The sequence below is a fragment of the Coffea arabica genome, chromosome 2e (assembly GCF_036785885.1).
Source record: "Coffea arabica cultivar ET-39 chromosome 2e, Coffea Arabica ET-39 HiFi, whole genome shotgun sequence".
NCBI lineage: Eukaryota > Viridiplantae > Streptophyta > Magnoliopsida > Gentianales > Rubiaceae > Coffea > Coffea arabica.
The window spans coordinates 70,051,771-70,193,131 of record NC_092313.1 but is presented as its reverse complement, the minus strand read 5'-3'; the positions used below and the strand labels follow the sequence as shown (position 1 = coordinate 70,193,131).

General features: G+C 35.8%; 12 protein-coding genes and 2 long non-coding RNA genes across 43 annotated transcripts in view; 5 read left to right on the top strand and 9 right to left on the bottom strand.

The window, feature by feature from the left end:
- The window catches only part of LOC113732837 (vacuole membrane protein KMS1-like), an 8,361-nt gene extending 5,558 nt beyond the window's left edge, over positions 1-2,803 (top strand). Inside the window, exons 7-8 of the mRNA XM_027258825.2 lie at positions 73-252; positions 2,310-2,803. Of these exons, the coding sequence (XP_027114626.1) occupies positions 73-252; positions 2,310-2,462 (333 nt within the window). The 3' untranslated portion in view covers positions 2,463-2,803. The remainder of the gene's footprint in view (positions 1-72; positions 253-2,309) is intronic.
- An 850-nt stretch (positions 2,804-3,653) lies between these two features.
- LOC113732835 (F-box protein At1g55000-like) lies at positions 3,654-5,647 on the bottom strand. The gene is made up of 2 exons (XM_027258824.2): positions 5,079-5,647; positions 3,654-4,385 (listed from the first exon to the last, which is right to left on the bottom strand). The coding sequence occupies exons 1-2, from the start codon at positions 5,526-5,528 to the stop codon at positions 4,011-4,013; spliced, it is 825 nt and encodes a 274-aa protein (XP_027114625.1). The 5' UTR covers positions 5,529-5,647; the 3' UTR covers positions 3,654-4,010.
- An 895-nt stretch (positions 5,648-6,542) lies between these two features.
- LOC113732834 (protein AUXIN RESPONSE 4) lies at positions 6,543-10,312 on the bottom strand. Its single transcript, XM_027258823.2, has 2 exons — positions 8,960-10,312; positions 6,543-7,246 (listed from the first exon to the last, which is right to left on the bottom strand). The coding sequence occupies exons 1-2, from the start codon at positions 10,175-10,177 to the stop codon at positions 6,995-6,997; spliced, it is 1,470 nt and encodes a 489-aa protein (XP_027114624.1). The 5' UTR covers positions 10,178-10,312; the 3' UTR covers positions 6,543-6,994.
- A 4,190-nt stretch (positions 10,313-14,502) lies between these two features.
- LOC113732833 (aminopeptidase P2) lies at positions 14,503-27,829 on the top strand. 4 transcript variants are annotated; one of them, XR_011840938.1, is made up of 14 exons: positions 14,503-14,988; positions 15,372-15,497; positions 15,593-15,712; positions 16,407-16,682; positions 17,673-17,845; positions 18,711-18,950; positions 19,904-20,055; positions 20,901-21,091; positions 21,903-22,011; positions 22,113-22,267; positions 22,755-22,847; positions 22,987-23,048; positions 26,784-26,864; positions 27,527-27,662. XR_011840938.1 is itself a non-coding variant. In XM_027258821.2 (13 exons), the coding sequence occupies exons 1-13, from the start codon at positions 14,653-14,655 to the stop codon at positions 27,596-27,598; spliced, it is 2,124 nt and encodes a 707-aa protein (XP_027114622.2). In that variant the 5' UTR covers positions 14,508-14,652; the 3' UTR covers positions 27,599-27,829. The 4 variants fall into 4 exon arrangements, 2 of the variants coding, with proteins under 2 accessions (XP_071936968.1, XP_027114622.2); XR_011840939.1 differs by having other exon boundaries at positions 14,504-14,988; positions 22,990-23,048; XM_027258821.2 differs by lacking the exon at positions 22,987-23,048 and having other exon boundaries at positions 14,508-14,988; positions 27,527-27,829.
- Positions 27,830-31,568: 3,739 nt separating this feature from the next.
- Positions 31,569-42,416, bottom strand: LOC113732832 (long chain acyl-CoA synthetase 6, peroxisomal). The gene is made up of 23 exons (XM_027258820.2): positions 42,154-42,416; positions 41,244-41,304; positions 41,088-41,165; positions 40,853-40,924; positions 40,677-40,758; positions 40,320-40,425; positions 40,163-40,239; positions 39,390-39,434; positions 39,200-39,286; positions 38,104-38,193; positions 37,922-38,001; positions 37,748-37,841; positions 36,928-37,016; positions 36,754-36,842; positions 36,382-36,511; positions 36,170-36,288; positions 35,607-35,730; positions 35,440-35,526; positions 34,299-34,402; positions 34,143-34,228; positions 32,388-32,474; positions 32,193-32,279; positions 31,569-32,024 (listed from the first exon to the last, which is right to left on the bottom strand). Exons 1-23 carry the CDS (start codon positions 42,284-42,286, stop codon positions 31,926-31,928), a joined length of 2,106 nt encoding a protein of 701 aa, XP_027114621.1. The 5' UTR covers positions 42,287-42,416; the 3' UTR covers positions 31,569-31,925.
- Positions 42,417-49,723: 7,307 nt separating this feature from the next.
- Positions 49,724-54,134, bottom strand: LOC113732830 (uncharacterized). 18 transcript variants are annotated; one of them, XM_072080862.1, is made up of 6 exons: positions 53,653-54,132; positions 53,222-53,580; positions 52,843-53,031; positions 51,864-52,617; positions 51,415-51,478; positions 49,724-50,259 (listed from the first exon to the last, which is right to left on the bottom strand). In XM_072080862.1, exons 2-6 carry the CDS (start codon positions 53,477-53,479, stop codon positions 50,043-50,045), a joined length of 1,482 nt encoding a protein of 493 aa, XP_071936963.1. In that variant the 5' UTR covers positions 53,480-53,580; positions 53,653-54,132; the 3' UTR covers positions 49,724-50,042. The 18 variants fall into 18 exon arrangements, 7 of the variants coding, with proteins under 7 accessions (XP_071936963.1, XP_071936961.1, XP_071936960.1 ...); XM_072080860.1 differs by having other exon boundaries at positions 53,222-53,480; XR_011840928.1 differs by adding an exon at positions 50,527-50,919 and having other exon boundaries at positions 50,231-50,392; positions 53,222-54,132.
- A 13,867-nt stretch (positions 54,135-68,001) lies between these two features.
- On the top strand, positions 68,002-77,180 carry LOC113732828 (mannosylglycoprotein endo-beta-mannosidase). 4 transcript variants are annotated; one of them, XM_027258815.2, is made up of 12 exons: positions 68,327-68,459; positions 68,812-68,868; positions 69,234-69,372; positions 69,627-69,854; positions 69,992-70,050; positions 71,164-71,212; positions 71,587-71,817; positions 73,022-73,191; positions 73,322-73,526; positions 74,573-75,244; positions 75,329-75,556; positions 75,972-77,180. In XM_027258815.2, the coding sequence occupies exons 4-12, from the start codon at positions 69,720-69,722 to the stop codon at positions 76,767-76,769; spliced, it is 2,547 nt and encodes an 848-aa protein (XP_027114616.1). In that variant the 5' UTR covers positions 68,327-68,459; positions 68,812-68,868; positions 69,234-69,372; positions 69,627-69,719; the 3' UTR covers positions 76,770-77,180. The 4 variants fall into 4 exon arrangements, with proteins under 4 accessions (XP_027114615.1, XP_071936957.1, XP_027114616.1 ...); XM_072080858.1 differs by having other exon boundaries at positions 68,344-68,459; positions 68,823-68,868; XM_027258814.2 differs by lacking the exon at positions 68,812-68,868 and having other exon boundaries at positions 68,002-68,459.
- Positions 77,181-77,296: 116 nt separating this feature from the next.
- On the bottom strand, positions 77,297-80,172 carry LOC113732829 (pentatricopeptide repeat-containing protein At3g05340). Its single transcript, XM_027258816.2, has one exon. The coding sequence runs from the start codon at positions 79,796-79,798 to the stop codon at positions 77,789-77,791; it is 2,010 nt and encodes a 669-aa protein (XP_027114617.1). The 5' UTR covers positions 79,799-80,172; the 3' UTR covers positions 77,297-77,788.
- Positions 80,173-84,598: 4,426 nt separating this feature from the next.
- LOC113732827 (uncharacterized) lies at positions 84,599-101,370 on the bottom strand. Of its 3 annotated transcripts, XR_011840925.1 has the most exons (6): positions 101,205-101,370; positions 96,543-96,640; positions 96,318-96,390; positions 95,690-95,755; positions 85,280-85,437; positions 84,599-84,778 (listed from the first exon to the last, which is right to left on the bottom strand). It is a non-coding gene; the product is annotated as an uncharacterized lncRNA (long non-coding RNA). The 3 variants fall into 3 exon arrangements; XR_011840924.1 differs by lacking the exon at positions 84,599-84,778 and having other exon boundaries at positions 84,987-85,437; positions 101,205-101,368; XR_011840926.1 differs by lacking the exons at positions 84,599-84,778; positions 85,280-85,437 and adding an exon at positions 86,576-86,760.
- On the bottom strand, positions 87,698-92,810 carry LOC140037050 (uncharacterized). The gene is made up of 2 exons (XR_011840927.1): positions 88,758-92,810; positions 87,698-88,656 (listed from the first exon to the last, which is right to left on the bottom strand). It is a non-coding gene; the product is annotated as an uncharacterized lncRNA (long non-coding RNA).
- Positions 101,371-102,516: 1,146 nt separating the features above from the next.
- Positions 102,517-109,286, bottom strand: LOC113732824 (homeobox-DDT domain protein RLT1-like). 3 transcript variants are annotated; one of them, XM_072080854.1, is made up of 9 exons: positions 108,775-109,286; positions 107,718-107,813; positions 106,971-107,618; positions 105,490-105,576; positions 105,096-105,193; positions 103,715-104,185; positions 103,557-103,631; positions 103,360-103,454; positions 102,517-102,888 (listed from the first exon to the last, which is right to left on the bottom strand). In XM_072080854.1, exons 1-9 carry the CDS (start codon positions 108,779-108,781, stop codon positions 102,816-102,818), a joined length of 1,650 nt encoding a protein of 549 aa, XP_071936955.1. In that variant the 5' UTR covers positions 108,782-109,286; the 3' UTR covers positions 102,517-102,815. The 3 variants fall into 3 exon arrangements, with proteins under 3 accessions (XP_071936955.1, XP_027114612.1, XP_027114613.1); XM_027258811.2 differs by lacking the exon at positions 105,490-105,576 and having other exon boundaries at positions 108,775-109,284; XM_027258812.2 differs by lacking the exon at positions 105,490-105,576 and having other exon boundaries at positions 105,096-105,175; positions 108,775-109,284.
- A 3,482-nt stretch (positions 109,287-112,768) lies between these two features.
- On the top strand, positions 112,769-119,280 carry LOC113732823 (uncharacterized). 2 transcript variants are annotated; one of them, XM_072080853.1, is made up of 7 exons: positions 112,769-113,185; positions 113,329-113,409; positions 113,574-113,611; positions 113,704-113,783; positions 118,256-118,339; positions 118,542-118,781; positions 118,879-118,990. In XM_072080853.1, exons 1-6 carry the CDS (start codon positions 112,883-112,885, stop codon positions 118,730-118,732), a joined length of 777 nt encoding a protein of 258 aa, XP_071936954.1. In that variant the 5' UTR covers positions 112,769-112,882; the 3' UTR covers positions 118,733-118,781; positions 118,879-118,990. The 2 variants fall into 2 exon arrangements, with proteins under 2 accessions (XP_071936954.1, XP_027114611.1); XM_027258810.2 differs by having other exon boundaries at positions 112,776-113,185; positions 118,542-118,650; positions 118,879-119,280.
- A 39-nt stretch (positions 119,281-119,319) lies between these two features.
- Positions 119,320-125,610, bottom strand: LOC113732822 (uncharacterized). Of its 2 annotated transcripts, none has more exons than XM_027258808.2 (9): positions 125,250-125,610; positions 123,961-124,048; positions 123,152-123,265; positions 122,833-122,915; positions 122,332-122,446; positions 121,001-121,092; positions 120,422-120,487; positions 119,840-119,933; positions 119,320-119,595 (listed from the first exon to the last, which is right to left on the bottom strand). In XM_027258808.2, exons 1-9 carry the CDS (start codon positions 125,537-125,539, stop codon positions 119,485-119,487), a joined length of 1,053 nt encoding a protein of 350 aa, XP_027114609.1. In that variant the 5' UTR covers positions 125,540-125,610; the 3' UTR covers positions 119,320-119,484. The 2 variants fall into 2 exon arrangements, with proteins under 2 accessions (XP_027114609.1, XP_027114610.1); XM_027258809.2 differs by having other exon boundaries at positions 123,961-124,019; positions 125,250-125,391.
- Positions 125,611-134,329: 8,719 nt separating this feature from the next.
- On the top strand, positions 134,330-140,645 carry LOC113732821 (kinesin-like protein KIN-14S). The gene is made up of 12 exons (XM_027258806.2): positions 134,330-134,528; positions 134,619-134,708; positions 135,322-135,476; positions 135,591-135,690; positions 135,809-136,105; positions 136,217-136,496; positions 138,186-138,347; positions 138,520-138,735; positions 138,865-138,902; positions 139,153-139,316; positions 139,400-139,513; positions 139,675-140,645. The coding sequence occupies exons 1-12, from the start codon at positions 134,522-134,524 to the stop codon at positions 140,413-140,415; spliced, it is 2,364 nt and encodes a 787-aa protein (XP_027114607.1). The 5' UTR covers positions 134,330-134,521; the 3' UTR covers positions 140,416-140,645.
- The last annotated feature ends 716 nt before the right edge of the window (positions 140,646-141,361 follow it).

Sequence of the window (141,361 nt, the reverse complement as noted above, 5' to 3'; positions counted from 1 at the left end):
GTTTGACATGGCACAAGATAATTATGGAGAGTTCGCTTCCAGTTGTTGACCCTTTGCTTTCACGCTTTGCAGACATGTTTTATAATATCAGTTTGTAACAATCAACTTTTGGACTTGATTGAAACTAAATTAATTTGGTTTCTGGGCCTTGTCCCTGGAGTTGCTTCTGTCTTGCCCAACCTTGTGGCAAAGCTCCATTTTGTCAGAGAAAAATATATGGAAGCCTCTCCTCTCACTCCGTCCAATGCCAAGGTAATATTTTTGTTTTACTTCACTACTTCCTGCATTGATGAATATATGCTTCTATAATGGCCACTTTTTTGGTTTCTATACCACTTATATACATTTGAAAATAATTCTAATAATGATCAGCTTTAACTAAAATACTTTCCGTGGAATTACTCCTCAGCATGTCAAAGGTTGGAAAGTTGTATCTGGGAAAACATTGATTTAGACATGGTTTAAGGCAGCCCCGAGGACTGTTGTTAACATTTTTGTTGCATCCCCCAAGATGCATAGTATCATGCTTTGTTACATGGCTTAATCTTGACAACATGATTTTCAGGCTACCCAAAGACTGTATAACCCAGCTGTTACCTGAATGTGATTACAGGTCATGGATGTAGTAGTTATACAAAACTTTTCTCTAGGATTGACTACACTTGCATTCCTTGAGATTTGTTGATACTGCAACTAGACACCCTTAGACATTGTGGAACCCTTTATTAGGAACAAAGAGAAACAATCTATATAATGTTGTTAAAGAATACATAAACTAAGAAAACAAAACCTTATAACTTTCTTTTAACTGCCTCCATAATAACCCCCCCTACTTACATTTTCCAGCTAAGTTGGTTACAGAAATTCTATCGCATCTGCAATTCTTGAGCATTCCGATCCTGAATTGAATGGATCTTTCCTCGGCCTGGAGCCAATCTCATCCCCAGCCAGATACTTCTCTAGTCCAACCTAAACCTCAACAGCTTCCACATCCTATTCTTCCCCTCCTGCCAAGTGCTAACCACATTCCCAGGCCAGAGCCTACCAATCCACCTCTCCTTCCCTACCTGATTTTCCCTGCCCCTATGAACATTTGTGCTTTCCCTTTCCTTTCCTCAACTTCTTTTCCCAATTCCTGGCTGCCACCCCCAGTGAAAGCCACTGTAAACACACCACTGCACTTTCCTGAATATAGTATCAATTCCCAATCAACATACGTGTCAACAACAGACCCTTCCCACCCCTCCTCACTGTGCTCCCTCCACTCAAAAACTGTAGGCCCAATCCTACACTCTTCCCCTTGCTGACTGCAGTACCCCTCTCCTGCTTCCTGTCCTAGCCTTTCCAACTTTCCGTCACCCTCTGGAGTCCCTATCCCTCCCCCAACCCCCAAAAACTCAATGACAGAGCCAGGATTTGTCATCAGAAGAGGGGGGGTAGGTGGGCATTCGGAGATAAAAGAATCCAAAATATAAAATTTATATTTTTTTTTGTAATTAAAGAATGTTAATTGAGATGTAAAAGCTTTTATTTTTGTTACTGCAAATGACGGTTTCAAATATAAATCAAATTGAATTAAGTGGAGTATTTTTCTAGGCACGAAGTAAGGAAAGTAGAAAGATTACGTCTTTGTTACAATACTACACATATAAAATGCTATATGTACAATTGCAATTTCTCAAAAGTTAGGGGCAACCACCCTGCTGGTCACCCCCTCCCTCGGCCACTGTCCCTGCTGCCAGTGTCTATGTCCTTGTCTCTGGGCTATGTGTACTTGTGATCATTGTTAGATGGTTGAAAGGTATACCTTTAGGCATGTCTCTCTTTGCGTGCATCTTTCAAGCATGTGAGAGTGTACAGGGCAGCTCTGTATCCGTCAGTGCATGTGCTGTGTGTGTCTGTCTGTGCATGGTGTCAAAGTGATAACATCATGGGGAAGAGGAGGGACTGGAGTTGGACGAGGAAGAAGAAGGCGGCGAGGAATGGAAGCATTTACCAACGAATGTGTGTGAGTGTGTGTTTTTTTTAAAATAATAATTTCAAATTATAGAGCTTGTCATGTTGTGGTTACCCTGGGATGGTGGTGATGCGCTTCAGACTCCTTCAGTGTGCATTGCAAGGTTTATTTTCTAAATGGGTGGTTATTTAGTATTCGAGCCCTCAAGGTCTGAATGTAGCATGGATGACTCTCAAGGAGTTGTACATGTATCTAATTGTTTTCTTTGAAGGGTTTTTAGGAAATCATCGTAAGCTGCTATGAGTGCATAATAAAATCGTTCTGCAGACTTATGTTTACCTTTCTTTTTCAGGTGAAGAAGTGGAATATTTCCTTGGCTTCATTTTGGAACTCTGTTGTACTGCTCATTCTTTTGAATTTTTTGGTGAAAATTATAAATGGAACAGCCCAGAGTCATATGAAGCAGCAACATGACAAGGAAATGGCTCAGCTGGAAACCAACTGAGGTATTTAAAGACCTTAAGGAAAAATTAGGAGCCTACAGTTTGCTGTAGTTTTAGCTTTGCTAAATCAATTATAGGTTCATGATTTGAGCCAAGATAGAACTCTACCAATGTACAGATTTGTTGCACAATATCTACCATTAGTAGAGGCTATAATTTGATTGACTGCCTCGTCCTGTATATTCCACAGATGTAAACAATAGGGCAATGATTGGAAGTTGGAACGTCTGATTAATTCTCTTTTGGGCTGTCAAGCTACAGTCAATTCAGTTGCCAATGTATATAGGATAATCTGTACTTTGACATCGTTACTTAATACTATCATGCCCTTTTGTTGTGTGGATGCGTAAGACGGAACAATTTTACCGTCTGTGGCTCAGAAATTTCACTCCTAGCAACATTGCCTGGTAGTATGGCGTTATTAGGCTTCCAGATTTCAATCTTCTGCAATAACTTTTTGTTGCTAGTGTCAGGGCAAGATTACATTTGTACAATCCATTATATTCTAAGATAACCTTCTTCTAGTTACTTGTCTTCTGGATCCATGACATTACTTGGTATCCTTTGGCATCAGCTAGGTAATCAACTTCTTAAATTTACACCAAGTTCAGCTGTTGGAGCAATGAGAAATGTAACTATTCAGAATTTCCATTTTCCTCGAGTGTGATATCGTTCAAGGCATCAGAATTCACAATAAGTCCATCCACCGGCGATTTTGATGGTAGTACCATTTTACGATGACTTTAGGACGACCATATTCTTAGCATGGCAAACGATTTTGGTCACCTTCCAAGCTTCCAAACTTCCAGCAGCCTCATTCAGCTGGAAATGGTAAAGTACTCGTCCAACAAATCCTTAAGTAGAAACTGAAAAGGGCCTATGACAAGCATACAGATATCATCTGTAGTCAAATGCAGAAATCTGCCAAAATAATAATAATAATAATCTACTCATATGCAATAGCAATTATTATCATGATCAGAACCAGTAGTGCTAATAGAATTGTACTAAATAGATCACCAATTCATTCTTTGGCATTAAAGAGTGAATAAGCAACACCAAGATTTAATACTATTAAAGAACAGCTTTCTTACAGAAAAATAAACATCTTTACATAACATGATTAAAAATCAAGTGATCCATCGTTTACATGTTTTAACAAAGAGTTTCATGAAGTACAATGTACAAGAAGGTTAACAAATTATCCTTCTCATTTAAGTAACAAGCTTTAGAGTACAGAATCCATGCTCCAGTGTTTCAACCAGAACTTACAAACATTTTATAACAGACAATTTCTGCCATTACTTGCAGGCTTTATTCAGTTAAGGTTGTGAACAAGGAAATCTTCTTCACAAGAGAGATCACGTTTAAGGCATGGATACATACAGATGAACATGATGAACAAGCATAAAAAACATACAGCATGAAGCATCCCCTATACAGGGCTCAATTCAAAGCAGGCCAGTACAGCAAGAAGGTAGCTGCCCTTGGAGACTACATACTTCTTGAAATTTTCCAAGACAAAGTCTGGCTCTATGACTGCTCTAAAATCAGGCCAACCCCATGTGCCTCTCCCATCTCAGATCCTCAGAAAATTGCATCATAGCAGCTCGAAGGTCACCATCAGAAATAGATAAGTAATATTGAGCAGTTCCGTCATCAGCTTGCATGCTCCTCCTCAAAGAGTCAATTACCCTTCTTCTCCCCTCTTCTGTGGTCAACCTATTTAACAGATTACCAAGCTTTCCATCAGGGCCACCTTCAAGATACAGAACCGCTACTTCCCTTTTAGCATAGGTATCTAATTCTATGTAGCATGTGCCGTTCACGAGAAGCTCTGGTTTGCTTACAGGAATTAACAACCTCTGTCTTGAGTATATGCCATGGTCACTCATCATATTGTTCAAGCGTTTGATGTCCATAACCTATAAATAAAAATAATAAGGAAACAATTTACAATTATTTGATATTTTTGAACAATGAAAATAAGCTTCTAGTATGGTCTATTAGGGCAGTAGTGAAAAAACGGCCATAGAATTTTCAATCATGCAATAAACAAAGTCTTCATGTGCTAAATAGCTAAATTATAAAAATTTCTGCCAGGTATGTATGAAAGCTCTCAGGAAAACAACCAATGGAGGGGGGCTGCTGTAACAATTCTACGATAAAGCAAGCAAGAACGGTGGGTACAGGGAACACTTTCAAATTAAAATAACAACAGTATCCAATAGCAGCACAAAGATTCTAAACTAGCAAATAACCAGCTGCAGGAACTTCACAGATCAAAGAACCAGCTGAAGTAAATTCATAGATTCGATTTCCAGAATTGTGCATTCCTACTTGCAGGCAATTTGAATCCCAAGAAATCATTTTAGGTCTCTAACCAAGCTTACTCGAAATTTTCTTCCTTCCCTGTCCATATTACATCCCTTCTCTTCCTCAAGTAGATCAGGTTACTGATGCATAAGCTGCATCTTATCTTAAAGCATAAAAGAGACCAAGAGATCTCGTGATTCTTCTTTGGACCCACACGACTAAATTTTTCAAAAGCTATTACATAAATGAGACATGGGTAAATTTGTATGTTCAATAGAACCATTTGCTAGTAAAGTATATACCTGAACAGAGTACTTAACAGCCAGGCCAGCGACGGTGTCGCCGCGGAGGAGGTGGTGAGAAATGGCGAATTTGGAGATACTATTATCTCTCCAGAAGCTTCCAGAGCTAGGATCACCGATAACATCCTTGATTTTCCACCGAGCTTTAAAAGCCCTCGTCTGCATTTCCCTGTCGGAGGCGACAAAGCTCCACAGCCGGCAAACGCAGGCGGCGCGTGCCAAGTCAGATAAAGGAAGTTTTTCAAAAATAGCCCGGAGAGTGTCTTGGCATAACAGAGCAGAATAATTGGAATTCATCGGAGATATCGTCCTGTGGGTTGACTCAAATTCTCCATCTCCGCCAGCGGCGGAAGAGGAGGTGGTTGTTGTGGATAGCGGGGATTCTTGAGGCGGGTTTATTAGGGGTTGGTGGAGTTGTTCTTCTTCTTCTTGATTACAACAACATCCCATTATTTGGACTCTTGAGTGGGGTTAGTGGAGGTTGCCGCCGGCAACTGGGCCGCCGAGAGCTGGGGAGGAGAAAGTCGGTTAAGAAGACGGAGGAAATGAGATATGACTGCAAATATTTGGTCACAAATATTGTGCCTTTTTCTTTCTCTTTTTGCAAAATTTGATGTGAGCCCCGAAAATATTATGCTATACTAATATTGCCCTCCATTAACAATGAGAATTGCAATAAGCGACCTTGGATCGAATTAACACATCAAATATTTATATGTCCTAAACATCTCAATTTGAGTATTGCTATCAATTACCAATGTTGTTTGCGTTTTAAAAACATTTTTTGATGTATTACAAAATTAAAATAATTACTATTTTTACAAATTTAATTTAAATATTACTGTTACCGTTATTCGCATTTTAAAGTCATATTTAACATGCTATGAAATTTAATTAATTAATTAATTATTATTATTATTATTCTTACTTGTATCTTTAGAACATGTTAAATAAGTTACCGGATTAAATTAGTTTAAGAATATATTTAGAGTAAATTTTATATACACCATCACCTTTAAATTCATAATATACACATAAAAATTAATTTTTAAATTTAAATTTTACATAATTATCATTTATTCAATATTGACAATGATTAATCCATAGGATTAAGGTACATAGACCAACTTGCATCACCAATTTCAAACAAAAACTAAAATATCACTTTGTTGGTTAAGAATTTGATATTCTTAATTGCCCCCGTGTGTATGGGGTTGTATTGATAAATACGTTACTAAAGGAACTGAATTGGAAAGTTCTTTGTCAAAGTATACTTGAATAGTTTTCACACCAAACCGTCAGACCGCCATTTAGTTTCACAAGTAACCTAAGCTTAATTTTTCTCCAAAATTTCTCTGGATGGAACATAACAAAGATATACTCCTCTCCAAAGTGCAGGAAGCAAGCAACAGCTCCCAAGTCCCAACTAGCAAGAATTGAAGCATATACCACAGCCACAAGCCATAAATAAATCAAGAAAGTGATATTGGCATCAAGCTTAGCATCATCATCTCAAACCAAAGCAAAATCAATACATACTGCAGGAAAAGGAACACCGCAGACATTACAACTGAAATACTCTCCTTTTAACAATCCCTCTTTCAAATTTTCTCTATTCAGGGCATAGAATCCTACCTCAGTTGACAATCTGCAGAAAATTATCCTCCAGAAGAGAAAAAAGCTCCACAGCAGTCAGAATAGTTAGCCACCACAGGTTGACAATCTGCAGAAAATTATCCTCCAGAAGAGAGACGTTCCACGATAGTTAGCAAAGTTAGCTACATCATCTTTGACACTCGAAAGACACTAGGAATCAACTGTTAAAAAGCATAAATGGAATCTGGCGTGGATCTAATCTGAGCCTTCAAAAGGCGAGCTTATTTAACTTCCATTGCATCATAGGACAACAAAACAGATTACACGGCCCACCCATGACCAAGCCCGTATGCATCCGAATATCCAGCATGAGCATGTCCATGACCATGATCATGACCATCATGCCCATGGTGATGGTGATGGTGATGGTTATGGTGGTCATTGCTTTTTGCATCATCAAGCATCATCTGAATGTGCTCTGGTATTGGCTCTTCCTCAGATTGCCTAGTGGACTTTGGTAATGCAGAAATGAATTCATAAATACTTTCAGCTATCTCCTCAGAAACATGCTCCTAAAATTGCAAACAAATCCAATCACCATTAGAGGACTTCAATAAAGAAAACAGATAGAAGATCAAAGAAATATACTAAGTAAATATGTCCTTGCAATTTTCTAGAGCTGAAATCCAAAAAAGAAAGAGAGAATGAGTGCACTGATGTGTACGATCTACCTCAGAAAGAAAATGTAACCATGTCCTAAAAAAACTATTTTAAAGAACGCATGCAGTAATGTGTACAGTTCATCTATATAGTGGGCTGTGGTTAAAAAAGAGTATAATCCATCTCTAAACTGGATTGTACTTAAAAGGGTTGTGTGTGTGTGTGTGCATGAGTGAGTGAGAGAGAGAGAGGCTGTTTGGACAAATTGACAATTCCTTCCCACACAACAGCCCTCCCTCCCAGACCCAAATATCTTCGTCCTACAGCCTCATTGTTTGGAAAAATGAAATTTTATTTCGCTGAAGAAAGCAAAAAGACCTTACGAAGTCAACAAAACAATATTTTTTCTAGTTTCCTTTTGATATGACTTTAAAAAAATGAGTATATATATGTAAACTGCAACAACAGAAACTGCAGGATGAAGAAACTGGAAACAGGATATGCTCAATTTACTGTATCCATTTTCTTTTTCATTTTCACAAGAAGTATCTTTATGTATAGTTGCTAAACATTTCATCACATATGAAGACAATGCCAATTGCATCACCATTGATTGACATACTGTTCTTTGTTAATAGAACATCATCAGGTAGGTGTCCTGCTGCAACTAAAGACCAATGTGCTTGAAGGGAAATTTCTGTGCCCAAAACTACTAATAATGTTTTTCTCTAATTACAATTCAAAATATTAAGAGCCATATCTTATCAGTCATCACACTAATACTATTTTCCCTATCCGTGATTAGCTGTCTAGTATCTTATAGCATACACTTAACATTTGGCTGAATATAAGCTCACTAAATTCTAGTCATAGGCATTTAAAAAAGATAGCAATCAAGACTCGAGACATAGGACAGAAAACACTCCCTTATGTATTCAGTTTTCATCCTATTTTATGAAGACTAAATTTAGAGAGAAAAGACGCCAAATGTCGACAGACATAAATTTGCAGATTTCAGGGACAAACTGGAAAGAGCAGTAAAAATTTAGCAAAGAGCAATATGATCATGAAAGCCATGAATACCAAAACTTTCTGTGCTTACGCAACACAAGAGGAAAAGTCAGCGGAGATGTTAAGTCTACTTTGTAGTTCATACAAGCTTGTTCAAATTCTTCTATGCCATAAATCTGCATAAATGTGGGATTAAAAATTTTTGTTTTCTGGCAAAAAATCCATTCTGCAGAGTCTCAGACTCGCACCCATTCAATTCTACCCCTTTCCCAACTAAGGAAGAAAAAAATCATGGTGCTTCTGTTGCTGCTTCAATACCGTTCTGCGTGCAAACTTAATTACACTCAGAACCCTATATTCTATGGATGACAAACTATGTCGAATTCATACAGCAACTCTTTAAGGCAGTTGGATGACTAACTGATGCACTGAGTAAAAGAAAGAGAACCATTATTAGGCCCTAAATTGTGCCCGAGACAATCTAGGATCACAATATGGCAGCTAAGTAGTCATTGGAACTTATTGAACAATTTTTTGGCTCGCATGCAAAGAAAGACAATTCAGAATATCAAATGATTGAGGCAAAAAATGCAATGAAAAGTCTATATTCTCACCTGTGGCCACGCTCCACCAGAATGGGAGACAAATGTAGCCTGAGAAAGGGCATCGGCAACCCGACTGCCCTCCTCACTCCATTCTTTGGAAGAACCACTAGACCAAATCACTCGCATTGGCAAGTCTTTCACCTCATTCAAACCACTCCATTCAGACAAGTCCAAACTATGATTTACCCTCTTAACCATCCCAACCGCTGACCTCCTTCCATTCCTTCCCTTCAAAAGAATCCTATGAGCCTCAGCCTCCGCTTTGCCAACAGATTTCAAACAATACTTTCCAAGAACGCTCTGAAACACCAATCCAACCCCCAAAACCGCCTCTCTCACCACTGGCAATTCCAATGCCCAAGAAGGCAATGCTGTTCTACTTGGTACACTGTCAAGCAAAGTAACACTCCTAACCAACCGCGCATTTTCCAATATCCAATTAGCACTCAAGCCTAATGCAGAATCATGCAAAAATAAGTCCACAGGTGCCAATCCCATTGCATCAATAACCTGACTCAAGACCCTCCCCATCTCTTCATCACCTAATTCAATAGCCTTTACAACCACCCTTTTCGAAACCCGAATATCATTCTCCTCATAATCCACATACCCCTTTTCAATCAGCTGATCAAACCCCCAGAATAGACCCTTTTCTTTAATCTGACCATAAACCTCCCAAAACCCCCTTAAAACCCCACCACTACCCCCAACATTCTCTTCCACCACAACCACGGACTTATCCGAGAACCCGGAACCAGGTAAATCTATAGCAATAGCATGAACCCCTTTAAGGCCTAAAGATTTAACAATCCCCTGAAAAGCAAAAGAGCTGCAACCAAACCCATGTACAATCAGTACTCGATGATCAGAACTAAAGGGCCCATCTTGAATTGAAAAGGCTTCAACTTGGGGGTGATTTGGGGTGAGTTGTACCTTAAAAATCCTACCTTTAGAATAGTGCTGGCGCAGATTTGGGGGCAGGTTGAGGAACCATGTCTTGGGGTCCTGAGTAGAGAAGGAGGGCAGAGAAATGAAGAAAAGGGTAACTAGAGAGACTGTGAGGGTGAAGTAGAACCAAAATTGATAAGGGTTGGTGTAGTTGGTGGAGGAGGAGGAGGAGGATGGTGGTGATGAAGTGGTGGTTTTGGCTTTGGATTTGGATAAAGGCTTAGGGGTTGTTTGGGTTGAGGGTTTTGGTGGGTCTGGTTCTTCAGTTAAGATTGCCATTGCTACTACTGGTGAAGTTGAACTGATACTGGCATTTATGATGTTTATGGAACTCCAAAGAAAAGGGGTTGAGGATACTGCTCTTTTCCTTGATCCTCAGATCTGCCAAGTGCCACAACCGTAGCTAAAGTGGAACTGTGGAAAGGAGAAAGTGCAAAAGAAAGTTCCAGACGCATGCGGCCAATGCTTAAGCTGCGATCTTGCACTCACAGTATAAATTTTGGGGTTAATTGCAAAACACCTTCCTGAACCATTTTCAGTTTGCGGAGTGGGTCCTAAACTATCGATCCTGCGCACAAACGGTCATCAGAAAAATCGTCTGGACAGGTTTGTTTGGAACGTAACTCAACGTATAGAACATAATTTTATGATTTCATACATGATGCTAAAATTAATGTACAATATGTGATCTTATATTTTTTTTTGTCTTAATTAAATCATGATTGTGAATCTTTCTGAACAATTGCAAGACGGTTGTTACTTGCAATCGTACTTGCCTGACTCCCAATTTTAGCATTCAGCACTCTCAAATATCAAGATCATATCATGAACATTTCCTGTTGATAAGCTAATTTGGATTATCAACATGTCGTTAACACGGATTGCACTAAAAGAGAAACATCGTTATGATCAACTAGGTTGCAAGTTTTCACACTTCAAAGGCACCCAACAACTAATTCTGTTCAAATCGTGTCAAGTCCCTTGCAGTGGGAAACTCTCCCAACGTTGTTTTTTTTATTTCCATAAATTTCGAAACCGAGTCCTCATGGTTAAGGGATGCAAGCCCCTTCCACTTACACCAACATCCATAGATATGTCCTCCATAGTTAGTGGGTGTGTCAACCCCTTTCACAAAAAAAGTCGATTCTGTAGTATAAGAAAATTTAAGAGCACACTGTGTAAGAAAATAATATAATATGACACAAAAGGAGCTACTTCCATGAAATTGTCGCATGCCACAAATTCAAATAAAAAAAAAAAAAAGAAACATTAGGTCTTTGCAAAAGGATTAGAACACATAACACGATATCAAAATTGTCAATCCAGTTTGCAGCCACCCCTAGTAAACGAAGCAGACTAACTGAACAGATGAAATGTGTTACGCCAAAACCAATAGAATCAGCAATCTACATCAAAAATGGGGTTGGTACCAAATCACAAGCATTTATTATTCGATAGGTAAGATTGAGTGGGAAGAATACCTCTATAACTGAATGGAAGAAATGTGTGACAATTAACTTTTTCTTTTTTTTTTCTTCAGAAGTACATTGGTTGCAATTATGGTTTCTTTAAATTTCTTCAAGTGAACAACCAAAAATTAAAATCTTGTGGAAATTACTTTGTGATTTTTTTTGAACATTTAAGTTAGGCTTTGGAAGTCAAGAAGGTCATATGAGGTAATTCAAGAGTTACCTCTGCAAAATTAACAAGCATCATATATTCAGGAACTCCATAAATTTTCTGTCACGTAAGTTTTTTCTTTTTTTTTTTTTGGGTCAAAGCTATCATGTAAGCTGAGCTGCCCCACACTGAAATTGTCTTTCTTTCAGCAAAAAATCATAAAAGAAACTGAAATAAAATTCATTTGCAAATGTCAGTCAACTTGCACTGCTGATTGAAAATATACAATAAAACTTTTTTCTTTTTTTTTGGTTTGATGTGAATTCCATATGGTAACTTATTTTTTTTTGTGATTAAAGACGTTCTTCTCTTCATATGATCAATTCTTATCATTCCATACTTCCATTAAGAATTCTGTACGTCCTTCAAAATTATGTCTCATTACTTCAATCATTAAGTTCAATATGTTTAAAGCCAACAACTTGAAACATAAAAAGTTTTTAACTATTGACATTATCTTCTAATTAAGTAAATTCTACAACTGCATAGTTTTACTGGATGTAAATTCAGATAGCGAGGAAAAGTTTGACGTTTGAATAGAAAGAAAAGAACCAAAAAAAAAAAAAAACAAAGAAAGAAAGACACAAAGCAACTAGGTACCAGTTATTTTGCTGGAAATTGATCATACCACAAAAATACATGTAATCAGTAGTGGTCATTAATAGCCAGTGGCAGGAAACTTTCAGAACCAAGTTAAAAGCCTTCCTTCTAGCTATCTGGTGGATTTTTCAAACAAGTCCCGGTACTATTTTTTTTTTTCTTCATGCATTTTCCTACGCAGCAATCAGGGCAATGATTGCAGTCATCGCAGCAATGAAGCTTAGGAGGAGAATGATTTTGATGCATGCCCATGCAGTAATCTGCGTCCCAGATTATTGATAGAATATATACAGCCAGTGAATGATCTAAGGCTCTGGCTCCAGCTTCCTAACCTGGATGAACAGCCCTCGCAAAAGCAGTGCCACTGGTAGCAGTTGAAGGATTAGCAAGGTCGCACATTATCAATGCTAAAGCATAAAATAGCAACTAACAGCAGCGTGGATTTCGCCATTCTATGGATTGAAAAGTGAGCCTTCTAGGCGCTAGCTAGCTGGATTATCTATATATATATATATATTTGCTTCTGTAATCTGTATAGAGATTAGCAAGGATTATATTACTGGATGGATGAAACTTTGAGGTTCAAGAAGAGATATATACATACAAGGAACTAAACATGCAGGATTCGAGCGGCAATTTGTTCCAAACCGCACAGTTTAGGGAGCATTTTTAGAATCATGTGAGCTCCAATTAATAATAGGGTAGTTTTGGTTGCAAAAAACTCAAGAAGTTTAGGGTAAGGCATTAATTGAATGAAGACAATCTAGTCCGGCAAAGATGCCCTTCTTGAATCTTGGATACGCTTTTGTTAAAAGAGTGTGATATATATATATCCCACATATCTTCAAGCGGTTTCTTCAGCAGAGGACGGCAGAAAACTCTTCTATAGGTTGCTAAACAGAGGAAAATTTTGGGGTTAGGAATTTTACTGAATGAAGAAACTCTAGTCCGGCAACAAAAGAAGCTCACTATATGTGGTCACTGTCAAGCACTTAAATCATGTGGCTGCCTTCAGTGGCTCTACTTCCATCGGTTTCCACTCTCCCTAGATTAGAATAGATTAAGTTATAAGAATGCTACCATTGCGACAAAAAGAAAAGAAAAACGAAGCTCAATGGAGTACTGCAGATACGCACGTTGGTTGAATATATATAATTTTATAGACTGCAAATATCATAGTGCAGAGAGACTAAAAGATGAAGAATAAATATTTGTTTCAAAACACATTATTGTACTGAAGCATTTTCAAATCTTGTTACGTCCTGTAATATGGTAGTTTTTTTTTTTTTTTTTGGTTGAACAGACTCTCTCTCATGTAGTATTATTGGACGAAGTCAAGAATCCTGCACGTTGTAATAATCTACTAAATTTACCTTAAGAATAAAACTCTTGGGGGTTAATGTTTAATGAATACCACGAATCCTGCAGAAGAAGATGTGCTTCTTCAATTTATTTTAATGACTGCTTTCTGTGCTAGGCTTTTGATTTGCTACTCGTTCGTCAGCAAAATTGATCTTCTAATTCAGTTTCGTTATCTTGAAGGAAAATGAAGAATCCATGGCAATTTTTTCCTACTTTAATTTTATTTTTTTCACATTTATGTGCGAATATGATTTATGTTGAGGCCCATAATAAATTTTTTTTTTGTGAAAGCATTTACTTGATTTTCCTAATTTTGATGACAATTTTCAAAAATTATCTTTTAATTACGATCCCAATTTCTAGGACGTGTAAAATGTGCAAGATATATATATATATATATATATATATATATATACGATCTATTAGCTGTATTTTGTTTAGTAATGGTCATAATGAGATGTTACAAAGCTCCCAAGATCACAACACAAACAACATGGGAAAACAAAAGGAACACTTAAAAAATTGGTTTAGTTAGATATTTTAATATCTACCATTTCTCCTCTTTTCTCTTTCGGAGGATACTAAATCAGCATCCAACTTAAATCGTCGATTTTACTCGATATTGGTTTAGCTCGAGTAACTCAATCAATTACCAAGTAAGTTCAGCTCAAAGATTGAGCGATCTTATTAATAATAAATGTTCTTATTTTCTTTTATTTCTAAATTTAATTTAAGTGTAAAATGTGTTCTTCTCATTTTTACAGAGATTAGATTAATATTATTTAACTTTATTCGAGCTTCAACTTTATATTAGGTATTCTACCTAGTCGGAATTGAATATAAGACTCGTAAGTTTAACTCGACTTAGATTATGTTGAAACTCATGTGGATTCCACTTGTCTGTAGCCTTAATAAGCAGGACGAGAGGATTTTTTTCTCCTAATCGATCAGTTCATTACGAATTACGACATCGTATAGCTCTATCCAGTTCTAATTCCTGAAGGAAAAGAAAAAAAACGAAAACGACAGCACTTTAAGTCTTTACGGCTCCAACTTTCTTGGCCACAGCTTCTTCATCATCGTCGTCGCTTGCACTTTCTCTCTCTACAGCCATGATCATGCATTCTCTCACTCCTCAACTCCGCAATTCGCACTATTGCTTCCTCCCTAAATTTCGTAATTTCTCATTTTCCTTCCCCATTTCCCACAAATTCAACTTTATCAACCCCAATTTTCCCCAAAACTCGAAAACTTACCCCACCTTCATCGTCCGTAATTCCTCCGGCTCCATAACCGCCAAACCCTCATCGGAGCTCCGAAAGAAGCGAGGAAATGACTCTGACTTCTGCTCCGATTCCGACCAGAAGCTCGGGGACCTCCGGGAGCTTTTCTCCAAGCCCAATATTAATATCGACGCTTATATCATCCCTTCCCAAGACGCCCATCAGGTAAATTTTCCAACTTTTTGCTTATAGTATCTTTATATTGAATTGGTTATTAATCTTTTCGCAATAAAACCCAAAAAAGCCGTTAACTTTCTGCTGTTAGTGGACTTTCTACCTGGTTTAGTATCCGTTTGGCTGGTTTTTTTTTCCGCTGCTTCAGAAAATTTTGATGTAGCTGTTTTTGGGTAAATGTGTATGTGATACAAGAAAGGTGGTTGAAGAACGTGTTTGGAGTATTCAAAAAGCATGTCTCTTTTTATTTTTGAAAAATAGCTCCAGTCAAACGGATTTATTGGGGTTAAGCAAGGAATCATCACAACTACTTGACACTTTGCACCTGGTTCTGACAAGCAAATGTAATGCAATGTCCTTTTTTTTTCCGCTAGAGCGAGTTCATTGCAGAGTGTTACATGAGGAGAGCCTATATATCTGGTTTTACGGGGAGTGCTGGCACTGCAGTTGTTACAAAGGACAAAGCAGCTCTTTGGACGGATGGGCGATACTTTCTCCAGGTCTGAATGCCATATTGGTTAGAGTCAATTGTTTTAATATTGCTTATGCTTTTAAAACGAATGTCTGATAAGCTTGTTCTTTTTCTGATGATCAGGCAGAGCAGCAACTCAGCTCTAGCTGGATTCTAATGCGGGCTGGAAATATGGGAGTGCCTACCACCAGTGAGTGGCTTAACAGTGTGCTGGCTCCTGGGTGTAGAATCGGAATTGATCCTGTGAGTTATACACTTGATCTTTGTGACACTGGGATGCGAGCGTAATTTTCTGTAGACTGTTAATTTTTATCTGCAAATGTGATTTTAAAGAGAAAGCATCAACCTTTTTCTCTTCAGATCTCAACTTGACAAAGGCTTTCTTTAATTGGAGATGCATTGATTTTGACGAGGTCTTCATTAAGCATTAAGCAATTAATTCATGAGTTGCGAGGTTGAGTGTTGACTGGATACTGACTTAGAACATGTATGTTATGAATTTGATCAAAATGGAATGTGACAGTTTGAGTGGACAATTTGTAGTGAAGATAGAAGGGCTATAGGCTGCTAAACAAGTTAGACAATACTTTATCTTGCAAAATTTCCATTCAAATGGCTGTTTCATTTCTGCTATAGGCTGCTGTTTTATTTTGGGGTTTCGAAGGATATGCAAAGATTTTGCTGTTAGTATCTGAATTACTTTTTATCCTTCTCTCATGGATTATCACTATGTATATTTATCTTTTGGCCTGTTTTTTGATGTATTAAAGCATTCTGTCAGAAATGTTTATTGTAGTTTATCTATTACGAGCAAAAAAATGCTATTGTGGGTGAAAAAGTTCAATAGTTTGCTTCTGTGTGTCCTTGTTATTCTGGTTGTTATTCTGGTTTAGGCTTCTTTCTTATGCCTTTTTTTCTCTCTTTTTGTGAATATCAGTTTTTGTTTTCTTCTGATGCTGCAGAAGAACTGAAAGAGGCTATTTCGAAACAAAAACATGAGTTGGTCTACTTGTATGATTGCAATCTTGTGGATGAAGTATGGAAAGCATCGAGACCAAAAGCTCCCAACAAGCCAATCAGATTGCACGATCTAAAATATGCAGGTCTAGACGTGTCATCAAAGCTGTCTTCTCTTAGATCTGAATTGGCTGGTGCTGGTGCCTCTGCAATTGTTATCTCTATGCTCGATGAAGTGGCATGGCTGCTGAATCTGGTATTAGATTTCATCCACTTAGCTAGCCTAAATATTTGAAATACTTTTGTGTTGCTTGATGTTTGTAATTGCAAATTAGAAGGCATCAAATCAGTATCCTAGCTTGCTGCCATTGCCTAACCCTAAATATAGTAATGCTTCTGTTTGAATTCTGTTTAATGCTACATTAACTAATGGTAGTTCTGTTTGAATTCTGTTTAAGCTTATCCTTCAAGCAGATGTAGATGACCAAATCCATCCCTGTAGCATTTGGAGCTTAATATTAGCATGAAAATTTAACTTTCATATCTTTCTGTATATCACATTTGAACCCAAGAGTGTGTTTATTAAGGTATTTGAAACTGTATAAAGAGACTTCTTGCTGCTGCTAGTCTTTTCATTGGTTGGTTAATGGATGGTCAGGGAAGATCAGGCAAATGATCAACAGTGTATTGTATTTCTAGCCTATGCTGGAAAAACTATGGTGTGAAAAAAATGCTTAATGAAAGATGGCAACATCTAGAGAAAAAATATATGGAACTTCAACGACCAAAATTAGTTGCTTGATTGTGAGCTAATTGTGGGACTTCCTGCTTTTGGCATCCTTTTAAATTGAGAGTGTTGGAGGTACAGATTATGCCATTCTAATGTATTTTGTTTTATGCCTGTGTACCAAATTCATCAGGACAGTGCACAAAGTAACTTAGGCATCATTATTGGATTAGAAAGTCTATTTGTCATTGCCCCTCTTCCTAGATAGTTGTCTTTCAAGGGTAGGCAGTTTACCAGCATTACAATATGTAGCTGTTCATAATTATTTGCGTACCATGGATTGTACAACTGAACCTATAATCATGGTGCTTTTTTTTCTTCGTATTTTGTACTTTTTTCTATCTTTACATTTTTTTATGCAGAAAAAATTAAAACTTAAATTTTTTGCCATGTTAGTTCTTAGTATTCATCTGGATATTTTTGTTTTTTGTTTTTAATGCACTAAATTTTCTTTAACAGAGAGGTAAGGACATTCCACATTCACCAGTCATGTATGCCTACTTAATTGTGGAGATTGATGGAGCTAAGCTATTCACTGATAATTCTAAAATCACTTCCGAAGTGATGGAATACCTGAAAAATGCTGGAATAGACTTGTGTCCTTATGAATCTATTCTCTCTGAAATAGAAAGGTAACTTGTAGTTGTTTGACCTTTCCTGCATGTTCATTTGTATTTTTTGCAGTTTTAACCTTGTTCTGTTTATAGCTTCTCATTTTTTGAACTCCTTCCTCATCCAAAAGCTTGCTTGGTCATTGAATGTGGTATTAAAGACAGCTAAGGTGTTCCCATAACGTATGCATGTGCTTCGGTCATCAAAAGGAATATGTAGCACATGAATGGGCTCAATAGAGTGCTTAATGAAATAAATTAGGGTGCGTTTGATAAAATTGAAGTTTGAAAATTGAAATATGAAGTCCGAATCCATTAAGTTATTGAATCGTTAAGTATTAAATGAAATACATTTAAGTGTATATCACATTATCACTTATTTTTGGTTGCAAATTTTGCCTAGGAAATTCAGTAGCACTTAATTAATTCAGATGTTCAATTTTTGGTTATCAAACGCGTCTAAATATATTAAAATCTGAATACATTAAGTTTTTGAGTTATCAAATAGGGCCTTACTTTTCTATCTACTAGATTTAGTTTCTAGATTAGGTGATACCTTAAATGGAGTTTCTGCTGCCCGAATAGGGACCTAATTCCGGTAGTATACAAAAACTAATATGAAATATATTGGTTGAATGAGACATATGAACTTGAATTTTGGACACATGTCTAAATATCTGACTCAAAGACTGAGGAACCGATAGCAAATTTGTGCATCAGATTGTTGTGCACTGTGCTTGTAAAAAACATTCACATATGGAAGGACAAAAGGTTCAAGTTGGACCACTTATTGGAATGTCTTACCATTTTTGGCTTTTCCTCAGTATTAGTGGATTAGACCCCAATCATAATTTAATTTGTTAATGAATGATCTTCCTATTCTCAGTTTGGCAGAAAGGGGAGCTGGACTTTGGCTTGACACATCATCCATCAATGCTGCTATTGTAAATACTTATAGATCTGCATGTGATAAATATTTTTCTGGGCGAGGATATCAAAATGAAATTGAGAGATCCAATGGTGAATCCAGTGGACCATATGCAGTATATAGAAGTTCTCCTATCTCTCTGGCTAAGGCTGTGAAAAATGATGCTGAATTAGAAGGCATGCGTAATTCTCACCTAAGGTATACGGTGGCTAAAATCTCTATTTCTCAAATATTATGTCGCCCAAATTCAATTGCTTTCCTGCAAGGAATTGCAGTTCTCTAATGTGAATTTAACTAGAAAAGGTTCATGAACCTTAGTAGTTGTCCACAAAAAAAAAAAAAAAAAGAGGAGGGAGAGTGAGAGTCATTAACCTCATCAGCTATAAAGTATCCACATGTTCCTTGACCATTGAGAAATCTAATTACTGGAATGTTTAGTGAAGCACATAAATTGCCTAGGAGATATTCTTAGAGTCAGGAAAAGTTTCAGGTTCTATAGAAAGATAGGAAGGAAGGTTATTCCAAGTAATTTCGCACCAATAAGACGCTTTGGTAGAAGTTATCCACTTTGATTTTCCTTCCTAGGGATGTTTACAAAAAGTAACCGGTGTCCAATTGTGTTGTTTTGTTTTTCCAAGGTCAATCATCCTCAAGATATGCCAGTTCCTTTCTTTCCAAGCAGAAAATTTTTCAAGTAAAAAAAAATATAAAAGAGAACCAAGAAAACAAGAAATTACTGGTTTATAATTCATCCCAAAAGTGAGCACTGTGACTCCTATGCTTCATTGTAAGAAGCTATTGAGAACAAAGTCCAAACCAGGGAAATGTCATTGAATGCTTCCAGTTCCTTTTTTCCTCTTTTCATTTTTATGGTTGCCGTCTTTCCATTTCTCATTTTCCCTTCTATCCATTTGAGATCTTTGGACAGTCTATAACTAGATTATTACCATTTTTCATGTTCTTCATGGTGGGAAACAAATCCAAGATTGTTCTTTTAGTTGACATAGATTTCTCTGCTCCCTAATGTGAAACTCCAAGAGCTATCATTATGATATGTGTTTGGTACACTATAACCTGTCATTGACGTTGAAGCTGGGGTTAATTACATCTGAAAGATTTTGCTTGTTACATGTGCATGTCTACCTCTGCAGGGATGCTGCTGCTTTAGCACAATTTTGGTCTTGGTTAGAGGAGGAAATCCTCAAAGATGTGGTTTTGACTGAAGTACAAGTTGCAGACAAACTTCTTGAGTTTCGTTCAATGCAAGATGGTTTCCTTGATACAAGCTTTGATACTATCAGTGGTAAACAGCAACTTCTATATCCTTGAGGCATCTAAGATGTTCAATTCTAGTTTCATTGTAGTCTAGCTGATTATAATCAAATTCTTTTAAGGACATGATTTTGTATGGTTTCTTAGTTCTTTCCTTATGAAGCATGGTTTTCCTTTAGGAGTTAGGATTACAGTAAAATACTTAGAATTGGAAGATCTCTTATTGCGAGTACAAAATGAATCTTCTTTCCTTATGTTTTTGCATAAGATACCTTGTTACCATCTATCTCAGACATCTGAAAAATTACCAGATTTTATAAGTTGTGCTCTCATGCTCGGGCAATATGCATCTGAACCAAAGAGAAATTAACAGATTCTTGTATATGTTTGCATTTTGGGCTAAAAGTAAAATCTGCAGCATGTTCTCAATGCAAGGAACTTTTTTAACATGGGTTTGTGAGAGTGCATCTTATTATGGAATCATTGCGGGTGGCCTCCAATTTTGTTATTCAAGTTTACGTTTCTCATTCCTTGCAAATTTTATTTTGATTTTTCGTTGGTTGATTATGTTTGAGAAAGGTAGGGAGATGAACCATTTAAACTTGAGGTAAAACTCTATTAACTTGAGATTTTACTTACTTGGATGTAAATTTCAAGTTCATTTTTAGAAAATTCTACATCATATTAAGATTTTCAAATTTCTAAACGTATTAGACTAGTGCTTGTGAAGTACTGACGATACGAATAACTCACATCTAGTGATTTAAATACCAATTAGAAAACTAGTTCTTATAAAGCATATCCATTTGCCTGTTGTACATGCCCTCTGGTCAGTGTTTATTTCTGTCCTGATTAAACATTTCCGATCAATTTCAGGTTCTGGGGCCAATGGTGCCATTATACACTATAAACCAGAGCCAGGCACCTGTAGTATTTTGCATGCAGATAAACTCTTTTTGTTGGATAGTGGTGCCCAATACCATGATGGAACAACTGATGTTACTCGAACAGTACATTTTGGTGAACCATCTTCACGACAGAGAGAATGTTTCACTCGTGTTCTACAGGTTTTTCTTTCTTGCCTTTCTGGTTCTTGACTCTCCTCATCTGGCTTTTTCTTAGAATTAATGGGCATAAAGCACAAGATTTACGAATGGAAAGATTTGATGCTTAATTTATTAACTGGTTGAGTGTATACTTCTCTATTTACTCGCCTAGGAAAGCGAGTTGTTTTCTAAATTTCAACTAATACTTCTCTAGCTTCAATTTCTATATCATTGTATAGGTGTTGTCTCACTAACCATTATGCACACCTTATCGCATGCATGTGGGGAGCTCAAATGTTGTCTCAAATTACCAACTTTCTGGGTGAAATAGGTTTTGTATTAACATATTTGATGATTCATGTCTGAAATTCTGCTTGGATTGAAAACCCAAGACCTAGAATTGTTGTTTGAGCTTCAATAGATGCCCACTACCTGCTAGTGATTGGCGCTTCTTTCTCTGCTTGGCTGCTGTAGCGTCTCTGAAACCTTTTAAGATTCATATTAGGGTTTTAAATTGCTGATAGTATGAGTCACTTCTTTCTGGAGAAGTATTCTAGGGACATTTTTTTCAAGTACTTTAAGGAACCAGGACCTGTTTATTGCATCTTGGTTCTGCAGAAAGTCATTGACAAACAAAGTAGAATGCTAATTGGACATGTGGTTATTAGAATGCATTTAACATGTAAAAACCTGGTATTAAGGATTGATAATACTATTCGGGCCCATGATTTTACTGTATTTACTGATATACCTTTTACTGCTAGCTATTATAAATACAACAAGAACTGCTTTTGGTTTTAACTTCTGCATCATACTATATGTGATTTGACAGGGTCATATAGCTCTTGATCAGGCAGTGTTCCCCGAGAATACCCCCGGTTTTGTATTGGATGCTTTTGCTCGATCTGCTCTGTGGAAAATTGGCCTTGATTACCGTCATGGTAGTTGTCCTTTTTGTAGTCAAGTCTCCTTTTCAATTGATTACATGTGATCTAAGCTCACCAATCTTTTCTCTTGTTGTTCATTGTTAATCATCCTTTAGGGACTGGGCACGGTGTAGGAGCTGCACTGAATGTCCATGAAGGGCCACAAAGCATTAGCTTTCGATTTGGAAATATGACTCCATTGCTGAAAGGCATGGTTGTTAGTAATGAACCCGGCTATTATGAAGACCATTCATTTGGCATTCGTATAGAGGTATTCTTCCCACTACCTATTGAATAACAAATGCTTGTGATTTGGTACCTACCCCATATTTGATATAGAAAGCTGATTCTATTGGTTTTGGGATAAGACATTTCATCCCTTCAGTTATAGAGGTATTCTTCCCACTCAATCTTACCTATCGAATAATAATGCTTGTGATTTGGTACCTACCCCATTTTTGATGTAGATAGCTGATTCTATTGGTTTTGGCGTAACACATTTCATCTATTCAGTTATATCTGTTCTGAACAACTGCTTAGTTTACTAGGGGTGGCTGCAAACTGCATTGACAAATTTGATTTTGTGTTATTTGTTCTAATCCTTTTGCAAAGACCTAATGTTTCTTTTTTTTATTATATTATTATTTGAATTTGTAGCACGTGACAATTTTATGGAAGTAGCTCTCCTTTTGTGCCATATTATATTATTTTCTTATTTTTTCTTACGTAGTGTGCTCTTAAATTTTCTTATACTGCAGAATCTACTTTTTGTGAAAGAGCTTGACACACCAAATAACTATGGAGGACATGCATACTTGGGGTTTGAAAAGCTTACATTTGTTCCAATTCAGGTAAGCCAGCTTAGAAGCACGATGCTTAAACAAAATTGGGTGCCTTTGAAGTGTGAAACTTGCAACCTAGTTGATCATAACAATGTTTCTTTTAGTGCAATCTGTGTTGATGATATGTTGATCCGAATTAGCTTATTAGCAGGGAATGTTTACGATGAACTATTGTGGCGACCTCACCTCCCTCTCCTTTGGTCCCTCAAGGTTGAAATACACCAGGTTTCCTCTGTTTTCTCCCCCTCCCAACGCAGCTTTTTTGTCTCTTTCTCTCTCACAGTTTAAGCTTGAAGAAATAGGGAACTTTTGTAGAATTTCTATGGCTAAATCTATGGGTGTGCATCAAATTCGAATTCGGTAACTCGGAAGTTTGAATTCGGAATTTTTTGGAATTTTGGCATAGGAATTATTGACCGATTTCGATTTCGATTTCGATTCCAAATTCGATTCGAAATTCGGTAAATTTCGAATTCGGTACCTTTTTTCCCTTTTTTTTCTTTTTTGTTAGATGTATTGTTATATAATATAAATTTTATATTGCATATATTATAAAAAATATTATTATATATTAATATACATATTATAAAACGAAATTGAAATAAAAAATATTATTATATATATAAATAAATAAATATTAATATATATATTATAAAACGAAATTGAAATCGGAAATTCCGATTTCGATTTTCGATTTCAAATTATGAATTCGAAATCGGAAATTCCGATTTCAAAAACTCCATTACCGAATTCGAACCAAATTCCCATAATTCGAAATCGGAATTTCCGATTTCAGTGCCGAATTCCGAATTACCGATTTCGAAAATTCATAATTCAAAATTTTTCGATTTTGCACACCCCTAGCTGTATCAGCCTTGATTCTCGGCTGCAAATAGAGCAAGAAAGTTTGATTTTCTCATTCTTTCTCTCGGTTGGAAGAGGGAGCAAGACAAGGAAAATTCCTTCAGCTTTCCCTCTAGTCTTTCGGCTCCAACAAGGAGAGAAAAAAGTGTCGGTCTTGCAAGAAAAGAAAAGACTAACAAGGGTGAAGATTTCATCAAGAGGTGCTTAGTCAAAATTGGTGGCTGGTCTAAAGGTCATGCTTTCTCTCTCTTGGCTGAAATGGAGAAAAAACAAGAGGAAGACTTGGCTAATTTTTCCTCTCTCTCTCTCGATTGAAATGGAGAAAAAACAAGAGGAAGATTTTGACTAATCTTCCTCTCTCTCGGTTAAACTAAATGGAAGAAACAAGAAGGAAATGAATTTGTTTTGACTTGGTCAACTTTTGCATGCCATTTGGATAAGTTTCTCTCCTCCTCTCTCAGTTGTGAATGGTCAAGTAAAAAAGGGTTGGTTTGGAAACTTTGGTCTTGGTCAAAGTCTTGATCAAGCTTGGAGGGATAATTGATTAACACGGGACTTGATGTTTTTCCCTAGTAATAGTCAATATTTGGCTTTAATTGGAGTTACATCCTTATACCTGATTATGTGTGTCGTGCATTACTATTCTTGGGTTTAAGCGAGGATTCTTTCATTGTGGTTCGTAATGAAGGAATTTCAATTAGAAAGGGGTAGTACATGTATAGGGAGTCAATGATAAACATGATAAGAGCTTTACATAGTGGACTAGTTGCCAGCGCATAGTGTGTGATTCCAAAATTTAGTAAACGTAGCAAACAAATTTCGCAGTTATGGTTCTTTTCCATCGAGTCCCAAGTTTATATTCTCGTCAATATTCTAAGCCATTTTTGACCTTCCTTGGCACTATAGTTTAGCCGTTATGTTCATACCACTATCCTTCAAGTAAACTCTAGCAGAAGTATCTGAGGTGGTAGGAAGCTATTTGGGAGTTGAGGAAAACCCTGTAGTATCAAGCTTTGTGCGAGCAAAGGTTGGAATTTCTTCGAGAACGAAATTCTTTTAAAGGGGGAAGATTGTGAGAATCTGAAAATTATTTTTATATTTTATATTCTCGAAAATTATTTTTTTATCTGTTTTATATTCTAATATATTTGCCTTGAATTTTGGTTAATCTAATGGTTGAATCATAATTTTATTCCTATTGTCTCATTCAATTTATTCCATGTTAGTTTTTTTGGGGTGATATACCAATTAGTCCAACTAGCGAGGTATGTGCGATAAATTTCATGAACTGGAGGGAGTTTTGTACAAAAGAGTTATTGTCCTACAAGGTGTTAAGAGTTAATGGAGATATTAAGATGAATTAGTGACAAAGGGATAGACTTAATTTGTAGTTATGTCATTTGTCAATTATCCCTCCAAGCTTGATCAAGACTTTGACCAAGACCAAAGTTTCCAAACCAACCCTTTCTTGCTTGACCATTCACAAGCGAGAGAGGAGGAGAGAAACTTATCCAAATGGCATGCAAAAGTTGATCAAGTCAAAACAAATTCATTTCCTTCTTGTTTCTTCCATTTAGTTTAACCGAGAGAGAGGAAGATTAGTCAAAGTCTTCCTCTTGTTTTTTCTCCATTTCAGCCGAGAGAGAGGGAGCATGACCTTTAGACCAGCTACCAATTTTGACTAAGCACCTCTTGACGAAGTCTTCACCCTTACTAGTCTTTCCTCTTCTTGCAAGACTGACACTTTCTTTTCTTCTTGTTGGAGCCGAGAGACTAGAGGGAAAGCTGAAGGAATTTTCTTTGTCTTGCTCCCTCTTCCAACCGAGAGAAAGAATGAGAAAATCAAACTTTCTTGCTCCATTTGCAGCCGAGAATCAAGGCTGATTCAGCCATAGAAATTCTACAAAAGTTTCCTATTTCTTCAAGCTTAAACTGTGAGTAAGAGAGAGACAAGAAAGCTGCGTTGGGAGGGGGAGAAAACAGAGGAAACCTGGTGTATTGCAACCTTGAGGGACCAAAGCAGAGGGAGGTGGGGTCCCCACAACTATCATCTTGTTATTACACATCTTGCTGTCCGATAACATGAATTTGCTTCAGCATTGCCTTTGTGTCGTTATTTTCATGACTTAATGAATGAATTATCCTTGTTTCAGGTCAAAATTCTTGGTCCTTGTTATTGGGATTAATGCTGCTTAAAGACTTCTATGTATGTGTTTGAAGTAAGATTGTCTCATTGGCTGAGAGTAAAAAAGGACATGCATTTGCAGCCAAGAAAAAGCATGAATAAGAAGATTATGTAAATGAGGATGCCAGATACTTGATAAGATGGGTTGTAGATTGCTTGGCTCATAGAATTAGGATTATGGCAATCTGAACAGTATTTCACTTCTCACCATACATTAGATAGTATTCCCATTACAAGGAGAATAGAAATAAGGTCTGCTAAAAACAGTCAACCATGTATGATTTAATTCAAATTTTTGGCGCCTAAAATAGCATTGTCATAGAATGATCGCTGAATAGATAGATATGATGAGCTTGATATTCATTAACTGTGAAAAGATAGATTGGACATCACCAGAGCTGTTACATTGTACAGGAGATCAGACAAGGATAAAAAACTTTTGAAGTTATTGTGTATGCTGGACTATTTATGGTGGATGGTACCATGTGCAGATGTTTGACCATATGTTAGTGGTACGCTAGAGGAAGCATAAATCTATAATTAATACAGGACAAACGGAGATATGGAAGTGCATTTTGAAACTTTCAGTTACTTGCGGTTGACATGGGACTACCATTACGTTTTGTAGAATTATTGGTTGTGTCAATGTGCCCTCATGGTTGAATAAAGCTTTGTCTAGTGTACCTCAGTTTCGTGCTCCCTTGCTTATAGGGTTGGCTTTCAGCTCATTCTTGACATATATGAAAGTGTGAATGATTTAATTGTACTGTCCACTGACGAGAATGTTTTCACAAGAAAACTGTCTTATTAACTACATCCAGGTCTTTTCTAATTAATCTGCTGATTGTACCAAGGAGCAATGGTTTTTTGAGACTAATATTTTCCTATCTATGCAGACTAAATTGATTGAAGTGTCATTGCTTTCCGATGCTGAGATCAATTGGGTAAATGATTACCACAAGCAAGTCTGGGAGAAGGTTAGTGCCTGGCATGGAGCTACCTTTGTCTTTGCGTTAGGCTGTTCAAAAGTTGTGTGGAATCCTATCTGCAATAAAACATTATCCTCAATTACCTAGTGGCACTGATTTGTGTTCTTTTGAATTTAAGAGCACTGAAGGGTCTTAGGTTAGCATTAGACATGAAAACAGAACTTCATTTAGTAACTCGAACTGTGTTTAGACAATTTGCTTTTGGTCACGTCATTTGGTAGATTGATCTCTAATGTTGATGATCTAAGAATTAACATGTCATAGAATGGCTCTGATTTGTGTTCCTTCGAATTTAATAAGAATTCTACTGAAGGATCTTAGGTTAGCATTAGACATGAAAACAGAAGTTCATTTAGGAACTCGAACTGTATTTAGACAATTTATTTTGGGTCATGCCATTTGGTTGACTGGTACCTAATATTGACAATCTAAGAATTAACACATGCTGTTTCTGCACATAAAAAATATATGAATTTGTAGTTTAGATTGGGATGTGATTACAGCCACTCTATTCAGTTTACCTTTAAAATTTCTGTCATAAATCTTTGAGAATCTCAATAAATTTTGAACCTTCCCCTGTGGAAAGGAAAAGAAAAAATGTCATAGATTCCTCCAATATTTTAGATTTGCTCACTCAGTACCTTTCACAGGTCTCAACTCTGCTGGATGGTTCTGCACGTCAGTGGCTATGGAACAACACTCGGCCGCTTGTTAAGCCATGATAAGCCCTTCTGGTGTCCTTTGTTGAACATTTCGGCATTGCATTGTACATACATCAGATTGAAATTAGTAGCTTGATAAAAATATATGCACATGAATTTCAAAACAGTAGTTTGATAAAGATTAAAAAAAGGAAAAGAAAACAAGAATATTTGCTGTGGATATTGCACCGGAATGTACACTGATGAGATCATTTGTGTCTCAATCTACCAGTGAAGAAAACTTGATTGTGAGGTGGTTCTTTGTGTATGTTTAGTTGTGAAGCCTAAATTGCTTGCAACATCTCATTTTGACATGTTCAATTTGAGATTATCGTTCACGATCACTGATCAGGAGCCAAAACCAAAGGTCTGGTTTACTTTATCATCCATCTGCTAAGGATTAAGAGAAGTCTGCAGGGATGCATCACATCACATTACATTTTAGGATTTTAACTTAGCGCATACCTTAATGAAGTGGACCTCTTTCTCTTTATAAGGCACAGGCGTGTTTGGGAATGCAGCCTTTATTTCTGTGGCTTGTGCTGAGGTCAATTTTCTGACCTACTTATTTTGTAAAGAATATAGGAATCCAAGTGTTAATTTACCTCGAGAAAGAAACAGTGAACACTGGTTGCATTTTCTCAACTGCAGAGGCATCGATTTGGAGAACAAAAGCTTTGCATCAAGCATGAAAGTTATATTGTTACTCATTTGGACACGTTGCTGAATTATAAGACTGAAACTGACCATTCTGGCTGAAACTCTTCTTTTTTTAAATGAAAGGTCAAACCTTTTTTTTTGTTGTTGTATATATTCTCAGGTCATGCTAGGTTCTTTTTTCCCACTAAAACCGGATCCTCTCATAGTACCTTAATGGGTTATGGTCACACCCTAGGGGGGGGGGGGGACTGACGGCCCGTCAGTTACCCCCACCCCCGCCTCGCCCCCGCCCCGTTTCCCCCACGGTCTCCAGTTTTCATGTCAGATTAACTCCTTTTTTTTATATAATACTAAAATTTTAAACCATTTAATTGCCGTAAAATGAGTATTAGTACATAAGATGTCAAAGATTCATATCCAAAGCCTCAACATAATTTTACAGCAACATTGAGCTTTTCCCATTAAGTAATAGCATTCACAGGTCTCTTGAACTAATTAGCGAAAGATGACCCGTCCATAATAAGTTATATCCATGACTATCTAAAAGGATTTAACAACTCAGAATTCAACAAACTAAAAACACTCAACAATAAATTTAACTTTTCTCTTCATTAATATAACTCAACAACTTCAGAACATTTGTTCTTCATCAACCTCGAGATGTGATAACTCACTTGATAAAGCAACCCTGACATTCATGGTGTGATTGTTGTTGATCGAACACATAATTGTGTAATTCTTGTTTGCCATCATTCTTTTTACTACCACTTCGAAGTAACATTTGCCTAATATCTTGTTTAGGCCTTTTAGCACACCTTTTGTAATGATCATGCAATGTACTGGTTCCATGAGTGCTACCTATCTTGTATTTCTTTTTACAATACTTGCACACACCATAAAAAATGCCATCTTCACCTTTCTCTCTATCAAAATTTGCCCAAACTTTCGATTTAATTTTCTTTTTCCTCCTTCAATTTCATATTCATCTTCTTCTACTGCATTTGTCAAGTAAATTGATTCAACATTCATTGATTGTGGAGTTGATGAATTATCCCCCTGTTCAGATGTAATTACATTTTTGGACTGGTTCATTGTGATAAGAAATCTACAAAGACAAAAAAATAAGGAAAAATCGTCCAAAACGTCCCTCATATTTTGTAAAATGACTTTTTTCATCCCTCACTTTTAAAAGTGTAATTTTATGTCCCTTACATATTCACATCGGTCAAATTTAGTCCCTAACTAGGTTTCCGATCATTTTTTGGCCAGAATCCATCACGTGCAAGGCACGTGATCATTTTTTAAGGGTAAATTTGTCAAATTATATTTTACATAATCTAATCTATAGTCCTCCACATTTTATAAAACAAATTTTTTCGTTCCTCACATTTTATAAAATGATTTTTTCATCCCTCACATTTCACAAAATGAATTTCTCCATCCCTCGCATTTCAAAAAATGAATATTTCCATCCCTCACTAATTATGTGTGTGAGGGAAACCCTCAAAAAAAAAATATGTGTGTGAATACATTTTGTTTAAACACATGTATATGTCTATTTGATTTTGCTTAATAATACGAATAGCATAAATATATGTACGTGTCTATTTGATTTCACTTAACAATATGAATACCATATATTATACGTGATCATTTGATTTCATCTGGTATTAGCTAGTAAAAAATCTTGCATTCATTGTCAAGTTGCCCAATAAAGTTATTTTCGGTCAAAATACAATAAGAATATGCAAATTAAGGTTCTATTGGTAAATATTAGTCATAATCATACAAAAAGAGAAGATAGCCCACAAGTTGGGCCTAATTACATACATGTGTTTATGCTATTATTATTAAATAAAATCAAATAGACATATACATGTGTTTAAAAAAAAGTATTCACACACATAATTAGTGAGAAATGAAATTTTCATTTTTTGAAATGTGAGGGATGGAGAAATTCATTTTGTGAAATGTGAAGGATGAAAAAAATTATTTTATAAAATGTGAGGGACGAAAAATTTTATTTTATAAAATGTGGAGGACTATAGATCAGATTATGTAAAATATAATTTGACAAATTCACCCTTAAAAAATGATCACGTATCTTGCACATGATGGATTCCGGCCAAAAAATGATCGAAAACCTAGTTAAGGACTAAATTTAACCGATTTGAATATATAAGGGACATAAAATTACACTTTTAAAAGTGAGGGACGAAAAAAGTTATTTTACAAAATGTGAGGGACGTTTTGGACGATTTTTTCAAAAAACAAATAGCACAATAAATGGACTGATCACAAAAAAAGCAAATAGCACAATAAATCAAACTCCATTAGCTAGAGTTCTCAATCTACCCATAAAAAAATGCCCAAAATGAACCAACCCAAGTCAAAAGAAAAGACCAGAAACAACGGGATGATTTTGTGAAACGATGGAAATCAGCTGAAAAATCAAATAGCAAAACTACAATTGGTAGTTCTTAATCTCCAGCAACCTAAACATGAAGTATTAGAAAAACAAAAGGAAGTTTAAGTGTCACGGCCCACGGCAAAGGAAAGAGACATCTAAAGGAATTGACAAAATTTGGCAAAAATGGAATCTTAAGCTTTAAGCACCACGGCAAAGGGATTGACACAGATGCAATCATTTATTCACCACGTGTGCTTCATTAATCTATCAAGATAAGAATGATAAGGGAGCAAACCTAGAAACGATTCAAGAGCGGATGAAAGCAAAGCGTGAAGAAGAACGCAGAACAAAGAGGGTGGAAGGTCCAGACCGTGCGGCAATCGGCAGATAATGTGAAGGAGCAGTTTTAGGAAATTTAGGGTTGTTTTATGTGTGTGTGTATGTTTGTGTGTGTGTCTATATATATATATATATATATATATATATATATATATTTTTCGGGGGGCGGGATGGGGGATGGGGCAATCCCCCACCCCATTTTAAGGTGGGGGAAAATATTTTGCCCCCACCCCGTCCCATTTCTACCCCCGCGGGCACCCAATCCCTACAACTCGCCCCGCGGGCACTCGCACCCGTTATCATCCCTACATATTGCCTTTAAAGGAAGTATAAAGATGTTCAAAGCTTCAAAAGAAAAAGAAAAACAAAAGTCTCTTTCGTTTTCCGCTATACTACTACTTTTTTCCTTTTTCATCTGACAACAATCCAATCAATCAAATTGATTAGCATTCTCTCCCAAGAGGTTTGAGGCCTGCTGTCTACGTGTTTACTATGAAGTTCAGAAACATGGCGCAAAACTTTGTGTCAAGTCAAAATTGTAACAGTTCAAACAGCCAGAAGAAGAAAAGCGAAAACTACGTATGTTCACATAAATTATTTCTTTCATTTGGCAATTATAAATTTGTAGCTTAACAAACCAAATATCTGTCACCAGTATAGTTGTGCCCGTCTGGATGCTAAAAGATGGGATGCGTGGTTACAGCAGTACTATCAGTTATGGAAAAATATTCGTTCTACAGCAGCTAACTACGATAGGGAACCGAGATGAATTATGGCCTAGGTCCCCCATTATACAAAAAATTGCAAGAGAGCTCATAAAATTGCTCTGCCAGCTTAAATTACAACAACAATTGACATCATCTGGCTTATTGATTTGAAGGAGAAAAGAAAAGTGTTAGTATACAGCAAAGCAAAGCCTCTTTATGCTTTAATATATGTTCATAAAGCACTTTGTGGAGTGGGATCAGAGGTAGAAAGCGATGCATACATATCAGATATTGCCTTTGCAAAATACTCCTTTGCTTGGGCCCTCTTTACCTGACATGCAGAATAACGAATCAGTAAAGGTAATAATGCTCATCTTCATGTGTAACCGACGATGGAAGCATGGTACATAGCAGGCACCGTCGATGTCTATGAAATAACAATCTCACTGGTTTTAAGTTTTACGAGTCCTAACGAAGTGAGAAGCTAAGGGACAGTTACCTTAAACGTCGGGGTGAGAAGGCCATTCTCCAAAGTAAAAGGCTCAGGAAATAAAGTGACTGCTTTTGCAAATTCGAAACCCCTCAACTGTTCAATATAAGAGGTAAGCATTTATTGACGGGTTAGCAATCAAATCTGTAACACCAAATCTTAGATGAAAGTCGACAGAAAAACTTCCTTATTTAAAGTTACTACCTGAGCTTCTCTTCCTACAGCATCCATATCAGCTAGAACAGCAGCCCTTGCTCTTGGATCATTACATAGCTCTGCCAAATCTTCAAACTGAAAGACACAATTTCAGATTGGATGCAAACAATCAAAATCTCAATGGATATTGAAAAGCCATTATATTGCAGAGTATCACACAGTTGTGAATGATTTACAAGAACTACACCAGGCCTGGTCACCAAGAAAATTCTTGTCCTCAACTTTTTCTGGTAAGCAATAGAATGTATCGCACTGCCCCCAACTTCGTAAATAAACTAAGAGGTGATTCAGCCGAGTGACTTAGACCCAAGAAGTACGACTCCGTTATCAAGCCTCTTCAATGTGCTCCTTTGCCACTTAAGCAAACACAGGAGAACCACCAATGATAAGAGCACAATATCTACCATTCTCTGCCCTCAGTTTTAATAGGTCACTATGTTCTAAATAGAATAGAAATCAGAAATCAAAAGGCTGCAGGTGCCTGTTGCTAAATCTACTTAGTTAGTTGGGACAGAAAATAGCAAGTTTCTCGTCAGTGTGGCTCTTCTTGACATCCACATGATCATTTAACAGATAAACTACCCCAATCAAACTTCCCACTTGAAATCTCTAATCAGTCTGCTCAGGCAGCTCATGGGTCTGGAAAGCAATTAAAAAGTAATAATTGCTAAACATAGTCAGCTTCTGCGTGAAAGATCAAAATGGTTTACACAATCAACTTGTAAAAGATCCAAGTAATATTTGATATTCAATCTAGTGAAGGAAAAAAGACAAAAAATAAAAGGTCATCTGAAAAATCAATCATCTAAAAAAAAAAAATTAATTACCATGCTGATCACGCTCTTTCAAAGGTTGTCTGGTTGTAAGCTCTTTTAAAATAATCAGGCAAGTTAGCACCTTAAATATGTCATTCACTTCAGAACAGCTTTTCTAAGAAAGCAATTAAAAAGTAATAATTGCTAAACATAGTCAGCTTCTGCATGAAAGATCAAAATGGTTTACAAATCAACTTGTAAAAGATCCAAGTAATATTTGATATTCAATCTAGTGAAGGAAAAAAGACAAAAAATAAAAGGTCATCTCAAAAATCAATCATCTTAAAAAAAAAATTAATTACCATGCTGATCACTCTCTTTCAAAGGTTGTCTGGTTGTAAGCTGTTTTAAAATAATCAGGCAAGTTAGCACCTTAAATATGTCATTCACTTCAGAACAGCTTTTCTAAGAGAAGCTAGTACATTGTCAACTTTGGTTAATCATTACCACAATTGGCAATTTACAACTTTAAGAAACATCAAAAGCAATGAAGGGCTTTAAGTTGAGTCTAAATTCCATTCTTAAATACCATAGGTAAAGTCAATGAATTTGCCCCTGGAATAGCACGAAGTACCAGCAGGTTCTTATTACAGGAAGCAATTACATGCCTCGTATTCATCTAGGCGAACTTCCAGGCTAAATGAACAGATGAATTCCACGGTCCAGGATATAAGCAAACTTAAGATGTTCTATAGACAAGGAACAAGCCATCAAATTGATACAAACTTTAACATGTCTTCCAACAGTTATTTGGTTGAAATTAGAAATGGTAGACAAGGATCCCATGAGCTAAGGACTTGCTACGTCCAATAAGCACATACAACCACTTTATCCATTTGATAGCCAACAGAAATGCACACCACTCTAAATGACATCAATTGCAGAGTTCTATTCATTATCTCTTACACAAAATCAAGAGGTCAATTACCTTGATACCTTCTGAAGTGGCCCATTCTTTCAACACATCCGGATCTACAGATACTACAGCCACTAATGAGGAATTGAAGCTATCACCTGCAGACATTAACATAGGCTTACCAAAAATATATTGAATAGATTTACACACCAATAATCATCTCCTTACCATATATGAAGCACTGAGCAACAAATTTGCACTTGGCATAGACATTCTCAATCTTCTCAGGAGCTATATACTCACCCTGTGCCAACTTAAATATGTTTTTTTTCCTGTTTTCAGAACCAAATTAATAATCAATGATCAATCTTATTCTCATTAACATGTAAAAGGTTGAATTTGACAAAGTATGGAGAATATTGTGTACTTCCAAAACTAAAAATCCATTTAGAAGAAATCTGGCTATTCTTCAGCCAATCCGGGGTCCACAGAAAAAATTAGCACAACTGTAAACATTCTTTGATATCTTTGAAAAATAATAAATTTAGGAATAATTTCAGAAACCTCCCCTGAGGTTTCTGACAATTTTAGACAGCTTCCCTCACGTTTTGAAAATTACACATACCTCCCCTAGAACATAGGTTTGGGTTTCACCTTGATGATATAAGACCAAAAAAGTATATGAATGCCCAAAATTGCCCTCATCTAATTTTCAAAATATGAATAATCATTAAAAAATTTTAAAAATCAAGATTACACTTGTATACCACAAAATTATGAGTTTTATTACTTAGCCAATGTCCTGAGTTTTCCTTCCCATGGTTTTCTATATCCATCCAAAATTTCAAACTCTTATCACTTCTTCTTTTTCCGAACAAACTCTTTATTTTAGATGCCAAAATCTACCATCATAATTCTTACCTTTATAATGTTTACCTCTCTATAGGTTTCTTCCATATATTGCCTACCAAACCATCAGTCATAAAACTCACAATCCTTACCTTTTCCCCACTCAAACAGCCAAGATTCTTCCCTTATTGAATGATAGAATGTAACGATTTAATGGCCATGGGTGAAACAATTTCGTCGCAATGTGTGGCCTAGTCAAGAAGAATTGTTTTCCTTTTTTTTGTTATCTTTTTTATCAATGGCTTGTCTTTGGAAAAATTATGAAGGTTATCATAGTCATTGTTTATCATCAGGGGAGGTAAGTGTAATATTAAAAACCTCAAGGGAGCTCAATGAAATTGTTAGAAACCTCCACTGAGGTTTCTGAAATTATCCCATGAATTTAAGCACACTTCATTTATGACCATGATGCATGGACCAATTTCAAAACCAGTATCTTAAAATTTAGAAGACATATTACCTATCAATTATCTTAAGGCGCCCTCCAGGTAGCCACAACCCAATATCTCCAGTATGCAACCACCCCTCATCATCCATGACTTCCCTCCTATTCAACGAATCAGGTCAAGATTATGCTAATTGAAAAACTTAAAATTAATCACAAGGTATTGCATAAAAGATACATACGTTTGAATTTCATCTTTGTAATAGCCTTGGAAGATAATGGGACCCCTTACACAGATCTCTCCACGTGGATGAGGCTGATCCTCAGAAGTATAATTCATTTCAGGAACATCCACAAGCTTTATTTCTAAATGCAATTTATAAAAGGGCAAAAAATGACCATTAGCATGCAAGAAAGAAAAGTTTTTAAGTAATGAAAAGATTAAAGATTCATGACTAAGGAATAAGTAAACATGACCATTTACATGTCAGAAATAGATATGAACAAACCCAACCCCATTCATGACTCGGGAATAATCAAAGATAACTCTTGAAGCTTGAATATCAGGACTATTCTCCAAAGGTCACCACCATTGTGACAGCACCATGCTGTTACAGGTACTGGTAATTTAACAATCCAAAATCTAGAATTTAAATAGTAGCTTCAACAAAACTTTTTCAGTTTACCTCACAGAGTCAAAGTTTGTGGTAAACACTTCAACATGTAATTATAACACAGGTTTATTTTAAACCAGCAGGCATTACAGTTTTTTTGTTTTTTTGGCTTTCATTACTTGAAAACTTACCACAAGCAGGATTTGGAGAACCAACATGACCAACTGAGACGTCACCTTCATCCATAGAGCTTATGACACAGGATGTCTCAGTCATTCCATATCCTTCCATAACTCGACAGCTGAAACATCTGCAACATGCATGTAATAAATTATATTTGTTTGTTGATCCCTCGTACATGTGTCATGGTGATATTCCTTACAAAGTAATATGTACAACTTACACCCTCAGAAACTCCAAGATATCAGGTGACAAAGGTGAAGCTCCTGAACACATGAAGCGGACTCGACCTCCAAGTTTTTCCTTAATTTTATTGAAAACCAACCTATCCCACATGGGTGATGGCTTTCTACCTGAAACATTAAATAAAGTACAAATGAGTGCAGAGCAAGAATAACGAGGCAGAGACATTAACACATATTTAAGACACCACTTATGGTATTCTCATTAATCTTCTATTCAATAAGCATCCATGCGTGAAAATTATTATGTAGCATGTGAACACCACATGCATGTGACCTATTACTCCTGCCTGGGTTTGAAAAGCACAAAGAACAAATTCAGGGAGTTTAATTCGAAGTGCTGCAGGACACACCGTTCATGATTGCCTGCTTCTTGGAGTGGTAAGCGGCATTAAATAATCTCTCCTTCAGGGCCCCAGAATTTTTTACAGCGTTTGTAATCCTACAATAGGCAAATTGAGTGGAAATTTGAGAGATCAAGGTACAAAGTGACACAATGTATGTATTAGAGCTTTGCCCAAACATACCCTGCATATATTCTGTTGTACAGACGAGGGACACTGCAAAATATAGTTGGTCTTAAAACTGCCAAATCATCCATCAACTTCAAATTGTCCTGCATGTTGATGAGATATCTATACATGAATACAATTTTTAAATGAAACATATTAAAAAAAATTGGGGAGATCATGAAGAAAAAAGCAATTCACAAGAACATGACCAAAGCAGTAGAAAATAGTGAAATTTGCTATCGCTACTCTTAAATGAGTAGTCATAATCCTTTTGCCCATGTGAATTTGTAATGTTTGTGTTTTTCTGGTTTTTAAATCATGTAAAATATCAGTTCCTGTTTTCTTTCAAGTTGCAAGTAGATCATTGACCTGAACAGAAATTTTTACTCCCGATATTTTTAGCACAAAATCTGAGATCTAATTTCGGATGAAAAGGCCACTGTATAAGAAACAATAGGTGGGCAAGGTCGGTACTTAATGAGTCCATGGGTAGACAAGATCACCTGTAAGGAATTTAAAAAGAAAGAAAAGACCGTAAAACAAGTAAAATTAACCCAAAAGGACTACAGGTGATCTCAAAATGGTTTTGGATGCAAGAACTGAAGAGTTGCCTGTGGTTGTTGATTTCTTTCTCATTTAATACTCTTTCTTTTTTCTTTTGCTCCTTCAAGGTCACGGATTATGGTAAAACTTATAACTTCCCACGTAGGCATTTTTCACTTAGATGTCAGAATGCTTGTCAAAATTTAAAAGAAAATACATACATATTACATTGAATGAAACTGTCAACCATATCAAATGTCTATAACTGAACAAGGAAATAATGCAGGCATACCCCCTGATAGAAACCAATAGCGGCACCAAAATAAATTGACATAACTTGGTTGGCTCGCTCATAGATGTGTGCCAGAGGAAGGTAAGAAATATAACTGCAGAAATGAACAAGCAACAATTTGTTGGTAGAAACATACATAAGGGGTATAAATCATAAACCAAGCACAAAACTCACATGTCAGAGGGATGAAACTTGACGTTAAGACTCACGCCTGCAACACTTGCAATCAAACTGGCATGTGACAAGACCACACCCTTTTCCATGGATGACAAAGACAAAAACAACACATTAAATTTGCACAATATCAATCACAGTGAGATTCTCACAGAAGAAAATACTATAGAAACAGAATCAACCTTTGGTGTCCCAGTAGTGCCACTTGTATAACATATAGTTGCAGTTTCATCAGGCTTGGGAGGGCAAAATGGCTGAATATTTCCACGACCCTGGAAAAGAAAGTCCAAACTTATCAACAATAAATTCGTCCAAAAGAGAAAAACTTCAAGTCTTTTCCAGTGTTTATAAAATAGGAGAAAGGGGATTTCAGTTTTACATCAATAAACAGAAGGGAAAAAATAAAAAAGGGTAAGGCAACGCGCTACAGCAGTTTCCTGTACTTTCTCTATTTTCAACACATTTACAAAAAAAATAATAATAAGAAGTAAGGCAATGGGCTACTGCAGGTGCCTGTATTGTTTCTATTTTCAACACATTTGCAAGAAAGGTAGGTAAAGAATAATTGTAGTGTCTCCTAATTCTTTCTGCAACGTTTCAATTCCATTCCACAAAGTCAAGATTCATGGAAAAAAATGATCTGTGATTATCATAGTGGTAAATTTTATTTGTAAAAAGATGCACCTTAATCTATTGGGAGATCAAAGGGAATATCAGAGGGAACAAGACATACGCACTGTAAAGACGATAGTTGAAGCAAAGATAAATTTCCACTAACTAAAACCCAGATCAATAGCAACAAAAATTAGTGTAAGATTTTGACAGCCTCAAATTTTTAAATTTCTTTAAACTTTCACCTTTTTCAATTCTCCATAAGACACCAAATATAAATTGTCAACTTCTTATGTATCACAATTTCTGTACTTTGAACCAAAAATAAGAGCTTGATATACAGAATCTTGCTTTACAATGAAGTGGGAACTGATGAAGCAAAGGTCAGAGTCGAACTTGATTGTGTAATTCACTTATTCTTTTGTGAGTTAAGTTTATTAAAAAAAACGTATCACCATTCAGTAGACATGACAAAAGAGAGCTATATAATTTGTTTTTCCCCTTCAGTATTTGAATAAGTGTCACCATTATTACTAATAAAATTCAAGAAGCAAAGAGCGTCCAAGCCTCATTATTCCTCAAAACAAAGTCATGCAGCCAAACAACATAGCAAAAGAATATAAAAAATGTTGATACAGACCACCACTGACAACAATTTTCAACTACCTGATCAAGTAGTTTTAAATACGAAATAACTTTAACTCCAGATGTTGAAGGAAGAGATGGGAGATGCTCATCTACCCCTCCTACGACCTGTATATCATGGAATATAGTATTAAAAAAAATGAAAACAACAAAGTTTGGTCTGCTAGAAAAGATAATCATATATTTGACAAGAAGATGTAGAAGTACATACCACTATTAAACGTACAGATGAAATCTCAGATAAGAAGCTCAACAACTGCCAGCATTCAAAAAGAAGCATCAGATGTATATCAAATATTTGGACATGCTCGTCAAAATATATATATTAAGTTTTAAACTGGATTTCACATTTGAAACAGATGGAAAATAAATACAAGGCCAATTTCAAGTCTTAGTGGGATTCAACATTGACACAAAAGTAGAAGGAAAAAGGCGACTGGGTTCAATAAACAAGATATAAGTTAATTACACTAGAAGCCTAGAACAGCTATCTGTTTAAAGGGAGTTGCAGATCATAAATGCATCATACTTGCAAAGCTTATCTCCTAATTCAATCTGGGATAAATTGTCGAAGAGATCAGAATCTGAAACTCATTGCTGTCCAGAAACTGAGACTTGGATTTACATCTATAAGTTTACTAGTAAGTGCAGAATGTGCAATTAAGAATAATATAATTCGAAATAACACCCACAAAGGTCATGACCTAACAGTTCCTCATTTCAGGACACCTATTACTGCATACATGTTGGCTACCCTTCCCATTAAAAACTCATGCAGTTTCATGAATCCAACTAAGTGAAGTCAATAAATGGATGCAACCCTTTCTGTGCTGCACTACATAACGAGTACGATGGATAATACTCGTAGACTATGGCCCCATGATGTATTTGTCACTGAATGATTTTAACAACAGAATAAACAGGTAACCTATAAGAGCTAAATATGCATTTTTTAAAACAATAAGAAAAGAATTATAAACTCACTGTGTTCAGAGTGCTTGGCACACAAAAAATGGCCTGTACATAAGCATGATTCACAATGTACTTAACAGCATCTGGACCTGAAGAAAGGGAAAAAGTTTTGCAAGTTCAACAGCCTTCATCAGACCAAAAAGAGTTATAAGGATGGACAACTACACACCGAGAGTGTCATATAAAGGAACTGAGATATACGAATATGCTGAGCAAGCATGATCCACAATAAGCCATTCTGGTCTATTTATGAAGTAAAGTCCAATACAGGATCCCTGTTCATGAAAAACCAATAAGCAATGATTACTTTATAAATTCACGAAACAATTCCAAAAGTAATCTTGATTTATATATAACATCAAATAACCAAAATAAACAAAATCTATGTGTAGCTAAATGTGGCATGCAAACATGGCCACAACAAATAGGCAAAAAAACTGGGAACCATTGTAAAGACAAAGATCAAGATTAAATTCTGGTACGGGTCCATCAACATTACAGAAGTTTAAGAAAATGTTTAACTTACTGATTGTATTCCATGATTGCAAAGCCCAGAACCTATTGCCGATCGAGCAGTGGCAGCTTCACCATATGTCATCCATTTGTACCTTCAATGCAACAGGTCAATTCAAATTACTCTCAGGAGTCTTATCAAGTATCTATACTGATATGTTCAAAAATGTTATTCCCAAGCTAACTTACTCTCCAATGGTTCCATCTGCACGAATTCGAGTACCCAAGTACTTGTAATCTTGGAACGATTCAACGGCATATCTGAGCACACAAAATGAAGAGAACCAATTAAGACAAACTTGGTTAAGGATAAATTTTGGCAAGACACCTGAGCAAGCAAAAGTCAAAACCAGAAAATCATGAAAGACATCAAACTTGAAGAAGCATATTACTAAACTGCAAGAGAAGTATAAAATGATCTTACACAAAGTTGTCATGTAATGTGCCAATTTCAGGATGATCAGGGAACCTAGTAACAAGCTTCAGAGGCGAGCATGCAGATCTGTGATGATCAATAACTTAGTGAACTGAACGAAAATGACAGGGAGCATTTCAAAAATTCATATGCAAGAAACCTGACCTGTATACATTCCATTTGCCTGACTGCAATTTTTCAGGTAGAACTACACTATATCCCTGACCTGATCAAGTTTTCAAACCATCTTTCAAGTGTAAATTAATATGATATGAATCATTGAAAACTAAGCATAACGGACACTCACAAAAAGCGAAAAATAGCTGCAATAGCCACAAAGATCTTTTATTTTAGTCCTCAACCAAAGCATTTTTGTCGTATTGAGTTTAAAAATTCATGACTTAGCCATATAACATTTTGTAGGTGTTCTGACCATACTCTGAATCTATCATTATTTACTGCAGCAAATTAAATGACAATACAGTTATTGGTGTTCCTTTCCTTTTTCAACCAAAGAAATTATTATCCAAACCAATACCAAAAACTTCTTTCTAAAGAACAAAGTCAAGCATACAAGAACAAAAAATTTCCCTACCTTCCAAGTTCGGTCTGGAGGCTCCAAATAACTTCTTTAGAGACCCTTTTGCTTTTCATTACAACGTAACAATTGCATCAAAGTTCAAACTTTGATTTCAAAAGAAAAGCAGAAAAACAGAAATTTGATATCTTTAATTCTCATTGCCCAAAATAGATAAATTCATCCTCAATTAAATCATCTTAAACAATAAGTTAAACAGTTTGTCACCTGGTTTAACAATAAATTCAGACAATCTTCAGACGACACTATATCAATACCGATAGCCAATTCAAACAAGAAGAACGAAAACCAAAATCATTACCGTTAAACAACTTTCGACATTAATGCATTGCCGGACGCATTAGAAACTTCAACTACAACCACCACCACCACTACTAACCAACAAGCAAACTTCTACTGCGTAAATAAACAAATTTAAATTTTTTTTACAATGAACAACAAAGAAAAAATAACAGAATAAATCGAAAAATAGATTACCATGAACGAATTCACCAGCGGTCTCATTCTTGTGGATCTGCCGCAAGTTCAAACCGTCGGCGGCTGAAATTAGATGTCCTTGAATCGCTCTCAGCCGCCGCTCGGCCGTCGACGATGATTCCTCCAAACTCATTTTTCTACAACTAAAAAAAAAATTTCACCGAGCTAAAATAAAAGAAAGAGATAAAACTTTTCGAATTCTTGAACTATCTCAATATATATTTTCTGTTACGTCGTTTTAGGCAATCAAAATAATATATATATTTTTTCTGTTATTATTTGGTGGCCAAATCGGGCACGCTTTCCAAAGGTGACGACCAATAAAATAGTTTTTTATTTTTATTTTTTTCTTTTTCTGGAGCAAGTTTTTTTTCTTTCTTTTCAAAGGAAATTTTCTGAAGCAAGCAAGAAGATAGAGACGGAAGTATGGGAAGGGATAAGGGTCGCTGTTATTAAAGCTGCGACGTTTTTGGTGTAGGGAGAAGGAAGGCGAGTGGCTAACGTAAGCGGCACGTAAATCCAAAAGGGAGTGCGAGCTATTTATTTAGATTCGACTAAAATGAGCCGGCAAGGCGGATGAATAGGGAGTAGTTGATTGGCGCCATTTTTATGATTTTTTAATTGATGATTTGGATCCATTATGGTAGAGTGCGTGACTTCATTATGGATGTGATTGATGTTTGGCTATTAAGAAGTTTCAATAGCATGAAATGGTTGATGGGGCTTGAAATAGTTTGACTGATGTGGCAAAGTACAGGACTTCATTCTTTTGATGGTATAGTATGAAACAGTTGATGGGTTTGATTGATGTTTGGCTATTCGGAAGTTTAAATTTGGATAGGAGTTTATTTGGATGATTTATTTGAGATAATTATTGCAGTATTTTTTGTGATGTGATGTATGTAAGATAAAAAGGTGATTGGAATTTGTGAAGCAAATTATTTTATCTGAAATCATGCCAATCCAAACAAGTTATTGTAGTTTGATTAATGTGGAATGTTTGTCATTTCCTTTTTGATATGTTGCTTAAAAATATGAATGGCAAGCGGGTGAGCTTGGATTGGGAGGCTTTTCCATGTCTTCAAAAAATTGTCCCCACTACTTCCATCCCCCACATAACGAGTTTCAGAATCATCGATTTTAGTTTAAAGACCGGTAATTCCATTTCTTCTTAAAATGAAACTTGGACTAACCCTTAAAAGACAGTTGTGGTTACGATTCTTGAACGATTTTATTTCGGTTCTGATTTCGGTTTCTTTAGATTACAATTTTAGTTTTTTTATTTATTCTTAAATACTTATTTTTATAAAATTGATTCTATGAAAATATGACAATGAATGTAAAATATATATAAGAAATTTATTATATTATCATATGCAAGGAAAAAGAAAAAAATGATGCAAATTTTATGAAAAATATCTCATTCTTGATTAGATTAGATTGGTCTTAGACTTAGACTAATCATGTGGCATGGACTTACTAAAAAAATAGGACAATGAGTTGTTGGTAGGGATGGCAATGGGACGGGGGGCTCTCGGGGCGGGGGTTGGGTCCCCCCGTTTAGAAACGGGGCGGGGGACGGGGGAGTATACCCCCACCCCATCCCCCGCCCCGCCACCCACAAAAAAAAATTATATATATAATTATATATAATATGTAATTTAATTAGTTATAAACTTATGATAACGATATTATTAGTTAGATGTATTATATAATGTATATTAGTGTATGTAATATAATTGATATTATCAATTATACGAATAATTAGACATGTCTACTAATAGAATTTATTAATTAGTTATACTAAATTTACTAATACATTTATACTAAATTTCTAATTACACTTAATAGAATAACACTTTTTTCTCAAAAAAAAAAGCACAAACACAATAATGAATTAGTGATTGTATTTGTACCAAAAGTGAAAACTTAACTATTTTAGTTGTATTTATTTCATCATGTTGGATTGTATTCAAATAACTTTTGTTTAATTGTTTATATGAGTTTCAATTGTAAAATTAAAATGAATAATAACTTGATGATATGTTGATATTTTAGTACTTGATTATTTATTAAAATTTAACTATAATAAAATTTTATTAACCCAGCGGGAAAAATTTTATTAACCCTGCGGATGCCCCCGCGGGGGAAGCGGGGGGGGCGGGGGTGGGGGGAGTTTGTAGGCAGCAGGGCGGGGGATGGGGGAGGGGTCCCCCGCCCCAACCCTGCCCCGTTGCCATCCCTAGTTGTTGGGTTAGAATTCGAATTACTAGTATTAGGTACTGCTTATAAATATTGAACTCTAAACTAGCCAAATAAATTTAGGTAGCAAATATTTTTTGGACGATTTAAAAGGGTTCTAAATCGCCGATTCTGGTTCCAATTCAAAATTTTAGTGAACTTGAATCTGATCCTTTGGTTATGATTATGGTTCCGATTCCAAATGAACAAACTGCCGGACTAGTTTCGATTAATTCCAATTCAAATATGAATCGTGGCCATCTCTAGCCCCACCCCACTACTCCGATAAGTGTCTCAATCTTGCCTCGCTTTCCTATTTATTTGATTATATATATATATATATATATATATATATATATATATATATATATATATATATATATACACACACACACGATAGTTATAATGGATATCTTAATATTTTTTGAATTTTTGAAATAAAATTCTAAAATCATTTTAATCTTGTGAATTTGTTTCTCTATATTTGATTTTATAAAAAATCTAATGTAATTGTCATTGTTTTTGTATATAAACAACATGCTGTATGTCAAAAAAATAAAGGGAAAATCGTTCAAAATGTCTTTCACATTTTGCAAAATGACTTTTTTAGTCCTTCACTTTTAAAAGTGTACTTTTACGTCTCTTACAAATTTACATTGGTCAAATTTGGTTCTTATTTAAGTTTTCGACTAGTTTTTTGTCGGAATCCACCACATGCCTTATACGTGATCATTTTTTAAAGGCAAAATTGTCAAATCAAAAGTTACATAATCCGATCCATAGTCCCTTGCATTTTATAAAATGAATTTTTTGATCCATCGCATTTCACAAAATGAATTGTTTCATCTTTCACATTTTACAAAATAAATTTTTTCATCCATCATATTTTACAAAATAAATTTTTTCATCCCTCATTGATCATGTGTACGAATAACTTTTTTTTAAACTAATGTATATATCTATTTAATTTCACTTGAACAATACGAATAGCATGTAGTATATCTCTATTTTATTTCACCTGTTCAGGTGAAATTAAAATAGATATATATAGAGGTTTAAAAAATTTGTTAGTTTTTCACTCATGTTCATTCCTTTTACTCAAAAATTGAAAACAAAAAAGACATTTAATTCTAAACATTATCAAGTATTTATATCAAATTAAATTTGGACAGAAAAAGTAAATAAAGGAAAAGTATGACAAAAAGAAGTAAGTAATTGACACTTTCAAATATTAAGATAATTATAAGGCAAGAAATTCAACTGTTGGTCTTAAAGGTAACGAGTAAAATTTTCAGATTTAAACTGCAATTTGTTAGCATAACTATAGAATTTGAATTAACACCGGTTAATTAGATGATCTTATTACACAACTCAATAAATGAACTATTACCAAAATAGAAAAGGCTACAAATTTGAGTAGATTCACATGGTGAAATCAAATATATACATATGGGTTTAAAACAAAATTGTTAGATTTAAACTTATGTATATATCTATTGAATAGTATATGTACAACTACAATTAGTTTATTTAGGTGAAATCAAATAGAGATATATTACATGCTATTCGTACTATTTAGGTAAAATCAAAAAAATATATACATGAATTTAAAAAAAAAAAACTATTCGTACACTTGGTCAATGAGAGATGAAAAAATTCATTTTGTGAAATGTGAGGGACGAAAAAATTTATTTTATGAAATGTAAGGGACGAAACAATTCATTTTGTGAAATGCAAGGGACTATAGATGGATTATGTAAATTGTGATTTAGCAATTTTACTCCTATAAAATGATCACCTGCAAGGCACGTGATAAATTCCGACAAAAAACTAGTTGGAAACCTAGGTAGGGACCAAATTTGATCAACGTGAATTTGTAAAAGGACGTAAAATTAAAATTTAAAAAATGAGGTACGAAAAAAATTATTTTATAAAATGTGAAAGACATTTTGAACGATTTTTTCAAAAATAAACTAACATAACAAAGTTATCATTTAACCACAATAAATCAACAAGAAAGATTATATTATTTTACTACAAGCAAACATCATATCATTCATTTAATATTAGGGAAAATCGCCAATTTAGTCCTTAAACTTTTTTTTTCCGTCAATTTAGTCCCTATACATTATTTATAGCCAATTTAATCCCTAAACTTATATTTTGATTCCAATCAAGGAGCTTAGCGGCGGCGCCACCGCATAATTTCCATCGGCTTCCAAATCTAGGAACCCAAAAGGGGTATTTTAGGGACTTCCATATTTTTCATATTTCTCTTTGACTTTCATCTTATGATACTACTACTGCTGTGGAAGAAGTGGTGCTACCGGAGGAGGAGGAGGAGCCAAGAGGAACACTACTATTGCTGCTGCTGCTACTACCAGTACTACTAGGAGTAGTGGAGGTATTGGAGGAAGTGGAAAGGAGACCGGTGCTGTTGAAGCCAATGTAGTAGGCCGAGGAGTCATCCGGCTTGAAGAGGCCGTAGTTCCTCTCGGAGGTTGGGCTGGACTTCATGTTCTCGTTGAAAAGGGCGAAGACATAGATGTTCAAGTCGGCGTTGGGCCTCATGGGCGTCCCCTTCTTCCCGCACACCAGCTTGTTGATGAGGTTGCCGTTGTACTTCTTGGCATTCTCCGGAGTGGCTCCGGCCTCGTCGGTGTCCCCCTTGGAGGGCCAGCCGGTCTCGAAAATACCCTTTTGAAGAACGCAGCTTGCATGTAAATTTTTTTTTTTTTAAGTAATTTGTTAAATAGCCTGCTTGAAACCCGCTTGCGGGTTTCCTGAGTGAATAGACGAAAATACCCTTTTGAAGAACGCAGCTTGCATGTAAATTTTTTTTTTTTTTAAGTAATTTGTTAAATAGCCTGCCTGAAACCCGCTTGCGGGTTTCCCCCTTATGTAAAATGACTAAAAGCTGCGTTTCTGTTCTATTTATATCAAACACATACTCTCAAACCCTCACCTGAAGGGTGAGGATGAGAGGGGAGGTTTGCTGGGCATCCTAGGGCCCTCCGATGGGCATGTGCAACTCAACGCAGCTTGCATGTAAAAAAAATTTTTTTTTTAAAGTAATTTGTTAAATAGCCTGAAACCCGCTTGCGGGTTTCCTATAGCGGAATCCTGAAGGAATTCAACTTTGCAAAGCATTCGTAGTTGGTGCGCCCATAATCTAAGCCGGCCCTTCTTCGCTGAGCACCAGACAAATTGTATGTGGTGCGTAATGATGAGTAAGGCTTTGGATATACTATATATTAGAACTATACATTATACAATGCCAAAGCAGCTATGGCACGCACCCCATTGATCTTCTTCCCAGCACTTTAACAAGCTTTTGAAGGAGATAACTCTGCATAATTCATCCCGATGATGAGGAGGCAAAGATGGAAATTCTTTATTTTTTTTACAAAGTTTCGAGGAAACTGGGGTTTATTATAATTGTTTACACTGGAATAAATACAGTAGGGGTGGCGGGATCGACGATCCCGGAGTTGGGCTGGAAAAGGACGAACTCCAGAGGGACCTGCTTGGGGTTGGCCTTGTAGGCGAAGTAGGGGTAGGCATTGATGAGGAAAGGGGAGCCGGTCTTGAGATGGAAGTTGAGGATGGCAGTCAAGCAGGGGGTGAGGTCCGGGTGGAACCTGCAGGCGAAGGGGAGGTAGGAGGTCTGGAGGACGGCGAGGGAGTGGGCAGTGGTGATGGAGACCTTGTCCTGGAGGTTGAGGGAGCAGAGGACGGAGTAGACGCTCTGCATAGCCCGGAGTAGACGCTCTGATGTGATAGAGGAGAGGGAGGTGTCGTTGAAGGTGAAGACCATATAGAAATAAGATGAAAGTCAAAGGGAAATATGAAAAATATGGAAGTCCCTAAAATACCCCTTCTGGGTTCCTAGATCTGGAAGCCGATGGAAATTATGAGGTGGCGCCGCCGCTAAGTTCCTTGATTGGAATCGAAATATAAGTTTAGGGATTAAATTGGCTATAAATAATGTATAGGGACTAAATTGACGGAAAAAAAAAGTTTAGGGACTAAATTGGCGATTTTCCCTTAATGTTACATAGATATAGAAAAAAATATCGATCCGTCCTCAGCCTTACCCTTCATTTTTCTCTGTTTTACCGTCCATGACTACCTTACCCCATTATCATCTGTACTCAAAAGATGGTTAGTTTGCACATTAAAATCATTTTTCTGTTCATAAAAGCCATACTGTTAAACCATAAACACCTTTTAGTGCATGACCTAGCTAATTAATTCGTGTGATCCACCAAAAACGACTTGGTGGTTGTCGGCCAAATCGTTGACAATATCTCTTCACACGAAGGTCAACATGGATAATAACGTACTCATGCTCTTTTTTTCTAGTGGAGCTAATTATCCAATTGAGATGCAATGAGCAATCTTTCGGAATAAAATGCCCCAACGTGCCTAATTACATGAATTAGAATATCCAGGACGTTTTTTTTCCAACCTACTGCTGTGCCAACCACTTTTCTATTTCTAAATTAAGGAAATACTTAGTAAGTGAGGTTAAAACAAGAAATGTGTTCTATTTCAATCATCCCCACGTACAAATTTTGTGATGTTGAGGAGATTTTCAAGCCAAGAAATGTGTTCTATTTCAATCATACCCATATACAATTTTTGTGATGTTTGGTTAAATCAATCGAAATCAATTAATAGGTGTCATAGATCCCTTCTATGAGTTTCATAATTAATTACCAATTCACTTTTTATTTATTTACTGCCAATTTACTTATGCATTTGTTTGTTTACTAATAAAATCAATTACCGTAAAGTTACCAAACACTTTATGGATTTTTCAATCAAACTCATTACTATTCCTCAATTATGATAGCAATTGTGAAATTTGAATGTGCGACTATAGTACCTTTCTAGCACGACAACAGCAATTTCAATAGCCGATAAAGATTTAATCTATTGATTAAAGTTGAAATTTCAGAAATTAAATGTTTTGAGATCAAATTCTCTTATTCTCTCCCGCTTTCTAAGTCCCGCCCCTTCCCTAATATATATATATATATAACTTAATCAAATTTCTTACCCATGTTGAGGTTGACTTTTGAGGTCAAAAGGCCTAATTTTCAAACAGCAGCCGGTGTCTCGTAAGAAATTTTCAAACTGAATTGAAATTCACTAGGTATTCTGCCCTGACGCTATGCGTCAGGTAGTTAGGACCTGGTATTTTATTATAATGAGCATGAGTTTGAAAAATTGGAGGGCATAGAGAATTATTCAACCGACAGAAAAAGTCAGCAGGGAAACGTTAGGCCGTGGCAGTGGTTTGCAATGGTATTAGCCAGGTGTATGATTGCAAACAATGCACAGTAACTCATCAAAGGTGCACTGCCGAGAAATGTTACTTTTAATCTCCTTGACTACGGATCATACAGTTTTTTCTTTAATCAAGCAGTTAGTATTATCACATCAGTAGACCTTAGCCTTATTGCCTATTAATCAATTGCTTACTTTGAAGAACAAAAACACTGTTGCATACCAGCCAAGACCTTTGCAGTTGTCTAACATCATTTAGGGGAGTTATAATCATGGACCTAACGATTGAGTAGCTTTAGGGGCCTGATGTTCATGGACTTGATAAGCTTCTCCTCATCATCGGTGTCCACCGTTCAACTCCATGCGGCATACCTCAGTCTTGTACCTTGGGTGGCGAAGTACAGGGCGCAGCTCCTTAATTCCATGAGCAAATTGGCAGTTCTCTCCATAGGGACATTCCCCGGTCTCTTGCCATTTGTTACACAACTCGGTTTTGAACATTCCCTGATTGCAGACCTCCAGCTCAACAGTTTGCTTCTCCTTTTCCCTTCCTGGAACATACACCCTTTGCTGCACTCACACCATCGAACACGTTACCCAACAATCATACGATCAGGGCATTAGCTACCGCTGGATGATGCTCAGCCAAAACACCAGACATTTCCTAGAGCCCTTCGTTTTGCCTTTAGTATAAAATATATTCCTGATTCATGCGACAAACTTGGCAATCCCCAGTCTCATAAAGAAAGTAGTGGGAAAGCATAAATAAAATAAATCTGAAATGGAAATTAGCATATGATGAATTCTAAAGAAAATAAATCTGGAAAAGAGATTCACCTTTGTATTGCGATAACAATTTACTTAACCGATCAAAACAACACTCGGTAAGTTTTCATGTCTCTTAGTGAAGTCTAAACAGCTTCATTAAAAAAATGAATTAACACATTGAGGAGTCAGGCCAAATGGTTTACAGATTCCCCTATTTCTCTTGTCTTCGTTAGCCCCGTACCCCACTCATCGTCCAATCCATGCAACACTGAACTCATATCAGAACTCGGATTCTCACTGCTAATTTCTGATAGGAAAAGTTTTAATGGAGTAAGAAATATTATTTCAAGATATTTGTAAAAGCATTAATTATGCAAAGACCTGTTTTATGGTTAATTCTGGTTTAATTGCCTCTTCCAAACTTCCGTATACTCTATTCCGACCCATTCTCAAGGCATTAATCTACAGCACAGAGAAAAGGAACGAAAAACACAACTTAACATTTAATTGAATAATAACTATTACAGCTATATCAACGCATTCCATTAATAAGAAAAAGAGCAATTGTTCCCCAATTCCAGCCAAAGAAGAACAAATAAACATATCGCAAGGTTACACTGAGTAATATCCACCGCAGCTATACCTAACCCAAGTAGCAGCTGCATTAAAGCAAAGAAGTAGCAGTAACAGAAGGCATAACTACAGCAACACTATCTATCAGGAATCATCGCCGTCCTCAGAAAATTCAATACGAAAACAAGGGAAGGAAAAAGCACTGGCCAGAGAATGCTAAGAAAAGAATAAAGGAAAAAGACAGGAGAATGAGGAACGGGAAAAACACACCTGGTAAAGAAGGCCAAGAAAAGAAACAGAGGAAACAAGACCGAGAAAACAATAAGGAAAAGTAGAAGCGCGCAAAACTCTGAAGCGGTGCGCTCTGGATTCAGTTCAACTCACCGCCAAAATTGCTTGAACGCCCAGTAAAGAAAGCCAAGAAAAGAATGAACTCGCGCCTGGACACCTGGTAAAGAAAGACAAGAAAAGAATGAGAGGAAATAAAGCCGAAATTGTTGACCGCCAAAATTGCTGCCAGCAATGACTGAAATTGCTGACCGCCAAAACCACCGGACAGGAGCGATTTTCCAACAAAACTAAGAAGAAGAACAGAACCTAAGAAGAAGAAAAAAGCTAAGAGAAAGGAAAGGATATTGCTGACCGACCAACCGCCCACTAACTAATAGTAATTGCTGACTATCAAAATGGAGAGCCACGCGGACAAAGCAAAGCTACAATTGAGGAGAGTCAGCAGACAAAAGCAAAATGGCCAGCAAAGCTACAATGCAAGAGAGCCACGCGGACAGAGCAAAGTTACAATGCAAGAGAGCCAGCGGACAAAAGCAAAATACCAGCAGAGCCACCGCCACCCATCAGCAAAAGACCAAAACGCCCCTCAAGCTCACACAAATCACGGCATAACCGAGGCGTGGTGTCAAGTACAATCTTATAATCATCTATGCCTGGCAAATCTTGTAATCCTCGGAAAAATGCAGAGTAAGGATTAATCTTTAAGATTTTCTCAAGCTTAGTCACCAGTGTTTCTTGAAATCTACTTGAGATTGAGAGCCGCTGCGTTGTTTCATGGTCAGTGTCAACAAAGTAAAGTTGCAAGTTCCGTGGCTTCTCACCATTCTCTGGAATAAGTGGATTAATATAATGATACATTTGTCCCTGGATTCGAAATGTATAAACTCCATTGTAGTTTGCAGCCAAAGATTTATCAGGATGGATACCAATCGAAGTGAATGCAAACATGTTATTATAGCTTCTAACACATCTGCGAAACTCAGCAGCCTCATCAGAGTCTTCTATATATAATAGCATAAGTTCTCTCGGCATCTCAGTAGATAATAGTTGTACCTCACCGGAGGCACAGCAAAAACCAGGCGGTTCCTGATGAAATCGTTTTGCATGACAATACGGACAACTTGGAACATCAGGCAATACAGCAGGTTCTGTAGCTATTGTAGCTAATGGATCAGTTATAGCTGGTTTTCTAGACCGACGTTGCCTACGCAATGATGGTTCACCAACATCTAAATTAGTTGATGAAACCTCGTTAGCACCATCAGCAATAGACGCACAGACATTTTCTTCATTTTCCTGCAAACCAGCCAAAGCATACTTAAGGACGATGAATTCAGTGTGCCTAAATTAGCCAATCTGACTTATAATAGACAAAAATTAATATCTCACCCACTGGTTAGTCTAGTCGTAGTACATGCTTAGATAAAACCACCGGTAATATAAGTAGTCTAACATTTATTGCAAGGGGTCTAAACAACAATCTTATTGCATGAAAGATGCTCAAAATAAGCACAAACATACGGTTGGAAATTGCTCTGCATTACTGAGCAATACTGCAGGCTCTGTAATTATTGTGTTCAATGGATTAGTCATAGAACGTCTTGTACGTCGACGTCGCCTATGCAAAGATGATTCACCGGCATCTGAATTAGTTGTCGGAACCTCGCGAGCACCATTACCAGTAGACCTAGATACATCTCCTTGATTTTCCTTTAAAACACCCAAAGCATAGTTAAAGATTGTGAGTTTAGTATGCTTAACTAAGTCAAACTCGTTTGTTTTACCAAAGTGCATGCTTAGGCGAAACCACTGTTAACATAAATAATTTAACATTTATTCCAAAAAATTTAAACAACAATTTATATTGCATGAGACATGCTCAAAATAAGCACAGACATACAGCTTGAAGGTGCTCTGCATTGTTCTCTGCAAATGGCAATATTGAGCCTGAACCCAATGAAGATTCAATGACACCCATATTTGGCTGATTCACAGCATTTGAGTCATGTATATTAAAAGCTGTGACAGCTAATGTACACACTCCTAATGGCGCATCATTCTTTGTCTCACGCCGAGCAGCAGCACGTTGCTCGCGGCTCCTTCGATTTTTCTCAGCACGAGCCTCTTCCAAACTTCCATATACTCTATTTCGACCCATTCTGAAAGCATATTATACACAGCTGAAGCGGAAACCAAACAAACGTCTAAAATGAACCATACAAAAGAACCACAGCAACAAAAATGAATTTCCAGCGAAGCCTGGGGAGCCAAAGCAACTGTAATTACACAAGAGATTGGGAAACCAAACATACAGGTGAGATGAAATCTTACATATATAAAGCGTCAATAGGAAACTTTAGAAAACTTTCCACGGCATTTCTTAAGCTGCTAAACAAAACTAAGAAGAAGAACAGAACCTAAGAAGAAGAAAAAAAGCTAGGAGAAAAGAAAGGATATAGCTGACCGACCAACCGCCCACTAACTAATAGTAATTGCTGACTATCAAAATGGAGAGCCACATGGACAAAGCAAAGCTACAATTGAGGAGAGTCAGCAGACAAAAGCAAAATGCCCAGCAAAGCTACAATGCAAGAGAGCCAGCAGACAAAAGCAAAATGCACTGCCACCCATCAGCAAAAGACCAAACCAACCGCCCACTAACTAATAGTAATTGCTGACTATCAAAATGGAGAGCCACGCGGACAAAGCAAAGCTACAATTGAGGAGAGTCAGCAGACAAAAGCAAAATGGCCAGCAAAGCTACAATGCAAGAGAGCCAGCGGATAAAAGCATTGCCACTAAATGGGAAAAGACCAAAGAGCCCCTCAAAGCCACAAGAATCACGCGATAACTGGCTCATTTTTCACTGTTCACAAGCCTATCCACGCTTTATATATGTAAGATTAACGAAAAGTCAAAGTTGAATTGGAAACTGAATAATGTCAGGTAGAATTAGTCAATTAATAGAATAGTAGTTGGAAACAGGAAGTAGAACACCTCTTCTTTCTTCTTTTTTTTTTTTGGGTCATTTTCTTTTGTTCATTTTGGGGTTTTCATATGCATTTTCAAGTGCTTTGATAAATAGTTTGGTAATGCGTTCATAATTTTTAGCGTTCAAAAAAAAATCATAATTTGGAATAGCAATTTGGTGGTGGTTTTCTGTAATTGACTTTTCTATTTTATCAGGTATGTCAACTAATTATTAGTCTCTTGCTATGGAAGAGTTCCCAGTGTCCTTACATTTTTCTTTTCTCTTTTTGTTTTTCTTCTTAAACATTTTGTTATCATTCATAAAATAGCAAATTATACAAGATGGTTTTCATAACTTTTCTATCATATATGAAAATCATATGAAGTATGGCCAATTGCTTGATTTATTCATAATAAAGAATTAAATTTCTTGACATACTTATACGTTATTTGAAAACGAGAAAATAAATTTAAGAAAGTAAAATTCTTAGGCTCCTTTGGATATATTTACGACAATTGCAGAAGTTATTAAATAAGACTTGCGGGCAATTTTTATACCCCTTTCGTACTGTCCAAAATACTCTGCCTTTCATTGTCAATCATTCACCAAACCTAGCACAAAGAAGAACGCCACAACTGCTTTTGAGTCTTTGACTAGCCTTCCATGCAACTTATACCTTATGACCAATAATTAGAGCAATATTTTTTTTAAATATGTTTCCAAAAGCAAAATTAATTAGAGCGATTTATGAGCTAATTTTCTGTGTGAGTGTGTGTGTGTTTTTTTTAAACTTTTGACGTAGTTAAGGACGTTACCAGAAAATTTATACTGAGGGGACAAATTTTGTACATATAAACTTTGTATAAAACTTTTTAAAATATTTTTGAGGGTTCAAAAATTTTAATTTATAAAGGAGATTCTGAAAATTGGCAGATTTTTAAGGGGGAAAATCATGAGGCAACATGATGGTGCTTTAGCTAAGAAAGAGAACTAACCAAACTTCACATGACAGGGGAGAAAGAATTATGATGTTAGGTGCAGAGTCATTTTTCTTCTTTCTCTTTCTTCTTCCAATGGCAATATGATCCACAGCTATGCCCTTATTTGACAAGTGAATTTTTCAGCTATTTGTCTAAATTTTTACTGTAGAATTTATATCCCATAGTAATTGTATAGACATGCCTTAATGTCTACAAATTAATGCCCAAGCCTCTTTTATTCTCTACAAAAATATTTGAGGATCATTGTTGGTCTTTGTGATTATGCCTTGAACTAGAATACTTGCACAAGATAAATGTGATGCAATTTCAAGTTTCAATTGCTTTGAGAAGAAGAAAGTTGACTTACATATGTACACAAAGTAAAATTAAGTATGATACATTGTACCTGCTGTGCCGCTTTTGGTCACTAAATTTTTTTATTAGCCAAAAATGTCACTGAACTAGTAAATCTGTACCATTTAGATATCTCCATCTATTTATGCCGTTAGAAGTGACCTAAACAATACAAATTTACTGATTCAGTGACATTTTTGACTAATAAAAAGGTTTAGTGACCAAAAGCGGTACATTGCAATAGTTTAGTGACATTTTTTGTGCAATTTGCTCTATTGTTTTCATCTAATTTGAGCATGTAGTTGACTTTCAATTTAAGATGGTGTATATAAGTAGCATGGTAGTACAATTTATCTTGCCCAAATTACTGAACTATTTATATTGTCCTTAAGACCTATTTTAGCTAGTAGAGACATTGATCAAATGATTGTGAGATTCCTAATTTAACTTTCAAATCCTCTTTTTTTCCGCCTTCCTCCTCTCCCTTATAAAGCTCGGAGTCTTCCGTTGGAAAAAATTAAAAAAACAAAAAATCCATACTAGTGGAACGTTCCAAGTAGTGTAGTTAGAAGCCAATACAAGTGGACAACTAATGCAATTGCAAAGTAAGACCATTGTATGTGCTCAAGTGTGCATTATAAAATTACTATCACTTGAGGCATGTTAAGGTCGTGTCGTGTGCTTAAACTTAGGAAAGTAGGGTGTACTCATTTACCATAAGAAAACTATCAAATCAAAATAAAATTTTCCTTTTGTACTTTTTTGGCCTTGGAAGACATGGTTAATAACGGAGGTAGTATGTGTTTGTGGTAAATTTTGAGAGGTAAAAATCTTATTACAAAAAGTGACAAAAATTGTTAACACCATAAGGGGATTGATGCTTTATTACATGATGATGATACAGATATACTTTTTATTTTCCATCAACTTATGTTATGAATTTATTGTATATCCTATTATTTATGCTTGCTAATTAATTGTTGAACATGTGGTCATTAAATCTGTTTAGACGACTTGTACATTCAAATTTTGAATCCACATAAAAGTAGCAATTACTTTTTACTCCCTCCGTCCCATTTTGATAGTCCTGTTTCTTTTTTCACACAATTTAAGAAAAAGTAATTAACTTTGTTGAAAAAGTAAATTTAGATTGCTATTTTCCTAAAATATCTTCACATTAAATAGAGTACAACTTTATGGGAACTTGAATTGATGGTAAAAAAAGAGTCAACTCTCATTAAATGTGGTAGGTTTATAGTAACAACAACTTACATTGAATAAGGGTATTTTAGAAAAATTAAAATACAACTACATTCTTCAATTGAAAAGTGGACTACAATTTGGGACAGATGAAAAAGGAAAACATGGCTATCAAAGTGGGACGGAGGGAGTAGTTAACAATGACCATAAAATTGAATGAATTTGTTCATCTATGCTTATTATTTGATGATCCAGTCATTGTCATACTTAAGCCTCTTATCTAAATACTTTGTATTTCACTCGAGAATATGTACCCTTTAAGGGCATTTTCTACAAATAGTTTCTTGAGTGTACTTAATCTAAAATGGAAGCTGTTACGTGGTATTTCGGGCACTTACCTATAAGGCGAAACTTCATCTCGGATTTCTAATTTACGGAAATCCCAAAAGGGAAGAAATTTTCCTATATTAGTATTAGCATGATATACGATTTGCTTGTTCTCAAAGCAACTAAGCTACCTTTAAGCAAGAGTTTTTATGTTTAAACATGGTGATGAGATATAACTAGTTTCTTAAATCAAACATGTTACCTATAAGTATAGGTGGCAAATCAACCCATTTAATTAAATTTACCCATACCTGCCTATGAATAGATGGGTATGGATATCTTAAATTTTTGCATATGGGTATAAATTAGAGGTATCAAAATGGGTGATTTGGGAGGGTTTGAGTTGGGTAAAATGGGTGATGGGTATAAATGAGTGGGTGATGGGTATAAATGAGTCAACTCATTTATACCCATCTACCCATTTATACCCATCTAATTAAATGGGTGTAAATGGGTTGACTCACTTATACCCATTACCCATTTTACCCAACTCAAACCCGTCAAGTCACCCATTTTGACACCTCTACCTTTAAGGAAGAGGTTTTAATATTATATGATAAAAGACAAACTAAACTTCGCCTTGTTTGGCAGTCAAGTTTTTTGCCAAGTTTGTTTGCTACAAGTTTTTTAAAAACTTTAGCTACAATAATCTCAAAAAACTTCTCAAAGTTTTTAAACTATACACTTCAAAATATTAAAAAAAAACACAATTTAAAATTTTTTTTAAAAACTTCTACAGTAAATTACAGTAAAGTTTTAGACGAACATCCAAAAAACTCACTTGCCAAACGGAAGTCTTATCTTACTTTTAATAGTCCTTTAAAACATGTAAATCTTATTGTGCAATAGTGCATTGCCTATCGTATCTTACAATATTCAAAAGACAAATAATTCTAATCAAGCGTGTGGACTATTACTTTATGTGGTAAGGGAAGGATTTTTAGAATTCTTTCCAGTACCAGATTCTATATTCGAATTCTATACCTGGCATTTGGAATGGAAAGAATGTGTAAAGAGGTAAACGGAAAAAAAAAATATTATGTTGGATTCTTAATCCAACGTTAAACTTATATGTGAATAATTATATGTTACAGACTGTCAAATAAGATTAAATCCAATTAAAGTGATTAATTATAGTTTGAATTTTAATGTATCTAATAGGATGTGACCCTTTAATGTGTAAAGATTTGAGGGTAATTTTCTATTTCTATGATGGGTTGAAATAGGAATCCAAAAGATCACAGGAAAGTTATCTATAAATAGGGTTATGATTTTCGGATCACACGTATTCTTATTGTCGTATTTTGTACTACAAAATAGCTATTTCTTGATATCCCATCGTCAAGAAAGATATTACAGAGAAATTAAAAGGCTATTTGAAGGGATTAATGAATATGTGGAGTCCGGGAAGGCTATCCAAAAAATCTCAAAGATTCAAGTACCAGTTAGTCAACATAAATCTAGATACATTTTCATAATTTTGTTGTTAATTTATTTCTCAATAATTACTATAAATATTATGAATTTAATAGGTGATGATTTTCATCAAAAGTTGATATAAACAACCTCTAACAAGTGGTATCAGAATAAGTTATTGTTGATTATTGGAAAATAGTTTGGATTTAGTAATTCATAGTTTTCAAATTTTTTAAATAAAGAACTGCAATTAATTTTGGTTTTGTTTACATCACGATTAGATTCATAGTTTTTGAGTTTCTTAATAAAGAACTCAATCAACTTTGGTTTTGTATGCATCGTGGCTGGTAGCATGCAGTGATGGATTTAAGGTGGGAGCACTGGGGGTATGGCCTCCATTGCTCCCCCTTAAATTTCTACAGTATCCATAAAATTTTGATATAATTTCAAGTGTGCTCTCGAAGTTTTTTTATGAAGGAAGTGAAAGAATTATGTGATCTTTTATGTTGGTTCATGAACTAATATTCTAAAATGATATGTGGGTCACACAGTTCCATTTGAAATAAGTAAAAAAAAAAAAAACTTTTCATTTTAACTTGTTTGGGAATTTTTTTTTGCGTAAAAAACTAGAAAAAGAGTAGATAAAAAATTTTAATCTTACTTTTGCCCCCCAGAGAATTTTTTCTGGCTCCGCCACTGGTAGCATGAATTGTGTTTCCGTTCATAGTCAATAGGCATGAATTGAGATTCCAATGTATTCCGTCCAATCACGCCACACGATTCATTGTATTGGTTACACATGAATCTAGTGGGTCCACCGTAACCAAATTTCAGTTGGTTGTACAGATTCATTATTTACTATGATACTTAACCACCGGGCCATTGGCTCAGTGGCCACCACCTAGTTGGTGGGGTGGGAGGCAAGGGATCAAACCTTGCTTCTCACCAAAAATGCCACATTTAAGTGGCTTGTTTCCAAAAAAAAATTCAGGCGGGTGTGCTGTGCACCCGTCTGATCCAGTGGTGGTTCAGTCCCCTCCGGATTATCCCTGGGCCTCCTTAGGTCCGCCCCTTTCCCCTTAGTGTAGGATAGATTAGGTTTATTGTTTCCGAAAAAAAAGAAAAAAAAATATTTACTATGATACTTTCATTGGCTAACTTTCTATGTGTAACCAAGGTTAAGACAAAACCTTATACAAAGTGATTGGTCTTCGATATGGGCCTTTATAGCTCAATTTGTTGATAATTGGATTCATTGACTTGTTCTCTTTTTTTTTTAAGAATAAATATGCATATATTTATGTTAAGAAAATTAGACTTTCTTTAGTTTGAGTGACCTCTAATAAAATTAAAAGAGACATTTAAGCCTTACAAAATTCATAAGGTTGGCCCACTAAATATATAATCTTATAAGGCATTTATGAATTTCAAGAAAATTTTTGACTGGAATGCTAAATTTGGATCAAGTTATGAATATGGACTTTTAGTCCAATAAGTCTCGATCTATTTAATTGGTTTGACTGATTTGATCATGCTTGATCACAATTGATTGGTTTGACCAGATTTGACTAGTTTAATTGGTTTGATCAGGTTTTGACCAGAATTGATCAAAGTTGACTTTGATCAAAATTTTTGTATAATTTATGTAATTTTAAATTTGAATATTAGTATAAATATATATTTTTTATAATAAATTAATTAAAATAATATGCCACCGAAGTGCTCTCTATTGTGAAAATTAATTTGTTCTAAAATATAATTAGTTAGGTACTTGTAATTTTGTGAATATTGATCGATTAAAAGAAAGGTCAATATTTAACAAGATTGCATGTGTACTTATGATAATAAACACGTGATAATTATTTATATTTTTTACATGTGAATTATAAATTTGCCCAAAAAAATTATTTTTTGACATGATATTATTGTCAGTGTTTATTACTGCGCTAAGATATCATTTAGAAATTAATATTTTTGTCTAAAAATAAAATATTAATGGAACATCGGTATCTTGAGATGGGGTTACCATTATTTGAATTTATTATTATTTTGATCTATGTGAACTTGTTTTAATTATTTCATATTTTCTGTTTAGTTGCGAATGATTTTACAAATATTACTACTAACATCAATAATATTCTTGTGTTGAATGGCGCAAACTTCAAGTCTTAGAAAGAAAATCTCTTAATATTTTTTAAAATAATGAATCTCGACCTTGCATTAAAAGCTGATTCTCCTCGACCTTTTATAGATCAAAGTACCTCTGATACAAAAAGGGATAAAGAAAGGTAGGAGAGATCAAATCACTTATGTTTGATGATCATTAAAAAGGTTGTTTCAGAAGCATTATGAGAAACAATGTCAGCAATGATAACTACTGATAAGACGTTTCTTTAGAATATTGAAAAAAAGATTTGTCAAAAACAAAAAGATTGAAATAAATACACTTTTGACACGCCTAATTTTAATGAAATATCGTAGTAAAGATAATATCAGAGAGTACATCATGAAGATGTCTCATCTTGTTTCTAAATTAAATGCATTTAAGTTAGTACTCGCTAAAGAATTATTAGCGCATTTGGTTTTGATATCTCTTCCTACACAATTTAACCAATTTAAGGTGAGTTATAACTGTCAAAAGGAGATTTGATCTCTAAATGAACAAATCTTACACTGTGTAAAAAAAGAAAAAATGTTGAAACAAGATTAGATAGAGAGTACTCGTTTGATTTCAACCACTAATAATAAAAGTAAGAGACATAAAAAAAAAAAGAAGAAAAAGAAGCTGCAAGTACAGCACCTCAAAATAAACAATAAAAGAAATCGGTTGATTGGGGAAAGAACGGTTGTTTTCTTCTGTGAAGGTGAAAGGCATAAAAAAAAGCATTGCATCAATTATTACACTTTGCGTGCTAGGAAATGTATGCTTCTAAATTTGGATTGTTCTGAGATTAATTTAATTTTGGCACCTAAACATACATGGTGACTAGATTTTGGTGCAAAAATTCACATCGGTGTGTCTATGCAAGATTGTCTGAATTGCTAAAAGTCTAGTGATAATAAAAGACATATCTATATATTTAATTGATTTTGTTTGTGATTTTTTTAGAGTTGTAGGATTAAACACTTTTATTAATTTAGACAATTATTGTATTGTTTGTGACACCCCCACTTCTTCCAAGGGCGAACCCAAGGGTATCCGCGGGACGCCTCCCCAACTCTCGCCAGGATTTGGTACAAATTCAATTCAAACTTAAAATAACCAATTGATACTAGAAGTCGAAAATATAAAGGAAGGTCAATTCCTTACTAAACGCTCAAGTCTTACATCAAAAGCTACCAAAAATACCTTACATTCGCAAAATATACAGATTCCAAAAGTTGTCTAAATAAATACATTCAAAATTCTAATCAAATAAGCCATCAATTAAGCTTCTCCAAAATTCCTCCCATTTCAGCTCCTGTTAAGGAAAACAAATCTAACGGGGTGAGCGAATGCTCGTGAGGCCAAGAAAATCATGCAAGCAGGTAATTCAAGTAGCAATAAAGCTGGTACGAGAGATAAAACTATAACATTCAAGCAATTCCTGAATATTCACAAAACACATTCAAGAAGGATACGGGAGCTCTTAGGAGCTCATTTCCACTTGCTTTGCTAAAGTTCAATCCAATAGTCCGTAGAACTTTACTTATTCCATTTATGATTCTGAGTCGAATGAGAGGTACCTCCCACTCGAATCGATGTGGTACATACTATCGCTCAGTGGTCGATTATACGTTTATGGTTCTGAGTCGAATGAGAAGTACCTTCCACCTGAATTGGTGTGATACATACTATCGCTCAGTGGTCGATGAGATATCGCTCCAATCGACTTATGCTTTGCTTATAGTTCTGAGTCGAATGAGAGGTACCTCCCACCCAAATTGGTGTGGTACATACTATCGCCCAGTAGTCGATGAGACATCGCTCCAATTGACTTATGATGATTATGGGTTTGAGACGACATGAGAGGTACCTCCTACTCGGATCGGTGTGGTACATGCTATCGCTCAGAGAACCGATCATTTATTTAGGGTTTTGAGCAGACATGAGAAGTACCTTCCACCCGAATCGGTGTGATACATGCTATCACTCAGAGACCCGATTATACGATTATAATTATAAGGGTTGATGACATTCAGTCTAATCGACAAATACCGTTATAGGCCGATGAGCACACTCCAATCGGCAGTCATATAGTTCCATTATGAATCGAGAAGATTCACTCCAACGATATATACAGCCATAGCATATAATGCAATTCAATTCAGGCAATTCAATTACAATTCATTTTATTAAGAATGCATTCGATAAAGTACACACTCGACTCAACAGTTATAACCCATTCATTTCATAATGAGCAATTCACATAATTTCCAAATATTCATGCACTTGACACTTACCAATTAAAACAGGAGAGTAAGTGCGTAAACAAGCCTTTAGGTGTTCCCCTCGAGATCCTCTTGATGGTCTCCTTGAGCACCTGAACAAACAATAGTTGTCTATTACACACTATCACTTAAAACCCCTAATTATCAAGGAAGATTGCACTCTTGTACAATCTAAGAAAACGTCACGAAAATGAATCTTAATTTCTTATAAATCGAGACTCAAAAGTAGGGTTTAAATATACAAGAAAAATCCAATTTTCATCTTTGAAATCGTTGTACGGAAACGAGTAGGTATAAATCATTTTTTTCAAACGAACGATCGAAGATGGACTGTAGAAACCATGTCACAATCCGGCCAAGAATTGGCCGGATATCCGACCGGATTCTTTGAAAATGTTCCCGCGCGAAAATTTTACAAAAATGGTCAAGAATTATCGAATTTAAGGGCATTCTTTGAAAAATAATAACTCACTCTCTGAAAGTCCAAAATTAGAAAACTTGGTACCGTTGGAAACTACTTCCAAAGTACTAAAAGTTTCTAGAAGGCACTTTTCCATAATTTCAAATGGAAGACATTCAAATTTTGGGTCCAAGAGGCTGTTTTGGAATACCAAAACAGTTTTGGGTTGATTTTTGGCAAAGTTTGGAAATTCGGCAAAATTCACACAATACGAACTAGCCTCTGAAATTTAGAACTCAATTAGAGTTACAATCAAAGTTTAAAACACAATAAGCGGAACAAGAATCGGAGTTTTGAGTACCAAGATATAGCGGTTCAAAATTACTGAAATTTTCTCACCAACCAAGGGTTTTCCAGATTTAAAATGGGAATTTTAAGACTTTGGTTGAACATCGAAATGGACTTGGAATGGTACCAAATTTGGTAGTATTATCCTACCATATGAGGGCTATTCCTCTACCAAATATCATACAAAAAATTCGCACGGGGAGTCGCTTAACAAAATCATTAAACTTCCAAGAATTTCCAAAGCAAAACTGCCTTGTGCATTCATCTCCCTTTTCTCAAACATTTGGCCAATGAAATCTTTTCAAACATGGTCCAATTATGAAGACAATGTCTAAGAAACATTTAAAATGTGTTTGATAGGTGATTAACACCAAGAGTTTCGAAATAACAACTCCCAAATCAAAATTAGCTATAAATCAGTCCAGAATTAGGATTTTCTTTCACGAAGACAGCTCTGAAATCCAGTCACAACTTACTCAATTCAACTCAGAATTGAGCGTGGTTGGTAGCGTTGCAAACCACATTCATAAGGCTACAATTTATTAGAAGGAATCATTTTAAAATTCTGTCCACAACTAGCACATATTTGAGCATCAAGTTGCAGCTCAAAACAGGGCTTCCAATACAGACGAGAAACAGAATAGGCAACTTTACAAGATTGGTACGGCTCACTCAGGTGGAATCAGGGCATGAATTTTATACCATTGGAAAACTAGAAGTGTCTAGTTTCTAATGCCATAAACGACACTCAATTTTGACGTTGGAACAAAGAGTTATGGCCGAAACAAAATCACTGCCAGAGAGGCTCTGGTTACATTTCCAGTTTTGTTACATTTTCGAAATCTGAACTTTTGGCCAACCAAATTGGATGATTTTTGGTGGAAACTTTCCACACAACCCATAAAACATATTTACATCAAAATCAAGTCAATTGAACCACAAAAAAGTGCACTAAGGGTCACGGCAAAACAGGGACAGAATCGTCACTTTTGCTCATCTCACTTCCTTTGAGTTTTCTTTCACAACACAACTCATTTTCACTAGATTAAGCACTAATCCAACATAAATAACATCAAATCTCATCAAATCAGTTCATCAAGCCATTGTGGGATTTCTTAGAGCCCACTCACAAGATTTCCAACCATATAAAGTTACCCATATGAATCTATGAGCTCACAAGTGCAATACAACTTATATAAACCAAGATTCAAGAGGTTGATCATCATTTACCTTCTTAGATGGCTAGAGCAGAAATTTTCAGTCACCTTAAGCCCAAGAAAACCATGAGAAACAAGCTCCTTGCCTAGCTTAAGTTGATCTTCAAGTGGTTTGCAAATTGTGTATAAATTTTGAAGTGATTTGATAAAGAAATGAAGCAAGAAAGTGAGGAGCTTTTGGTTCTTCTTCCTTGGGGGGTGGGCGGCTGCTAGAGAGGGAGAAGAGAGTGTGTTTGGCTGATAATGAAGCTTCCTTGAGAAGCTTAAGTGTGTGACCAAAAGTGCTCCAAAAGTCAACTAGAAATAGTGCGCGCTCACGCGCGTTTCGTGCCCGATTCCTTTCGGGTTTGTTTCACTTGTGCACTAAACCTCCAATGCACTTTCTTAAACATTATAATTATTCACTCTTAATAGTCTAGAATAAGTTTCTTAAATCTCCAATTAACCGCTCCGGCTCGATATACGCGAACTTTCGATTTGCGCGCGGTACGGCGAAGTTTCTAAGAAATTCTTATAACGATGGTATAACTAACTAATACTTGAGTACTTAAACATAAAAAAAATACCTATTTTAAAACTAACGCACGAGTTTTCAAATCTCCAAGGTCACTGTACTATCAAATCGATTATTGACTCCATAAGCGTATACACTAAATCTCGCTAAACGAGCTTCCAAAAATTAAATTTATTAACGGAATATTTTTAAAATATACGTAAGTCATAATTCCATGTAAATGGTTCCAAAAGGGTTGAAATAATTTATCCGGAGAAAACGAATGAATAAATATTTAAATAAGCTAGTAATATACAATAAAATAAGGAATTTTCGGGTCCTCACATTGTTTCTTTGTTATTCTAATTCTATTTTTTCTATAAGTACAAGAGGATTAAGTTATCATGTATATCCGACCTTATTCTATAGGTTAACCAGTTAACCGATTAAATTGGGTTAGGGTATGCAATACAATTTTGCTAAACCGCTACTTGCCGTTAGGGTCTTGTATATTCAACGTTATTCTACAAGTTAAACAATGAGCGATTAATCGATTAAATAGGGTTAGAGTATGTAATACAATTTTGTTGAACTATTACTTGCGCTTAGGGTCAATAAAATTGCAAATAGATTGATTATCCCTTCTATGAACACCCTTAGAGTTGACAAAAAAATCCAAAATTCAACAACTCGTTCATTAATTTTAAAAGGATGGTTTGGGCCAATTGGGTTATGAGTTTTATTAGGTTGGGTAAGAAAAATCTAACTTATTTATTAGGCGGGTTGGATTTTTTATTTTGATACCTAATACCCAACTTATTTAAAAATAATTCAAAACAATAAATACAAGATTTAATACACATATGCCCAATCACTTGCATTTGAACATGTATTAATAATTCATTGACCAATTTGTATTCAAAATTCTTATATATATGTTTTCAATCAATTTTTAAAATTTTTATTTAAAAGAAAAAAGAAACTTGAAGTAAACTCATGCTTATTTTACTTTTACAATAATAGTTAAACTTACTCAACTTCTATAATAATTTATTTTGCCTTTTAAAAGTATGTTGTTTTCCTCCCTTTTTTTGTGATTGTTTTTAAGTTGTTACTTGTTTCTATTTGTTAATATTTCATGTACGTAAAATAGAGTTTTACATTTGTTCTGATTGCATTCTTTTACTTTTATCTAACTTGTTTTATTTCATTGTTAATAATTCCTCATTAATATTATAATACAACAAATTATATGTCTTTTACTTACATTTTCAAGCATAATATAATCTAACATTCAATAATTTAAATATATAAAATATTACAACTTACAATAAAGCAGATATGAATAGTAAAAGTGTTAATAAGTTGTGACAAAAATAAGTTTCAATCAATTAATAGTATTAAAAAATATAAAGTAAACAATTTTTTTGTTAATCTATTTAAATGTACAATTTATTATCTAAAATTCACAATACAAACAATATAAAATATTATTCTATTTATGATGTGTTTCTAAAGAGTTTAAGAAGTGAGTGTGTGTTTGTACACAGTGGCAGATTTACACTAGGTGCACTGGGGGCATGGGCCCCCACTGCCCCCTTAAATTTCTATGATAGTTATGAAAATTTGATGTAATTTCAACTGTGCCCCTAGAGTTTTGTGTATCAATTGGTTTATAGGCCCCCACTGCCCCCCTTAAATTTCTATAATACCTATAAAAATTTGATGTAATTTCAAGTGTGCCCCCTGGAGTTTTGTGTATTTATTGATTTATATGCTTTTAAAGTTGTCTTTGATTTTACCTGTTGTTATAACTACCGTAGAAAGGGTTTTTTCAATGATGAATATAGTGAATAATCGGTTATAAAATAGAATGGAAGACACTTGGATGAATAATTGTTTAGTTACTTATATTGAGAAAAATATATTTTGTGAAGTTCAAAATGAAAAGGTTGTAAACTGTTATCAAAATATGAAAACTCACCATGAGTAATTGTAAATGGTTTAGTTTGCTTTTGAAATAAAATTATTATTACATTAATAATTTTGAATTTGTCTTTTGATGTTTTTCATGAAATATATGCATTATTTGTACTTGTTGGTGAATATTTTTTTCCTTAAAAGACTAAAAAAAGAGTAGGTAAAAAATTTTAGAATTGTTTTTGCCCCCACTGAAAATTTTTTCTAACTCTGCCACTGTTTGTATATGTGAAAGTATGTTAGTGTGTGAAATACATTTATGTATGTGAATATGTGTTTATGTGTATGAAAAAAAATCTTTTTGTATATTAAAATGTATGTGAAAAAGTTTATGTATCAAAACGTATTAATTAATATATTTGGTTATAAATTTGAAATGACTCAATATGATCCAATCCAAAATCAATCCATTTTAAAGTTGAACGAATTGAATACAACATATTTAACTGAAAATCTAATATCCCCCCCAACTCGTTTAATTGCAACATATAAACACCCCCAATCCTACAGACAGCCAAACATCACCGCGCGCGGGCAAAACAGAAAACAAAGGAACGGGACGGATTTCGGAAAGCTGATTTGTCTTACGTGGCAAAATGTTGTACTCCATCACCTTCCCCAGTCACGCTTTCAAGTTGTCATCTTCTTAACACTCTTACCCCACTCTTGATCCTTTACACCGACGACAGAACGCCATAAAGTTACACACACAACACACACTAAAGCTCTTGGTTATGACTCTTAACTCCTTAGAGCTAGGCTTTTTGGTAAAGGAGAAGAGAGCTGCGAAGAAGTAGCGTTAGTTGCAGGAAAAAATGGCCGAAATAGGGAAAGTAGTGCTGGATAAAGGATGGTTGGCGGCAAGATCAACTGACATTGAGCTTACCGGAGTTCAGCTCACCACCACTAATCCTCCTTCCGGTCCTGATTCTACCTGGATGGAAGCTGTCGTTCCCGGAACGTAATCATCTTTACTGATTACTCATTATCTTTCTGCAATTTGAACTTTTTCTTTTCGGCAATTTTGTATCGAATTTTGCTATTGCTGCAATTTCTTCAATTTCGTCCAATCAGTTATATTAGGATTTTCTTTTTTTGTTTTTTGGTGAATATGGGAAAATTCTAGGGAGTGGCAACTGACATGCTCTGCTCTATGGTGCAATTTGACCTGAAATTTCAGGGTGCTTGATCATGATTACTCATGTTTGTAGAAAATGAACCATTGATGCTACATAAACGGGCAATCTTTTTCATGGAATTGAGGAATGCTGATTCTTTATGGAAAATATTGATTCTTTCTTCTTGTTCTTAAGGATGATGACAGATTGAGCTGACTGGAAATGGATTGTATATCTAAAATAGAACGAAAGGTGAGATTTTCAGCATCTGTTAGCTTTTAAAGGACGTCGGACGGTTGACATGGAGGTTGACTTGGCTTGTTAATGCTAGTAATTATAGTGGCAGAACATGGAATTTTAGTCTGGGATTTGGCAAATTTATGGTTTCCTTTAGTTTAGTATGGGATCAAAGGGACATTATTTGTATTAAATGCACCTACTTTAGGGGATTAGATTGAGGTGTCATGAAGAATTACATTGAGCAGATGGACTATGATGTCAGAATTTTACAAGTGCTTTTTCAATTAAAAGATAAATGGAAGGAATGACACAGTGAAGCTACAATTGAGCTTTAGTCTCTTTATGACTTAAATTTGCTTGGTTGATCCCATTGGCAGCGTTCTGGCAACTCTTGTAAAGAACAAAGTTGTACCTGATCCTTTTTATGGGTTGGGAAATGAGGCTATTATTGACATTGCTGATTCAGGAAGGGAGCATTACACCTTCTGGTTTTTCACCACTTTTGAGTGTAATCTGGTAAGCATTTACAAACGCTTTGAGGTAAACAATTAAAGCAAATGTTTGCATTTGTAATTGACCCAGTTTCTGCTGGCAAGTGTGACTTCATTAATTGTTACAAACAGAAAAGCTAACTTTTAGTTTAGGCATTTGGAAATTCTTGTTTGGTCAGTATTGAGCTCTGTATTTCTTAAAATGGGATTTTATGTTGTTTCCTTTCTTTCATTCTAGAATTTTGGTTAAGTTTCATTGATCTCTTGAATTTATTCCAGTTGAATAATCAGCACATTGACCTCAATTTCCGAGCTATAAATTACTCTGCTGAAGTTTATCTAAATGGCCACAAGAAGATCCTCCCAAAGGGGATGTTTCGAAGACACTCCATTGATGTTACTAGTATTTTGCTCCATGATCGTCCAAATCTTCTTGCTGTTTTAGTTCATCCTCCTGATCATCCCGGGAGAATTCCTCCCCAAGGGGGTCAAGGTGGTGATCATGAGGTATGATCAATGTGCTTTTTTTCATTGCCTTCTATACAATGTCTTGGCTACAGGCCCAATATAAGTACCTTACAGTCTATGTCAACCTTTTGGAGTTTCTGTTGTATTTATGCTATTGTCAGCTTCTTCTATGTTAGATTGGGAAAGATGTTGCTGCACAATATGTCGAGGGCTGGGACTGGATAGCTCCAATAAGGTAATGATTGAATTATTTCTTTGGTGATTATTCATCTAAATAACTGCCCAAATAAATTGCACTGAAATATTTACGCTGGCTAGTTGTAGTAAGGTTACTGCAGGAGCTAGTATTTAAATTTACTGCAGAAGCTAGTATTCGTTGAAGATAGCAGTGATTGAGAAAACTATGAAAGTTAGGAATATATTATTGGAGCAAATATGTTCTCAAGTAACTATATCATATTCAAATCATCAAGGAATGGCTTGTATCTTTCAAATTGAAAGCAAATTAGCTTGCTCATTCTGTTTGATTTCTGACAAAGTAGGCTACAAACATCAATTTCCAATTAGAAGTTTGATGCCTAATAAAAAAGGCCAAAAAAAGACAAAAAAAGAAAACAAATTAAGGCAGAAGTGTTTCATCAGATGCTTCTGGTCACTTCTAGATTTACATTTGTGGCTGGTTAGACAAAGTCCAGAAGATGGGGATCAGTTAGGATGACCTAATTTGAATCTGTAGTAGTTATTCAGAGCAATGAACCTGGGAAGGTTATCCTGGGTAGAAGATTTAAGTTGTTTAATCATGAACACTATTATTTGGATGAATCAAGCTACTCCAGTCCTATGGATGTTGAGAATTCTGTTGTTGGGAATTGTACTGGTGTTAGCCACGTCTTTAGTTGGATGTGTTGTTTATCTAAGTCATGCAGCTCAAAGATAATAAGAGGTAAGGAAATCATTATCTGAGTGACATGCTGAAGTAATACCATTGCCCAAAAGATTATAATATCAACCGTATGTTGGAACAGTTAATATAACTCTTTCCCCTTTTTTGGTGTTGCTTTGTCTTTAATGCTTGAATGCTGTGCACTTGGTCCTTGTTTTTCCTTGCTTTTCTGTTTGTAACACATAAAAGTGAAGTCTTGATTTAGTTTCATTAGGTGTAAAACATTCTCAAGATGCTTGGGGATAGATAATTGATTACATGATAATTTCTGCTTCAGTTTGATTCGGTAAGGGGGTAAAAAAGAAGAAGAATGATACATTCCAGCTAAATTTGTTAAATTCTACAGTGACAGAAAGCTGGAGTTTGATTTTTATTTTGTAAGTAATTGTGTTGGCACTATGACAGGGACCGGAACACTGGCATCTGGGACGAGGTATCAATCTCTGTTACTGGGGTGAGTTATTCCTAGTTACCATTTCTGGTGGATGTTATTCTCTTTTTAGTAGCCAAATCTTTTCTCAAAACTTTGACTGTAATGAAATCTCGGCATACGCCTTTATAAATAGTGTTTTGGTATATACGACTCCAAATAGATGGGAAAAAATTCATTTGGTGGCTTTACCATACTAATCTTGCTGTAGTAACTCAATATTGGATAATCCTTTATTACCAAATTCATGATGCTTTTTGCTAGGGCTAGATTTTTAGTTCAAGATTTAAAGAATGCTATCAACTAGTTAATTTTTTGGAAGCTATATTGGAACTACCATAGAATATATTGCGGTGGTTTAGAATTTCTGACACCAATTGTGTAGCAATTTCATGCAGCCAGTGAAGATCGTTGATCCTCACCTGGTGTCCTCATTCTTTGACAATTACAAGCGGGTGTATCTGCATACTACGATAGAGTTGGTAAATAAAAGTGCCATAGTTGCAGAATGTTTTTTGAATATCCAAGTGGCAACTGAAGTTGAAGGAAACACTTGCCTAGTAGAACATCTTCAGACTCAAAATCTGTCATTACCTGCTGGAGCACATGTGCATTATACATTCTCAGAGGTAAGTTTCTTAGCAAATTTAGCAAACTATAGCTTTATGCAATTCTCTTCTCTACATGCTAATTGGTATTTTGATAGAGAATTACTTTTTCCACCAAATGGTTTTCTTCTTCTCAATAAATAAGTAAGAAACTGTACATTCTTCGAAAAAGTGCTTGTGAGAAACTGTTTAGTCTCTGAAAACTAGCAAACACTGTGCAAAGTTCTTTGACATTTGGATGCTGAAAATGCGTGCTATATGCTTGATAACGTAAGCTTAAGCAGAGGTCTGGTCACCAATGCAAGATGGTCTGGTCACCAATGCAAGATGCTGAAAAATAAAATCTATCTCCATGAATTCTTATGTAGCCTGAATATAGTAACCAGCCAACTGCAATCTGCATTTGAGGGGATAAATTACTAAGGTTTATGCTTAAGCCTGGTGTAAATTTCATTTTTTATTATTTTATTCAAGGTCGACTTGAAAAGTGGACATGAAATTTAATTAACACTAGTGGCACCTATTGAAGCCTGTAACTGTTGTTCCATAGTTTTAGGTCCTAGGCTACACTAGTCCTGTGATTTGTGTTGTTGAGTAGCAAATTGTAAACATACATTTAAAGGTTCTGCTAAGGTAAAAGCTTCAAAACAAAGGGGTGTTGAGGTACTTCAGCTTCTGGCTTTCTGGAAGTTTCCGTACCTATGCTACCTGCTTGTGTTATAAAACTAGTATCTACATGAAATATGTTCTAATGTAACAGTCATTAGCTAAGCATCCTATTCACCAGTTAAGCAACAGCATGGAATATCATTTCTCATCAAGTAATAGGAAAAAGAAGTATGTTTTTTACATTCTAGCTCAACTGTTTTCATAATCTTACTGACCGTGCTTTTTTTTGGAGGTTAATGTTAGTGTTTCCCTAAGACAGCTTTGTAGAACTGTCAAGGAAGATTGGCTTCCTGCTCCTTTACAAATTATTGGGGCTTGTCAAGTGTTGGTTACTTGGAAGTGTTGGACTGAAGGTCTCTTTTTAAACTGCTAAAAAAAGTGAACATTGTGGAGGGCTTGGGTGATATGTATGATTTCTGTAGCAGTATACTCTGTTTCTGAAGAAATGAGAGGAGAATTGGAAGTAGTTATTTAGTTTACTTGCTCTTTTGACCGAATTCTTAAACATCAGTCGCATATATGACTTCAGTTAAATTGTGAATGTTTCTTTCATCAGATTTTCTTCTACAAGCCTAAATTGTGGTGGCCGAATGGCATGGGAAAGCAATATCTCTACAATGTCGAAATAACAATTGAGGTCAAGGGCTTTGGAGAGTCAGATTTGTGGAGCCAGCCTTTTGGCTTTCGCAAAATTGAGAATCATATAGACAGTGCAACCGGAGGAAGGTAAAACTTATTGCTGAGCTTTCTTCTTCGGTCGCTTTCTCTCTATCATATTGAACAGCTGGATTAGACTTATATATTGCTTTTGGTTTCTTGATCTTGGGGCCTTGACCTTTGTCCATCTGCTCCTTAGGTTGTTTAAGGTCAATGGAGAGCCAATATTTATCCGTGGAGGTAATTGGATATTGTCAGATGGACTATTGCGGCTCTCAAAGAAACGTTATCAAGCAGACATTAAGTTTCATGCTGATATGAACTTTAATATGATCCGCTGTTGGGGTGGTGGACTAGCAGAGAGGCCAGATTTTTATCATTACTGTGATATGTATGGGATTCTGGTACATACTTCTCTCTCCAAATTATGTGCATTTAAATAAATGTGGTTTCGCTGAGACAGTTTACATATCTCATTCAAAGTTCCTGACTGCTAGTTTCATGCCTTTCTTGTCATTGGCTTTGAAAGAATGGAACTTACCATACCATGAACAGAATCCTAGCCAGGATGATACGAGATAAGGGTTTCCTACTTTCTCTTTTTCACCTTCTTGATGCATTGCTTGGGTCTGAAATGGCACTAGTAGCGCACTTGCTCCTTCTTTTGAAAAAGAAACTGTCAGTGCTATTCTGCTTCACGAGCAAGGAGCGAGAGAATGAAGTGTGCTGTGATGATGTCAGAATTGGCACCTAATCTACCTATTTAGTGATCAATCTGCTAGTTTCTTTGATCCCATTTGTAGTTTCTCTTCCATTTGCTTCCAGGCTTCTTCATGCATATTGGCACCTAATCTACCTATTTAGTGATAAATCTGCTAGTTTCTTTGATCCCATTTGGAGTTTCTCTTCCATTTGCTTCCAGGCTTCTTCATGCATATTTTTTGACCCTGTTCAATGGGGATGACATTGTTGATAACTCTTGGTATACTTTTTTTTTAGTACAGTTATTAGGTAGCTCATGTATGCCAGATCTTTTCTTTTTCGTTAAGAATTGTTAATAACCTAAATTTGAGTTATCCCAGAAGTAAAATGATGTACATCAGAATTTCTGCTGCTACTGTTAGATCACCTTTACAATAGTAGGATGGGCTTTCAATCAGTTTTAGAGAAGGATGTAGATGTTAAAATTTCATCCCGTTCATTCAATATTGTATGGTTCTGGAGAACTAGAGTATATCTTTTATGGTTTACTTAAAGCATGCTTTCAATGGAAGTAAGAGTTCACAATTTAAAAAAGTACCATAACATGGATTATTGTCTTTTCCATGTCATGCTGTGTGCTTGTGTGTCCATGAGTGCCTGTGTGTAACAGATAGATATATTGATTGATTAATAGACATAGTAAGTGGATGATGGAGAGAAAAATTTGATTGTTTGACCATCCTTGTAGGTTTGGCAAGAATTTTGGATAACAGGAGATGTTGATGGACGAGGTGACCCCATCTCAAACCCAGATGGCCCACTGGACCATGACCTCTTCTTACTTTGTGCAAGGGATACTATCAAGCTTCTAAGAAATCATCCTAGTCTTGCTCTGTGGGTGGGGGGCAATGAACAAGTTCCACCGGAGGATGTAAATTCAGCTCTGAAAACTTACCTAAAGCTCCACCCTTATTTTGAAAATTTGAACAGTGATGACATTTCAAAAAGAGAACTTTTCCCTGTATTGAAGGACCCTAGTCAGTATCTTGATGGTACGCGTGTTTATGTCCAAGGATCTTTGTGGGATGGATTTGCAGATGGAAAAGGAGATTTCACAGATGGCCCTTATGAAATTCAAAATCCCGAGGATTTCTTCAAGGAGGATTATTACGAGTATGGATTCAATCCTGAGGTTGGTTCTGTGGGGATGCCTGTGGCAGCTACAATTAGGGCAACAATGCCACCTGAAGGGTGGGATATTCCTTTGTTTATAAAGCTGCCAGATGGCTATGTACAGGAAGCTGCAAATCCTATATGGGAATACCACAAGTACATTCCATATTCAAAACCAGAGAAGAAGGTTCATGATCAGATTTTGCTTTATGGGACCCCAAAAGATCTTGATGATTTTTGTCTTAAGGTAATTGAATTTTCTTGCCCTTGTTCCTGCAGCTGTTAGCTTGCTATTCCTTTGTTAGCATTCACCTCTTGAATAAACTTTCAGGCACAACTAGTTAATTATATCCAGTATAGAGCTCTCTTAGAAGGCTGGACCTCGCGTATGTGGAGCAAGTATACAGGAGTTTTAATCTGGAAAACTCAAAATCCCTGGACAGGTCTCCGGGGCCAATTCTATGATCATCTCCATGACCAAACAGCAGGGTTCTATGGCTGTCGCTGTGCTGCAGAACCTATCCATGTTCAACTTAATCTGGCAACATATTACATCGAGGTACAGTTTATTCTTAAACAACTTCATGGATTGTCTTTGATTCAAAGCTTGGTACATAGTACTTATTCCAGTATCTAGTCATCTCAACCATCTTGGCCCAAAATTTAGTCTAAGATGTACATAAATATCTGGTCATCTTAACCATTTTGGCCTGAAATTTTTGGTCCATGATGTACATATGCGGGTCTGGTATGTATCTGCAGCATTTTTGTTTTGGCTGTTTCAACAGAAAAGAACTTGAGCTTGTGCCATTTATATCTTCTCACCTTCCTCGTGCTAATTTGGAAAAACTATTCTCAGTATTGGATCAAGCATATGTATCTGACATCAATATTTAGAAGATAATGCATTTTTGTTTCAGATCCCAGAGAAACGTTTTTAATTCTTCCTGTCATGGTCTTTTGGTCATTTACAGGTGGTTAATACTACATCTGGTGAACTCTCTAATGTGGCTATAGAAGCCTCCGTGTGGAATCTGGAGGGGATGTGCCCATATTATGAAGTGTCTGAAAAGCTCACTGTACCATCTAAAAGAACAGTACCTATCTTTGAGATGAAATATCCCAAGTCTAAAAATGCAAAGCCAGTTTACTTCCTCCTCCTTAAACTGTATAACATATCGGACTATGGCATATTGTCCAGGAACTTGTACTGGTTGCATTTACCAGGTGGTGATTACAAGCTCTTGGAACCCTACAGGAATAAGGAAGTGCCACTTAAAATAACATCTCAAGCTTTAATAAGGGGATCCACCTGTGAAGTCCAGGTGCGTGTAGTTAACACATCAAAGAAACCAGATTCTAGAAGTCTTCTTGACAAGAATATACTTACCAAAAGTAGTCGCACTGGTGATTGTGATACAACATTGTTAGAACCTGTACCAAGTGCAAATGAGAAAAAACAAGAAATGAGTCTGTTTCAGAAGATTCAGAGAAATTTTGCAAAGGAGCGAAGCAGTTTGAAGGTAACTGCTATCGGTGGAACTGAATATGGAGTTGCTTTCTTTCTCCATTTCTCCGTTCATGATTCAAAGAAGGACAAAAAAGAAGGGGAAGACACTCGCATTCTGCCTGTCCATTACTCTGACAATTACTTTTCGCTTGTACCTGGTGAAGAGATGTCCATCACCATCTCCTTTGAGATCCTTCCGGGTGTCAACCCTCATGTTACTCTTCATGGCTGGAACTACCAAGGTGGACATACCCTTCTCTGAATTCTAAAGACATAATAATCTTCTTTGCAGTTCACACAGACGGCTTTTGACAATTATCAGGTTCCGAACATGTTTACAAAGATCAGGCTTTACAATGCAGTATGCATAACTAGGTTATAGGCATCTCAAAGATCAGGCGTTACAATTTTTATTTTATTTTATTTTTGGTGTACATTCGAAATTTGGAAATATATGACAATCAGAAAGTACCAACTGAGCTCCAAGAATAAAAAATGTTAGTCTTGTTCACAATGGTAACAGTTGCATCTATTCACTGTACACTCAAGCTTTAGGGCGACATGAGTCATTAAATTCTTTTAGGCTCTACTTAGCACTCTAATTTGTAAGTTGAAGATTGCTGCTCCATGACAAGAATGGAGATTTTCAATTGTTATTTTGGTATCTGATGAATCACTAGGCCTGCATGAACATTGTGTTAAAATAGAGAACGGTGACGAATTCAGATGCTTCTTCACTTTGCATCTTATGGGCATTAAAAGTAGAGCAGCTTTCAAAAACCAAAGAAATAATTTGAGGCGTTTCACTTGGCTTTACTTGCCATATGCATGTCAAATTGCCCCAGAAATAAATATTCCAAAATTTTACTTGTGCCTATACATATCAGAGTCTAGCAGGAGAAAATTCGGCTTAAATCTCTTTGATGCACAATGGATGCAGTCATTGTGCAATGACGCTACTTGTAATCATGGTAACCATAGAAATGATGGTTGAGATAAAATGACTACACCTTATTTATTGCCTGTCGTCTGTCGTAGCATATAACTGCATTTGCAATGTGCTTATTTCGAGCAACTTACCACAGAACACAGGTAAATTCGTCCTCAAGCGTTAACTGAGTACCCCTCCAAAGCAATCTCTTATTTCAAATGAGATGTAGAATTTCATTTGCAGCTAGGTGATTTGAACGAGAACATCTAGGTTCGGAATGCCGAAGGAATCATGACTTCCAATATTCGTAGATTTCTTACTCATGCCAAAGTTTAATTGTTAATTTGGTATCACTCAATGAATTCGAAGTGTTTAGCATCTAATATTCCATTTTGTTTTGGTCTGCGGGAGTATAAAATCAATCTATTCTCCAGCAGATGTCCCTCATCTGTCATATGCTTAAGCAAACCTAACAGACTTTGATAGATAAATTCATTTTGTGGATGCATTTGATCAGCAACAACAAAACTATGAATCTTCTTCTCAATCTCAATCCAACTTGTGCCCGTCTCTTTAGCTACTCCCCTCTCTTTCATCTCCCTAATAATTGTTGCTCTATCATTCCATTTCCCTTCTGAAGAACACATGTTGGCCATCAATGTATATGGCACTGGGCTATCTGGTGCAGCCAAGAGCAGTTGGTCAGCAGCATACTTGCCCATTTCATTATCACCATGAATACCACAAGCACCAAGTAAAGCTTGCCAAATTAAGGCTCCTGGCTCAATAGGTAATCCTTCGATAAAATGCTTTGCTTCTTTAAGCAGACCTGCCCGACCAAGCATGTCAACAACACAGGCATAGTGTTCCATCCTAGGTACCATGCCATAAACTCTCTGCATGGTTTCTAAAATCCCCATGCCTCTGTGCACTAAACCAACATGACTGCATGCGTGAAGCAAAGAAAGAAATGTAACATCTGTTGGCTCTCGACCCTCTGATGTCATCTCTTCATATAATTCAAATGCTCTAAAGCAATTACCATGACGAGCAAATGCTGCAATCATTGAATTCCATGAAACTGGATTCCTCTGTGGCATCTCAGTAAAAATTTTAACTGATTCCTCCAAGTTCCCACACTTGGAATACATGTTGATTAAGCCATTGCTAACAAAAGGGTTAGCACCAAATCCTTTCTTGATAACTAAAGAGTGAACTTGTTTACCAAGATCCAATGAAGTTTCAACGCCAAACACTCCAAGGACGGCAGATATGACATTTGGATCAAGCTTAATTCCTGCCCGTACCATTTTCACAAAAATCTGAATCGCTTCATCCTTGAATCCATTTTGTGCAAAGCCCACAAGAACAACAGTCGTGGAAACCTCGTCAACCACCTTAGCAGACTCAAAAATCTGCCAAGCATCCTCCACACAACCGCATTTTGAGTACATATCCATCAACACACTTTCGACACAAAAGTCTGATTGAATCCCCAATTTCCAAACAACCCCATGAATCTGACAACCCTCTTTCAGAGCCTGTAAGCCAGCACAAGCGGATAACGCACTCAGATACGTCAAATAGTTCGGAGCTACTGATCCATGGTACATTTCCACAAACAAGTCCAAACTTTCCTCATAAAACTCATTTTGGACAAGGCCGGATATCACTGCTGTCCAAGAGATGACATTCCTCTCCACCATCTCATCAAAAACCCGTTTCCCCAAGTTAGAACACCCACATCTAAAATACGATGTCATCAGAGCATTCCCAACTGTAACTTCCCTCCTAAAACCACTCAAAACCACCAATCCATGCAGCATCCTAGTAACTCCAAGAAACTCAAGTCCATCACAAGCTGACAAAACCGTAGTCAAACTGGCACGATCAAGCCGACGAAACTCCGAACGTATCATTTCTTTAAAATACCCAAATCCCATCTCAAACTTCCCATTTCTCAAAAACCCGGAAATAATTGAATTACAAGAAATAGTATCTCTAACAGGCATCTCATCAAACATCTTGACCGCATCCGACAATTGACCGCACTGTGAATACATGGAGAGCAAAGAGTTCCAAATTACAAGAGAATTCCGAACAATACGATCATTTTCGAGGTTATAAACTTCCGGATTTTTTATAATGGAGGCATGGAGAGAAGAACCCAGACGCAGATTGCCTTCTCTTCCACAAGTGGAGAGAAGGCCGCTTATTTCTACATGGTTTCGTGAATACTTCGGGGTTTCTGGAGAAAATGGAGTTGAAAAACTGAAGGCTTTGAGGTGGGAGGAGCGATAGGCGGCCCAGAAGAAGGGGAGGCAACAACTCGAGCATTGAAGAAGCCATCTGGTATTCATCCATCAAATTATGGTAGGGAGATTCTCTCCAATATCGAGGGAGAGGTAACAACGGTCGAAATACGGTTGCTTCTGCGGTGGAAAGTGGGATGAACTTCCCACGGTAGGGGGGGTCGAAACGGTACGTTTTCAGATTGTATCCACTCGGCTGAGCTATGTTTTCGATCAAGTTCAATCAGAGTCGAATGGGATGACATCATAAATATATATTAATTATATATATTTAAAATAATAATAAAAAATTTCCTTTTTTTAGTGGTTTATAACTTTATATATATGTTTGATGAGTTTGGATTAGAGATGATAACGGATGAGTTTGGATTAGGGATGGCAATGAAGCGGGTATGGGGGCGGGAGATCCCTCCTCCGTCTCCTGCCTCGTTGCCAAAAAACTCCCCCTGCCTTCGTCCCCCCCCTCCCCACTTACCCTCCGCCCCGCTTCTCTCACAGGTAATAATTTGGTTTTTTTTTCTAGAAACTTTTATTCAATAGATCAAAACTAAATTCAAAAAATAAAATAAAATACGAAAGTGAAAAAAGAAAAATGAAACAAGAAAAGTGTTGAAATAAGACGCCAAGAAAATTAAGAAACTTAATTGGATTGTATAGATAATATTTTGAAATATTCATAGAACGCGTGACATGTTTGTACCAAATATCAATTAGGAATTTGGATAGAAATCGGATAAAAGTTATGTTTAGTTGCCAAATATTCTAAATTTATTATTATTAGATTATATAATATATTACATTTATTTATATTAATAAATTGAAGTGGGGGACGGTTCCCCCGCCCCATTTAAAACGGGGGGAGAAAAATTCCCCCCGTCCCCGCCCCACCCCATTACTCCCCCTGTGGGGTAGGCACTCGCAAGCATCCGTTCCCATTGTCATCTCTAGTTTGGATTTAGTCCAAAAGGAATGCACTTAAAAGTTATAGGTAAATTTGCAGTTTTAAAAATATATATAATGCGTGGATTTTATACTTCTTAAAATAATATGGGGTCAAAATGAAATTATTAGAAAAATTTTGGAACAACCTAAACTAACTAGATGTTAGCCGCCGCCCGAGTTCCTTTACTTTTCATTTTATCCTGGTTCCTTCTTCTTCCTTCCATGCACCATAACTCTTTTCTTGTCCTTTTTCCCCACAAATCAAACACACGTGAAAACTCTCTTTATCTTTGTTATTTTCCTTTTTCCCTCCTCTCTCTTCTCCTCCCTTCTTTGCTCTATTCTTTTTTTTTTCCTCCTATTTGATTTCAAATATTTCAAGAACTAAGTTGTAGGAAATCAAGTTAGAAATTTTAGGGAATGAATTTTTTTCTCTTGATCTGGGTTGTTACTTCGTTTCTCTTGGAGCTGGTCAAAGATCAAAAGATAGAAAAAAAAAGGGGGGAAGAAGTAGCCAATATGAAGAAGCAAGGATGAAGTACCATCGGCATCGGAAAGGAAACAAGAAGAAAATTGGGATCTTTCTGGTTCTAGCAGTTCTCGGTTCAATCGATCAGATCGGCAAGTCCAGTCCAAATTTAAAAATGCTGGTTAGAAGTACAACTCAACACAAACATCTTTGTCCATGTTTTTGGGGCCCAATTGAGAGAAGATGACCGGCAAAGGCTATTATTAGGACTGTTAATGGGGTTGGGCTAACCCAATCTTGGCTCTTTCGGCTCAATAAAAAGTCCGATGAGTCCAATCTTTTAGTGAGACGGTTTGAGATTGTACCTAAAAATTAACCCGAATTAAATATGAGCCAAGTTTGGACTTTATTAGGCTCAAATCCAATATAAGTCTAGTCCTTTAATTATCTATATATATATATATCTAAATATATTATTACTAAATACTAAATATATAGAAATTACAAAACACAAAAATATATCTGAAGACTCCTCTACTAGTTTTCTTAAGAGTCAATATTAGTAATGCATAAATGAATTTCTAACTTTTCTTATTAGTTGAGTAAATTTTTGTGAAGCATAATATTGATTTATTTCTTTTTGGTCTAAAAATACAAATCATCAAGCATATTTGGATTCAAATCACAAGGTTATAAAAGAAGTTCTAACCTTTGAAGATGTATTGGCTTATAACTACATATTTTATTACTATTTTCCATGTACTTTGAACGAATTAGATATAAATATCATTGAAAAATTATTGGTTTATATACTTTCTAAGAACTATTACTTATTCATGTTTAGTTTTAATGTTGTAGTCTTGTAAATGTTAAATTAGTTTTACAACTTAATAGTTATAGTAATTATATTAAGAAAATTAAGAAGTAATAAGTGAGTTTGGACTAAACTCGAAGATTTTGTGAGTTGAGTATGATTTTCACATTTATTAACCCGAAACTCATGGTCCGAAACTTGAAAATGTTACAAATTAAATGAGCTAACCTTGAACTTATGAAAGTCTGGCCCATATAACCCGATTGACAGGTCTAACTATTATCATTTGAAGGAGCTAAGAGCAAATACGAATATAAATTATATGTGGCTAAACAATGGTAATCTTTCTAACCAAACAGTGGATGACGACGAAGAGGAGGACATTGACATAAGTATCCAGCTTGGTGAAGGGATGCATAGCATTTGATGTTTGTGTTTTAAACAATGTGTTGGGTCTCACTTCTTTACTTTATCGTTAAGTGCATTTGTTCGGATATCTATATCTATATAAATTTGAGAAGAGATTTTTAGTATGATTAAGTCACAATGCTTCATTCTTTTTTTTTTTTTAGAATTTTGATTTTTTAAAAATTGTTATGCATCTTTTTGTGCGTTTTGAATTCAAAAAGTAAGAAGTGACTCCACTTACAGAGAAATTTGGTTTGAAGTCTATTAATGTGAGGTTAAATAGAAAGGAAACATCACCAAATGATCACGTGCCTTGCACATGATGGATTCTGGCCAAAAAATATTCGAAAACCTAGTTAGGAACTAAATTTGACCGATGTGAATATGTAAGGGATATAAAATTACACTTTTAAAAGTGAGGGACGAAAAAGGTTATTTTACAAAATGTGAGGGACGTTTTGGACAATTTTCCCAATTTTTCACACACAATCTTAAAAGGCAAGGAATCAAATAGATATTTTAATATGGAGTACCAAATTGATATTTTAAACAACTTTGGAGAACCAAATTGTGAATTTCCTAAGTTTTTGCTTAGCAAACGCTATGATTTTTCACACTCAATCTTAAAAGGCAAGGAACTTTTAGTAGAAGGACAGAACTATTCCTATTGATTTTCCTAATTATGCAATTAGATCATTCCATAGTTTTTTAAATAGGGGAAAGTGGGACTTAAGAAAGAAATGAGTAATTTTGCAATTAGATCATTCTATAGTTTTGAATAGGGGAAGGGTGGGATTTAAGAACTGAAGAGGGGACACTGAAATTTGAACATAGGATATTTAATTCTTGAGATTTCAACCTTAATTGTTAGACCAAAATTTCCTCAGCATATCATTTTATAGTTAGTTAAAAATTATTGACTTCAACTAAAATAAGTATTTAGGACCAAATCGTGATAGCTTTCTTATTTTAGAGGACAAAAATAGACAATTTCAATTTGAAGGACTAAATTAAATTTTAAACTACTTTGGAGGAACAAATTGAAAATTTCATAATAATCGGGCCAAAAATTTCCCCCACGAGCACAACGGTATGATTTTTCACACGCAACCTGCTCTAGAAAGATCTTGAAAGGCCAAGCCTTAGTTACTTGTTTCAAATCCCACATAAACCATAGGAGTGTTTGGATAGCACAAATATCTCAAATAATATTTCGCTTGTATCATAAACACATTTTTTTAATTCTATCTCTTTATATTTTCAATTATCTTTTTATCTCACATACATCACATTACAAAAAATGCTACAGTAATTATTTCAAATAATATTTTAAATAATACACTCTATCCAAACAAACCCCATGAAAGCTTCTCCTAGATAGCTCGCAATAACAGTATCTGATTATTGATCCAAGTTCCTCGTGGCACAGGAACTTAGTTTTGGCATCTGATGCTCTTATGAAAGCATGTAAAAGCTTTTGGATCGATGAATTATTTCATATAATATTTCACTTGGATCACAAATATATTTTCTAATTCATTTTTTTATATTTTTAACTATATTTTTATCTCACATATATCGCAACACAAAAAGTGTTACAGTAATTATTCCAAATAATATTTCAAATAATACTCTATCCAAACACAATAAATATTTTTAGAACTACGTAAATAATTTTATTGAACAAATTATACTACAAATATGAGAGATTATAATTTGTTTACAAGATTCGTTTGTGGAGGTTATGATCTTATATTTTAAAAAAAAATATTTTTAATTGATGTGAAACATGTATTTAAAAAAAGGTACTACTTATTTCAAATTTCCATTGATTTTGAATTCTTTTGACTTTTTTCTTTTTCTTGTATTATCTTTGCATGTTTATTTCTGGGCTAAAGACTATTTGAGAAAAAAAAATTTATTGAGTTTTAGACAAATATGTAAAATACAAAATTAAATTAATATAAATTATTTTAAAAAAATAAATGATGAGCGGGACGAAACGAATAGCCGGTGATCCAACCCTCTATTAGTAGGTATTTGATAACCGAATACCTGCTAATATATAAGGATCTAAGGACAGAAAATGACTAATGCGCGAGGTATAAGATGAGTCAACCAAATGATGCACAATGCGAGTATTCGATTCGTGTCCACCCCTAAATTTACCAATACAATAACAATGAAAAACCAGACATGTTTGTAAACCAGACATGTCTTCGGCTGTTACTTTGATTTAAGCTTAAACAAGTGCACAATCACAAAAGAAACATTAATCTTCCGAAAACAAAAGAAAAGGTGGTGAAGTTGGGGCAAGTTCCTCCATCACGCCGTGGCGGAGCCAATAATGGACCGGGGGCAATCAACCCCAAATTCCGAAATCTTTCTTTTAGCCCTGAGAAAATTTTGAAAATTTTAAGCAAAAGTCCTTTGGCCAGATCAAGATTTTACCAAAATTTTATTGCCCCCGCCCCTACCTAGCTTCTCCTTTTAGACAAAATTGAGCTCTTACTCATCTTTCAATACTTTTGACCTAGCTTCATATGTATGTATGACATGTAATGCCTAATTCTGAATGGTTTACATAACTACAGAGAGAGCCATTTCATGACAAGAATCAAATATCTTCTCCACTAATCCAAGGGTGAAAATGTATCTTTGTAGCATTTGAGGAATCAAAATATGCCGCACACACACTTTGCTTCACAAAATTATGTACCCCTAAAGATCAAAGATACACAGAACTTTGTTGGCATTGCTCACATTTTTCCTCATGAATGAGCTCATGCCAATCATTACATCCAACCTATGTAATAGGTTAACCCCTAAGCCATATACATTAGATGACCAAAATAAAGGGCAAAATTATCTGAATTTTCCTATCAATGTATAATACCTTAAGAGAGCTTTCCCAATTCCCATGTACTGCACACGCACGCTTGTCCCATACCAACTCGCTAATTATGAAACTTTCTATTTGTCAGCAATCACTTGAACAAGTGTTTTGCCATGACTGTTATTGCAATCTCTTTGCATGTCATTACCATCTTCATTCTGCAAAAGGAAGCAAAAGAAAACTAAATGCGGTAGCCAAACTAACAATCATATAGGGTATTCGAAGTTTATCAACAACAATTAAGCGATAAATGTGGTTTAATGTATAAAAGTTACCAAACAAACTTAATCAATTCATATCTTAATTTAACAAACCTTTTCCTTCCAATCAAGTTGCGTACTTTATTCTGTACACAAACTACAACAGTTTAACATTTTAAGTAAGACGTGCACTTGCATGAGTCCATCATCTTTGCATCCCTTTTATTAGTTAAGGGGGGAGGATGGATCTCTTATCAAATGCAAAATGAGTAACTCTGATTGTGCATGTCACCATGTTCTCGCATTTTTTACTGCCCTACTTGAACGAATTGCATCATTCACTGTTTGCATGCTTGGCCATAAGAAAGTCAAGGAGCCAACTCAAATGTGAAGGTGTAGGAACATATTATTCCCAAATACGAGAACATTTTTCTGTATAATTGATTGGCATTAAAAAAATGAGAAAGATTGAAAAGTAAAGCCAGGGGGACAAAATTGCATAAATTTTCTCCAGCGAGAAGCACAAAGTGCATAAATTCCAAGACTAAAATAGTTGGAAGATATATATAGCATTTAAGCTTCGTGCATCAACTGTAGATTAACAACAGTAAAAGATCCTCCACTTGAAGCCTCACCAAAAATAGGTGTATAAATGCTTTTTTCCCAGGGGCAATCCCTATATTTTGATAATGACTATTTTAAAAAAATTTTAATCGTAATATGTTTCACACACTCAAACATCCCTACATAGAGAAGACCCATCAGATCACAAAAATAGGTAGGTAGCAAGTAAATTCACCCTGAGTGTCTCTCCTATGGAGAAGCAGAGTCCATATATTACAGGCTTTATTTGGCCCACCACAACAATCTTTGTTTGGGTGACACTTCATTTAGCACTAATAATGGGAGGAAAACAAACACTAGTTCTAATCCTTCCAAGATTACTAAATAAGATGAAAATTTGGATCATCCATGTGACAGCCCCACCTCCCCCTAGGGCGTACCCCAGGGTTTGGCGGGTCGCCTGACCAGGACTCACTCACTCATAGTTCAAGAAAAATAACGTACATCTATAGAAAATAAATAACACATCCACTTCAACTTAATATATACATTGATGCTCAAATTCAGATACAAAACTTCTACACGCCAAGATACTTTCAAGTGTTTACAATTCAAGTACAAATAACCCTTGTCGGGTGCTAGCGCGAGTACAATTTCAAAATTCAAAACAACTAGACTACGCTAATCTGTACATGTCTCACGCCTCGCTCGTACCCCCTGTAAGGAAAACAAATGGCGTGGAATGAGCTAAAAATCCAGTGAGATTCCAAATAGCAAGTTGACCATTATTTAAAAGTGCAGGTTTCACGTAGCAAAATAATGAGCATGAAAAGTTCATAAAATAACACTTCAAGTAGCAAATCTCAAAATGAGCGAGTGTAAAGTTTTTCTTTTAAAACGAAACAATAACACGATGAGTACTAATTATTCCAAAGTATAAGGATATGGATGGCTCTCAGGAGCCAAATTTCCATTGCATCACCAGAGTTTGATCAAGTAGTAGTTGACACTCCGTCAACTTTCAAGTAAGTAACCAATCTAGTAGAGCACCACTTAACTCCAATCTCCGTCCACCAACCAAACCCCTTACCGGCCCCAAACTCCAAGATAAATACTGGTGGTAATACTCGAACATGCCGATTAGTCGAGGAGATACACTCTACTCGACAACACTAGATACCCATGGTTCGTTATCTAATCGATCAAGCCTTTGCCGGCTCGACTTGAGTAACTAGCCAATGGGGTTTGGGTTCCCAAGAATTCGATGAGATAACATCTCCAATCGACTGAATCAAGATAAAAGTATGGAGACGGAAATGAGAGGTACCTCCCATTTGGATCGAGTGTGGTACATACTGCCGCTCAATACTTACAAGTCACACACAAGTATATCAAGTCAATTGCAACAATAAACGAGTACATATCACATTAGGGTAAGTGCGATAAAGTACACCCTTACTCGATCATATCAATCACATTGGTCAAGTATTGAAAACAAGTATCCAGTTCAATCAAGTATTTGAAAGCACTCACCAAAGGTCTAGTGCCTCTTGTTGAAAATCTAGAATATCTTTTTCTATGTATATCCCATGATTTCTGCTATATCCCATGATTTCTGTTCTATTTTAGGATAGAATAATTTACTCCTAATGTATTTTAGGATAGAATAAATTAGCTCCTAATTTTTAGGAAATTACAGATTTCATGGAATTGACAAAAGTCAAATTCCATTTGTATAAATGTTGTACAGAGTCTAGAACAAAAGATATGACAGAACAATTCAGTTTTTCTTTTTGTTCATGGTATCAGAGCTTTTGCTCTTGGGACCTCTTCTTGTCAGCCTTCATTGCTGAGTGTTTTCCTCTTTTCAAGTCTTTATTACCAAGTGCAATTTCCAGCCTTCATTGCTGATTTTTGTTTCATTAGGCCTTCATTGCCAATTTTTCTTTGAAACCTCCAACATGTCTGAAATTGAAACATCAGAAATCCACTCCAATACCAAATCAGAAGATACCTCAAATATTCCACAAACAGGGGATTTGCAGAGTATCCAGGCAGCCTACAGGCTCAACGGAAAAAACTATTTGAAGTGGGCACAATTTGTTCAAACATTTCTCAAAGGAAATGGCAAAATCAGCCACTTGCTTGGAACTGGACCGAAAAAAGGAGATCCTAAATTCGCTGCTTGGGATGAAGAGGATTCTATGGTCATGTCATGGCTGTGGAACTCCATGTTACCTGAAATAAGCGATACTTGCATGTTCCTACCAACAGTTCAAGATATATGGACTACTATTCGAAAGACCTATTCAAAGGCAGGAGATGCTGCCCTAATCTATGAGATCAAAACAAAGATCTCAGCCACTAAACAGGGCAACCTTTCTGTTACTCAATATGCCAATCTTCTGCAAAATCTATGGCAGGAACTGGACCAATATCGGTGTGTTCAGATGTTGTGTAGTGAAGATGCAGCCACCTTGAAAAACTTTATCGAAAAGGATAGAGTTTATGACTTCCTTGCAGGTCTGAATGTAGAATTTGATCAGGTCAGAGTCCAGATATTGGGGAAGGAAAGATTATCATCTCTGAATGAGACAATATCATTGATTCGAGCTGAAGAGAATAGGCGAGAAGTCATGTTAGAGCCTAAAACATTAGAAGGCTCGGCAATGATTTCTACAAAGTCAAATAAAGACACAATTTGGTGCACGTACTGCAAAAAATCACGCCATACGCAAGATGATTGCTTCAAACTTCATGGGAAGGAACAAGTCCTTAGTCGTAAAGGAGGATTCAAAGGGGGAAAAGCCCACTTAACTGCTGGAGAAGACCAAACACAAGAAAAATCCAACCAGGCTGGTATGAGAGAATTCAAGAAAGAAGAAATCGAAAAGCTAAGAAACCTCCTAAATTCCCTTGAAAAGTCCTCTAGTACGTGTTCATTGGCTCAATCAGGTAAGTACCTTAACTCTTATGCTTTAAGTGCCTCAAGCATGTCTTCTCTAGGCTCTTAGGTCATCGACTCAGGAGCTACTGACCATATGACTTACAGCCCAATCAGATTTAGAACATACAACCCATATCCTGGAAATAGAAAAATTACTGTTGCGGATGGATCTCCTATAACTGTTGTAGGCCAAGGGACAGTAAATCTATCAAAATCTTTGTCCCTAAGTAATGCGTTGCATGTCCCAAAATTATCCTCCAATCTCATATCCATCCATCAAATTACCAAAAATCTGAACTGTAGAGTAATTTTCTATTCTACTCACTGTGTTTTTCAGGATTTGGTTACGGGGAGGACGATTGGACTTGCTAAGGTGAATGATGGGCTTTATTACCTTGAGGAGATGAATGGCAACAAGAAGAACAAAAATCAGTTATCCCTCACCTGCTCCTCAAATAATAAATCTGAAATTTGATTTCATCATTTCCGTCTTGGTCATCCATCTTTTATTTTACTTAAAAGCATGTTTCCTTCACTTTTCAAGAATGAAGATGTTAGTAGTTTTCATTGTGATACATGTGAAATTGCTAAACATCATAGACAATCATTTCCATTGAGTAATACAAGATCTACTAGACCTTTCTCTTTGATACATACTGATATTTGGGGGCCTTGTAGAATTTCTAGTATTTCTGGAGCAAAATGGTTTGTCACATTCATTGATGATTGTACTAGAACTACTTGGTTATTTCTTATGAAAGAAAAATCAGAAGTAAGCAGTATTTTTCCAATGTTTCATAAAATGATTTGTACACAATTTGGAAGTTTGATTAAAAGAGTAAGATCTGATAATGCAAGAGACTATTTTAATCAAATTCTCTCATCTTTTTTCCAAAAAGAGGATATAATACATGAGTCATCTTGTGTAGATACACCCCAACAAAATGGGATTGCTGAACGAAAAAATAGACATTTACTCAATGTGACTCGAGCAATTTTGTTTCAACATAAAGTTCCAAAAACTTTTTGGGGGGAGGCTGTTTTAACTGCTGCACATTTAATAAATAGAGTACCTTCAAAAGTACTAAATAATCAAAGTCCCATTGCTGCTCTTTCTGTTTTTTACCCTGATTTTAATGTCTCTTGCACATTGTCACCAAAAGTGTTTGGTTGTGTTGCTTTTGTACATGTTCATGCACACCAAAGAGGGAAACTTGATCCAAGAGCTTTAACATGTATTTTTGTGGGACACTCAAACACAAAGAAAGGATATAAGTGTTATCATCCACCTTCAAAAAAATTTTTTACCTCCATGGATGTCACATTTGTTGAAAATGAACCTTACTCTCAAAGTAACAATCCTCATCCCCAGGGGGAGAGTAATGAACCTTACTCTCAAAGTAACAATCCTCATCCCCAGGGGGAGAGTTCTTGGGAAGATAAGAAATTTCTCCTTGATTTTCAAAATCCTACACTAAACTTAAAGTCTTTCAAGCCTGACCATACACCAAATTCTAAAGGAGAACATACTAGCAGTGAACCTGAACCTGAATTTGAAGTTGAACATGCCAGTAAAGAAATTGAACCTGATCTTGGAGCTGAGGGAAAATCTGGTTTAAATCCAACTACACCACTCAAGGTCTACTCAAGGAAGAAAGTTCATATTTCTGAACCTGTGCAAATCCAAGAATCCAAACCACAATCAGGTACTGAAAATTCTGTTCCTTTGTGTGTTCAATCTGACTCTGCTCCTTGTGAATTTAATGATTTAGACCTGCCTATTGCTGTTCGAAAAAGAACACGAGAATGCACTAAGCATCCAATCTCAAATTTCGTGTCTTTCCATAGACTCTCTCCACAACATAAAACTTTTCTTACCACCATCAACTCCATTTCAATCCCATAAACACTACAAGAGGCACTTAAAAATAAGAACTGGTTACATGCTATGAAAGAGGAGATGAATGCCCTAGAGAGAAATAAGACTTGGGAAATTGTAAACCTGCCTAAAGGAAAGAAAACAGTGGGGTGTAAATGGGTGTTTACTTTGAAATATAGAGCTGATGGTTCATTAGAAAGGCATAAAGCTCGGTTGGTTGCAAAAGGATATACACAGACATATAGGATAGATTACCAAGAGACCTTTGCACCCGTTGCAAAAATGAATACTGTGCGTGTTCTTTTGTCTTTAGCCGCTAACTTTGGTTGGTGTTTACAGCAATTTGATGTTAAGAATGCGTTCTTACATGGGGATTTAAAAGAAGAGGTGTACATGGAACCTCCACCGGGTTTCAATGAAATGTTTTTTGAAAAGAAAGTGTGCAGGTTAAAGAAAGCTTTATATGGATTAAAACAATCGCCAAGGGTTTGGTTCGGAATATTTACTAAAGTGATGCTAGCAATGCAATACAAACAAAGTCAAGGAGATCATACTTTGTTCATAAAACATTCAAAAGGAGGTGTTACAGCTCTACTTGTATATGTAGATGACATCATCATCACCGGAGATGATCCAATTGAAAGAAAAACACTCAAAAAGTGCTTAGCAAAGGAGTTTGAAATTAAAGAACTAGGGAGGGTGAAGTATTTTTTAGGCATTGAGGTGGCATACTCAAGTAAAGGCATCTTTGTTTCCCAACAAAAGTATGTCTTAGACTTGCTTAAAAAAACAGGCAATCTTGGATGCAAGGCAGCAAGCACACCTATTGAGCCTAACTTGAGATTGAATGAAGAGAATGATGATAGCACAGTAGATAAGGGAAGATATCAGCGGTTGGTTGGAAAACTGATATACTTGTCCCATACAAGACCGGACATAGCATTTGTTGTAAGTGTAGTAAGCCAATTTATGCATGATCCAAGAGAGAAACACTTGCAGGCTGTTAATAGAATTCTATCCTACCTCAAAGGGACACCGGGTAGAGGAATTTTGTTCAAGAAAAATGAAGGATTGCTCATAGAGGCATATACTGATGCTGATTATGCAGATTCTGTTATAGATCGTAGATCAACTTCAGGATATTGTACATTTCTTGGTGGGAACCTAGTGACATGGAGAAGTAAGAAGCAATCGGTTGTTGCAAGATCAAGTGCTGAAGCAGAATTTAGAGCTATGGCTCATGGAGTTTGTGAATTGCTATGGCTCAAAATAATCCTTGATGATCTTAAAATCGTGTGGGAAGGACCTATGAAACTCTATTGCGACAACAAGTCTGCCATCAACATTGCACACAATCCAGTGCAACATGATTGCACAAAGCACATCGAAGTTGATAGACTTTTTATTAAAGAAAAGCTGGACAGTGGCATGATTTGCACTCCATATGTAGCATCAAATAATCAATTGGCAGATGTCTTAACTAAGGGAATGCCAACTTCCAACTTTGAAGACATTACATGCAAGATGGGAATGGAAAATATCTATTCACTATCTTGAGGGGGAGTGTTGAAAATCTAGAATATCTTTTTCTATGTATATCCCATGATTTCTGCTCTATTTTAGGATAGAATAATTTACTCCTAATGTATTTTAGGATAGAATAAATTAGCTCCTAATTTTTAGGAAATTACAGATTTCATGGAATTGACAAAAGTCAAATTCCATTTGTATAAATGTTGTACAGAGTCTAGAACAAAAGATATGACAGAACAATTCAGTTTTTCTTTTTGTTCACCTCTAAAAAATTACGTTCAAATCCAACTCCTTGGTTGGAATCCAAATCTGCGATAAAATATCATTTACGAATGTAAAACTCTCTAAAATTCGAAACATAGGAGTTTGGTTTCAAGAAAATCAAGTTAATGCAACTCGTTTAAATAGTATTCAAGATACTTATTAAATTCCGAAAAATTCATGCTCGCTTGTTTAGTTATGATTAAGAAGTGGTTTCGACTTTAGAAGTTGTACTTGGTATCAAAGACCGGAAAAATCATATTTTGAAAGGGTCATTACTTTTACTTTTCAAGGGTATGAGTTCCGGCAAAATTTTAGCTTATATATCTTGACTAAAAAAAACTCGAATACCATAGGCGATCCGAATCCAACTTGATCTCAAATCGCAAGTACATATGCCTAACACTCGAGTGAAAATTTGGACAGCATGCCCTTTGTATTTAGTTATTTTTCAGCCATTTATGACTTCATCATTTTTCTTAATTCAGCCCAAAATCAAGGTAGTAAGCTGTCCCAAATTTTGGACAGCATAACCCCTGTTTTGTCCTATTTTTTCCTTTCCAAATTCAATACAAAATTTCATGACCAAACCATCCAAATCAAGAGCACAAATGATAGGGTATACAAGCTACTAATTTCAGACCGTAAATCCACCAAAAATAGACAAGTATTCAGCTCACATGTCTCTATACCAAGGCTGGTCGTCAAGCAAAAGTTCAACTCCACAAGCTTAAATTTCCATAAGCAAACTAATGGAACATATGCAAGATGGAAAAATTACATGACATGGCTAAAATATATAGTAAACATGATATTAGCATTTTAACACTCATTTTCATTTTCCTTAACTAAAACAGGAAATTTATTGCTTGGGACATGAACTTTTGCTGGATGGCCAGCCTTGGTATGGAGACATGTGAGCTGAATACTTGTCTATTTTTGGTGGATTTACGGTCTGAAATTAGTAGCTTATATACCCTATCATTTGTGCTCTTGATTTGGATAATTTGGCCATGAAATTTTGTATTGAATTTGGAAAAGAAAAAATAGGACAAAACAGGGGTTATGCTGTCCAAAATTTGGGACAGCTTACTACCTTGATTTTGGGTTGAATTAAGAAAAATAATGAAGCCATAAATGACTGAAAAATAGCTAAATACAAAGGGCATGCTGCCCAAATTTTCACTCGAGTGTTAGGCATATGTACTTGCGATTTGAGGTCAAGTTGGACTCGGATCGCCTATGGTATTCGAGTTTTCTTTAGTCAAGATATATAAGCTAAAATTTTGCCAGAACTCGTACCCTTGAAAAATGAAAGTAATGACCCTTTCAAAATATGATTTTTCCGGTCTTTGATACAAAGTACAACTTTTAAAATCGAAACCACTTCTTGATCAGAACTAAACAAGCGAGCATGAATTTTTCAGAATTTGATAAGTATCTTGAATACTACTTAAACGAGTTGCATTTACTTGATTTTCTTGAAGCGAAACTCCTATGTTTCGAACTTTAGAGAGTTTTACATTCGTAAATGATATTTTATCACAGATTTGGACTCCAACCAAGGAGTTGGATTTGAACGTGATTTTTGAGAGGCACTAGACCTTTGGTGAGTGCTTCCAAATACTTGATTGAACTGGATACTTGTTTTCAATACTTGACCAATGTGATCGAATGATATGTGATTGATATGATCGGGCAAGAGTGTACTTTATCGCACTTACCCTAATGTGATATGTACTCGTTTATTGTTGCAATTGACTTGATATACTTGTAAGTACTGAACGGCAGTATGTACCACACTCGATCCGAGTGGGAGGTACCTCTCATTCCCATTTCCATACTTTTATCTTGATTCAGTCGATTGGAGATGTTATCTCATCGAATTCTTGGGAACTCAAACCCCATTAGCTAGTTACTCAAGTCGAACCGGCAAAGGTTTGGTCGATTAGATAACGAACCATGGGTATCTAGTGTTGTCGAGTGGAGTGTATCTCCTCGACTAATCGGCATGCTCGAATATTACCACCAGTATTTATCTTGGAATTTGGGGCCGGTAAGGAGTTTGGTTGATGAACGGAGATTGGAGTTAAGTGGTGCTCTACTAGATTGGTTACTTACTTGAAAGTTGACGGAGTGTCAACTACTACTTGATCAAGCTCTGGTAATGCAATGGAAATTTGGCTCTTGAGAGCCATCCATATCCTTATACTTTGGAATGATTAGTACTCATCGTGTTATTGTTTCGTTTTAAAAGAAAAACTTTACACTCGCTCATTTTGAGATTTACTATTTGAAGTGTTATTTTATGAACTTTTCATGCTCATTATTTTGCTACGTGATACCTGCACTTTTAAATAATGATCAACTTGGTATTTGAAATCTCACTGGACTTTTAGCTCATTCCACGCCATTTGTTTTCCTTACATGGGGTACGAGCGAGGCGTGAGACATGTACAGATTAGCGTAATCTAGTTGTTTTGAATTTTGAAATTGTATTTGCGCTAGCACCCAACAAGGGTTATTTGTACTTGAATTATAAACACTTGAAAGTATCTTGGCGTGTAGAAGCTTTGTATTTGGATTTGAGCATCAATGTATATATTAAGTTGAAGTGAATGTGTTATTTATTTTCTATGAATGTACGTTATTTTTCTTGAACTATGAGTGAGTGAGTCCTGACCAGACGACCCGCCAAACTCTGGGGTACGCCCTAGAGGGAGGTGGGGCCGTCACAATCCACCCGATAAAGGCGTATTTGTTACCTACTAGCTTGATTCAGATATGCCAACATTTCGTTTAAGGGTATGAGGGTTAAGACCAAGAAAATGCAAAAAATCAACATAAAATTTTTGCTTCTTTAATGAGAAATTTAAGCACTGTGACTACGTATGCAATTCAAAAATCACTAAACACTTGAATCAGACGACGACGACAAAAACCACTCAAATAGGCTAACAAAATACAGCTGTATAAAAAGTGCAGAACTACAGTATTGAGGTGCAAAGGCAAGATAATGAATATACCCTTCTAGTGAGGCCTTGAGCTGACATGAACTCATAGAACTTGCGCATCAGCATTTCTTCCTCTACCTACAATGAACATCATCATTTAGCATCTCAAATTATTTTCAAACCAGGGAGCTAAATCAACACACCACTAGCAAATTTAAATTTTAGTGAAATAACATAAGTAGAAATAATTTTGAAGATGATAGATCCAATTCATGTTTGAGGTGTAATGGTCCATACATTTCGGAGGAAGCGTGTATGAGATCTTTCATGGACCAATTTAACTATGGTCCATGGTCACAATCGTTCTTTGCTCTTTTCTTTCCTCCCCCGCCCCCACCCCGGCCCATACTCATCCAAGTCAAGGGGGCATGGTTGAGGTAATAGCAATCCAAATGTTATACTAAAAGGCATAAAAATCCACATATACAACATAGATATCCTTCATTTTAGAAGCCTTCCCTTCTTTATTTGATAAATACAGCTATTGCGCTAACCCTTCTTAATTTAATTAATTCAGACCCTGTCTAAGAAGAAAAAAGGACATAGAAAAAATTCCTACAGTAGTCATCAAAAAGTTTGAAAACTCTCGTGCATTAACATAAGAAACCACAAAATGGAGATCAAGATGAAAAAGGTAGACCTAGAGTTTATGCAGTTCATGCAGAATTGACCTGTGAGCATCAGTAAGGAGCTCATTCTGCTTATCCAAATGCCTACAGAAAAATTGAATTAGACAGTATATCATTGAGCCAATAAACCTGTGCAACACAAACTCTAATAACAAGGAGAGAAAACTTTTTATTAGTTTGTGAGTGATTTAGTATGCTTTGTGATAAAAAACCATCAAGCTTTTAGCAGGAATTACCTTAGCATTTCTCCAGCATATCGAGGGTCCATTCCCTTAAAATATTCAATTGAGAGGTGTATGGATTTGCACAAACCTCGCTAGTTCCAAGGAGAAACCTGAATGTTCAAAAGAGAATCTTAGTTTAAAAGATTTAATAAGCTTTGAATAGAGAAATGAAATGCAAAACCAAATGTACGAAAAGTTGTCAAGTATTCCAGTGACAGAAAAGCTCTATAGCCTCTATTGACAGCGGGGAATGAGAAGCAACTTCAAGCTTCCATCATCCACAAATGACCATATCAAGACAGGGAAATCTTCGTAAAAATCAATAGGACTAAGATTAAACCTTAATTGCTTATCCTCCAGCCCCACAGATAGATTCAAGATACATCATTCAAATTTGAATCATATGTGTAATGCTTGAGCCTAAAGAATGACCTTTGCAATGATCATTACTGTGTCAGAATCAGCAGATGGTTGTCTCGGACATAAGCCCAAAACAAAGTTTTGACCACAAAAGGACATTAGTAGACTAGTAGAGGGGAGACCATCCAACCACTAAAATAGTAGGTTCAAGGCAGCCTACACAAAACATAAGTCTAATGATATTCTGTCACGACTTAATAAAATACCGGAAGGAAGCTTTACCCCTACACATTCACCATGAGCAAACTTCATTCTACTTAGTTCTTTTCCCACATTTGATTGCCAAGGACGAACACTCAATTATCTGGACAAACAATTTATCCACCTTTTAAACATTAAAGCATCCGATTCTCTTTCTGGTAAACTTTTTTCTTTCTTTTCTATTTTCCTTACAGATGTAAGTGCCACAAGGCTCAATATTGACTCGAACCTTATCCTAACCGCATGGTTCCATATTGTCCTACAAGAATTGCTAGCACCAAATGAATTAGTAGATGTAATAAAGGAAAACACTTAACTTAGGTGGAGCAAAGCAAATCATGAAAATATTTTGCTACATACTCTCTTCTAGTATAATTACTTTGTTTATCTGAATTCTTCATAAGCAACTTTACTGACAATTCTTGTTAGTATTTTGATTTCGTAGCACAAAGCCTTCGAATTCTTGTTTCAATTGTTCATATAAGAGGGAGAACCATCATCATACTGCATCAATAGCTGTTGGATAATAATATCACAAGGACAATTGATAGGAAAAAAATATAAACTAAAAAAAGAAATTAATTGTTAATCAAACACAAGACTGCAGAAAATTGAAATTGCATAATCAGAGCAAACCCAAAACAACAAGCAGCAGAGAAGTCAATTTCTAAAACACAAATTAAAAATATGAAAAATAGCACCTAACCCATTGAAGCGTATGTACATACAAAACAAGAAGACAGAGTTTTTTTTTTTAGTATAATTTTTAATTAAAAAAAAAAGACCTGGGTTCTCTAGTGACGGTATTGAAACCGAGGATTCTGGTGGCCAAGAAAATTAGCGGTATCTTTGGTCGCCAGACAAGTCACAAGGAGAAGAAGCTCATGTAAGCTGCCACAGCGATTTACAATTAGTGATAGATTCCACTGTGAAGAAGGGTAAAAGGAAAGGCTACGCGTGCTGCTAAAAGTCCACGTCGGCCATAATTTTTTTTTTTTTGTAGGTTGGCTGACACAAATTAAAAAATAATTTAAAAAAGAGATTTTTTTTAGCTAAATCACCAAACCCTAGGATATTTGGTCGCTAAATTAATTATTGATTGTAGTTTTTAAATAATAAACTATTTTGTTTATGTTTGAAACAATTTTTCCTCTTTCTAGAGCAAACAAACGTTTAAGATATATTTTTATTTTTTCTACGTTTGAAAAATTGTGAAAGAATTTTTTTTTTAATTTCATATGAAAAAACAAAATTAGAATTGTTTGGCTTTATTCAACTTATATGTTATGTTGCTAATTACATTGTTAACGAATGCAAAATTTTAGAATAAATGTCTATAAGTTAGCATTAATCACATATTATGATTGGAGTATTTTGATAACACAAAAAAGTCAAAATCTCACATAAATATGCAAATAAATTACCATAAACAAATAAAACAAAAGTAATATAACATGTTGTGTCCTACAAATTAATTTAAGGCAATTAAGTCAAATTTATGCAGATTGTATTTCATAGATGACTATATCCAATATTGAAAAAAATGAACATTCTATAATATCTAAAAAAAAGTTTGAATTTTGTGACAAAAATAATATAGTTTACCATCATATTCATAAACCTATCAACTAGAGATTGAAAAATAATAATTTATCATAAAGTTAGCTATCTAGATTTCAATTATTTGATTGAATTTTGTTAAACAGATTTTCTTACTTCCCATTGTGAGCCCTAGTGTAAATATCGTTAGGATTGAATACCACAATGGATCTTCTATCTCATTCTTTGTGTCACTTTCTGTTTCACTTTTTTATTATATTACTATTTTTTTTCATAAATATCATATTTTAATCTCTTTTGTTTCCTTAAAATCTAATAACTATTAATTGGGTAAAAAATAAATACAACAGTCTCAAAAAACTTTTTATGTATTACTGAGTCAATACTTGTTGCATTTTAGGGAAACAAAAGAGAATTAAAATACGGTATTTATGAAAAAAATATAAAAATATAATAAAAAATGAGACAAATAGTATAATAGAGAAGAAGACAAAATATCCGTTGCTGTCGAATATTAAGTGGGTTGATTTGAGTACAATTCAAGCTCTCCTTTTTGACATTTTCCAAAATTTCAACCTTTTAAGATGGTTATACACTTTACAATTGTAGTTTGGTATGACGGCCTAATTAATGTGAATTGAATCAAAAAGCAGACATTACAATTCGAGGTAACAAGGCATAAGAAATGCAATAGATTTACTAACTTTACCAAGCGAATTTATTCAAGTACTTGGGCATAAAGTAACTGAGTTAGACACACACACAACACAGCCTTCTGTGTCCCAATCCAATTATATTTATGAGTAGTAGTACTAGATATTTTCTGGCGGTGCCAATGCGCAATTTGTTGTGTAAAAAATATTGAAAAATTCCCTATAACTCTCATTTTTAAAATTAATAGAACAAGGAAGATCTTAATTGTCATCATGTTGAGAAACCATGTTCATGTGCAAACAATTATAGCAGTAGGGTAATTAAAGCAATGTCCATGTCCATGTGCAAAACCAGAGAAACTAATATAACAAGGAAGCTGCAAAATAATTGAAGACGGAGGTATGTTAAAAGTCTCTGTCCCCCCAAGATCCGTCCATTGAACAATCCCCTTTCAATGAACCAAGGTATGGAACTCAGAAGTGCTTATCTGTGCCAGAAATTAATCAGTGCATGACCAATTCCTAAAACCAAAATTTAAGCAGAAACCAAATTATATCAAACAAATCGTGATTTGAGTGCAGATTCTACTTGTTGAGCCCCATAACATGTGGAAAATTAGAACCAAGACAGTAGAAGCTGGGGAAATACTCTTTAACTGGTCTTTGGTCCTAACTATGATGGTCACTAACATGACAATGTAGAAAAAGTCAAAAACAATCGACGAAATTAATGTTTCTAGATCTATCAAAGTATTATTTCCAATGAAATTTAAAGATAGTTCGAGCCATTGCAAGACATTAAAGGATTATTCAGCATACAAACACAAAGGGAAAAGTAAAATCATTTTTGTTTAGGACCAAACAGTAAGATAAAGAACATCTCTCAAATCATCTAATACTCCATAACAATGGGACACGTAAATTTTCAGAAAACTAAACCAGTGCAGTGGTAAAGCTACCTTTAGAGGCAAATCATCAAACACAAAGCATGCTACTATTGTAAGAGATGATCACACACCTTAAACACTGGATTAGGGCTCGGTAAATTGGAAGTACTAAATTGGCCATTAAACACTGGATTAGGGCTCGGTAAATCGGAAGTACTAAATTGGCCATTTTTCGAAATTTTGACATGAATTTTCCCGACCGAATTCGAATTCGAAATCGAAATAGACAATTCCGATTTCGAATTCAATTCCGAATTGAATTCGGAATTCGGTGATTTCCGAATTCACCGAATTGAAGAACCTGTTTTCCCTTTTTTTTTTTTCTTGTTTTAATGACTTCTCACAAGTCTGCTTCATACGAGAATACAAAGCAACAAATACTTATTAGTGAATTCCAGTCCAAATCCAGTCCAATTCTAGTCTAAAGTCGAAATACAAAGCAACAAATATCAAATAATACAAATGGACTCCCAGGTCCTCCAAAGGCAGAATAGGCTTTCTTTTGCTAAGATAAGTTCCACTTCGTACTTCCCAGATCCTCCAAGTTTTCACTACCAGCAGTCCACAATTGCTTCAAGTTACCAATGGGAGCTACGGCCATTCGCTCTCATTTACTCAAAAACTAACTTGGTTTTTTTTTTTTTAATGAAAGTTCGAGCCTGCCGCACAATTTTTCAAAAGAGATCACTGAAAGACTTGAACCACCAACCATGCATACAATTTCTATCACAAATAAGATGTGATAGATCTAACTCACATGAAACAGCAACTCGACGAAAGAGGAAAACCAGATACATTCATAATTTGCAGAACAGAAGTAAGATAGACCATCATAAGCAACAGTGCCCAAGTCCCTAACAAGCATTATAACAAAGCTGATGATGAAGGCGTACCTCAAGTCTCGACTCTTGACTGAGGACTGGCAGCGGTGGAGGCGGAGGAAGGAAGGTCCGGTCCGAAGGTGAGACTTGAGTGAGGAAGAGGCGGCACTCGGCAGAGACTTGAGAATCAATTTGCACTTTTGCTTTTTTGTCTTTTGGAGGTTGTTTTGTAATTTTTGTTAATTGTTAATGTTAGATGTATCAGTATTAATGTATTATTGTTATTAACTTATTATGTTGTATAATATAAATTATACATTACATATATAATATATTATTAAAAAATATTATATTATATATAAATATATATTATAAATCGAAATTGAAATTAATTTTCCGATTTTAAATTTCGATTACGAATTTCAATTCGAAATCGGAATTACCGATTTCAAAATTTATATTTTCGAATTCGATCCTATTTCAACCAATTCGAAATCGGAATTACCGAATTCCATTTCGAATTACCGAATTTGAACTTCCGAATTCAATTCGAAATCGGTAAATAAATTGAAAATTTTCGACTTTTCACTTATACTCATTATCCATTTTACTCAATCCAAACCACCCATTTTGACACCTCTACTTGCAAAGAAATTGGTTTTACGTGGTAGGCATCAAAACTGACAATCACTGGCTGTAGAAAGAGATTGTGCAGACTTTGACAAGCCCATTCAATAGTTCTTTTCCTTTTTTCTTTGGGTTTCATTTCTTCTGATCCTTTCTATTTGTCTTCACAGCAATATCAGAATACTAGTCTCTTGATTTTTATTCCCAAACATCTCGAAATAAAGTACTAGCAACAACTTCATTTTAGCTTTTCATTCATTTATTTTATGTTTTGATAAGCTTGCTTCAATTTACTTATTGCAAACTTGTCTAACTTGATCTTCTTTAAAGGGCACCCTTTTCTCAATTTGTTCCCTTGAGCATAAAAATGTGTCACAACATCCTTATCAAATCTGCGTGAGGGGTCAAACCGATAGCATTGTATAATTTTGGAAGATACAATGTGGGAAATGGTTTTCAATGTTTTACTAACAGGTGTATTTTCACTTTTTAGGATCTCAAATCTCAATTCAGAACGTTGAATGCTAAAAATTCACATATGCTAATGTAGCCATATCACTTGGTCTGTCAGTATCAGGGATTGCAATGGTAAGCCCCATGACAGAATAATGCTTGTTTCAATTTAGCACTCCAAATTACATCTTCGCATATTAAATTCTGTTTTCCCAGGTAGATCAAGTGACTAAGTTAACTTACACAATATCAACCTCTGAAACAGCAGGAGATCTAAAAAACATCAAGAATTAAGCAAATAAGGTTCACATCAAGCACCAAAATTGCTATTATATTGCCAAAAGTTCTTCCTAAACAAATGCTACAGGAACAATATGTACAACAAACAACTAAGAGGCAAAATTAGCAAAGGAATGGTCACAATTTAAGATGAAAAAAGTTTTTCACATTCTATTCACAGAGGTCCTACATTGCTTCTGGCTTTCCTAATGCGGGTTCTAGCTCTTGTGAACCTTAAAACAGTTGCAGAGCACAGAAGCAGCTTTGTTTCCACCGCATGAGCATTAAATGCTTCACAACTTTTCTCTAACCGCCTTCTAAATTTCAATCCACAGAAGAACTAGTGTCTGCAGTCTCGTCATCTTCACTAAAACTAGTTGGCATTTCTGCAGCGGACCTAGAGAATGCATAGATGTAAGCAAGATAAAGCTTTGCATAAAGGTGAAGCTACCAATATACTAGACAAGAAAGCACATTTGGTCATAAATAAAGTATCACAAAAGCCACATTTAGCGGTGAAACTTTGGAAATTCAGAAAAGAAGAAGAACTGCACATGTCAAGTCCTGGTTACAGTAGTTGATCCCCATAAGGGAGAGGGAGAAACAGAGACAGACACTATGTGCCTGCTACATAACATACTAAACATTCATTTTTTTCTGTCAACACTCTTATGTGTATACCCATATGCCTCCAATCAGTGGAGTACCCAGATATTCATCAAAAGACAGGCTAATAAATTACAGACTAAGTTCCGGAAATAGCTATATAAACCTTGAACAAATTCCAGAAGTCACAAGAAGAGAGAGCAATGCACACAAAAGAATCCAAAGAGATAACTTCCATTCAAGTTCCAGTAATTGTTCAAACCTTGGAGCCTGATTTGTCCATGGTGGCACTTCACTCCACGACGTTTTCTTGCTGTAATGCTCTTGAGGAAGTTCATTCCCAACTCTTTTGGCAGACTAGATATCGAGCAAATATCATAAATAATCCACATGTCAAAAAAAAAAGAAAGAAAGAAAGAGAGGACCTGCGTAGGGAAAAGCTTGGATCAGGCAACTTACTGTCAGCCCATTCTTAGGTTGAACTGGATCAAAATTACCATTTAGTGTTAACCTTTCTCCAGAGCTTTTGGCTTCCTAGACATCATTGTCAAAGTAAAAGGAGTCACAAGGGAGGAAATATCAATGATATATGCAGCATGAAGGGGTATTAACTAAACCTTTGCCATTCTTTTAGAGAGGCCTTTATGCGTAAAATCATCATATTCAACACCCTTAGAGGCCAAGTTTGATGACTTAGAGACAAAGTGCTCTGCTGGGGCCACATTGGAGTTCATATCATTATAGTTCTGCAACCAAGGATCTGCATGATCGCTATCAACTCTTGGATTGTGGAGACGTGAATGACGATGTCCAGAAAAAGAATCCAAACTCATCCCTCCATCACCATACTTAGCCTTTCGATCAGGATCCTGGCTATCATAAACACGTGTTTTCCTTGCAGAACCCTCATGGATATCCATAGATGAACTTCTTCCGGCATAAAAGTCACCATGCTTGTGCAAAGGAGATTTCTGCTTGTATTTTGGGGGAAAACAGTTTTCAGAACGATCAGGTCCATGTGCCATTTTAAATCTTGTTCTCTCCATGTCTGAGTCATGAGAGCTTGCCTTTGGGTTGTACTGGGAGCCCTGTAAGGGTATTCAAAGATATCACTGAGTCTCAGTCATGGGTAATATGTGATTGGATAACTGTAAATTGGAGATTGACAAACATTTAAGAAGGAATTTAGAGTACGAAAATTGTACATTTTGCAAAACACAAACTGCAACACAAGCATAGAGTAGTAGGTAGGTAAACACACATTCCCGTGATCAAAGGAGCCTTGTTTGTCAGTTTGTCATTGGTGAAAAAGGCATAATAGGAACTTACAAAGAATTCAAGCAGACTCAAGACAAACAGAAAGACTAATAGAACAAATTGTCAATCATTCACAACTTCTCAATGGACAATCAGTAAAACTAAGTTAAGAAGCAAGCTGGTTTGGCTTTATTTACATTGCTCTTGAGAGCAAATTACAGACTGTTCTGGAAATTCAGTGTCTTAAAAGCCAGCCTTCACGGCATACAGCCTGGCAAAGTAATCCATCATATGAAATTTCACTAACAAATAAATAATTCAGGATAAATGCAATAAATATGAAATCTAATTAGCCAATGCAGAAGTTTCCATTGCAACCTAAATAAAGTGACACTCTTTCTTCACATCAATGCATTTGACTGATGAAAAATCAAATTTGTGTGAATGCATTATGAAGCACCTGAAAGGTGTTCAAATACCGCTGTAAACTCAGGTGATCATTGCCACAAGGACATGAGCAATCCTTAAACACAGCAGCTGCCTAATTTGTCAATTATTCAGATTGGTGAAATTGTGCAAGTTTATTAATCCCTCCCACCCCCCCACCCCCCCCGCCACCCCAAAAAAAAAAAGAAAAAAAAACAACAAAAGGGAGTAAAACTTTTGATGTAAAGAAAGATTAAGAAACAAGAAATCTTCATAAAAGATTAAGAAACAAGAAATCTTCGTAGTCCCACTTACGCTGCCCAAATTAGAATTCTTGTGAACCATGGAATTTTCTGGTGAGCGGGGTAGAACAGCCTCTTCAGCATAATAAGATTCTGTCATTTTGGTAGAATCTGTAAATCAGATATTCAAAAAGAGTAGCTCAAGCAACTGAGATCTACTTGCCAAAAAAGTATACTATCCACTCAACAGCAACAGAGCATCAGAATTCGGATGTATTTATAGACCAAAACAGAAAGAAATTGAAAATGTCAAAGTAACTTCACTAAACCAACAGAAAGGAATCCAGAATTTGATTCGCATATTCAAGTGTGTTGTTTCAAGTATTAAACTGATTTGACCTATTAACACTAACAATTTACTGTAAGTGAAAAACTTTGCAAACCATTTATGAAAAGCTCTAGCTAACATTTAGTTGAAAACAGGTGTTGCCAGTTCAAGGCTAACACTTCTTGTTTGTTGAGGCTCTGACTGCAGATTGCCGCCAATAATTTCACTGTAAAAAAAGCAAAACCAATCATGTGACAAGCACAAAAGATGCACATGTAAATTTAGGCCACAGAACAAGCCGTTTCTTCATTTAACAAAAAGATGTGTGCATTTACTCAAGATGGAACAGGAAAGCATTAAAAATTTAGAAGAAATAGAAGAATGGTCTGACAATGCCTTATCAGCACACTTCAAGAGAAAAATAATTGGACAGTTTCATCGTATCAAATCCATTGTCTGAAAACTGACAATATGCTAAATCCTGAGTGTAAAAAAAGATCTCAAAGAAAAATTCTTATACAAGAGGTTATTAGACAATTAATATCCAGAATTGAATAAGAGTGAAAATTCAGTACTTATCTAGCACTAAGAGATAGGTGTGAAAGGTTGTGTTCTATATAGTTAAATAAGAAAAAGTTGGCCTACCAAGCAAAGATATATAAACATCGTAAGTGGCACATTCAACAGGAGCTCATCCATATCTCCTAGTGGCATTTGGTAGTCCCAGAACTTAAGTTAGTTCAAGCAATCATAAATCGTAACTCAATGTGTTCAAAAATATCAAATGCTCTAAATGCTCTAAATATTTTTAAAACATGTGAAAAATGAGTCAACAAACATACATGCCACCTCAATATTTAATTTAGCTGCCAGTGAATTAGTTCTAAACCTGACACAAAAAACTTCCTTTGCATCAAAACAAGTTGATGTCCTAGTATGATTTAGCTTAAAAATGATATCTATAAAAAAATGTGGGGTTTGACAGAATAGTTTATCTAAACTTAAGAAAAACATATGAACATGCAAAGGTGCTATGTTTATTCATGTAAAACCTATGGAGAAGCAAAGCAACTTTTTGTCGTTATTATTCTTTTGAGGGAATAACATTATAACAAGACGACAAAAAGGGAAGCAGAATATAAATGTTGGACTTGAGGTACAATACTTTTTCCATACTAGATGACAATGAATCCAGAGGTCTAGAACAGAATTATTTCTTGTTTCCATTGGCTTTTACATGACTTCACTTTCACCCAAATACACAAAAGGACAGCATCAATTCTCTCCACAAAAGGAGAAGAAAGTTCATGACACGTCATGCCAAAAAGAAGTCCATGATTCACCAATCAATCCATGTTCACAGATCCTAGTTCATCGCTATCTTTACTATGAAATGGTAAAAATGCAAAACCACGCAAGCTGTAAGCCTTAGCTTTGAGTTGGATGCATAAGCAAAAATTAATATTTAAATTTGATTAATGGCATTTTGATAACAACACCTAAAGCACGTACAGCCTGAACTGTTCACCAAATAAGACCATACAAACTTTCCCAATTGTTCAAAAAAAATAGGTTAACACTATTGAAGCAAACAAAAAAAATGATGTTCATCTAACTCACCATTGGGTGGCTCCTGAATTGAAGACTCAAATGCTCCAGGGGGCAGTGGATCAAATTCAACACCAAGTGGTGGACCATCAGCCCGGTAATGTCTCCCCAGCTGCCTCTTAACTGCAGTAATAGCAGCATTCTCAACCTGACCCTTCACTTTTAAATATCCTGATGGGCCACTTCTTGGTTTTACCTCCTTTATCTCCATCGGCAAACTCTGTGCTTGGTATCTTGAATTTGCCAAAGCAAAACGATCCCTATCTTGAGGAAAGGACATATTCCTTAAAGAAGAGCTACTTCCAGATGATGTATCATCAGCTGAACCATGATTCCCCGTATAATGGCTACCAAGCTCATAAGTGAGATCTGCAGCAGAATACTCTTGGCCAACTAATCTTCTACTTTCAACTTCTCTTGGATCGTAATTCCTATCATCCCCTTGTTTAGTGCTGCCACAAGAGTCCTGCCTAAGTCCACTCCCACGATCTTGTAAGATACTGCTTGAACGATCTTGTCTTCCATTTGCATATGCTTCAGGATTCGCTAATCTCTTATCTTTCAACCTTCTGTGGCAAAACCACCCAGAAACCTGCTTTTCCGTCAATCCTACTGACTTAGCAAATTCTTCTTTCAATGCCTCTGTAGGATATTTGTGCTCTGGAAAAAGTAACAGTTCGCTCTCGTTACACATGCAAGTGAAGATAATAAGACAAAAACAAATACCATAAAATGAAAAGTCCAAAAAAGTTATTATACCATCATACAATTTCTCTAAAGCTTCCACCTGAGCACGTGTTTTGACTATTCTCTTCTTGTTCATTTCTGGAATAACTTTATCATCTTCAGAGTGCTCTTTACAGGTTCCAGAACATCAAAAGAAGAAGCAAACCATCAGAAAATTCAAAATATCATCAGCTTTGATGACAATGGTTAAAGAGCTCAAATGTTCTTCAGGAGTCACCATTTCCATGACATCCAGACTACTATGAGAACCCAAAAACATGAAACCACTGCCATAATTTGAGGCCCCTCTGGCTACTTATTAGGCAGTTGTAGACCACTAAAATCCCAAAATGAGCTTGCAACAAGCCTATACAGGAGAAAACTGATATAGCTACAATATCAGCAGAAGCAAAACCTTGTACAACCAAGGCTAGAAACAAAGTATCCATCTTCTCTTACAAACTCTGATATGATAAGCTAGAACGTACAAATCACACGAGTGAAACTCCTAAAGCATGAAGGATTTGTGAAAGGAAAAATTTTGCACCGAAAGAAGATTCCATTTTATTTTTACATATGCAAATTTGACATGGCTCTAGCAAAATTTTCTCCATTTGTCCAGACCAAGTTCAATCCAAACTTAACAAACTTGACCAAAATTGCCCAAAATTCTCATAATGGTAACATATGAAGAATCACTAAACGAGCAGAATTGCATCTATATATTCTGCACCTGTAAAATTACAAGATCTAAAGCATGAAGCTAAGAGAAAGCCGAAAAACAAATCTGAAAACATTTCAGATGATCACAGACAGCACTATTAAAACTTAAAAACCCAGAAATCTTTACCAGAATTAGCGAGAAATAAAATGTCATTGCAATGTATATGAGCACACAATTAGGCGTCATGCACATGACTTTCCTCCATCATAAAGAACACAAAAGAAAAGCCAAAAATCCAAAATTAACAGAAGTTCAAATTGAATCAATCAAAAACAAGCAAAACCCAATTGCCAAAACACCAAAAACAACACAAAAATCCACGAACAAACAGCCAAAAAACTACAAGTCAAAATCAATAAACCATACCTCCCATGTTTATTAACCAAAATTCAAAAGGGGTCTTGCTAAAAAGGGCTTCCTCAATTCCTTCCGCCCTTTCTTTTATCCCGTTTTCCCTCTCTGCTACTGACTCGTCATTGCAAGCAAAACAAGAGTTTCGCAGACGGAGAATGCAAGGGCCAGATAGAAAAGCAAGAAAAACTCAAACTTTTTTGTTTATTTTCTCATTTCTGGGCTTGAATTTACGAGATTTTGAGAATCTCAAACTGCTGTTGCATGAGGTTTTTAACACTTCTAATGTATTGATGATGATTTACGTACTAGTATTCTCTTTTGTCTTTGGGGGAAGACGTAAATAAAATTAATCGATGGCTGGATGCTGAAGGGGTATTAAAAAAAAGGGGCAAAGAATCAGAAAACTCGAATAGACCCAATCCAATGAGCTTTTGTATTTTTCCTGGGGAAGGGATGGGATGGATGCCTTCAACTGACGTGACCAGATTACTAGTACCAATTTTATGTTGTTATCTAAATACTTCGCTTGCAATTTTAGCTTTCTCTATTGGTTTTTTTTTTTTTTTTTTTTTGTTTATAAAAGATCTCTATTGCTTGGTTCATTGTTACAAATTTACAATTTGCACATGTTTGGTAATACTACTGTGGTGAAGCAAGCAAGGCATTGAATGGTAAGCGGTAACGCATTAACTCATAGGATTGGGCCCTAGCAAAATAATTACTACTTGACGCGAGGGTGTTTTTATCCCTTCCACGGTTCTAAAACTATCCGATTATAGTTCTGTGATCATTGATTTTGGTTATTAAAAAAAATTGATGCTAAATTATTAAGTATTAAATATAATACATTTGAGCGTATATCACATTCAGTGATGAGTGAATAACTTATTACTTAATTTTGGAAACAAATTTTGTCTAAAAAATTCAGTACTACCTAATTAATTCAAATGTTCAATTTTTTATTATCAAACGGTTTGAATGTGTTAAGATCTGAATCCATTAAATTTAAGTGCTGAATTGAATTATTAAACAGGACCTTAGTTGCATACCATTCTAAAATTGATGCTAAATTAATACAACAATGAATTTGAATAAAGATAAAACTGAAGACAAATAAATATAGAAGAGAATTAAGATTTTGATTTATATATTATCCATCATGAAAATGTGATGTACATTTTATAATAAAAAAAACCATCACATTATTGAATTTTACTGAAAATTTTAAATAAAAGAAAAGGCATATGATTTTCTCATTGAAATTAAAATGAATTATGAAAAAAAAATCTCAAATACTTCTTCTCAATGTCCCAAGTAACCCTATCATTTTGAATTTTTAAATAATAGTTCTAACCAAAATCGAATCGTGCGGTTTTAGTTCTGATTCTTTTTCCTAAGAATCGAAACTACAAATCTTTATCTACGATTACTAACTTTCTCGGTTCCGATTTTAGTTCTATTTTGTGGTTTTTATTCTAGTTCATCGATTCTTGGTCAGTAGATTCTAATTAGTTCTTAATTCCAAACCAAACCACGATAACCCTTTGCTCCAATCTTATTTATCTAACATATCTTGATTAATAGCTCTTTCATTAAGTATGAAACTTTTGGTTCAATGGGTGTTTATTCACATGACCTCGACTTGGGGTTAATAGTAATTTTCTCGCTTTATACATTATTATTATTTCGAGGACAAATTCTTGGTATGCTCCCTATGGTTAAATATTCTTCATGCTTTTCTTGTTTTACTTCCCCCCCCCCCCCCCCCCCCCCTTTTCACAACTTGCGGTATCTAACGGCTAAAATCAAAAGTTTCTCTTTTCAATTAAATCTTTGGATATTCCCTCCACTTTGCAGTCCAATTCCAAAGTCCAGTCTTACAATTCAGGTAGGATTAATTAGGTGGAATTCCTTTCAATTTACCACATGTGGAAGCATACGATTGCTTGTATCAGTTACAGTCCACAAAACAACTTGACATTATAGGTGTCAAACAAACTCATTTAACTAAATTTACCCATACCCGTATGGGTATCTTAAGTTTTTGTATATGTGTATAAATAAATTACCCAATAATACCCAATATTATTAAATGGGTATTATTGGATAACCCATCAAATTCAATTAACCCATTTAGAATTATTTTTCCCCAAACTTCCTCTCTTTCCTCACCTTTTTTTTTTCAAAATTTTCATTTTGTCATTATGTTAACTACTTTTGTTTCATTATTATTATTATTATTTATTGGTTTTATCTTATCATTTTATTTTCTCTTAGTTTGTTAACTTGCTCATTTTTTAGCATTACCAATTTATGACAACTTTTAGCTTTTTTCCCTACCTTTTTCAAAATAAAAATTTAAATTTACACATGAAAAAATGTTAGGGATTCAAATTTTGGATTAATTTTTTATGTTAATTTTTATAGTACTTAGTTCAAATTTTTATATTCTTATTGTTTAATTATTAAATAGTATGTAATTTTGCAATATAGAGTACGAATGGAAAAAAAATTGGTAATTAAGCTTATTGAGCATTATAAGTAAATATTTAAAACTAATGGTGGGTGCAAATGGTGGTAATTTAGGGGTGGGTACGGGTTGGGTACCCGTCCCATTCACCATTTAGCTAACCCGACCCGTATCTTGCGGGTCAGTCATTTTCTGACCCTTACCCGCCCCGCATATCAGCGGGTATCCGATTATAGGGTACCCGCTGAGATAGGGTCGGGTCAGCGGGTACCCGTCCCGCCCCATTTATCATTTAATTTTTTTAAAAAAATGATTTATACCAATTCAATTTTATATTTTACACATTCATCTAAGATTTAATAAATTTTTTTCTAAAAAAAGGTTTTCCACCCAGAAACAAGCATGTGAAGAGAATATAAGATAAAGGAAAAAAATTAAAAGAATTCAAAATCAATAAAAATTTGAAATAAGTAGCACAATTTTTAGTATATATGTTTCACATTAATTAAACTTTTTTTTATAAAATATAAGTTAATGACCTCTACAAATGAATCTTGTAAATAAACTATAGTCTCTCATATTTGTAATACAATTTGTTCAATAAAATTACTTATTTAGTTCTAAATTATTATTTTATAGTATGTGTATAAAAATAAAACTAAAAAATATATATATGCGGGGCGGATCGGGTACCCGCGGGTTTTTAATTATGTTATCCTAACCCGCCCCGCATCTTAACGGGTACCCGACCCTCTTTTGACCCAATCAAATAATAAAAATTGGATATCCTAATTTTCGGATCGGATATGACGGATTTTTCGGTTAGCAAATAATTTTACCCACCCCTAGGTGGTATAAATTGATAATTTAGTTTGCAAAAATGAATTTAAATAAGTTTATAAAAAGTTAAAACAAATGGGTTATAAGTGAGTAATTGAATTACCCAATTCATTTTTTGACTTACTCATTTATATCTATCTAATTAAACGGGTATAAATGTGTTGACTCGCTTATATCCATTACCCATTTTAACCAATCCAAATCCGTCTAAGTCACCCATTTTGACACATCTACTTGACATTAAATCATGCAATGCTTTATTTTCTTAATGTCTTGCCTCGTTGGTAATTTGGTAATTTGTTTTTTTTTATGAAAATTTTTTTGGATGAGCCCGGTTTCGATTACTACTATAGGTAAGAGCATGCATTCGAAACCATAGGTTACTTACAGAGGTTCTTACAGATCGCCTACCAACACTGCCCTCACATCAGTGAGATTTGAACGCACGATTTTTTGTGAAAAAAGTGATTTGTTCTTGTCAACTGAACCAACTTGTGTTTACTAATTTGGTATTTCGTAGCAATGAGTTTCAGTCTGCCAAGAAAATGACAAAAGAAAAAGGAAGAGATCTTAAAAAGAAATATTGGAGATAACATTCGATCCTTTTAAATAGGATATTCCATTGAAAGGCAATGGGGTCCACAAAATATCATCAAGACAAGAATGACATGGCCATAGTTTGAAACACACAATAACAGTTCAGCTACTTTTCTGAACCAAAATTACCTTCTACTAACATAAACTGCAAATTGATCCATATACTAGACCGCGTGAGTAATTGACATAACCAAATTCTGTACAAGAAAGCCAATGGAAAGTTCATTATTCTGCAACCAAAATGCAGTTGGAAATTTATCAAAATTTCAAGAAACAGTTAAGGATATTATTGTTAACCGTCGTAATTCTCCCTCCACCTGCTCATTTCCATCTGCTCTTACCCCTCCAACCTTGAAAACTTCACTTCCTTTTCTTTCTTCATTTTCTTCTTGTTCATTCAGATTGAATTGTTACCGTAAAGATGATGAACATCTATCCACTTCTTTGGCTTATGATGTTCTTGGTTTAGCCCCTGATTGTACTCCAGCCGAACTCAAGGCTGCTTTTCGCGCCAAAGTATGCCATGTTTTCCGACTAAAATTGATCGATTCACGACATGTTTTTTTCAGCATTCTGGATTCTGTGGTTCTTCAGAAACATGGGTTCTTGTGGTTTGATCAGTTTGATTATGTCGATGATACTGGCTTTTGTGGACACAGGTTAAAGAGTATCATCCTGATGTCAGACAAGATAAGGGAAGCTCAGATATGATGATTCGTCGTGTAATTAAAGCATATGAGGTACAACTAGTTGTTTTAATACCTTGAATTACGCTTCTCTGAATGCTAAGTACTTGTGATTTTCATAACACTTAGACAAAAGCTACGACTTAGCAAATCTTGTACCAAATGTTAGCATTTGTTGGCATGAGACATCTGACTGCTCTTTTTCTATATTTGACCAGATATTATCGAACTGCAGCAGGTCAGAAATTATTGAGAGGTAATCTAAGTACATAGTATTTTCAGAATCTTTGGTAGTTGTAATACATGTATGGAAAAGTATTCACTGGTTGGTAATTGCATCATCTGTAGGGAATGTATGGACCCATTCGATGAACCAGAATGTGAAGCATTTGATGTATTTGTTAATGAGGTTCTTTGTGTTGGAAAAGGTACCGTTTTCTTCACATCTTCAGAAATGTTAGAAATAGGGTCCATTAGCTACCTAGAACTGAATTTCAGTGAAAGAAACTATGTACTTCATCCAAGAACATTGGTGCAGACTGCAGACTGCCTGAAATAGGAAAATTCCTATAACTGAGTTAAGTATATGTTTAACTTAGACCCATGAACTGTTGGTTGAAGTATATTATGCCCTCGTTTTAATTGCCCAGAACTTTGGAAAGACAACTTTTTGATCCAACCTTGATCCCCAAAGTCGTGAAAATCTGACTGGCCAATAACATTTAGCACAGATTAAGAAACTCCTGGTGTTAAGAATAGGTATCTTGGACCTTTTCTTGGATAAACATATTTTGTTTTGGTGTGCAAATTACACTGAAAAAAAAATTTTCCAATAACAAGGTGGGGAGAAATGTCTGCTTTGCCTACAAAAATTCTTGTGATGCTAGCTTTTCCTAGAAAAACTTGTAGTAGAGAAAATTATCTGTTAGCTGCAAGTCCAAAAATCATCATATTTCTCTCTTGAACACCCAACTAGAAAGTAGGATACCGATTAAAAAAGATCTCTTCTCTTCTTTTATTTCCTATCATTTTCATTTCATCTTCGATTGTATTATTTGTAAACTCGAAAACTAGGGCCCTGTTTGGAAGCTTGGTTTTTTACCAAATTTGTATAAAACTAGTTTTTTAACAACTTTTGCTACAGGAACCCCAAAAAACTTATCAAAATTTTTAACCTACACACTTAAAATATCCAAAACACAAAAAAAAAAAATTCCCTTCCCATTTTCTACTTCTTCCTCTCCCACCACCACCTCCATTGCCGACTCTGTCACCAATTTCCGGTGCCGGTCTTTTTTTTCCCCCCTTTTTTTCCCTCTCCCCCTCTTCCTCCCCTGCCATCATCCTCTCTTGTCTTTTTTTTTTCTCTCTACGTCCGGCGCAAAGGGGAGTGGCGCAGAGGGGGGCGGCGAGGGGGGCAGAGGGGGGCGACGCAGAGGGGGACGGCGGGGGAGAGAGGGAAGGCGGGGGGAGGGGGAAGGGGCAGAGGGGGCTGGCGCAGAGGGGGCCAGCGGGAGAGAGGGGGAAGGCGGGGCAGAGGGGGGTGGCGAGGGGGGCGGCGCAGAGGGGGACGGCGGGGGAGAGAGGGAAGGCGGGGGGAGGGGGAAGAGGCAGAGGAGGGTGGCGGGGGAGAGAGGGAAGGCGGGGCAGAGGGGGGTGGCGGGGCAGAGGGGGCAGAAGGGGGTGGCGGGGGGAGGGGAAAGGCGGGGCAGAGGGGGGCGACGGGAGGTGGAGTTGCTGCTGGGGGTGGCGGAGGTAACGGGGAAGAAGAAGGAGAAGAAGAAGAAGAAGAAAAAGAGAGGAAAGAAAAGAAAAAGGAAAGAAAGAAAAAGAAAAAGAAAAAGAAAAAGAAAGGGAAAGAGAAAAAAAAAGTTTTTCACCTTACAAAAACTTCTACAAAATTTTTTCAAAAACTTCTACAGTGCACTACAGTAAAGTTTTAGACAAACTCCCAAAAAACTCAAGGTTCCAAACGGGCCCTAGGATCAGGATACTATGTTTGATTCTGCATTCAGCAAACTTTACTCCTGCAATCCATCTTTTTTGAGGACTTTCATCCTGTCGAGCACTCAAACATGAATTTGGAAAACATTCAAATTTTCCGGAACAGCAACAGCAAATAGATTGCAAGAGATCAACCTTTCTGAGCCAATTAAGAAATATGCCTTATGTATATATGTGCTATCTATATAAATGGGAAAATGCATTAAACTCTCCCAGGAATCCTTCCTGAAACTTGGCCTTATATTATGTTAGGACTGACCCAAGAATAAACAAACTAAAGTTAGATCAAAATAGGCGGTATAACCGATCATATAAAGATTAGGCGGTAGACACCAGCCATATAATAATTAGGCGGTAAAACCGACCATATAAAAAAAAGAGTTGTGGCAACCCAATGAAGACAAATAACAAAAAATAAAAGATACCAAAATTTACGTGGTTTGGTCAAATTGACCTACGTCCACGGACGAGGGAGGAGCAATATTTCTACTATGAAGAAGAAATACAAAAGCCATAGGAAAGTGGTTTCTAAGCCAAAATGGCACTTACAAAAGGTTTAGGAAATATTCCTAAACTCAAAACAAGAGAGCCTAAAATATTTGACTATAAATGGACTAGATGACTCAAGAAACTAATAGCCCATATAACTCTCTTGAGTGGTGCAATTGATTCCTTCATAAACCCCTTCTATTTATAGGCTCTCCAACGAAGCCTTCCTGCTGTTTGCTGCGATATGGGACGAAAGAATTATGCCACAGTCAAACATTGCGGCCGTTGGAAAAATCAACAAATAGCCTGCCAATGTGCCCTGGTAAAGCACATTGGCAAGCTGTGAAGTGGATTCTCAGATACTTGCGAGATACTTCAAATGCAAGTTTGGAGTTTGGAAGAAATAATAATACTTTGGTTGGTTTTGTAGACTCAAACTACGCTGGGGATCTTGACAGGAGAAGATCACTTTCAGGCTATGTATTTTGCATTGGCGGTTGTGCTGTTAGTTGGAAAGTTACTCTACAACCTGTCGTAGCTTTGTCTACTACATAAGTAGAATATATGGCTGTGACCGAGGCAATCAAAGAAGCCTTGTGGTTGAAGAGTTTGTTTAGCGAGCTTAGTCTACATCAAGGTGTTACTGTTATTCACTGTGATAGTCAAAGTGTCATACACTTGACTAAAGATCAGATGTATCATGAGAGGACGAAACATATTGATGTGAAATATCACTTTATCCGGGATATCATTGCTGAAGAGAAAGTCCTTGTTCGAAAGATTAATACTAAGGAGAATCTTGCTAACATGTTTACGAAACCTCTTCCAGTTTACAAGTTCAAGCAGTGCTTGGATTTGATTGGTGTTCATTGTGTGTGATTTGGCCCATTAGGGCTTATGTGGATAAGGTGGAGCAATTTTACTATTGTCGATGGTAGGACTAGAAATTATGCCAAGGTGGAGATTTGTTGATTTTTCCAACGGTCGCAATGTTTGACTGTGGCATAATTCTTTCGTCCCACATCGCAGCAGACAGCAGGAAGGCTTCGTTGGAGAGCCTATAAATAGAAGGGGTTTATGAAGGAATCAATTGCACCACTCAAGAGAGTTATATGGGCTATTAGTTTCTTGAGTCATCTAGCCCATTTATAGTCAAATATTTTAGGCTCTCTTGTTTTGAGTTTAGAAATATTTCCTAAACCTTTTGTAAGTGCCATTTTGGCCTAAGAACCACTTTCCTATGGTTTTTGTATTTCTTCTTTGTAGTAGAAATATTGCTCCTCCCTCGTCCGTGGACGTAGGTCAATTTGACCGAACCACGTAAATTTTGGTGTCTTTTATTTTTTGTTATTTGTCTTCATTGGGTTGTCACAACCCTTTTTTTTATATGATCGATTTTACCGCCTAATTATTATATGGCTGATGTCTACCGCCTAATCTTTATATGGTTGGTTATACCGCCTATTTTGGTCTAACTTTAGTTTGTTTATTCTTGAGTCAGTCCTAACATATTATTCTGTCATAGTATTCATCCTGATCCTAAATTATCGAGGCCTTTTGACGATTGGAGAAACATAGACATGAATTTTTTGGTACTGAGCCGATTTGTGGAATGGATTTGGACGATGTGAAACACTATAGCCATTCTGAGTTAAAAGGAAATGACAGAGAGTTTGAGTAAGGACAACAATATTCAAAAAACCTGGTTTGGGAGATTGTTCAGGGCAAGGATTCAGCAAGATACAGAAATAAAAGAGGTGACCCTAAAGACATGGGATGTTTTTTCATTTTTTCAAAGTAAGCTGGAAAGGGCATCCAGCTAGAGTACATGATGAAATCGTATTGCTAATGAAGGAAGCATTGACATCACACAAGAATTGAGTGAAACTCATTGGATACTCATGTGACGATAAGCTGGCTGTCCTCTACGATCTCAACTCATTGGTAGTGAGTTGTTTCTTGGAAGAGGAAGGCTCATGACCTGATGTGGAATATGTCATACCCACCTTGGAAGACTTGATTTGGGAATTTGAAAGGGATCTGTCTCTCATGTGGAAAGGGGCAAGGATTAAAAGTAAGAAATTTAATTGATCACAGAAGAATCATTCATGGGAACTTACGCAGCGCAGATGCATCACTAGCAGAGAAAAGTTGCAGTAGAAAATTTTTCATCTTTGATATGTTAATTTGCAGATAGTTTATTTTTCTGATGAATAAGGGGTATCGAGTGAAGTTGTCAATATTCTTTTTCCGATAGGTTATGTCTCAAGCTGTCTTAATCTACTTGCAGCAATATGTTCTGCCAGATTAAAAATCACACTGCAGTACCTGACATTGTTGAACCTGAGCTTATACACCATAAAATCTGCTTTTTTGTGCTGAGGTTCTGTTCTATGATTTTCTGCAGGCTGTCCATATTCATGTGTTAAGAGAGCACCTCATGCATTTGAGTTTTCTTCTTTAACAGGAACTGCTCGTGCAACTTCTCAAGGTACCTCATCCTCTACTAGCTTTCATATTTTGTAAGCAGTTGGCTAATCTTACGTGTAGAATATTGGCAAATGTTAATTTCCAGCATATCCTTGCTTTCTAGATTTCTTAAGAAGTTCCATTCATGTAGTTCCCTCACAAATATTTCAATACTTCTTCCTTATTGATTGTTGGGTTTGGAATCTGACTTTACTTTTGCCTAGGACATGGCAAAGATTATCAAGTGCAGAGTGCAGTTGGCCAGTGCCCCATGAGTTGTATTTACTTTGTTACACCTTCTCAGCGAATCATTCTGGAAGAGCTACTTGATAGGTGCATCGAATCTGTTTTTTTTTATATAGCTAACATATGCTACTTCCCTTTTTGCTTGCTTTGGCTCCATAGAACTTTATAAACTGATTCATCTGAATGAAGACCCTATCAGTCATCACTAGAATTGAGTTGTAAGAAAGTGCAATGATCTTTGCTTCACTATTAGTTCATTTTTTTCATATGCTCTTTACTTATACCAATCACTTGCAAACATGCTTCGTCTTGCAGCATCATTGGTGCACCATATGATACTTCAGCAGAGGCAGACTTGCTTTATTCTCTCATTGTGAAGGCCAAATTTGAAAACAATCGGTACCGAAAGCCCAAGCAACAGCCGAAGGTCTCCACCAAACATGTAGATTGGTTTTGATCATCTGCACCACGGCTGTTTGGAAATTACTTAGAAGTGCTATAACAACTCATGCTTGTCATTTGGCAAAGAATGTAGCGCGAGGACGTCTAAGTTAGCGAGCAGAATTTACAATTTTACACATCTAATGGCTGCCTAGTTTCTTACAGGCTTCTGAAATGCCATCAGAAAACGAGCAGTTTGCCATCAAGGAACGCTGTCTGAAACACTAGAGTGCCATTTTTCTTATATACAGGAGTGACTAAAGTTTGCTTACTGCAGATCAAGAGTTAATAGGTTTCATGTAATTCACCAAAAGCTGAAGCAGAAAAAACATCTATTTTCCATCATAGATTGCTATTTGAACAGGCAAACCAGATCTATCTTGAAATGACATTTAAGGATAACTAGACTGCAAGGTATTTTAAGGACAGGGTAGACAAATATAACTAAACAGTAGCTCCTGAAAAGGTGAAAGACCATGTCTATCTTGAAATGACTTTCATGAATCGGTTTAATGAGGAGAAGATGCCTGCTGCTTGGTCAAACAAAGATGTGCCTTTCTCTGGCTTCTCTTCCACTCCTCCAAAGATGATCTGTAAATAGACAAAACACTGTAAATCCACCAAGAAAGAAACACCATCCTTCTGTTCTTTCCCTTATTTAACTTACTTGATATCCAGCTTTCCTAATTTTTCACGATATTACTTCTAACAAATCCCTTACAATCTCTCAGGAGCAAATGAACCAAATTAAATTACTAGTAATTCTGCAGAAAGCAGAACCAAACTTGAACCCTGGTGCATTTATTTCAACTCTGTTCTTCAGGGAGACACTGACCTCAAGTTCTTCGGCATCAGGACGGCTTATCAACTCCTTGGCCAGGAGATACCGATTAGGCCTGTCCTTGTCATCATAAAACACTTTCCATAACCTGTACGAAGCAGCAAAAAGCAAAGACAAGGGAGGGGTTACTCAAGATGGTCTTATAGTGTACCACAATGAATTTCGATAAGCAGCTAATTAAATAGGAGGATTTTGTCATCTTCCCCTCTTGTCTAACACTTTTTTTGTTTTCCTTTTCCATTCTGCGTGTACTCTATCAAAACTAGATGGCACTAATAAGAACACTCAGGATTCAACAACTAACTACGCTGTCTTAATTAGGTTCCTCAGAGGAATGTTGGGACTTCAATAGCCAATCTTTCAAGATGTTCATGATGAAGAATAGAGAATGGAAGTGTTCCATTAAAATGAGGGACAGGAAGACAAATTGAATTTCTCCATAATGAGATAGAGCTCATTACTCCATTTGGAGATTGGAATATTTATTGCATCAAAAGGGCAATAGATACTTGACAGCTATTGGTGAGCACAAACATCAGAATCCCAATCCACCTTTGTAGAAGATTAAGGGCTTACCCTGGGTAACATCTAAATACAGCACCTAATGGAAATGGTCGCATTGAGTAAACCACCGTAAAAGTACTGCAATGTCAAACAGTTAGCAACAAAATGGTTAGCACAAGACTAGGAATCAAAACAATCAAATAAAATATGAGCAAACAAACATTTTCAGGCACTTAAAATGAAGCTAAAGTTATATATGAGAAACACGTGAAATTTAACAAGTGCTAGTGTGTCCAAAATGGATGTGAGGAGCCAGTAAGTTTTCAATATGGAAAAAGCAAAAGACAAAGTAAACTAGAGTGAAGTTTGATTGGTGCGATGGGTTATATTCAGCTATAACTGAGATTGAATAGCTAGACAGCAGATTATGTCAAATGGTTGTAAATTTAATCTTATAATCACCGAAGTAAGTGGAATAAGACTCATTTCTAAAGTTTAGATTAAGATATACAATAAGATTATTGTTTATGACAAGTTGAATACAGGGAACAAATTTCAGGATGTTGCCCTAGCTACACCATTGTAGTCATTCAAAAGAATAAAAAACAAACAACTTGAGAAGCAATTCAGCAGAAATTTCTTCAAAAGTACCTTAAAAAGTTCCTCCTTAATCTCCGAACATTGATCCCAACACCGACATCCTCACTTACAAGACGTGGATTCCACATGAGAAGAGGCCTAGGCTAAGAGTAAAGTAAAAACTACTGTAAGGAAATGCTCATTTATAAAGCAAATTCTCCATGTCATAACATGGTGGATTAGCATATGTGTTGATGCAGAGTATGACAGAATCATTCTTTTGATGCAAGCAAAATGCCTTATTGCACATCTTTTAGAATATACAGATACCTACAAAAAATCTTTTCCCACAGTCTTCCTCCATTCTAGGATACAAAAGACAAGTGGAGAAGGAGGACAATTATTCAGTGTCCATTTAAGAAAAGAAAGATGGGGAAAATGAATGAAGAGGAGGAAAACTAAGAATCTAATGCTTTATCCATCAATTTCTGTGTGCCATAAAACATTTCTTAGGTCATCACATACCTCCCAAATCATGATTTGTTATAGAGACAGTTTTGATAATAACCTGTGCTAGTGTTTACGTTAGTCAGCTCATTTATATAAGCACAATGCAACATTCTCTTAAGAAACAGTAAATGTAGCTACACTGTTTGGAAGAAATCACTTTTTTCATGGTAGTGCATGACTGAGAAAATCCAGATCTCTAGAGGAAGGATTCTAAGCTTGGGTTTTATTTGATATGACATTAGCAAATCATAGCCGAGAGGTAGCACAAGAATGGCACATTTATGAAGTCAAATAAACAGTGATATAGAACACCAAACTGTTTCTAGCCATAACTAAAAGCAAATTTTATGAAACAGGAGAAAAACAGATATTCAATGGACTTCTATTTCATATTCCCCACCCAGATATTAGCTTCGAAAAGATTGTGCCCTACAGTCGCAAGCTGCATATTGCTGCATGTAATTTTTTTGTTATTATTAGTATTTTTTTAGAAATAGTGTATGTGGTTAATTACACTGTATTATAAATTGTAGCTAGTAGCTACAGAAGTTGATATTTGTTGCACTTGCGACCTGAAAATGAGACATTTTCCGCCAAAATTTCAAGGGTTTTCGTCATTTCAGTAAATTCATGCTATTGCTTCAAGAATTATAACTTGAATCAGAAGATTAATTAACCATCCACTTCTAAAATTTCTAGGGAGGGAAGTAGAGTTATCATCAAAGAACCTATCAGATAAGCTCAGTCTTACCAGCCTAAAAACTTAAGCCAGTTATGTCTTGAGCATATGCATGACGTGGTCAGTTATGTGGGAAAAGGAGAAGTTGTGCATCATCTGAACAAGATCAATATGTAAGATGCATGAGTACTTAAAACTGTATAAAATTAAGTACCGGATCATCTGATAGTTCAGATGCAATTCTTTCAACATATTCCAACATCTGATAATCAGGTACTACCATTACAACAATTTCATCATCTCTTGTTACGGGCTTCCGGTCACCCAAGCTATACAGGTAGAAGACAGAGACAAAGCATGAGAGTTAGCCTGATAAACAGGGAGTTGAAAACTGGAAAAATAGTGCTCTATATGTTCTTCTAGTGTACAAGTAATGCATTACTAGGATATGCAATTGGTCCTGAATCAATTCCATAAAGTAAAAGCTCCAATTTTCTTTGTAAAGGAACATCTTCATCCTTGAATTATAGACACTTTTTAGCAACTTTATAAAGAGATTTCTTATCATACCAGTCGGCAAGTTAATGCATTGAAAAATTATCCTTGAATCATTTGCAATTTTTTTAACAGGAAAATGAAACATAAAGTGTGGATGACTTTTGGGAGTTATTTCAAGCATTATCTCTATAAACTTCACGTGGTTCATGGACTCTACCTGGAGAAGCCAAAAGCAGCATCTTTCCACCGATATTTAAGAAGTGCTGTAGCTCCAGCATCTGGAAATATGGCTTTAACTTTCTGACAATAAAAGCCTTAGTCTTAACAGTTGATGATACACAGAGATAATATTTTCTTTTAAAGCACACAAAAATAAAATGACTAAATCAATACCCACATTACTGATATGAAGCTAAAGAAAGAGAAACACCCATTGAACATTGAGTGCATGGAAACCAGTTTTTTGAAGAAGTTACACCTATGCATAAAAACATATAGAAAATGACATTAAATATTTAAACAGCTTTGCAGAGAACCTGACATCCTGTTTCTTCAATTAGTGTATCCAAAAATAACCTTGAGAGTTCCCAGAGCTCAGCTTGAGCACCCTCATCATCAAGAAACTGCAGCTGTGGGATTAAGAACTCAACCTGAGAGGAAAAATGGATGAAAAAAGTCAAAGTATGGAAACTCAACTGACAATTTGCAACAGCACACTTCCATGTGTTTCTAACAACCAGGTTGCCAAGCATAAAAGAGAAACAAGAGCCCCAAGTAAGATAGAGCAAGATGAAATGTAAACAGCCAAGTTCAAACTCAATAGTAAGCTTGCTCCATTACAAGTTACAAATTCTAGCCATGCAGCAGAATTTAGTATCTATTTCATAAAGGGGCATACTCCACCATAGACAAGTCTATTAGGGACAGAACTACTATGTAAGTTGCTTCTTCTTCAGTTGTTTTTTGATGTATATTTTCTTTTACTTTTCAGTTTGGAAGGTGATCTACTTAAATAATTAGCATTTAACAAGTATGTAAGTCTAATTAGGCATAAAGTGCATTTTTGAAGTCTGTTCAGGAGGAGCTACGCACAAGCTATGGCAAACATGCATGCACTTGTGTATCGGGATTGGACTTCTGTGAGATTGTAATGAGACTCAAATGCCTTAGGATGTCTAGATCTTATAAGAAGAATGGCTAGCTTCTTTAGTTTTGAGCAACAGGAGAAACATAAATTCAGTCCAAGCATGAAATGAATAGATCTCTCTTACAATTAAGATAAAAATGTCACACAGATTACAATATCATCCATAACAGACTATTGTAAAACAAGTTGAGAACATACTATTGCTCTCATTCCTCCTGAAGACACAAATGTAGCACTTGCTTGGCCTGACTGGCGGACTGCACCCTCCAAATCAGAAGGCAAACAACTGTAAGAGATTTAGCATGGTTGAGGTTTTTCTCCAATGTTCTTCTAAATATAAAACTTAAGGGTAAAAAGATACAAGGAAAAAAGTTAAATGGCCAGTTCACGTTGTTTGAAATGGACAGAAAACAATAGAATGATCGCATGTATGTAGCTCTTATATTTAAACAACAAGACAAGCATAAACAGTCAAGACAGTTGAACAATTTTCTCACTAAAGTGATCTTCAAATTTGATTCCTTAAGACCCATGTATGTGGGTGTGTGTATATAAACTTTCTCTACCATATTTTACAAATGATATTGAAGAAAAATAGAGTCCTCAGAGATGGGAAATCCTGGAAAAATCCACATTCAACCTCCCATTGTTTACAATAGGAGCGAAGCAATATCAAATTATACTTTACCTAACAACATATTGATAAAATATACTGTTTTGACATTCAGCAGTAAGTCACCCTGGCCATTTCTACTCACGCTAATTCGCTCAAGAATCAGACATTGACAATTCAGAGAGTTATATTGCAAATTAAAGCCTTAAGATTCTTTCAACTAGATTCTTGTCTATTTGATCACATTATTAACAACTTTGTCTCCATCATTTTCTTGTTTTGGAAGCTAAATACCATGAAAGTACTGCAGTAGCATAGATTCCGCCTTAGAGATGTCTGATTAATCAAGCATCTTTAGAGCTCGGCCGTTAATTTCGGATTCCAGAATTATTGCAACAAAAAACCACATATTGTTAATGGCAGTTCCTAATTTTTCTTTTCACACCTTAAAAATTCTCCACTTTAGTGGCCTTACTTTTAAGAAAACAACTCAACTTTCGACACATCCACTTCATCTGCAAAAATTTTCCCATTTCTAAAGTACTGGAGATCAACACACAATGCAGATGAAAAACCATCTAAATTAGCTGATATAACCAAGATCTAATCCTCTAAGCAAACATTTTGTCCAGTGACTTGCACATAAATGATCATCAAACACAAAATAAATCACGCATCTTCCTAGCCAAAGCCTTCGTATTAGCTACAGTGTAAACCTCCAAATTCCAATTGTGAACTAAGTCAAATGCTATGTGACTCTCAAACAGAAGAATACAAAAAAACTCATCTGCAAAAATTGATATTTTCCATGATTCAGTGCACCCCACTAAAACTATCAACAGCTTTAAATTCAGTAATTAAAACGAAAACCAACCTGTCATCTTCTTCTTTTTCCTCTTCTTCTTGAATAAAATGCTCTTGTGTGTCTAAAGAAGAATTATGACTGGTGTCGTCATCAGCAGCAGCAGGATTTTCTTGGCCTTCAAAATTTTCAAACTTAGCATGCATTCTTGAATTGGATACAGCTTTGTGAAGTGAAACTCCATTGCAGCCAAAAGTGTTGGAGGGGCACAAAAAAGATGGATAGAGGGTTGTTGAGGAAGGAAGTTTTGGTTTCGGAGCTGAAGGGAAGAAACAAGAGAGGTTTGAACATGAAGATGCCATTATTGATTACGGATAAGGAAATTTCTTATTCCTCGAAAAACTTGGATGGCTGTAAAGACTTCAGACTAGACTCGATGAAATAATCACATGCATAGGCGCCAAAATACAACCGCGCAATCAATGCTGGCAGTCAATAAAAGGATGGCACTTGGACAACAAAAAACAAAATTAATTAATTATTTTTCTAACAATTACCATTAACAAATATAAGTAGTTTTAGAATTTGGATAATTAGATTAGACTAAGGAAGGATATTTTACGTGCAGTTTTGCCGTGATAAAGAGCTCTCATCATGTTAGATCAGACTCTGATTTAGTTATTTTTACATGTTTCTAATTTTTGTGTACAAAAAATATTATGGAAGTTTTTATTTTCAATGGCTTAAGATGTACATTATAATACTACTAAATATGTCACTTTTTTTTTATAGCGTGTACAGCTTAAATCATCTATTTTTAAGATTTTCGTAGTTTCTACCAGAAAAGAAAAATGAAATAAATAAGAAATCATTGAACCTTAAAAGTCACTACTATAATGGATCAACACCTCTAATCCTATTATTTATTAGGTTTGTTTAGTAATGACTTTTTTTTTTTAGTGTAAACGGGAGGACTCGAACTCGAGACCTTTTATTTACACTCCTTCCTCTCGTACCACCCAACCCAATCCTCCCCCTTGTTTAGTAATGATTTATACAAGTGAAAAAAATGTTGTAAATAAATATGCTTTCAAATATGAATTCCTAATTTTTGTAGTAGCATTTTCAACTATATGAATAGTGTGAGAACCCGAAAATTTTCCTATTTTCTAGGCTTTATTTTATTTAATTGCACGCCTTTTTTATATTTTCTTTATTAGAAAAATTTTCTAGATAATTTTATTGAGTAAATATAGTTTTCAAATCATTTTTCTAATATAAGTTAGTTCATGAGATTTTAGGAGTGTATATTGGACGTGGGACCCGCTAGTACGGTAAGTGCGCTAAAATTCGGCCAATTAGGTTAAGTTTTGTATATCGGGATTAATTTATTAGGTGTTAAGAGATAATTAGAGGTTACCTAAATGGATTGGTGTTGGAGAGACAAAAAGATAACCTCAAGCCAAAAAAGTGACAATTGTCACTTGGTGATTACCTCTTGGACTTTGACCATTTTACCAACTTTACTAAATAACCAAGAAATTGACCCAAAATTCACCTTCATCATACATCTCTTTTGGCCGACTCTCTTAGGGAGAAAAGAAAAGAAAACTTTCAACATTCTTCATCACAATCTTGCTCCAATCATACAATTTAACCGTTCAAACTTCAAATTTCTCTATAAAAACCCTTTACTAAGTAGTAGTGAAGTAGTTGGTGGAGTGGTTTGGAAAGAGGAGGGGCTAAGTTGCTTCTTTTCTTGAGGTTGCAAGGTGAGTGGCTAAGGAATGCTTTTTTTGCTCTTGATAATGTTCAATTAATGACTTGCGCTAGTTAAAGAAGTGAGTTTGTGGAAGATTTCATGACTTTTAGTAGAGATTGATGAATTTTTATTTTTATTCATTATTTTTCTGATTTTGTATGATTAGTATTGGTTGGCCATGGATGATGGCTTAGTATGGTCTAGAATGAAGGTTTGGTGTGTTAATTGTAGTTATTTGCGGAAAATTTCTGGTTTGTGCGAAAAATTTCAGATTTAGGGTTTTGAATTGGGGCTTTTCTAGGGTTATTGTGGAACTCTTGAATTGGCTTTGTTTAATGGGTATTGTACCCCTAATAAGGTGTATTGAATGGCATAGGACTTGTACTTGTAGTTAGGGGTTGTATTGGTTGAAAATGAATGGTGAATTGTAGATTGGAAATCTGAAATTTTAAGGGCAAATGCTGTCCAAATGTTAGGTTCATATGATTTCTTGAATTTGGGTTGCTTAGAGTTCTATTGGCCTTACATTAGTGATATGTGGTTTGGGTTTATGACTCGTATTCGAGTCTCATTGTGTTGCCTTGAATGATTGAGGGCGTGCCGGTGACCCAAGGCGCTCGTTGGACGAAAATTTGTGAAATCTTCCTTTGCTTGATTGGTGAGTGTACTACTCACATGATTGTTATTTCATGGCTTTATTATACGTGAAATCTATGATTTAAATGCTTGTGTGTACTGTTGAGATTGATTGAGTCAAGAGTATACTTTATCACTCTCACACTCTATGGTTTATGTGACTGTTTACTGCATCAATTGAATGTCGCTTGAATATACTTGAACTGGTGTCGTTTGAACGTGTATCCAACGACTCTTACTGTTGACTCTGAGCTCAACCCCATCGACGGTCGATTGACTCGAGCCAGCAAGGGCTTGGTCGAGGAGATTGACAAGCCATGTGGACTGTTTCTATGGAATCATTGGGTATGAGACTCTTGATTCCGGTATACTCGAGTATTATCATTGTGAACTGGTTGGAGTTCGGGTCCGGTAGGGGTATGGGAGGTGGAAGGAAATTGGGGAAAGTGGAGTCTACGGTATTGGTTCCTCATTAAGCGTTGACGGAGGGTCAACGGGGCAAGATCAAGTACGGCAAGCGAGGAAAATGGCTCTTGAGAGCCGTTCGTATCCTTTTAAAAATCCTTATTGAAATGTGGTGTTGGTTGACTCACTTATTGAATGCATTTGGATTGAGTATGTGAGAACCCTGAAAATATATATACAAATATTATTTCATATTTCATTTGCGTTTCTAATTCTTTAATAATTTCTAGCATCACTTTCACTTATTTCAAATAAGTACTTAAAAACACTTTTCATGTGTGAACTAATATAATTTTTCTAAGTTATGAAATTTCTTGGTTTTGCTTAAATATATTAATACATTTAGAATTAGAATAATTTTATCGCCTTAACATAAAACGTTAGAACACTTAGTCTCCATTACGCTAAATCAACGATACTTGAGCCGATTAATCTTACTACCTTAAAATAAATTATTTAAAGTCCAATAATTAATTCTAATTAGTGAATAACGTTAAATACTACTAAAAATTTTCACGTTAAAAATATAAAGCCGACAAATTTTAGATAAAAACAATACAAGCATACAAGATACGTGTAGAACGTAAAAATTTCGATAATTGAAGCCGTGGGATTTGAGCATTATTAGGAGCTTAATGTGTCTTCGGAGTAATTTGTGGAATTAAGTTAGAATTAAGGATTTAAGTGAGGATTAGCAGGGCAATGTGAAATGTCTAAACTACCCTCACAAAATCACCATGCAAACCAAACAAATTTTCGGACACCATGATCACTCGCCTCTCATTCGACCAATGCACTCACTTCACCACTTCAACACACAACCTCACAAATACTCAACTTCCTCTCAAAAACCGCGAGCCACTTTCTCTTCCCCTTCACTCCAACCTCGCACCACCATTCCCATTTCCTCTGCACAAATTCCCCTCAGACCACAAACGACATTCCAGTTCCTCTCCACCTTGTAAACATCGACGACAGAGATAGTGAGAGAACAGCCTCAACCGAGAGAGGAAAGAAAACAGCGAGCCGCAATTTTTTCTTCTTTTCTCTTCTGTCCAGTCCACGAGCTAGAACAAAGGAAAGGAAGACACCGCGTGAGACTCACTATTCTGCACTTCAACCTCCATTTCAACCAGCTGCCCTCCACCCCAACCGCAGCTGCAACATCAGTCAGGACCAAACCAGCGTGCGAAGCCGAGAGAGGAGGAAAAAAAAATTTCAGTTTCCTTGTCACGCGAGTGAGTCGTCGGTGAGGTAATTTCTGGGCTGAAGCTAACTGACCAAGGGTAGATTAAGCCATCTAGGGCCATGCATGTGAAGCTTAGGCGATGAATGAGGAATTTAGGAAAGGAAAAAAAAAAAACTGATGTGCGCTGAATTTGGATTGCAGAGATTGATTAAGAAATGCACGATGTAATCTGCTTTGTTGTGATAATCAGAACCTGAGATTATGATTAGCTAACTCAAACTTGAATGATTAAGATGTTTAGGACCTTGCATGTTGATTTTTGAACCATCGAATGATGATTTGAAGAAAAAGAAATCTGTTATGCGTAAGAATTTGGGACTGCCGAGGACTTGACTTGAATAATGCAGTTTCATTTGGTATAATTTTGCTGTTTTGAGCCTCTAACCATGATTAACTAGTTAATTACAAGATAATTAAGCTCTGCATGTAGTTAATTAATGGGTTTAAATCAGAAAATTAAAATGAAATAGAAATCTGCTACATATATGTTCATCCGAGGCTAATTGGACAAATTTCTGGAATTGTATTAGATGATTATAATTGTTGTTTGAATCTGGTTTTGCATTGGAAATCTTTATCAGCTAGCTAAGAGTTTGCATGTCCCAATGGAGTACTTAAAACACTGTTTTAGCTGAGAAAAAAAAATTGATCCAAGATAAACAAGCTGCTGGAAAATGTTTGGAAGCCGCAAGGTTGAGTTGGAAATTTTAATTGATTTCTGGAATTTTATTTTATTTTTCCCTTGGAGTATAATGGTTTTGAAATGCATGAAAAATGTGTACTTCAAGCTGTGTAAGTTGTTTAGCTACAAAACACTGGATATTTTGGAAGATTTAAACAAAAATGTTGAAGTGTAGACCTGGAAAATTTTCAAGCAAGTTGATAGAGGTGGTAAAGGAATTTTCCAGATTTCTTGTGGCGAATTTTAGTTCCAAAAATGCTATTTCGAGCTGTAAAATATCTTATGTTCATTGATTTCACTTTAAACTATATTAAGAGGGTCTTACCTGTGCATTTTGGAGTGACAATTTGATTTTATTATGACTGTAATATTGTGATGAAGTTATCGGTATTGGAATGGATAATTTTGGAATATAACTATGGTGAAATGTTTAATCTGCATTTGATTACGTGTAATGAGATTTTGTTGAGATCTTGGACAAAATATTGTTACCAATCTTGCCTTATGTTCATATACCTATTAGTGATTCCAAACATTTGAAATGTTAGCTTTATTGCTATAAGAACTAATTATTGGATGCTAAGGGCTAATGATTGACGAAACCCTTGGCCATTTGAATGATTTTATATAAGTGTTAAAGCGTGATGAAATTAACTGCTAGAATTGCTTGGAGGCCTTATATTTATTCTGATTAAGTTGAAATGTGATATGAGCTTGCCAAAACCAAGTGCTAATGATTGACGAAGCCTTGGTCATTTATTTTATTATTGATCAGAAATAAATTTATTGAAACCTAGGGCTAATGATTAACGAAACCCTAGTGATTTGCTATTGAAAAGTGATTTTTATTTGTTGGCCAATCTAGGTTATAATGTGACTTCGAAATAGAATCGAACCTGTGAAAGTCGATTCGACCCTGTGAACTCGAGCAATTTTGATCAAGCTAATCAAAAATATTTTTACGCTAGTATTAATCGATAAACTTCAGTAATTAATAGTTTGCCCTAAATTTTTGCCAACCGACAACTTTCCTTTAGCTTAAACTAGCCTTGATAGTTATAGAAAATAATTTTTCTAGCTTTTAAAACCCTAAGTCTTGTTTCATTTCTTTTTCTTTCTTTAAGACCAGTCCCATGCTAGTTTTCTAGAGGAAATTTCCAAAACACGAGATTTTAGTGATTTTAACTAAACGTGCAGAAAACTTGTTCGGCAAGAAACATTATTTCACGTAAAATCTGTTCTAGTAACACTTTTACAAGAAAAGTAATATGAAAGAAACTTTACAAAGTATTTTACTAGTTTTAGTACTACATGGGTTGTTGACTTATTCCAAGCAAATAAACTAGCTATACTACGAATAATTTTCCTACGTAATCCTAGAACTAGTATAGCCAACTTATAGTTTTAAAATTTGATATTTTAGGGTTTAGCGAGGACGCAGACTTTGATTCCCAGCTTGATCAGTAACTTCACTCTTGGTGAGTGTCCCTGCTTGTTCTATGCTTACGTGATTAAAGCGCTTTCTTGACTTGATATGTGATAATTGCCAAAAAGTGGTTTCTGATCCATCGAAGTGAGCAGTGTGTACTTGATCGCACTAGCCTTTCGAGTGGTGACTTGCGTGAAACATTTTCTCGTGAATCTAAACGTAGTTACGTCGTTGGGTGAATCCCTCGACTCGTGAATCCAACTACCGTAACTTCGCTTGATGAATTTCTCGACCAATTTCCTGAGGGTATACGCAAGTATACTGCTCCCAATTTCCTGAGGGTATACGCAAGTATACTGCTCCCAATTTTCTAAGGGTATATCTCGAGTATATTGCTTCCTTAGTTGGCGTTCGGGCCCGGGACAGGGGTAAGAACGGTGACGGGTTAGGAGTAAAATGAGAGGATCTACATGGACTATAAGTAGTGAGAGTTGACGGAGGGTCAACTACGATGAACGGTGATCAAGCGAGGAAAATGGCTCCTGAGAGCCCCTGTATCCTACCTTGTGCTGTTATACGTTTTCCTATTTGTTTACTTTAGTCGAAATCGATACTTGCTATTTGTTTATTTAATTGCATGTTTTGGGGCACCACTGAGTTTTAGCTCATCCCACATTTATTTGTTTTCCTTGACAGGTCTTGAAGTTTGAGAAATCTGAACTACTTAGACTTTCTTATGAATGTATTTGAGCTTTATTACTTCGTTTTGCGGTTTATAATGTATTCAGATAAGACGATATAGTTTTGTTTTGGGATTGCCACTTGAATCTGGAAAAGTGTAAACCCTGATTATGATATTTGGCTTGTATGTGAATATATTCGGTCTGTATGAAATTATATGTTTTGGAAACTGTAAGACTTTTCCTCTTGAATGTAACGCGTGAGGTGTTTAGGAGCCGCCGATTGGCTAACTTCGGATGCGGATATCTTTGAAGTTAATGTGGTGTTAGAAATCGATTTATTTTGGAAGAATCGCTATTGTAATAGCTTAGGTTAATCTTCGGAAGGATTTGGGTTAGTGTGCTTGCGTGAGTCCTGGCGAGAGTTGGGCAGACGGCCCGCCAACCCTCTGGTTCGCCTTAGGGGGAAGTGGGGTCGCCACAGAGTAGCTTTGTGCTTATATGAACTTCGTTACGTGGGTGATGGTACCTCATTGGGCGAAAGCTCACTTTATTGCCTTTATTTTCCTTTGTTTTCCTTACAGGGATATGAATAACTTTTGGGAGACTGTGATTTTGAAGCCGAGTTGGGCTAGATTAATATTCTTTTGTATAGCTCTTCGATGGTTGGAAAACTTTAAGTGTATTTTGACTCAACATTTTCTTTTGAATTGTAAATTTGTAACTATACGTGTATAAACGTGTTTGGTAATGTTCATGTGTTATTTTTGGATTGTAAAGGTTCAATTTCACGATTTATATGATTTGTTGGTAATCGGTTGGGTCTCAGACAGGATCGAATTTTGAACGACAAAAGAAAAATTTTCGGCGGGAAAGGCACAGGGGAATCTGGCCGAGAATCCGGCCAGATCTTGGCCGGATTGTCTTGGAAATTTTTGAATCCAGGCAGTTGGTCACTGCCTCCAATCCGGCCAAGAATCCAGCCGGATTGTGACGTGGCCGGCACTGTTCATGTGCGGCTCCGATTTTTTTTCGTTTTCGTTTCGCGAATTTTGAATCGTTTGAGCGCGCTAATGTCTTCCTGAACGTTTTCGATTGTATATAACCGTATTAGTAGTCCTGGCAAGAGTTGGACAGGCAGTCCGCTAACCCCTTTAGTACGTCTTAGGGGAAGGTGGGACTGTCACAAATAGAGGATAAATTTATCATGATTTCAAAACTTAAAAGTATTGAAATCTTGTAATACTACCATAAGTTCTCTAGATTACATGCATATATGTATGCAAGGAATTAATTTGCTTGAGCCTTGCGTACGATAATTTTGAAAAGTTGATTTGAGCTTTGCAATTATCATGCTTATCCTCAATTAAATATGAAAAATTGCAAGTTTAAACATCATTATAACATCACTTTTTAAGAAATGCATTAATAATGCTTATTGACATTCGATATGAATGAAATAAAGTCTTATTGCAGAAGAATATAATAACTATGAATAAGTAGGATTATATTACCTCTCATAATCTACTCTCGCACTCATTGGAGATATGCAAAAGGAAAAGATATCATGTACTTATATTCATCTCTTTTTAGAGTTAAATTAAGAGGAGAGAAAAAGAATATATATATATTTATATATGAGTCTATCACAACATTTGTCTTGCAAAATTATTGTTATTAAACCTATTGAGTCATGCTTTCATATCCGTGATTATTTACTTTGCTTGTTATTGGGTATCAATTCAAATTTTACTGTCCAAAAAATACCGAATAGTAAAGTAGGAATAATAGGTCTTTATGAATTGAGATCTTGCAATCAAAACTTAAAATCAATTATTCACAGTTGATTTGTCATTTGTAGTTTATATACAAGAAAGGAAAGGAAAAGCAAAAATGCAAAAATGTGGATCTGAATTGGAAGAAAATATTAAATGGTTGTTGCATATAAAAAGTATCCTTTACCCCAAACTTGTAAACGCCTTTGCAACAAACTAAAAAACGAACGGTGGATAAGACAAGTTGCAAAATATAACGTGTTAATGCTGCTACACTCGATCTTCTCTCTTGACATGGATACTTTGGATGCTCCATTTACCCGATAACAGCGAAATTGATACCCGTAAATAGTTATCCCGCTTCCAAAGAGACACTTGCGATCTTATAGCCGTTAGAAACCTTGGCTCCTCACTTCGCCAATCGGACGGTTCTGATTCACCCAATTTCCCAATCCAACGGGTCTGATTCACCCATTTCAAATTATCTTGAAATCAAACCAAAACCCCTCTTCTTTTTTCTCTCTTTTCTGACCGTTTACTCGTCATCACTGCTCATTTCCTCACACTCTCTCACTTTCTCCCTCTATACAATTCCATTTTCCAGCTTTCAATCTCTGTTTTCTCCACATTCTTCATCAATTTCTGAGAAATCAAAAACGTCTTCCCATGGACGGTAAACTCTTTCCCTTTCGCCCTGTTGTATGATTATTTATGATTTCTAGAATTTTTTTTTACTAATTCTATATCTATTTTCGTGAATCAGATCAACCCTTAGAAATGCTGTGTTATAATTTTGATTGTGCCGTCACTGTCTCCGGTGATAATTGCAAGAATTCATCTGCCGGTGGAATTCGTGAGTGAACTGTTTTTTATCTGGTTTTTTTTCTTTTGGTTATTTTAATACATTTTAGAATTTTCTGGAGTAAGCGACCATGTCGTTTCTGTTTAGAGATTCAGGAGTAAGCGACCTTCGTTTGGAATTTTTTTATTGTAATTCAAATGAGAGCCTAGAAACTTTGAAAATTCTGACAGGCGCTACTTTTATCCTGGATTATTGATTTGAGTTCTGTGATTATTGGATTTTTTGTTCAGTTTATGTGTTGTTTAAACTGTTTGATTTCCAAGAATATCAAGAAAAATAAAGATCATTCTTGACGCGTTTAAGGTAGATTTTTGTGTTGTTTTGAATTCTTGTTTTTCCTGAAATCACGAAAAATAAGTACATGGCATAAGCACAATGGATATTTTTCTGAATTGTATGCTTGAAATTTCTATCGTATTCTGTTGCGAGAAGCATATTTGTTAGTGAACTTTGGGGTCTTTGTTCTGCTTGTTTATCACTGGGGAAAAATGCAGGAGAATTTGCTTTTCAAACTTAAACGAGTAAGCCGTGATGATCATGCAGTTGTCGTACTCTTTGTTGTTTGACGATTGCATTAGCTTAACAAATTTCTAAATCTCTTCAGAAAAGGTTGAACAAACTAGTGATGTAGCAGAGGACAGTAAAGAATCGGTTGGAGTCAGCAATGAATCAAACGATGATACTGAGGAAACCTCTTCTTCCGAGCAGCAGACTCTTCCAGTTTTTCAGAAGATTCAAGACCTGAGCAGCAAAGTACAGGTATCGTTTTCAAGGTCGTCCCAGAAAAAAAAAAAAGCCTTTCTTTATACTATTTGCTATGCATTTTCATGAATTTTGTCTTTCCTTGCTCTTGCTGAATTATATCTACCCCAGTACTTGAGGGAAGAGCACGCAGTTCTGTGCAATGAAGTAAAGGGCATTACTGCAAATTCTTTTCCTGGTTCGGAGGTTTCAACTGCTCTTCAGAGTCTTAGTATGTACCCTGCTCATTTGATCTATCTTATGGCTTCTCTCATGGTTTCTTCTGATTTCAATACCATTTTTCTGTTGCCTTATCACTTCGTTTAATGCTCCCTTGCTGTAAATTTTAGGCATGGAAAATGAAATTTTGAAAAAGAAGTACCATGAAGAGTGTGAACTGTTGAAGAAGAAATATCTTGAAGAGTACAATGAAAGAAAACGACTATACAATGAAGTGATTGAGCTGAAAGGAAACATAAGGGTCTTCTGCAGATGTAGGCCACTGAATGCGGAAGAAATATCAAATGGCTCCACAGCTGTCATTGATTTTGATTCAACTCAGGAAAATGAGCTGCAGATCATATCCTCTGATTCTTCAAGAAAGCATTTTAAGTTTGATCATGTGTTCAAACCAGAGGACAGCCAAGGTAGCTTTATAGTTATTTTATGGGGAAAGTGTCTTAATGTGTTCTGCTGCACGTATGATCCATTCTTCCTTCATTCCCTGTTTCATTAACATTTTATATTTTCCCTGTCAGAGGTGGTCTTTTTACAAACTATGCCCATAGTGACATCCGTCTTGGATGGTTACAATGTCTGCATATTCGCCTATGGACAAACTGGAACAGGCAAGACGTTCACCATGGAAGGAACACCAGAAAATAGAGGGGTTAACTATCGGACTCTGGAAGAGCTGTTCAAAGTATCTAAAGAACGGAGCAGCTTTATGAAATATGAATTGTTTGTTAGCATGTTGGAGGTTTACAATGAGAAGATAAGGGATCTTTTAATTGAGAGTTCCAATCAACCTGCTAAAAAGTAAGTTCCAAATTGTGTTCAATGGTCTTTCATAGTCTTTGTGCCTGAATAAAGAGGTAGCTGATGCTTAACACTGACAATATGTACTTGTAAGTTCTATTCCTTGGTATCTTGCTACTCGCGCCAACAAAATCACTTACATAATTTAGCTGTTACATGCATTGTAGATTTTCTGCTAAAATTTCATAAACTATCTAAAACACAAGAATAGTAAGCTAGGAATTCTAAATTCCATCAATGCAGAAATTTTTTAAAAAATCACACCAACAAAATTACCTACATATTTAACTACATGCTTAACACTGACAACATGTACTTGTAAGTTCTATTCCTTGGTAACTTGCTACTCGCGCCAACAAAATTACTTACATAATTTAGCTGCTACATGCATTGCAGATTTTCTGCTAAAATTTCATAAATTATCTAAAACACAAGAATAGTAAGCTAGGAATTCTAAATTCCATCAATACAGAAATTTTTTAAAAACTCACACCGACAAAATTACCTACATATTTAACCGTTACATGCATTGCAGAATTCCTGTCAAAATGTCATATTGTATCTAAAACTACAAGAACAATAAGTTTGGGGTTCTACTTCCAGAACTACAGAGTATGATCTTAATCATTTATATGCTAGGCCATTTCTATCCTATGAGATATTTGTACTTACAGTTTCCACGGCAGTCACTTGATTTGCAGTAAATGCTTCAGTTATTCTTATAGTTTTACCCTGAAAGTCTTGCGTCCATACTTATGTTAGATCAGTAATTCAATTAGAAGAGTGAATACGTCCTGCACTATGTGAGAGTTTAGGTGGCTTTTCTGCTTTGAGGGCTCACATATGCTCGTGTGCCACAAGATTTACCGAAACCTGACTATTTATCTTCTCTTACTTGTATCAAGTTACAGAGTTTTGATACACGTTGTATTTATGTTGATGCAAGATCGATAAACCAAATGCAAGGACCACAGTACATATTGGTATAAATGTGTGAGGGAGAGACATTGGAAGATTTGAAAAGTGATAATGGGCCTAGTTGAAAACACACTTTACTTCCTTCGACCTCAGATTCTGGTGGATTTATGATCCCAGGAATTTCTAAATGAATATTGAATATTGGCATAAATGTGCAAGGGAAAGTCTTGGAACATGTTAATGCGGCCTAGTGGAAAACACATTTACTTCTTTTGATCTCAGATTCTGGTGGATTTATGATGCCTGGTGCTTCTAAATGAATAATGAGCAAGTTTCATTTTCTTCTTTTCACTTTACTTGGCCAAGACCTGCTTTTGCAGCTGATTTTACCTAATTGCATAGGTGGTATAGGGAGCTTATCCTATTACATGCTTTTCTCTTTTATTCCTGTCTGTGGCTCTCTCTTTTTTTATTTTATTTTATTTAGAGACAATAAGGTTTAAATAATGAGAAGTAACTGACGTGGTGATTTTAGCTTTCAGAACCTAATAACTAACTACTCAGCTAGATAATAATTGATATGCATCGTATTACTGTCACTCTTTTCCATTCTGTGAGATTTAAATCGTCTACTCTTCTATCCCTATATTCCCTCTTTTGTAAGATGTATCCGGGTATGCAGGTTACTTACTCAGCATTTCCTTGACTAATATTAGTATGCCAAATATAAATCATTGTACAAGGCCTAATCCTGTGAAGATTGAACTACAGATTGGAGATAAAACAATCAGCAGAGGGAACTCAGGAAGTACCAGGGTTGGTTGAAACTCATGTTCACAGTACAGATGAAGTGTGGGAACTCCTCAAGTCTGGGAGCCGAGCTAGATCTGTGGGATCAACGAATGCAAATGAACTTAGCAGCCGCTCTCACTGGTATTCTTGAACTCTTAAAAGAAACATGATTTCTTTTTTCTTTCACTCTTCATATGTTGCTGGATTGGGATAAAACATTTCCAAAGTTGGGTGTCACAACATCTGATCATGTACGTGCTTGTTTCTCAGGAGAACTACTTATCACTTGTTTTTATAACCTGCTTTGTTGTAGCTTGGTACGAGTAACTGTTGTGGGGGAGAACATATTAAATGGGCAGAGGACAAGGAGCCATCTTTGGCTAGTGGACTTAGCAGGAAGTGAACGAGTTGGAAGGATTGAAGTTGAAGGTGAAAGGTTGAAGGAATCTCAGTTTATAAACAAGTCCTTGTCAGCCCTTGGAGATGTTATATCTGCTCTTGCCTCTAAGACGACCCATATTCCATACAGGCATCTCTCTCTCTCTCTCTCTCTGTTTGTGTGTGTGCATGTGTCCTTTGATAGTTTGCTTGTCTATTTCTTTGCCCGTGGTGTTGATTTTGTCTAACCGCTCTTCTTTCTTGTGTATTTATAAACCAGGAACTCGAAACTGACTCATATGCTGCAGAGCTCCTTAGGTAAGCTGGTTCAATGGCAATCTATCTATGTCCTGATTTAGGCCAGTATCTATCAATGATAGTAGTGTGACACACATGGGAACTCATTTGATTGCTTAAGCAGAAACAAAAAGTGAAAAATGGAAGTAACTGCAGTTAGAAGCAGTTGAATAACCAGTTGGGTTATCATTCTATATAGAGTTTTCTGCAGTAGAATGAAATTTGTGTTGATTCTTCAACCATGAGTAACATCAGTTTGATTTGAATGTAGGAGGGGATTGCAAGACCCTGATGTTTGTCCAAATTAGCCCAAATTCTGCCGATTTTGGTGAAACCCTTTGCTCACTGAACTTTGCAAGTCGTGTCCGAGGAGTTGAGCATGGACCTGCTCGGAAACAGGCAGATGTTGGCGAGCTTTTCAAATATAAACAATTGGTATGTAGCACGGGCAATATAATTGAGAACCATCTTTACATTTTCCACATTCGTTGCAACTGAGATAGTTTACACATGAACAGGCAGAAAAAGTAAAGCATGACGAGAAGGAAACAAAGAAATTGCAGGATAGTTTGCAGTCTCTACAACTAAGGCTTTCTGCCAGAGAACATATCTGTAGAAATCTTCAAGAAAAGGTAACAGTTGCATACCAGTTGTCTTTCTTTTCTTTCTGGCTTTGCCATTATATACTTTGGAGAGTCCAGTATAATATTGCCTCATTTTTTTCCAAAGCAATTTAGCCTTTTATTTTTCCTAAGTATTATTAAAGAGTCAAAACACTTGAAACAATCAACAGGTACGAGATCTGGAGAACCAATTAGCAGAGGAAAGAAAGACTCGACTGAAGCATGAAAGTAGAGCTTTGTCTGCTGTCTCTGCTCAGTCCTCGGCCTTATCTTCTCTAGGCCAATCAATGAGGACTATAACTGAGAAAAAACCACCTTTGGCTCCATCAAAAATGAGGTTACCACTTAGAAGAATCACCAATGTGCCGCCACCATCTCCTGTTCCTACATTCAGAACGAGGAATTCTATGATTCCACTTCCCAAATATGACAAGGAAAATTTGTCTAGACCATTGATGGAAACATGCAAGTCAAAGGCAAAACGCTTATCCATTGCTGTGAGGCCTAATGCAGCTGCCAAACAGGTTCTTCAGCCCAAAAGACGGGCTTCAATTGCAACCTTTCACCCTGAACCAAATTTAAACACAACAACAACTCCCTTGAATAGGTCCAGTGCACGATTGAGGACTGACCGTGTGGTGGGTCGGCAATCATTTGTTTGGGATCCTCAAAGAGTATGGCGTACAACAAAAGTGCAGTCTCCGCTACAGCAATTGAGGGGAACATCTGGTGCAATAGAGGAAACACCAATTAATCCTCGAAGCAGTAAGTTTGTTGGTAGCCCCCCATCACAAGCTGGTTCGTGGAGGCCTAAGCATCCAACAGTTGTTGCACTACAGAAGAAGCAGTTAATATGGAGTCCACTTAAGATGAAAGCCATGAGAAATAGCAGGAAGTCACTAATATCCTGATAATCTGCCCTTAGAACACTCACTTTTTGGCTCATCTTTTTCACTTTTAGGGATTCATTACTTGCTGTATGCATCTTGCTTACTGATGCTAGTTATTTCATATGTTGAGTGAAATTCATTTACTATATAAATATATTGCTGACAACAACATCAAGCATAGAAGCTATTGTGAATTTCTGTTGATAATGGTGTTCCCAGGGTTCTTTCTTAATCTACTCGGCAGTGCCTACGGCTTATATTTGATTTGCTTTGGGAGATTGAAATAGTCTCGTGGTTCTTTCTTCTCTTATTTTGTGCACTCAATCTTGTCATCTCTATCTCCTATTTCTCAGGAACGAATATTTCTCAGGAATGACAGTCCTGAAAAAGTTGAAACTTGATTTTTTTGTGTATTCATTGCGATTGTTCTCCAGTTTCACTTTTATTAGTATCGAATACTAACAATGCTGAAGAGCCAAGTTTGGTACGATGGCCACTAAACTTTATTAGTTAATTTACTAGTACAATTTGCTTTTTATTTATATATATATATATATATGTATATGTATATGTGTATATATATATAATTTTACAAATGGTTTGTATTATCTTTAATATATTGTGTTATATAGGTGTCATATTACTTTTTTTTCATCCTTCTGAATTTGCTTAGCGAATTGATCGACGAAAATGAAAGGTAGCGAATTGTGCAAAGTAGTTGAGGTTTTCTCTTATTGCATTTTCTCTTTCTCTTTCTTGACAAGCAACTAATTGTATCACCAACCTAAAATTCACAGCTATTTCTAGATTGAGTCTAGTACGATGCAACTTTTTGCTTTGTAGTCTTTCTCCACTTTTCTTACAAGTTCCATAGTTTGATGAACCTTTTTAAAATTTTGAGAACTTCCTTTTTCATAGTCAATGCTTTTTTCTTTTGAAAATTCTAATCACTATCACCCTCTCTGGA

What these genes read in the sequence shown, in the direction of transcription:
- LOC113732821 (XM_027258806.2), top strand. An exon ending in TCCAATCAACCTGCTAAAAA is followed by an intron (nt 136,497 to 138,185) that starts GTAAGTTCCAAA and finishes ATTGAACTACAG; the next exon opens with ATTGGAGATAAAACAATCAG. An exon ending in TTTTCAAATATAAACAATTG is followed by an intron (nt 139,317 to 139,399) that starts GTATGTAGCACG and finishes ACACATGAACAG; the next exon opens with GCAGAAAAAGTAAAGCATGA.
- LOC113732824 (XM_072080854.1), bottom strand. An exon ending in TTTAGAGAAATTGTATGATG is followed by an intron (nt 107,619 to 107,717) that starts GTATAATAACTT and finishes TACTTTTTCCAG; the next exon opens with AGCACAAATATCCTACAGAG. An exon ending in TCTCTAAAAGAATGGCAAAG is followed by an intron (nt 103,632 to 103,714) that starts GTTTAGTTAATA and finishes AATGATGTCTAG; the next exon opens with GAAGCCAAAAGCTCTGGAGA.
- LOC113732835 (XM_027258824.2), bottom strand. Translation starts at nt 5,528, where the DNA reads ATGGGATGTTGTTGTAATCAAGAAGAAGAAGAACAACTCCACCAACCC. An exon ending in CTGTTAAGTACTCTGTTCAG is followed by an intron (nt 4,386 to 5,078) that starts GTATATACTTTA and finishes TTTTATTTATAG; the next exon opens with GTTATGGACATCAAACGCTT.
- LOC113732834 (XM_027258823.2), bottom strand. Translation starts at nt 10,177, where the DNA reads ATGGCAATCTTAACTGAAGAACCAGACCCACCAAAACCCTCAACCCAA. An exon ending in CTGGTGGAGCGTGGCCACAG is followed by an intron (nt 7,247 to 8,959) that starts GTGAGAATATAG and finishes TTGCAATTTTAG; the next exon opens with GAGCATGTTTCTGAGGAGAT.
- LOC113732822 (XM_027258808.2), bottom strand. Translation starts at nt 125,539, where the DNA reads ATGGCATCTTCATGTTCAAACCTCTCTTGTTTCTTCCCTTCAGCTCCG. An exon ending in GCTGCTTTTGGCTTCTCCAG is followed by an intron (nt 122,447 to 122,832) that starts GTAGAGTCCATG and finishes CTACCTGTATAG; the next exon opens with CTTGGGTGACCGGAAGCCCG. An exon ending in GTATTTAGATGTTACCCAGG is followed by an intron (nt 119,934 to 120,421) that starts GTAAGCCCTTAA and finishes TGCTTCGTACAG; the next exon opens with GTTATGGAAAGTGTTTTATG.
- LOC113732832 (XM_027258820.2), bottom strand. Translation starts at nt 42,286, where the DNA reads ATGAGTTTGGAGGAATCATCGTCGACGGCCGAGCGGCGGCTGAGAGCG. An exon ending in ATTTAAAACTACTTGATCAG is followed by an intron (nt 38,194 to 39,199) that starts GTAGTTGAAAAT and finishes TTTCTTTTCCAG; the next exon opens with GGTCGTGGAAATATTCAGCC. An exon ending in TACAAAGATGAAATTCAAAC is followed by an intron (nt 35,527 to 35,606) that starts GTATGTATCTTT and finishes TTCGTTGAATAG; the next exon opens with GAGGGAAGTCATGGATGATG.
- LOC113732828 (XM_027258814.2), top strand. Translation starts at nt 68,314, where the DNA reads ATGGCCGAAATAGGGAAAGTAGTGCTGGATAAAGGATGGTTGGCGGCA. An exon ending in TGCATTATACATTCTCAGAG is followed by an intron (nt 71,818 to 73,021) that starts GTAAGTTTCTTA and finishes TTCTTTCATCAG; the next exon opens with ATTTTCTTCTACAAGCCTAA. An exon ending in TGGCAACATATTACATCGAG is followed by an intron (nt 75,557 to 75,971) that starts GTACAGTTTATT and finishes GGTCATTTACAG; the next exon opens with GTGGTTAATACTACATCTGG.
- LOC113732829 (XM_027258816.2), bottom strand. Translation starts at nt 79,798, where the DNA reads ATGAATACCAGATGGCTTCTTCAATGCTCGAGTTGTTGCCTCCCCTTC.
- LOC113732823 (XM_027258810.2), top strand. Translation starts at nt 112,883, where the DNA reads ATGGAAAGTTCATTATTCTGCAACCAAAATGCAGTTGGAAATTTATCA. An exon ending in GTGTAATTAAAGCATATGAG is followed by an intron (nt 113,410 to 113,573) that starts GTACAACTAGTT and finishes ATATTTGACCAG; the next exon opens with ATATTATCGAACTGCAGCAG. An exon ending in TGCTCGTGCAACTTCTCAAG is followed by an intron (nt 118,340 to 118,541) that starts GTACCTCATCCT and finishes ACTTTTGCCTAG; the next exon opens with GACATGGCAAAGATTATCAA.
- LOC113732833 (XM_027258821.2), top strand. Translation starts at nt 14,653, where the DNA reads ATGATCATGCATTCTCTCACTCCTCAACTCCGCAATTCGCACTATTGC. An exon ending in ATGCGTAATTCTCACCTAAG is followed by an intron (nt 18,951 to 19,903) that starts GTATACGGTGGC and finishes CTACCTCTGCAG; the next exon opens with GGATGCTGCTGCTTTAGCAC. An exon ending in GTTTCACTCGTGTTCTACAG is followed by an intron (nt 21,092 to 21,902) that starts GTTTTTCTTTCT and finishes GTGATTTGACAG; the next exon opens with GGTCATATAGCTCTTGATCA.
- LOC113732830 (XM_072080859.1), bottom strand. Translation starts at nt 53,479, where the DNA reads ATGGGTCGAAATAGAGTATATGGAAGTTTGGAAGAGGCTCGTGCTGAG. An exon ending in ATGCAGAGCACCTTCAAGCT is followed by an intron (nt 53,032 to 53,221) that starts GTATGTCTGTGC and finishes GGTGTTTTAAAG; the next exon opens with GAAAATCAAGGAGATGTATC. An exon ending in ATGCAGAGCAATTTCCAACC is followed by an intron (nt 52,618 to 52,842) that starts GTATGTTTGTGC and finishes GCTGGTTTGCAG; the next exon opens with GAAAATGAAGAAAATGTCTG.